General features: G+C 42.1%; 5 protein-coding genes and 3 non-coding genes across 10 annotated transcripts; 4 read left to right on the forward strand and 4 right to left on the reverse strand.

Moving 5' to 3' along the window:
- Positions 1-278: 278 nt before the first annotated feature.
- TAAR1 (trace amine associated receptor 1) lies at positions 279-1,454 on the reverse strand. Its single transcript, XM_053384055.1, has one exon. The coding sequence runs from the start codon at positions 1,452-1,454 to the stop codon at positions 420-422; it is 1,035 nt and encodes a 344-aa protein (XP_053240030.1). The 3' UTR covers positions 279-419.
- Positions 1,455-17,145: 15,691 nt separating this feature from the next.
- On the reverse strand, positions 17,146-32,371 carry LOC128410546 (pantetheinase-like). Of its 2 annotated transcripts, XM_053381937.1 has the most exons (8): positions 32,353-32,371; positions 31,155-31,385; positions 30,955-31,085; positions 27,309-27,501; positions 21,165-21,456; positions 19,795-20,165; positions 18,347-18,517; positions 17,146-17,457 (listed from the first exon to the last, which is right to left on the reverse strand). In XM_053381937.1, the coding sequence occupies exons 2-8, from the start codon at positions 31,368-31,370 to the stop codon at positions 17,332-17,334; spliced, it is 1,500 nt and encodes a 499-aa protein (XP_053237912.1). In that variant the 5' UTR covers positions 31,371-31,385; positions 32,353-32,371; the 3' UTR covers positions 17,146-17,331. The 2 variants fall into 2 exon arrangements, with proteins under 2 accessions (XP_053237912.1, XP_053237911.1); XM_053381936.1 differs by lacking the exon at positions 32,353-32,371 and having other exon boundaries at positions 31,155-31,429.
- Positions 32,372-37,275: 4,904 nt separating this feature from the next.
- On the reverse strand, positions 37,276-50,846 carry LOC128410547 (pantetheinase-like). The gene is made up of 7 exons (XM_053381938.1): positions 50,603-50,846; positions 50,215-50,345; positions 44,974-45,166; positions 42,878-43,172; positions 41,343-41,713; positions 39,753-39,923; positions 37,276-38,702 (listed from the first exon to the last, which is right to left on the reverse strand). The coding sequence occupies exons 1-7, from the start codon at positions 50,816-50,818 to the stop codon at positions 38,586-38,588; spliced, it is 1,494 nt and encodes a 497-aa protein (XP_053237913.1). The 5' UTR covers positions 50,819-50,846; the 3' UTR covers positions 37,276-38,585.
- Positions 50,847-56,297: 5,451 nt separating this feature from the next.
- Positions 56,298-72,165, reverse strand: SLC18B1 (solute carrier family 18 member B1). Of its 2 annotated transcripts, XM_053381940.1 has the most exons (14): positions 71,080-72,165; positions 69,493-69,632; positions 68,094-68,189; positions 67,011-67,084; positions 66,198-66,345; positions 65,270-65,426; positions 63,903-64,039; positions 62,770-62,871; positions 62,154-62,245; positions 61,001-61,096; positions 60,270-60,344; positions 58,273-58,366; positions 58,129-58,178; positions 56,298-56,872 (listed from the first exon to the last, which is right to left on the reverse strand). In XM_053381940.1, the coding sequence occupies exons 1-14, from the start codon at positions 71,111-71,113 to the stop codon at positions 56,806-56,808; spliced, it is 1,362 nt and encodes a 453-aa protein (XP_053237915.1). In that variant the 5' UTR covers positions 71,114-72,165; the 3' UTR covers positions 56,298-56,805. The 2 variants fall into 2 exon arrangements, with proteins under 2 accessions (XP_053237915.1, XP_053237914.1); XM_053381939.1 differs by lacking the exon at positions 58,129-58,178.
- Positions 72,166-75,262: 3,097 nt separating this feature from the next.
- On the forward strand, positions 75,263-80,696 carry RPS12 (ribosomal protein S12). Its single transcript, XM_053381941.1, has 6 exons — positions 75,263-75,340; positions 75,502-75,547; positions 77,615-77,731; positions 78,882-78,984; positions 79,407-79,508; positions 80,607-80,696. Exons 2-6 carry the CDS (start codon positions 75,534-75,536, stop codon positions 80,667-80,669), a joined length of 399 nt encoding a protein of 132 aa, XP_053237916.1. The 5' UTR covers positions 75,263-75,340; positions 75,502-75,533; the 3' UTR covers positions 80,670-80,696.
- Positions 78,275-78,349, forward strand: LOC128411677 (small nucleolar RNA SNORD101). The gene has a single exon (XR_008329884.1). It is a non-coding gene; the product is annotated as a small nucleolar RNA SNORD101 (small nucleolar RNA).
- LOC128411687 (small nucleolar RNA SNORD100) lies at positions 79,249-79,337 on the forward strand. Its single transcript, XR_008329893.1, has one exon. It is a non-coding gene; the product is annotated as a small nucleolar RNA SNORD100 (small nucleolar RNA).
- LOC128411685 (small nucleolar RNA SNORA33) lies at positions 80,362-80,495 on the forward strand. Its single transcript, XR_008329891.1, has one exon. It is a non-coding gene; the product is annotated as a small nucleolar RNA SNORA33 (small nucleolar RNA).
- Positions 80,697-144,179: the final 63,483 nt, after the last annotated feature.

Here is a 144,179-nt window from a genome sequence, read left to right on the forward strand (position 1 = left end):
GAGCAGCTCCCAGCTCAAGGTCCAGGGGGCTGGGCTGCTGAGCAGCCATCTCAAGCTACCAGTGGTCTCAGATGCTTGGTTTTGTACCACACTGGTCTCTCAGAGCTGGAAAACCCACCAAATGGATGCCCCAGCCAATGAAGGTTGGCTTACAGGTTGAAAGTCTTTGATGTCAACAGATTGTCACCCAATGCATGCTTGCTCCGCCTATGTCTGTTTGCCAATAAGTTATGGCCCATTGGCACCCATACTTCTCTCTTGGTTGGTTATTGGTCTGCACCCTGTTTCTGGGCCATGATGGGGCTGCTGGAGCAACTGCACTGAAGCATCACACATGCTTTTTCACTTTGACCTTCTGCTTCAAAATGGACAGTGCCTGGTAAAATACTGAAGAATATGCTCTCAAAGCTCGACGTGCTTCACTCCATAAAGAGCTGAGTCCTGGATGAATCTTGCTGAAAAACCTTCCCCAGTACAATCATCTTCAAGGCCCTTCGAAACCACAGGTAAAAATACGCATAAACAATTGGGTTGAAGGTGGAGTTCAAGTAACCAAACCAAACCAGGGCATCAATGAGAATGGGAGGTATTGCATAATTCATAAAGGGGTCTGTTGCCGTGCAGAAAAAGAATGGGAACCAGCAGATGAGGAAGACCCCTACCACAGTGCCTAAAGTCTTGGCTGCTTTTCGTTCTCTGCTGTGTGAAATGTGATGCTCAAATCTGATCTGTATTTGGTTTGCAGCAGCCTTAATGGACCTGGCTTGCCTTTTGGCTATAGTGTATATCTTCCCATAGACACATAACATGACAAATCCAGGGATGTAAAAAGAAACCACGGAGGCCACCACTCCTGATGTTTCATTGAAGAAGACAAAGCAGCCTCCCACACAATAGATCAGCTTATAGAAGGTCTCTTCTGCTCCAATCATGTTTAACTTCAAAAAGACCATCCCAAAGCCAAATGCAGCAGGGAAGACCCAACTTACAAAGATCATGATCAATACGACCCCTGTGCTGATCTTTGCTTTGTATCGCAGTGGGTCACACACGGCGTAGTAGCGGTCAATGGAGATAAAAGAGAGGTGGAAGATGGAGGCTGTACTCAGAGTGATATCGATGCTGGTGTGGATTTTGCAGAAGAATTCTCCGAAATACCAGCAGTTCTCAACCGACCTCACCATGCTATAAGGCATGACAAGGAAACCAAGGAGAAGGTCCACTGTGGCCATCGAGAGGATTAAGAAATTGGTCGGGGTGTGGAGCTGCTTGAAGTGTGATATTGAGATGATCACAGTCAAATTGCCAGCTAGGGTAGCCAGGATCACACACACCATGAAGATATACATGGAAATACGAATGCTGATTGACCAGCTGCTCTTTATGCAGGAGCCATTTATGTGTTCACAACACAACTGCATCCTTCCTAAAGACTCAGATTTCTGAAAGCACATATTAGGCCCAGTCTGATTGTGGTGTGTGCAGTTCTTCTTTTATGGTCAAAACAGGATCTATTTATTGTTACCATCCAGAAGAAGGGGGCTTCCTGCCAAGAGAGAAAATTACAACATGAATATTTATTTTAGGGCCGAGACAAAAGGTGTGAGTTTTATTTTCTCCTGTGTTAAGAGTTTGTAATTGTGTGAATGTTATGTGAGAGAGGGATTTCATTAAGGGTGTGTGATTGTGTGAATGCACTTTGTAGTGTGTGTGTGTGTGTCTAGGCACACAAATGGTTTGGGGACTTGGCTCCTCTCACCACATGTGTGCAAGCGCCACTGTGGCAACTTTCCCCATCAGAATATGGCTGTCAAGAGGAAAAAGTTTCCACATCTTATGTCAGTTGTGCAAGCCTGACATAAGCCTTTGAGCCCTTTCAAGGTGTTAGCAATCTTTAGGCTGACATATTCGGCTTTTAAAGACCCGATGTGTAAATAATGTACAGAGGAAAATCATGATGCAGGAAGACTTCACACTGTCAATAATGGACTTTTAAGGTTATCACAATATTTGCCAGTGGGCTTTCCAGTAAAAAATAATCATGAGGAGGAGGAAGGGGATGTGGCTTTTCAATCAGAAATGGAACACTGGCAATCCAGTCTACAAACCAGTTCCTTAATACAAATGGACTTTGCCTATTTACCCAAATGAGTTGAGCAGCATGATTAAAGGGGGAGGTGGAACACGTTCCAGCCAAATAATTAATCATTCAATAGTATTGATTACAACCCTGCAGTTACCAAGAAATGACTGTGATGCAGTAGGAGCTGGCCTAGACAGTACTGCATACTCAGCAGGTAAAACTCTTCGGTATTCTCCCCTCTCCCAGGCTTCCCATTCTTCTTAGTGCCAACACAGTTGTTTGCTGGAATAAATCGCTATGGAGGGGAGGGATGAAAGTCTGTTTCACTTGCCTTGCACAGGGTGACACTTTAGCTGCTGTATGCAATACTTTGCTTGCAGCGCTACAGAGGATAGTGGCAAAAAGCAAAAAAAGGATTAGACTGTCAGGATGTGGAAATGTCTTGTTCCTGGCATGATAAAAACTCAGTTGAAATGAGGATATCAATAAATAGATAAATAGATAAAGAAATACATCATTTTGGAAACACACCAATACACTCTTCTAGCCTAGCAAATGGTTCCCTTGAGAATCTCTTTCTGGGCATTTAGCCCATGAGATTTTCTACGTTACTCTTAAGAGAGTTTCCCCACCCACACCCCCAAGTGATTGAAATGCTTTTTCCAGACAGTGAATATTTTACACGACAGGTCCAAATCCTTACTTTCCATCTTTACTGCGGTGCAGCATGGAATGATGTATGAGCTATGATTCTAAGGCCTTCTCTTCATAACCATGTTGGACCCAGGACAGTCTAGATGAAAACAGCTGGACTTAAATATTCCCACTGATGTGACAGAAGATTTAGTATCTTGAAGGTGCTACTCATCCAAAGGTTCATCTGCTCCCTTTCAATCTGCTTTCCTTGACTTTTTGTGGGCTGTTTTGCTGATTCATTTCTAAGAAATTCTCCTCTGTGTTCTCTTCATCATGAATGAGATCATGATAAATTATGTTAAATGATGGATTCCAGAACACAAGAGGCCATGAAATGTTTGGGAGTGAAGGGTCTCCATCTGAATTTTTGCCAAAGCCATTGGTCTCTCTTTAAGCCACCCCCAACCTGATGTCCTTTAGATGTTTTACAGCACAACTCTCTTCATCCTGACCTTCCTGGCTGGGGCTGAGCATTGGAGTTCTAACAACATTTGGAGAGTACTTTGTTAGAGAAGTCTATCTTAGGCCAAAATATTTAAGAAGGGAAGGGAAGATAAACCTTTAAGGATGCCTAGATTCACCATTGCAGCTTAAATTAATGTGTCGGGTCAATCTTGTTGCAATTTACTATGTCACACCCAAGTGGTATTATGCAGAGCAAATGTCAGGCTGCTGACATTTGCCCAGAAATGTACAAGACAAGGGGATGTTTCTTATCATCCTATTTTTATTCAATATTTACTTGGATATTGGCATTGTCCCAAGTGAATCTCCACCCCCTGTTTCTCCCACTTCCTCATCTGTCATTCTCATCGGCTCTTCCACGGGTATTGCTACGTGCCCTCTGTCTTTGAGCTCTTTGCTCTCCTACTTTCAAGGCTCGCTGGATTCTGGGAGATGGAGGGTCTGGAATGTTTTCTAAAGACATTGTGTCTGTCAGCTGTTGCCCTCCTTCTGCTTCCTCCTTTCTCATTATTTCCCAACTTTCCCCCTCATCTGCCTATAAGCTGTGACCTCCCTCAAACCCCTGTTGTAAAGCTAAACCATCCTCCTCTGCCCAGTCCCTGACAGCAAATGAATACTCTTCAGTTGGACCATAGTCTTCTGAGGGCCTGCTTTCATGTCATTACTTTTACTCAAAGGAGCTCCTCCCAAGTGCTGCACAGGTGAAAGTGTAACACTTGTGGCTATTAAAGAATCAGACCACAGTTCAGCAGGCAGCTGAGCAGGGCGGCTCATTTCCTATTTAGCAGATTCTCCACCCTGATTAATTTAATATTTTATATTTCCTCATTTTAGTTTCCTTGTGAGTAATTGTCTCCAGTCTCCTTTCCGCCTAATGATGACAAATGGCTCTGTTTTAAGAACTAGCTAAGGTAATCAAGTCTGATCTAATTGGACAATTCTTAACATTTATCAGTTAGAGAAATAACTGCATTAAGAAATAATAATTCCCATCACTATCTGTCAGTTTCGTTGAATGGAGCAGGGGAATAATAAAATAATGCAAACAAACAAATTAAGAAAAGCACTTTAGCTAAGAGAAAGAGACATTCCATTTAAATAGGCTGTAGATTATAAAAATGCAAATCTAGCACAGATCTAAATATTGTTCTGTTGAGTGCCTGGCAGGGGGACTCAGATTTAGGCTCCCAGCTTTATTAGACTTACTAGCAGTGATCTCATTCAAAACATCATCTAGGCTGGGATTCTATTTAGTGCCTCAGATTAGGCCCAATCTAACCCAGGATTACTCAGATCCAGAGATTACTCAATGCAGGGCCAGTGGCATTGTCCCTATAAGGGAGAAAATGCAGAATCAAAGCATAATCAACTGAGCAAATATTAGCCCCAAAACCAACTCACACAAATATGGTATACAGTACAAGGGCATTTTAGAAATAAAAAGATCACCATAAGACATTGCAGCAGAAAATGTGCAATTGGGCAATTTCTAATAAGCAATGCAATAATGGTGATTGGAAATACAAAACAGTGAAATTCATCTGGTTGCAGAGTGCTGAGGCTGTTAGTTGATTCATCATTTGGTCTTCAATCAATCAATCAATCAATCAATCAAAGAAATCTTTATAAGAATATTCCACTTCGTCATTCTGTGCCTACCATCTCCTCTGGAACATTTTTACTGAGGAAGGCAAGAGATGTAGTATCAGAAAGCTGAGAGGTAAGGGATATGTGGAACAGGAACATGTGAACCACTTTTGGAGGTGGAAATTTGTGCTACTAATCTGCCACCTGACACTTCATGGGATGTAGCTCTCTGGAAAAATGTATTGCAAACCCACACCTTTGTTTCTCATCTCTCCCCAAATCTATGCTTAATAATAATAATAATAATAATAATAATAATAATAAATTTATACCTTGCCCATCTGGCTGGGTTTCCCCAGCCACTCTGGGCAGCTCCCAACAGAATATTAAAAACATGATAAAACATCAAACATTAAAAACTTCACTAAACAGGACTGCCTTCAGAATTGTGAGGGGGTAAGTGTAAGTTTATGACAATTTATTATGGTATATATTATACATATATTGAACAATGTGTTGTTGCTTAAACAAATACCATACCTTAGAGAGACTTCATTTTACTAGACAAGTTGCAAATTATGTCAGCTTTTCTTGTATTAACAAGTCAATATTTCTTTTTATTTATGAAGTTCAAGGGTAAGTGCCAATCCTTATATAGCCCAAACAGTATCATCCACACACAAGAGAGAGGTTTCAAGAATGATTTTCAGAGGATGAAAAAACCTCTATGAATGAGACACCCCCCCCAAAAAAATTCCAGAATGGATTGAGCATCCTCTGTAGGCAAAGAATGCTACCTGGGAGACCCACAAGGGATAGAATGGAGTGGCTGGAAATACGTTCAGTAGGAACCCATATGGCAACATTTTGGTGCATTCCTGGCCATCAAATGTGTTGATGGAGCACGGATATGCCCACCCAGCCCTGTTATGCCCCATTACACCTCTGCCCCACCCCTGTACCACCCTCTTCCAGGTCCAAAAATGACTCGCTTGTGCATGTTTGTGCATGCTTTGAACACACACAAAATGGGGTTGCCTGTAAATGTCTCACTTTGTTTAGGTAAGACCTATTAGTTGATGTATTTAGCTGAGGTATTTTTCTAACATTAGCAAAGATTTTTAGCCCTAGAGCATCCCATCATAATGTTTGTGCTAGTCTTGAACTTTCCATGGAAAGTCATGCCATCCAAATGCAACAATGTTTAATTTGGGACAATTCCTTTTTTAGTGAACTATTTTCTCAGCGTTTGACAAACTAGGGTTGGCAATTAAAGGAAACTGTAAATCATATCCTTTAAACTTTTTTTTCTTTTTAAATAATCTTTTTAAAAAGTAGCAGACATAAACGGTTAAATAGAAGCTATAATATCTGCATCTAGTTTACAAGTGCCGCAAAAAAATGGCACGGGAACATGCCATGCTCTGGTGCATGCTCTGGAACATGCTCTGGTGCAGCACAGAGCGGTTTGCCTTGTAACTAAAGCAATGGAGAGAGCAGTGAGGTTGGCACCCAGTTTCCCAGAGAATAAAATCTGTGTTGCAACAATAGGCTCCAGGCCCTCTTGCTTTCCAGGCAAATTCAAGCTACTGGATTTAACCTATAAATCCCAAATGGCTTGGGCCCTACATATCTTACAGCCAAGTTCTAAGCATGTTTACTCAGAAGCCTCTACTCAATGGGTCTATTCTGAGTAGGGCTAATCCAAACCCCTTGTGCTGTGTTACTTGTTTGCCCAGCTCTATGGCTGTGACAAATGACACTCTGTCCCTGCACTCCATCTTCCATCTGTCAAATGTGCAGGTGGTAGAGGACCTCTCATAAGATCCTTGCCACCAATAGCCAACAGAAAGTCCCCAATGGGATGTGATGAAGGTGGGGAGGGGATACGTTGGCCCAGAAACTTTTGGACCAGGGGACAGAAGGAGCTGCCCTTTTCAGTTCTTTCTGTTTCTCATTTTCCATGCTTAAATTTTGTTCTCCACATTTCTGCAGCAAATTTGAGATTTCTTTATTTTTCAAATCCTCATCAAAACCCACCAGCGTTTTAGAATGAATTTCTTTGAGTAAAACATTTTGTATGCAGCCTTGACTAATTTGCAAGCAATTTCCCCTTCTATGATGCATTTTTGTATGTTGTTTTCACAAATACGTCCACACTTTCCCCTAATATTTTTTGTAAGCATTGTTTGGTTGGAGAATTGCATTGCAAAATTCAGAGACATGCGAATTTCAAAGGAAGGCTGCGTTTTGGTTCCCATACAGCTTTGAAAACCGCAGATTTGATAGACTTGCATTTAAATGCCAACTGAATCAAATTTCTCCCCCATCTCTAGGCTGGGTCCCCTTCAGGTCTCACTGCCATCACACCTTTCTAGGCTTGCACAACCAGCTATCTTCCTGTCCTCCTAACTTTCGCTCCAGTTGCAGTGTGTGGTAGGACTGTGAATGCGCTAAGAGGTGGTCCAGCCACTCCATAAAGCCCTGCCAGAGCAAGGAGCAAAGAACTGGATTGCAGTGATGATGATGATGATGATGATGGTGGCAACTTCTAATTTATATGGGGGTTACGTTCCAAGATACCACACATTTAGGTGGAATCACGTATATTTGAAACACCATTGAGAAAGCCTGCAAACACCCCATTCTGCCCCTGGCCTGCCCCATTCTCCTCCTTTTTGTGTGTATTTGGGTCACTTACAGGTTCAGCAAGATGCGCATGTGCATGGTCGCACACATATCGGATGCACCTAAAACAGTTGCTGCCTTTAATGACAACTTCCTGATAAAGGGCTGCCTTAGCTAGATATCATCCACCAAGTCAGCTTTTGAAACTGCCTCTTTCTCTGTGTCTTGAATAAGAGAGATATTTTCTGGAAGAGAATATGTTTTGCTCTTCCCCCCCCCCAAAAAAATAAATACTTTAACATAGTCCATCTTGGAGGTCTTTTCATTATACAGTAAGAGGAAGATGCTGTGGAATGGCAAAAGTAGGCTTTTAAACAATCTCCAATTTCTGCCTTCTCTGTTAAAATGTGGGGTCTCTGCCATAGCCTCAGTTTCCCATTTCTTTGAAGTGGGCTTTCTTCATCTTGCAAGACATCTTTAGATGAGAAGCCACTCAGCTTGTAAACTGTTCCTAAAAGGTACAAGTCCCGTTTACAAACCCCATCACAATGCTTGTTCTTAAGCCCTCTAGAAGTCAGAATGGAGTACATTATTAAAAGCCAGTATGTCCAGGAAGCAGCTGCTAAGAGAGAGAGAGGACCAAGCAAATGGTTCTATAAACTTTTTCCACTCCACTCACTGGAAAGGCAAATCCTTACTACTATTTAATTAAACATTATAGGCACATTAGGAACAAAAGGAGCCACGCAGCACAGCGCATGCAGTCAACCTTTTGCGCAAGCCTCTACAAAGGGAAGAAAAGGCACAAACGGAGCTCTGTTTTGTGCTTCTTTTTCAAAGGGGTCACTGTGTACAGAAAGCAACACTCATTGGCTGAGTTCTGCTTACTTTGTTGAGCAAACAGGCGTAATCCAGCAGATCTATCTGCTAATATTTGTCTGAAAAAGCAGAACTACTAGATACACAATTGCTGTGTACGGTAAGCACATATTACAAGACATATTAAGAGCTATGGGTGAACAATACTAATTGCTTGCTCTGCAGTGGAAACAGCAAGGCTTCCCCGCCCCTGCCCCCCAGCAGTGCGTTGCTATAAACATGTTGGATATAATCCCTGTTCTTTTAAAACAGATTCTACAAAAAAGCAATATAACTATACAGTGATACCTCAGTTTACAAACTAAATCTGTTCCGGAAGTCTGTTCTTAAACCGAAGCATGCTTTCCCTAATGAGGCCTCCCGCCGCCGATGCCCTTCCACTGTTTAGCTTCCATTCTTAGACCGAGGTAAAGTTTGCAAACCAGGACACTACTTCCAGTTCTGCGGAGTTCATAAACCGAATAGTTAGTAAACAGGACTGTTTGTAAACCAAGGTACCACTGTATATTATATATCTAGCAAAATGTTGCTGTGCAGAATGAACATAAGAACATAGAACGTGCCCTAGAGGATGAAGCATCCCCTTCTCACATTGGCTAACCACTGATTGACATCAGTCAGAGGGGGAATTATTAGTGTGTGTTTTTGTTCTTATTTTTATTATGTATTTTGTGTTTTTTATATTGTAATGTTGTGAACTGCCCTGAGATCTATGGATGAGGGGCGGTATACAATTTTAAATAGATAGATAGATAGATAGATGATAGATAGATGATAGATACCTATAGAAAGCAGACACTTTCTCCAGCTGTGATTCCAAGCAACTGGTATCCAGAGCCATAATGTCTCCAATAGTGAAGGTAGAATATAGTCATCACAGCCTGTAGTCATTGATAGCTTTGTACTCCTTGAATTTGTCTAATCCTTTTTTAAAGCCAACTAAATGCTCCCCATTCCAGCTCTTTGGGGATACTGCATTCCCCTTCCCCATTTCCTGCCCTTCTCCCAATATACACTTAAGATTCTGTGGCCTCTAAATGTGCTCAGATTTCAATGGGTTGCGTCGTCCCCCCACCCACGAGAGAGAGGTGCCATACCTTAGGTCCCCTGTCCCAAGAACTACTCCTGCAAACTTCAGGGCTCCCCTGAACATGTTGATACCTCTCCTGTTACTCAGTGGCCCCACTTGGGCTACAGTCCTGCCAATACTCATCGGCTGGGTTTGCTGTTGCCCCTCATTAACAATTTCATTGCGGATGTTGCGTAAATGGAATGTGTAAGCCTCTTTCCTAAGCTCTGCAAGCAAGCCTATAACAGGATGCAGGAGCCAAGCCAAAAAATGCTTTTTCCTCATCATCTTCCCTTGGTTTCAAACATAAAGTGGATACTCATTCTTAGATTTCACCCAAGTTGTTCACATGTTGCATTTGCTTTGTTTATAATCCCAGAAAAGTGAGTGCTACTGTTTATAGTCCCAGAAAAGTGAGTGCTACTGTTTATAGTCCCAGAAAAGTGAGTGCTATTGTTTAGGAATGTAAACAGCTTGGAATTGAGTGTGCCTGCATTTCCCATGGAGTTTCTTTAAAGGAGAGAGAGACCCCCAAAAAACTTGTTTAGTTTTTCTGACTCTTAGTTCTGTAAAGAATTTTGGAAAGGCAGAATGTTAGAAGCACAGCGTGAGATTTTGCATGGCTAATGAAAATATTTCACATTACTTTAATAAATGTAGATTGAAACATGCACTAAGAAAGTACCCGGTGCTTACGGGGAATAAGGAACTCCAGTAGGTGAGGAAATAGATCAGCATTGTAAAAGTGGAATCTATTTATCCATCTTGTGACACAAGAAGAAGAAAGGCATGCTGGACTAGCAAATCATTGGATAATTTCAGCCTGTAATTTCTGTTCCATTCATACAATGGGGAAACTTCTGTGGACCCCCTCCCCCCCCCGTGGCCCTCCACACTGCACCCTTTTCCAAGGGCCCCCCAGTTTTCAGAAGCACATTCTTAGGAGACCAATGAGAAAACCCTATTCTGTGAATACAAATTCAGTTCTGTTGGTGGAATGGAAGACAACTAAACCCAATCACAGTTCCTGGGTTAGAACAGGAAAATATTTTTTACCTCTTTCCTCCTCAAAGTTTGGAAGAGCAGAAGCAGGCCTGGCCCTATCTCATGCTTTTAGCCTGTGGCAACAGCTCAGGGGTAAATGGGAAAGTGGGGCACAGATGAAGTAATGTGTGGGGAGGTGGAATTGGGATAAATGACTGGAACTTCCCCCACAGTCAAGTTTCTTAGGCTGGAATCCTAACCCCACCTACCTGGGGGTAGGCTCCACTGAAATCAATGGGACTTACTGAGTAGACAGTTAGAATTGCAACCATAGTTATAAGCAGTGCTTTTTATAACCATACTCACCAGTACAGAATACCATTTCCTCTTTTTTTTGCTACCTATGGCAACCACTGTGTGCTGGTACCCACAGCATGTTTATCAAAACATGAGTACTGGCACCTCATTTATTCCCATGGAAAGCACAGGCTACAAGCAAATTTTCTTCATCTCAGGAGTTCTCAGAAACAGGAGTGCAGGAGTGCTTGTGAAAACAGAAGTATGCACGAAAGCGTCTTTTATTTAGTGTGAAAATATATTTAAACATGCAATACACAAGGGAACAATTTTCTTGGTAAAGGAACGCTCTTTGTGTTAGGGCAACTGGCATTTTAAGATATACACCTCACCTTATGTGATCAATCCACCCACTGCAAAAGGTGGTTTTCTTTTAATGTCTAGTTAACTTGTTTTTAATTAGGGCTATCTCAGATGAAAATATTGTAATTCTGAGGTCATCGCAGGAAACAATTTATGTATATCTCTTCAGACTAGCCATGTTTCACATCCTTTCCAAATAATACATTGTCTTTCAGCATTTCCTAAGCAAGGGAAACTGTTATGTGTCTTCAAACATAAGCAGCATAATGATTTCAAAACTGGGATACTTTATTTAATGCAAAGATTTATATGCTAAACAAACAAAGAAACCCAGACAGTTCAGAGTATCTCACTTCTGCTGCAATATTTTCAGGCATAATTTAAATATAACTTTTATTCCAACTAAAATAAAACAATTAAAAACAAGATGCCCATTGACTAAATGTCACTTTAGTGAGTTGCCAACTATAACTAGCATCTTATATTTGTGATAAATATGCATAACATTGAAATGATGAAAGAAAGAGATTTAGTTCCTGTTTTGTTTTTTAAAAACATCCAAAATCTTGTGTGTGGATTCAGAATCGTTTTATTCTCTTCTGGCTATAGGAAGTCTTCCCCAAAGAAGGCAAAGAGTTCAGTGTATATTCTCAGCATTCTTGAGAAGAGCACTGTGCTTTAATTTAAAGTTTGTCCAGCTACTGTACTGGACAGGGTTTTTAGATTTCCGCCTCCCCTCCTGTAGTTTCTGCTAACCAGGGCAGAATAATTGAAGGAGGAGGAAACTCTTTACTGTCTTTAGCCCAACCTCTTCACAAAATCTCCACCAGAATCCCCAAATAATAAATTAAACTCACCTCAAAGAAAGATAGACTCCAAGGAAGCAAGGATCTCTAGCATCAATCCACCATCAAAGGTCCAAATCGCCACAGATGCAAGCCTTATTCTTGGCTTATCAGTTCATGCAAATCCAAGTTGATGAAGCTGTGTCCATTCAAGTCTGACTTTCCTTCACAGCCTAATGCAAAGTCTCAACCCACATGATGACGCAGACATTAAATATTCAAACAAGATAAGCAGATGAAAAATATTTCCTGCCATGGATTTGCAGTGCAGGGAAGGGCAAAGGGCTTATATTATGAAATGAATATATATAGCATGCTAAACAGTTATGACAACTTAATGTACATTTCTTCTACCTGAACATGACATAGACACATATTACATTGATGATAGTTATAACAACCTAATTTACCTGTGTTCTACATGTTATTATATCAGCTGATAACAAAGCAAGAAAAGTTGTCAGCATCATCTTGGAAATCTACTTTTTCATTACATTAAAATTCAGTGTAAAACTTTTTAACACCCTTTATTTTTAGAGTTGTCCCACAGTTTACCTTTCCCTAGCTAAATATTAATCACATGGAAAACCTACAGAACTGGTTTGGTTGTGTGTGTTTTTTATAGTTTTCCTGGACAGCAAAATGTGAGTGTGTTTCAAGCACAGCAGCATTACTATCAACCCTCCTGTGAAACCACGGAAAGCACCAGTTGTGGAAAGTGCCAATTCTGGAAAATACCAGTAGTCATTTGAGGCAGCTCTGTTCAGCCTATAACTAAATGCCGACTGCATCCATAGCTCCAATGCCAGCTAACCTGGATGCCACTTCCTCATCTCCAGTTTAGATTACTGGACATGGTTACCTTTGCTTTTGTGCTATAATAATAATAATAATTTATTTATATCCCACCCATCTGGCTGGGTTGCCCCAGCCACATTGGGTGGCTCCCAACAGAATATTAAAAACACTTCCTCATCTCAAACATTAAAAACTTTCCTAAACAGGATTGCCTTAAGATGTCTTCTAAAAGTCAGACAGTTGTATATTTCTTTGACATCTGATGGGAGGGCGTTCCACAGGATGGGCGCCACTACTGAGAAGGCCCTCTGCCTGGTTCCCTGCGACTTCACTCCTCACAGTGAGGGAACCGCCAGAAGGCCTCAGAGCTGGACCTCAGTGTCTGGGCTGAACAATGGGGATGGAGGCTCCTTCCGTGATAGAAGGATGAGGGTGGAGAATGTCTGCCTTTCAGTCTCCATTATCTTTTTAAAAATACTTCTGACTATTGGTCTCCCAAACCAAAATTTCACACCCCTGTTTATGCTTCATTACTCCCTGCCCCTCTTTAAAACAAAAACAAAAAGCTCAGCCATGGCATTTCTCCTGTTGCAAAATTCTGCCCCTTCCAACCTATCCTCCAGTTCATGTTGTGATTGTTTTCCACCTTGCTTTCTTCTGCCGCCTTCTCTTTGGACCTTCATTACCACATCATTGTCCTTTCACTTCCACCTCATCCCCTGCTGCCGAAGCCATTCACTCTCTCATTGCTAAGACATGTAATGCCCTTCCTCAAATTGTTACTCCAGCTCCACATTCTTTTGAAGGTCCAGCACAATCCCTCTGCAATGCTCCAAGTCCCAATTGATTCTGACTCCCTCTCATCCACCAAGTCTACTTTTCCCAATGGCAAAAAAGGAAGTCACAGGGCAACTCTGTGCAAGTCGATATGGGACTTACTCTCACATAAATGGCTATAGGATTGCAGACTTACTCCCTGTCTCAGAGAGTCAGGAAATTAGGGGTAAAATTACAGAAATGCCCAAAATGTGTATGTTGCACTTTAACTTATGTCCCATCACCAAAATAATTATTCCTGTCTTCTTTCTGTCTTCCCTTCTGAATGGGCAATCAGGGCTGAGGTGAAAAGGTAAAGGACCCCTGGACGGTTAAGTCCAGTCAAAGGCAACTATGGGGTTGTGATGCTCATCTTGCTTTTCAGGCCAAGGGAGCTGGCGTTTGTCCACAGACAGCTTTCCGGGTCATGTGGCCAGCATGACTAAACCGCTTCTGGCGCAACGGAACACCATGATGGAAGCCAGAGTGCACAGAAATGCCACTTACCTTCCTGCCACAGCAGTACCTATTTATCCACTTGCACTGGTGTACTTTTAAACTGCTAGGTTGGCAGGAGCCCACCCCATCGTGTGGCAAGCCCAAGAAGCTCGGTGGTTTAGACCACAGTGCCACTCTTTACTTCACACCCCTACCAGCAGATAAGGTTCCTGTGTTGATTTCACAAACAACGAGGGTTTTTTTGGGGGGGTGGGGATGTATGCTGTGCTAAGTCCAATGCTAGGAGTCTTCAGCTGGTGAGGTTCCACAAAAACCACACTGTTCATCTGCCAGGGGGATTAACAGTAAAGATGGATCTGTCAATTTCAGTGTCTCAGTTTCTCATTTTTCCAATCTGAAATTCAGTTCTTCACATTCCTGCAGCAATTATTCTATTAAAAAAAGCCGTGAAAATTGTTCAGCCTTTGCAAATTCTTAAAACATTTTTGAATGCGGTTTTGACTAATGCACACATTTTTTGCAAGCAATTTGTCCCAGAGAATTAACTTCCATATGTTATTTTCACCCATAACTTCATTTTTATGCACACTTCCCTCTAACATATGCATTTTTGTAATCGTTGTTTGGAGAACGGCATCACAACATTTGGAAAAGCGTGAATTTTGAATGCCAACATTCTGCATGCCTGGAAAGGCTTGCCTAAATGTTTTTAGCAAGAGAAGACACTTCATTAATGCCAATTGACTGTGTGTTCCAAAGTGTGGGTGATGCGGCACTAAAACATCAATTTATTACAAACGTGGAACAAGTATTATGTGGCACCTGTAACAGTACCAGAACTGCAGATTGAAGCAGTTGTGTGGACACATTTGGGGTAGGGCAATCCTGCAAATAAATTGATTTCACCAGTTACCAAAGGTGAGCCATCTCAACAGTCCCACCACCTGTCAAGGCTCAGGGAATACTATCCTTCCCCTGGGGGCAGCCAAAAGAAAGCAGATAATGTGAAGAGTCCTTACCACATAATTTATTCAGTATTCAGAGAGAGAGAGAAAGGGATGTAGTCTCTATGCCATGATGGCATTGCTCCAAGTCCCACCCGCCTACATTGTTCCTATTCTGCATCACCCCTGCATGGGCTAATCTGAGCTTTCTGCCCCTGATCTCTTTGTTTTACTACCTGCAATGCCCGCCTGGTCCAGGGAGGGGGAGGGGGTCAGGAATGCTTTTCAAGGACACTGAGTCTGTCAGCTGTCTCTTTCCTGGTGCTTCTTCTTCTTCCTGCTATTCCTCTTCCAATATTTCCCAGCTTCTGCCCTCTGCAGCCTCTGAACTATGCCCCTCTGCAAACCACTGTTCTAAATCTATACTGTCCTCCTGTGGTTAGGAAGATTCAGGAGAAGGCGTGGCGTCCCCCACCATTCCTCCTCAGTCCAGCCCCTGACACCACCATTGCAAGTGAACCCATCGGTAGCAGTGAACTTTCCGATTTGGTCTGGAAAAGGGTATAGCCCATTTAAACCGTGTAAGAGCTCATGGAATTCAATCTTTCTGTCTCAGCTTCTCATTGCTCATTTTAAGTCCTTCTGCAGTAGTTACTCTGACTCATGAACCACCCTTGACGAGAAAGTTAATTAACTCTTTTACAAGCACAGGGCAGACTAGCCTTTAAATATTACCAGCTTGAAAATGTTACCTGTTTTGCAATGCTGTGCAAGCAATTAAAAAGCATTTCATCGTTGTTGTGTTTTGATGCCCAAACCTTTCCAGGCCAAACGACACTTAACATGATGAGCTGCACTTTGCAGTGCTAATATGGTTTGACATTCATTTCAGCATCGAAGGATTAAGAACCATTTTGAGAGAGCTGCAGTCCCTGAAGCAGAAGCAAGTGCTTCTTGTTTACCCCAGCAACACCAAAAGGTTGTTAAGGGAAGATATTGACAAGAAGAAAGCAATTTGTTCCAGCCGGGGAAGAGCTATAGTAACTTATCCTTGCATTCATAATTCATTGTGACACCATATGGAACTCCTTTTGGAGCAGTGATAGGGGATATATAGATAGCATTTGATGTTGACACTTTCATTTGATATGCAAACCATTCAGAGAGCAAATATTCTTAAAAGAAGTCAGGCTTTCTCCTTCCTGTGTACGTGTTGAGTCCTTTTTGCAGCATCAGGGTGACCGGATAAAATGATTCAATAATATTTCAATACTTCCTTTTTTGGAAGATTTTTTGCATCCATTTTATAGACGGAAGTGGGTGGTGTTAAGGCAGCCTCATCATCATGTCACTGCTGACTTGAAAGGCACATAGGGCATCGGATTGTGAGCCACAGTATCTGTGCACAAGTGGTTCAGACTTTCCCCAAATCTTTACACACATCTCAGATCTGCTCCAGAGATCCAGAGGAACCTCTGGAGCAAATCTGAGAGGAGGGGAGGGGAGAGGAAAGGAAGATTGGATGCCACCCACTGTTTTCTAGCAAGATACATTTGAGGCAAACACCTGTAGGGTAAGTGTGGGGTTGGGGTGGGACACTTGCAATGCCCCTCTGTGTGCAAGCTATATCATTCCTTTCCATGTTAAGAGTGTAAAATCCTCATTGCAACTGGGGAACTCTGATAAAACAGGAATCCTGATCACAGGAGGATTCTTAGCATGTTCTGCTGCCTATCTTGACATTTCTCTTCTGACTTTCAATTCAAAATCTATCCTCCATTTTGAGGAAAACAAGAGTGCCAGTTATATAGCAAATCCTGTGTATACACTGTATGTTTAAAGCACATGACTTTTCTCACAGAATTCTGGGAACTGTAGTTTGCCCACCACAAAGCTATATTTCCCAGCACCCTTAACACGCTTAAAGTATAAAATACCCAGAACTCTTGGAGGGAAATCATGAGCTTTAAATACATGGTGTATAAGGCCATGTTTGCCGTAGTCCATGCCCTGTTGCAGCTGTGAAGTGCAGCATCACCTTAACGTCATCAAAATAAGATTGTCACAGGAGCCATTTTTTCTCCCAGAATATTTATGGTGCACATAAAGTGCAGAGGCCTAGTTCTCTGATAGAAGTGAACAACCAAGGACCCCAGGGAATTTCAGGAATAAGAAAATGGAAACTCAGAAAGTGTTCCTGTTTGAAGAAGAATAAAAGATGAGTAGCTAAAATTAATTCTTTGACCTTTATTAATGCAATCTTCGAGGAACTTGTGTTCTTTTGGATTTGACGGTCAACAACTAAGCAAAATAATCTATGTGACCATCACAGCAAGCTGTAGCAGCCCAGTCATGTCAGAGTCAACAAAAAGCAATTTGCGTTCTTTCACAGTTGTGAACTGTCCGGCTCAGAACATCTCAAAGAACCCCACTGACTATGTAGGGATGTGGAGGATCCTTCTCATACCACCTGCCCCAAAGTGTCACCGTTAAGACTGGCTTCGATGTACCATTATGAGTAACCAGCTGTCCATCACTCAAAACCTAGTTGAGAACAAAAAGAGGAGGGAACAGTTACAAAGTAATAGTTGCACACAATATCAATATTATAGGTTTTATGCAACATAGCACTAAAGTGAACATTCTGTTAGAACAATAATTTCCCTCGCACAATGGAACATTCTCCCCCCATCCCTCCTTCTGCACACGTGTCCCTCTTAAATCTGTTCTGAAGGTTTTTCCCAACCCTCCAGATCAGATTTGGGCAGCGCTTTTTGTCTTAAAAAAAATGTTTAGGGGTACTCTCATTTTGACAAAAAATAAATAAATCACCATTTCATAGTTCAAATCGGGGAAAATAAATACAGTAAATGGACAAAAGTACAAAGATTCACAAAATGTTCAGGGGTATGCATCCCCCTGCGTCCCCCCAGAAAGAAGCACTGGATTTGGAGATGGTGCAGGGTGTGTGCTGGAGGGGAAGAGAAGGAAATTCTGTTTGTTCTGATGCTTCCCTTTGCACTTCCCTTTGGAACTATATAGGCAAATATATGTAGAAATCCATTCAGAAAAGTGAATTATCATAGAAGGGATGGAGAGATCTGTTTCTCCTCTACCAAGCCAATTGGTAGAAGACAATTTTTAGTAGGCCACTAAAAAATAATAATCCATGCTAGTGGCTTTCCTGGCCTAATAACCAAGGCCGTATTCAACAGTCTGTGCAGCCCCCATAGATTTCCCTGTACAGCCGAAGGCACGACAGAGGTAGCATGATTTCTTTCAGAAGCCCACTCTTGTCCTGAAAAGGCTACTGAGCCACCTGAACTTTGTTTATGATAACATCCTTAAAGGAATTTGTTTCCATTCCGATACCATACAGCCACAGGTTTTTTCCATCTCAGCCAGAAAACATTTGCTAGAAGCACCGCCCTACCTGAAATTCTCCAGGTGCCAACTGAACTCCACTGAGCAGGACTTCTGGGAAGACATAGTTAGTGCTAAATGTGCCACTGAGAGAAAAGAAATCAAAGCGGGTATGAGCAGTTGTCACAGGCTGGCCACAGGTCTGTTGGTCTGCGCTTGCACACTTCAGCAATGTACATATCTAAAAGGAAGAAGAGCAAACCATTGGGAGAGCACTCAGAATAAATATAAATTTTACTGCTGCTGTACCATCACAACAATGGCGCTGATTTAAAATACAACTAAGTTGGTTACAGTATAAGAACAATAAGAACTGTTGCAGTACTAATACAGTATTATATGAGCTATATACCCTTTATATACCCAGGTGATCACTGCACTTTGCAGGTGAGGCCTCCTGCAGATACCATCTTATCAGGAAGTCCATTCTGCACCATGTAGGACTCAGGCCTTTAGTATTCTTGCACTTAATAATTTGGAATCCTCTCCCCTTCAACATTAGACAGGCTCCATCTCTGTTGTCTTTTTGGCACCAATGGAAGACCTTCTTTCTCCAACAAGCATTTTAAGTAGAGATCTTTCCCAGTCCATATCTGTGTTGGAATTGTTTTTAAATATGCACAATTGTTTTAAATTATCAATTGTGGTTTGCTGCCCTGGACTCCTTTGGGAGGGAGGGCAGGCTATAAATTGAAAATAAATAAATAAATAAATAAATAAATAAATAAATAAATAAATAAATAAAAAACCCACCCAACTGCTCACTCAGTTGATTCAAGAAGTTTCCTTGATGGTGTTAGCTGCAACAAGAACACCCTACAAATGTCAAATGTAAGAAGTCAAAAAGCCAACATTGATTTCTTACATCTGACAGCCCTCACCTAGTTTCCAGTGTACTTCCACACACAACTACAGGCACATTGGTCTCCAAAATTATGAAACAGGTGCATATCTCATTACTCCAGAACTAAATAACTAAACATACCATATACAATCACAGTCTTAATTATCAGTGACAGCGTTTCATGGGGCTAGAAGGCCATATTTAGACTGCAGCCCTTTGCACACTAACTTTGGAGTAAGCCTCACTGAACTCATTAGAACTTTGTTCCAAGTTCAGCTAGCTACAACCAAGTTACTAAGACTTTGGAATTAGGTTTTCTTCTTTCCTTTATTCTGGGCACGAGCCAGCCAAGAAGGAAGCACATATTCTTGTTGTGTTGTTGTTGTCCTCCGTCTTGGGAAGCAATGGAATTCCAGTAATTTAAACTGGAAAATTAAATTCAACTCTCCAGCTGAAATTTGTAGGACATTATATTAAAAGTGCTTAACTTGAGCCAGATCACGACCTATGTTTCTATGGCAATATACGACAATATATCTAGAACTTCCTCCTCTCTCTCCAATGATGAATAAAAATGAGATCCCATCTTCCCTCATAAGAAGATAAAAAGAGACCTGTAAGTAGTAATTTCCTTCGACCTCATGAAGGCCGTCAAATGCACCTAGCACATAAACTTCATTTTCTTGCTTTTCTGTCATTTTGTAGCTCAAATGGCAGCAGAGCGCTCCCTGGCAGACGGTAAGATTGCCAGCTTCTTTGGCGAGTTCAGAGAAAGAGTATTCATCAAAGAAAATCAATCCTGTGAAATCACCGTCTTTGGGGACCGGTTTGATAGTTGTGGCATACAAGCTCCAGTTCACAGGGGCAGGATGGGTAGGAGAAAGAGAAGGATGGGAATCGAGCTCTGCAACCAGAAGATGCCCCTTCTCTGATTCTGCATCATAATGATATGCTCGGGATCCATCCGGTGCATAGATGCCGCTGCCTAAGAACGACACAAAACAGAAAGACAGAAGCAGCTGCTTCATATTGCCCGTCCTGTCATAACCGCAGACAGCACCCATTTAAGTTGACCAACACATACCCTCACACACCCAAAACCCACATGCTGTACTCCTTTCAATCTGGGTGTGATGATTGTCACTTTGTCAGGCAGGGGAAACACTGAGAAGAATATCCTCATTCCCAGACTTAGGATGAAACAGATTCCTTGGTCCAGACTTAGCCCAGTGAAGAATCAAATATTAAAGCCTCCGGTTGGCATTGCTGACAACCTGATCAAGCAGAAGTTCTGCTACAGCTCAGGCCCAGAGGCTCCTTATAGCGACTAAAGGCCAAATCAGAGGCAAAATTGTCTGCCTTTGTTTAAAAGAGAGCGAAATACAGCCCATTCTTTGCCATGATCACAACTCCGAAGTCCTATGAACTTTTCCAAACCTAATTTTGGAACGGGCATACTAAATGCACCTCCAGTTGTTCTTTTTATTGTGTTTTCATAATGATTTGTGTTCTCGGTGGTATCATGATAATGGAATATTATTATTAATAATAATAATTTATTATTTATACCCCACCCATCTGGCTGGGTTTCCCCAGCCACTATGGGTGGCTTCCAACAAAAGATTAAAAATACATTAAAAGTACTCTTGGCATCTACTTCATTTCCAATCAGTGCATGCCCTGCTGAAATCCTGCAACTGTTTATGCCGCAAAAGTTCCAGTTTATTTTTTTGTCCCCCTTTTGCTACAGTGCAAGTGATGCAGTAACATTGGGGAAGCACCATCTAATAAAGCAGAATGATTTCTGGACAGCTCAGCAAAACTCCACCATGAATGCTTTATTAGTGCATCAATGTGGCCTTGCAGAATGCACCCTCAGAAAACAAAAACAAAGACATCCATCTGGAGGGGTCCTAAGATGGGAGAGGCCAGCCAACTAGTGTATAACTAGTTATACATAATCTTATTGAAAACTGTATATTACCTGTCATCTTCAAGCTAGGCCTATGGGTATTAGATGCCAGAACATTGACACGCATGCCCATAGCCCATGCTGAATGGAATTCAACGGCAGTCAGATGTGGGAGAACGTTCATCCAAGCTGTTGGGAAGAGGATGGTGTCCACCTGCAGCTTGCTCACCAAGGTCACCGCAGGGTCATGGAACAGAATATCAAAGCAGGTGAAAAGACCAAATTTCCCAAAGGCAGTATTGAAGGTCACCAATTCAGGCTCTGGGGGGGAATCAAACTGGCGTTCCGACATAAAGAGATTGAACTGTGGAAAGATAACACCTTTTTTAAAAAACAAACAAACAAACCACCACCCACACACCATTAAGGTACGTGGGTATATTAAAAAGAAACTATTGTACTTAAAAGTGACCTACAAAGTGTACTGCAAGTTATTTAATTTTTGTTTAAATTAATGAAAAGCTAAAGAAGGAAGAATGGATACCAAAACTTATGGAATAGGCAGAAATGGTGAAACTTACCAGAAGAATAAGAAATCAAGATAACAAACTTTTTATAACAGAATGGAAACGGTTTATTGAAAACTGACAGATAAATTGTAAATAGGTAAGAACATTGGTAGGATTGTTGTAATAACCTGAAGTTTTATAAGAGTATATATTTAATGAGCAAATTAAGTTAATTTGGATATGCAAAAGATATAAAAAATCAATATAAGGAACCGCAGAAAGAGAGGGAAGGAAGTCAAATTTTGAAATGTTAAAATGAATTTAAAATTAGTGAAATGTATAAACCTGAAAAGTATATTTTTTTATTTAAAAAAGCTAAATAACATTCTTTTTAAAACTTTTTTTAAAAGGTTTAATTTTTGTTTCAATTGAACCACCTTTCGGGGTTGTTCTGTCTATGTTCTGCACTTTGTTCTGTTTGTTCTGCACTTCCTTATTGAGAATGCCTGCCGGAAGGAGAAAACGAGGTGCAAAGAGCCAGAAGACCATTATTGAGACTCACAATTCCTCTAAAACAAAGAATCGGCAGAGAGCCAACACCATCTTCCCTGGCTCAGAAACAGAGCGGGTTGAGGAAGCCGAGAAAACGGAGCAAATAGAACAAACAGTGAGTAACAACGTTGGGGGAACCTCACCCCCCCTTAAGGAGGATGGCAATGACCTGACCCTCCTCCTCCCAGAAAAAGCTAATCCGTCCAAGAGGGCAAGAGCAGGAGCAGGAGGGATTCCTCCCACTCCTAACGCTGACCCACCCATGCCTCTAGAACAAGATATCAGAGGAGCCTGCTTTCAACCAATTCGGGATACGCACCCCTACCAAGAGATTTGCATGTTGTCTGCAGAAACTATGGTTCTGGTTCTCCAAAGACTGGATGAAATCCTCACTAGAATAGTTAACATTGAGAAACAATTGGATACTAGTTCCTCCCCTTTAAATGCCCAAGGGCTTAAAAGGATGATAAGAAATGACTCTGTTAATAACTCACCAACTCAAACTATGGATGAAGTGAGGTCCTGTCAAGTCTTGCAAACGAACCAGATAATGCTTGAGATTCACCGATACACTCATAGGTGGATGAACCGCAGACAAATTACTATATCCTTGTCTCAGCTCCTGAATTACCATTACCAAAATGTAGATCTAGAAAATTTCCACTTCCTGCCTACCTTGAGAAACACCATGCGCCTATTTATGACCTTTAGGTCATCAACCCTCCCATCTCGACTCATGGAGATAAAGGATACCCTATGGTGGTTCCATTCCCTCCGCCCAGTGAGGGTATTTAAGGATGAAACTAGGAGGCAATTGGTCCCTTGCATAGAGTCAAAGCTAATGCGGATAAAGGAAACCAAGCTCAACACTAGAAATACTTATTGCCCGAAGGAAGAAAAGAACTTTGTAAGCCTAGAATTACAAGACCTGAAGAAGAGGCTAATGAGTATAAAGACTGAGATTTCTACCCAAAATATAAGGACAGTAGAGCCTAGAGCACAATATTTAAAGACGTCCAACAGCTCTTTATCCCATAGAAAGACATCAGTGCAACTCCCTGTTCCCTTTTCAAACGACACCAAATTAGATGAGGAATTTGGCGCCTCCGACATTTCTATGGCAACAACACCTAAATAATTCTATGTTGCTGACAATCTGGAGATATCCAGCACCAAATCTACATTTGGACCTTTGCCTAATGTTCCAAAAACTTATCAGAATGATCAGCCTTCTCTACTGTACTCCTGGCGAGACAGGATGGACAGATCTTTCGAATTTGAATCTGGCTCTTTGTTGGCCAGTGATCCACATTTTATAACACATACCTCATTAATACTTCCACAGCCACAGATAGAACCAACAATCCTCCAATTAACCCAGGAGGGAGAGGGGGATTGACAGTTAATGAAACACCATGGAACTGTCCCCCCCACTTGGGGTGCAGTTGGTTGGGTTTTATCTTCTAGGGATACTTACCCTATCAGACCTCCACCTCTTTCCCATACCATTTTGACCCAGGAGTCCTGGCCCAAGGATGACTTGTTATTGAGGGGATGTTACCCATCTATTGGGGAGGCTAGTATGGGATCTGGGATTTCCACAATTGAAGGGCTAGGGAGGAATGGCGGTGGGGCTAGATATCTCTATCGGCGAAGGGTTTCGAGATGCAGTGATCCTCAAACCCCTTCCAATCTACGCCCCATCCCAAGGGATGAGGGTAGGGAGAGCAAGGATTACACACCTCCGTCATTGGTGCTGTGCAATGCCAGGTCCATAGGCAACAAAACCACCACCATGCGTGACTTTTTTGTCTCGCAGGGGATTGACCTGGCTTGCGTGACGGAGACCTGGGTACGGGAAGGCGAAGTAGTCTCCCTACATGAGATAACACCCCCAGGTTTCTCTGTCCTCCATCAATCGCGGACTGTGGGTCGGGGGGGAGGAGTAGCGTTGTTATTCCGGGAGGATTGCTCTTTCAGAGCTCTGGCATCACCGGCGATCTCCGGCATTGAATGTGTTGGTCTCGTGTGGGGCACCAAGGAGAGCTTGGCTGTCTGGCTGGTGTACCAACCACCCAGCACACCTGCAGCCACCCTGTCAGACCTGCTGGAGGTGGTGGCGGGCTGGGCCTTGGAGTTCCCAAACCTACTGGTTTTGGGAGACTTCAATGTCCATGCCGATGCCGCTCCCTCCTCACAGGGTCTGGACCTAGTGACTTCCATGGCAACACTAGGGCTCTCCCAGTTTGTTTTGGGCCCCACTCATCAAGCAGGCCACACGCTGGATCTGATCTTTGGGGCTGGCATAGATGTGATCATGCTCCCCGCTGTGGAAGTGCCATGGTCTGATCACTACGCTCTGAAAGCCAAGATTGACTTCCCGCTCCTCCCCGGCTCGGGTGGTGAACCTATTTGGGCTCGTCCGCGAAAACTGATGGATCCTGATAGATTCCGACAAGCCTTGCGGAACCCTGCTCCTCCTGGCGACTCATTAGATGACCTTGTTGAGGACTGGAATAACCGGCTCTTGGCAGCCATTGATGAGATCGTGCCTAAGCGCCCTCTGCGACCCCGTCGAAACCGGGCACCTTGGTTTACTGAGGAGCTCCGGAAAATGAAGCGGGATCTCAGACGGCTAGAGCGAGTATGGCGATGGACTCGTGACGGAGCCTCAAGAACATCTTATAGGACGCTTATGAAAGCCTATGAGATGGCTATGAAAGCTGCTAAGAAATCTTACTTTGCAGCTTCCATTGCATCCGCTAGCTCTCGCCCGGCACAACTTTTTAAAATAATTAGGTCAATAACGTCCTTAGGAGGACAACCAAATTTAAGCACAAATTCGACCCACAGCTGTGAGGCATTCACGAGCTTTTTTGCGGAGAAAGTCCTGTTGCTCCGCCGTGACCTCCCTGCCAATTTAGATACAGTAACTGAACTGGAGGCCCCTCGACTGACTTCAGGTCCAGTGTTGGACCATTTCGATCGGATACTCCCTACTGATGTGGATAGATTCCTCCAGGTTGGTAGGCCCACCACCTGCCTCCTTGATCCGTGCCCGTCTTGGCTGATTAGGGAGTGTCCAGATGTTGCGCGGACCCCCCTGGTTGAAATTATCAATTTGTCCCTTGACACGGGGACATTCCCAGGGGAACTGAAGGAAGCAGTGGTGTGTCCACTCTTAAAGAAAACTTCATCAGATCCCTTAGACCTATCCAATTACCGCCCAGTTTCAAATCTTCCATACCTGGGTAAGGTAATTGAGAGAGCGGTTGCTGAACAGCTTGGTAGGTTTCTGGAGGAAACATCGGCATTAGATCCATTTCAGTCCGGTTTCCGTCTGGTTTTGGGACGGAGACGGCTCTGGTTGCCCTAACAGATGATCTCCGTAGACAACTGGATCGAGGCGGGTCAGGACTGCTGATCCTTTTAGATTTGTCAGCAGCCTCGATCATGATCTTCTGGACCACTGCCTCGCAGACGTGGGGATACAGGGCATAGCCCGTAACTGGTTGTGCTCTTTTATCTCTGGTCAGGGACAGAGGGTGGCACTAGGGAGGGAAATGTCGTCGCGCCACTCCTTGGTGTGTGGAGTGCCGCAGGGCGCAATTCTCTCCCCGATGCTTTTTAACATCTTTATGCGCCCCCTTGCCCAGATTATCCGGAGCTTTGGGCTGGGCTGTCACCAATATGCTGATGACACTCAACTCTATCTGCTGATGGATGGCCACACCGACTCGGCCCCGAACACACTGACCAGATGCTTGGAAGCTGTGGCTGGATGGTTTCGTGGGAGCCGATTGAAACTAAATCCTTCGAAGACAGAGGTCCTATGGCTAGGTCGGGATGGCATGGGGATGAGGGACCAACTCCCTTCTCTTGCGGGGGCCCAATTAGTGCCATTGCCTTCCGTTAAGAGTTTGGGTGTAATCCTTGACGCCTCCCTTTCCATGGAGGCGCAAGTTACAGCAACAGCCAAGGCGACATTTTTCCACCTTCGCCACATCAAGCAGTTGGTCCCTTACCTTTCCCGCCCCGACCTGGCCACAGTGATCCATGCAACGGTCATCTCCAGGCTTGACTACTGTAATTCGCTCTACGCGGGGCTGCCCTTGAAGCTGTCCCAGAAACTCCAGCGGGTACAGAATGCTGCAGCGAGGCTCCTCACGGGGTTTCTGCCATGGGAGCATATTCACCCAGTGCTTTTCAAGCTGCACTGGCTCCCGGTGGAGTACAGGGTCAGATTTAAGGTGCTGCTTTTGACCTTTAAAGCCCTTCACGGCCTAGGACCCTCGTACCTACGGGACCGCCTCTCCTGGTATACCCCACAGAGAGCCTCAAGGTCCATAAATAACAACACCCTTGTGGTCCCAGGCCCTAAGGAAGTTAGATTGGCTTCAACCAGAGCCAGGGCCTTTTCAACTCTGGCTCCGGCCTGGTGGAACGCTCTGCCTCATGAGACCAGGGCCCTGCAGGATCTGATTTCTTTCCGCAGGGCCTGTAAGACAGAGTTGTTCCACCTGGCCTTTGGCTTGGAGCCAATTTGATTCCCTCCCTCCCTCTCTTTCTTTTTTCTTTTCCTTCTCCTCCTGCGATGAGGCTACATTTTAATATTTTAATGTTCCATTATTTTAATGTTGTTTTTTATTTTTGTTTTTAAGTTGTAATCATTCATCTTGTTTTTATTATTGCTTGTAAGCCGCTCTGAGCCCGGCCTTGGCTGGGGAGGGCGGGGTATAAATAAAAAAATATTATTATTATATATTATGCCAATGCCATCAGTGTGTTCTTATTCTATTATGTAGTCTGTACATAAATTGTTAATAAAAATAAGATCATTATTATTTATTCAATGTATTAGTTGCTTCCCACATGGGAGCCTCTAAATGACTTGCAAAATCACAGGAGAATAACCCATAACAGAAAAACAGAAAAATGAATAATAGGTTGTGTACAGTAAAAGGAATACAATGGCCCATAAAATGAACAGAATAAAACAGCAGCAGAAGACATCTTCAATAGACAGCAAAATGTGGCATGCATCCTACATTCTCTTGCCTTTTCTTCCCACTTTATAAAACAATTGCACCCTATACAATATTATAACTGGGGGCTGGGTGGGGCCAATGATACCTAGTTTGTAAAAATGAATTACCTTGTGGTAACGTGCCACGAGTTTTCCATTTGAGTCCATGACAATATTGGTGTTGTACTGATAGTGACCATCACTAGGGCATTTGGCGTCTGTGTGATTACATGATTTCTTATCTCCCATGTTGGCAACCAGATAGATAGAGTTGTGCCTCGCCAGGCAACTCAACCTTTCTTGCACTGGGGCAGGTCCAAATCTAAGCGGAGAAAAGCAGAGAAATGAAGGACTTGGAGGAAGAGAGATCCGTTGGTAGACCACCTAGTTGAATCTCCTGAACGGCGAGGCAACATGCTAGCATTCATAGCAGAGTAGCCCCATGTTCCTCCAGACTGTAGGAAATAAAGGGCCCCTTCAGATTTCCATTTTATTACACTTTCAGGATGATTTGTGCTAAGGATGACATCAGGGCAGTTATATGCCATCCTGCTTTCAATATTGTTTAAACCTGCAAAAGTTTCAGGGCTGTTTGGACGTCTCATAGCTTCTAACTGAAATCCCACATCCTTTTACACAAATGTTCCAGTTTTTGTGTTTTTGTTTTGGTCCCACTTTTGTTGCACCATCGTGCAAGGGTGCCCCTCCCCCCCAACAGCACTAATGCAGTGACATCAAGGAAGCACTGCAGAACAGCCAATAAAGCGAAACAATGTGAGGGTTGTCCCCTAACCCACCACTAATGAAGTATTACTGCATCAGTGACATGTTGCAAAATACCCATCTGGAGGGGCCCTAAATAGATAGAAGGTAGAAAACATATTCTGGGCCACACTAGACCTTACATAGAGATAAATGTTGCCCAAATTTTTCAAACTGAAATGCAGCCACTGGAGGACGTCAGTTAGAGGAATGGGGATGTTTGACCTCCAGCCATTTATCCATTCAAAGTTACCTTATCTGAGCTGTTATTTTTCTATCTGTGGGTAAAATATATGTATACAGGCAACAACTTGAACAGGGATTGCGTTCTGAGGCACCACACACATTGGCGGGCTGTGCGTAAAACCAGCTTACCCCTTTCTGCCCTACCCCACCCTGCCCCCTTCCCATGTCAAAAACACCATGTGCATCAGTCAATGCATGTGCTTTGAACGCGTGCAAATGGGGAGTTGTCTGTCCCAGTAGCTTTCTCCTTGTGGTTAGAAAAATAGCTTGGGGGAGGTGGGGAATTAAGTGGACCTTCCCAACACTGCTCCTGTATCCAAGCTGGCAACTTCTTGTTGCTGTTCTTCCTTAAAGGCATCACAGCATCCTTACCTTCTATGTAGCATTTAATATGACCCTCAAAAGGTTCAAGCAAATGGGACAAAACAACATGTTGCACATCAACATACATAACTGCAGCACAACAGCTTTTTCCCTTTTCTTAAGAAGTTGATTCAACAGTGGGTGGCTGAGGACTGGGGTGGAGTGGGGTGGTGGAGCTTAACCTCCTTCTCCACTCCAAATTCCTTCCACCATCACCCTGCCAGCACTTTGCATTATAAGCAAAATCTGTCTGTTAAGTTTGCCATTCTGTTCTGCATTTATGTAGCATAACTATTCAGGGTTATGTGATATAAAAATAAATAAATAGCTCATCTCAAGCATCACACGTCACTGTGGAATGTTTTCAGAAGCTAGTTTATTTTATTTTATTGTTTAAACCCAACATTCTGACATTATGAAGCCAAATACTGTACAATTACATTCCACAACCAACTAACATTTCTAAAGTGTTTATTAATAAAAAAAATACACAGAAAGCAGGGAAGTGGTACTCTTCCCAGTTGGTTTCCTTCACAGCCTCCAAGTGCAATCTTTCTCTCTATCTTTTATGCCAGTTAGTACATTCCTGCTTAAGTGAACATAGCTTCCTCTAAAAGCCTTCCCACACAAAATATTTCTTTTTCAACTCATTTCCTGCTCAGCTGCTTATGATATCCATCACAAAATGTTTTTTTAAATGAAAGCGCCCTCTCTTTTGTTCTGTTGCTTCTGGCCCTCAGAAGTGTGCAGTTGGAAGCTGTGATTGAAGCTGTAGGTTTTCCACAGCCAAGAAGTAAATGTTGGCATATTATTTGTAAAGCATGTATGTTTGGGTGTATGGGGTGTTAGGGGAGAGATAATAACTCTGCTGGGGAACACCTCATACTCCTTCTGTCTGGCAAGGGCTCTCCATTGCTTCAGACAAGAGTCCTTCCTAGCCATAGCTGCAGATGCTGGGGATTGCACCTGCGATCTTCTGCATGCAAAGTGAAAAACCACCAATGCTCTGCCACTGAGCTCTTCCTTAATAGCTTCTGACCTATCAAAATGGCAGCCCATACTTGCTCTTGCTTTTCCATTTCCTCATCCTCCTTTCCTAAGTGCTCTAGGAAGTATGGTCTGGTCATTCTAACCACAAACACCATCAAAACAAGGGAACAAATCACTGTGGTGTCATGGTTAGAGTATTGAATATAGATAGAAGGGACCCAAATTCAAATAATAATTTATTATTTCTACCCCGCCCGTCTGGCTGGGTTTCCCCAGCCACTCTGGGAGGCTCCCAACAGAATATTTAAAACATGATAAAACATCAAACATTAAAAACTTCCCTAAACAGGGCTGCCTTCAGATGTTTTCTAAAAGTCAGATAGTTGTTTATTTCCTTGACATCTCATGGGAAGGCATTCCACAGGGCGGGCGCCACTACCAAGAAGGCCCTCTGCCTGGTTCCCTGTAGTTTCACTTCTCGCAGGGAGGGAACCACCAGAAGGCCTTCGGCGCTGGACCTCAGTGTCCAGATAGAATGATGGGGGTGGAGATGCTCCTTCAGGTATACTGGGCCGAGGCTGTTTAGGGCTTTAAAGGTCAGCACCAACACTTTGAATTGTGCTTGGAAACGTACTAGGACTATGCAGAACTGGCAAAACTGACATATAAGTTATGGGACAAGGATAACTGTGACTTTAAAGATGAATGGAAACCCTTTACAAAGTATTTGAAGACGCAACAAAGTGAACTGGACTCCTTGGCAGGTTTTGAATAAACATTCACAAACTTTTTATTGATAATGATCAGCTAAATAGTTTGAGGATCTATACAACTTTGTAACATGCAGAAAACAGCAGTCTCAGAGAAACCAAAGACTGGAACTGAGGGAAGGAGGAAAGGGGGAGGAAAAAAGAGGGAGGAAAAATCGGGGGGGGAAACAAGGGTGATATATTTTTGGATAATACGTTTTGTTTTAATTTTGAATATTTTTTTAAAATAAATAAATAAAATAAAGGTCAGCACCAACACTTCGAATTGTGCTTGGAAATGTACCGGGAGCCAGTGTAGGTCTTTCAGGACTTACTTGTTTAGTGACATAGCTTACGGGCTAAGCTTGGAACAGTCACCATTTCCCAGTCTAATCTACTATACAGGGTTTTTGGAGTCCTGATTTTGATCCTCTGCCTGCCCATCAGCCATCTAGATTGTGCAGTCCATAAATGTGACTTCCCAGCAGTTACCAGGTGCTTTGGAGAAACCTCTCTTTCTCCAAAACACCTTTATTTGAAGCTGTACATACATTATAACACTGACCACAAGGATGGAAGAAGCCACCATACTGAAGTGCCTTTGAAGGTGTTTTTTCATTTTGTTTTTTAAGGCTGCGTATGAAACCAACAAAATCCGAACACACCTTTTTGGGTCCGTACATGGAATCCAGTCGACCTGCGGATCAGGAATGTTTTCAAGGTAGGGATAAAGTGTTTCTCTTGTGAATCTGAAACCATATATGGCATCTTCAGGAGTCACAATGATGTGTGCACCCTGTCAAAAGAAACGATGCTGATGATCTCTCCACCACAGGATAAATCAAGTCACTTTATCAAATAGTACCTGCTTTGCGGCCAATTTGATGGCCTCTTCCAAGACGTCCATGTTCTTGTTCATCAGTTTTAATGCCTCTTCAGAAGAAACAGGCTTTGGGGTGGGCTTTGCCAGTACGACTGAGTGCTCGTATACTGCTGCAATGTATTTGTCCAAGGCCGAGGCCCCTGGGTCCAGCAGGAGGAGATAAACAAAAACATGCCATGGGGATGGGAAAGAAATCATTGCTGGGCTCGTCTGCTGCAAAGAGGAAAAAAGTTCCAATAAGGCTAAGAAAAGAGAGGAAAAGGGATGGCAAAGTCCACACTGTATCAGCTGACTTGTATCACATGACTATCATGTGGATTATTTCATCCCTTTCTGGACTCTGGCCAGTTATTTCTTTCTGGACTCTGGACAGTTATTTTGAAACTAAGAGTGTTTCACAAGATCAGCATTAAAGAAATCGACAGTTGTACTTTTAATCCTTTTTATGCACCATAAATCGCCCCTTTGTTTTAGTCCGAAATGGAAATATGGAAGGAGGTGGTGGCGCTGTGGGTAAAAGCCTCAGTGCCTAGGGCTTGCCGATCGAAAGGTCGGCGGTTCGAATCCCCGCGGCGGGGTGCACTCCCGTTGTTCGGTCCCAGCGCCTGCCAACCTAGCAGTTTGAAAGCACTCCCGGGTGCAAGTAGATAAATAGGGACCGCTTACTAGCGGGAAGGTAAACGGCGTTTCCGTGTGCGGCTCTGGCTCGCCAGAGCAGCGATGTCACGCTGGCCACGTGACCCGGAAGTGTCTCCGGACAGCGCTGGCCCCCGGCCTCTTGAGTGAGATGGGCGCACAACCCTAGAGTCTGTCAAGACTGGCCCGTACGGGCAGGGGTACCTTTACCTTTACCTTACTTCCTGAAAACTGCTTAGATGAATCAAGCAGTTTATAAATTTTGTTCTTTTTTTAAGGAAGGAAAATCTGTACACAGGGGCTTTCTTCTGCTCTGAGTAAACATGCATAGTGTTGTGCTTTTAGCCTTATTTCTCTTTAAGAACAGCAACAAATATATTCGACACTTTCCTCTAAACATGCTTCTGTAATAACTAGAGACTCTGAAAAACAGGTTTTCTTAAAAATGATAACCTCCTGTTATAATCTTAAATACTCTTTCCTACATTCCTTATTTTATGGTTCTATGAAAAATAATCTAACACATTAAAAATATTAACTTTACCTGAATGTGCTATATGAAGAAACAGCTTAAACAGTTTCCAGTGTTTAAGAAGTCCATATGAAAGCTGTCAGAGCAAATGTATGTAACCTGACACAGCAGCAACCAAGGTGCTGCTTATATAAGGAAGCTGGGATTAACCCTCTAGCTGCTATCTAGCATTCTAACAAAGTGATCCTTGAAATATTCCATAGCAAAAAATACCCTGTTTTCACCTCCTTTTATAGTCTTTCCTGTGTTTTCCTCTCCTGTAGATTGCTACAAGAAAGGTCTAATTAAAACAACCTCACAAGTCCCATAGGAAAATATACCTTTACCTTGCTTATCCCTGCCAACCTAGCAGTTCGAAAGCATGTCAAAGTGCAAGCAGATTTACCGGCAGGAAGGTAAATGGCGTTTCCGTGTGCTGCTCTGGTTCACCAGAAGTGGCTTAGTCATGCTGGCCACATGACCCAGAAGCTGTATGCCGGCTCCCTCAGCCTATAGAGCGAGATGAGCGCCGCAACCCGAGTCAGTCACAACTGGACCTAATGGTCAGGGGCCCCTTTACCTTTACCTTACTTATAGGGTTAATACCTATGGATTTCAGGAGTCCCCCCCCCCCTTTCCATTTATCCAGCACCATCTGAATTCTTTCTTTTTATTGAAGCGGGGAAATTTTGTTTAAATTCCTCTCTTCATATCACCATGGAGGTGATTTCCTAGTAGCCACAATGGCCTTTTTCAAAGGGCACTACCACTGAGGAAAATGCAATACTTTGTAGAAGAAATGTTACAAATTGTCATCAACAGTACCACAGGCAAGGCCCATCAAGAACATGAAGATATCACAGGCTGTCAGAGGTTAAAAGTATTCATTATTCAAGTGCTGATCAAAGCTCACAATCAATCAGCAGCTCTCCAAACCTGCAGGTGAGAGAATATACAGACATCAGATGGATTGTTGTTGTTGTTTAGTTGTTTAGTCGTGTCCGACTCTTCGTGACTCAATGGACCAGAGCACGCCAGGCACTATATGCCTGTTGTCTTTGTCCATGGAGTTTTCTTGGCAGGGATACTGGAGTGGCTTGCCGGTTCCTGCTCCATTCAGATGGATTAGAAATACGCAATCAACCCTCAGATGGTTAAATGCTGATTGCGCACTTTATCTACCAGAAAGATAAGCAAATTTAGTACACACCCTATCTCTTAAGAATGAAGGCTTTAAATGTTACTCAGCAGTTACTGCAGCAAATGACAACAAAATTCAGAGTTGGATTATTTTTCACACATCAAATGTGTATTTATTTATTTTGAAACTGCCATTTAATAGTTTATTTGTGCGCCAACAACATAAAAGTTGTTTTTTATTCAAGCTTTCCGGCTGGTTAATGATATGCCTCTCTTACACCCCCATTATTTCTGTCACAATCGTAAAAGAATTTCAGAAATGTCATTGTACCATATAATTAGTACATGAGAAATGCACATTGGCAGCCGTAGAAAGTGTTTCTTCAATAGCTGATATTCAACAACAGAGAGACTTACATGGCAATTATCTTGAACAGGAGCAAGGTCAAGCCAAGCATTTCAAGAGGTTCAAAGATCGGCCAGCTGCAGCGAGGCAAGCCGTTTCCACCTAAGCTGCCTACCTGCCCTGATTCCTGGGCTTGAGTGCAACCCACTGCTCTAGTTTCTGGCAGGGCCTTGAAGAAGTCTGAAGGCTGCCTTGAGATTCTGCTTGGACAATTAGCTAGAACCGCCCTGAGACCTTCGGGTATAGGGCAGTATAGAAATTAAATAAATAAATAAATAATTAAATAATAATAATAATAATAATAATAATAATAATAATAATAATAGAAGGGGTGGTCATAATGGGTCGTCCTTTTGGTGTGGGCATAAGATTCTGCCTAATTTTAACTGATATTTTAGTTGTTAGGCACCCAGGGAGAGTGAATGAACAAGATAGCTAGTTGACTAGACTTCCCACTGAGAGTGGGGAGTCTAATTTCACTGTGGGGAATGTAATGTAGGCTACATTGACTTGTTGTTGGTAGTAGTATGTCTCTGGAATGAAAACGAAGAAACTGAAGTGGGTTCAGGTTCTGAGGTGTTTGTTTGGATGGGGAAGGATCCAACAGCCATGGGTGGGTGGGGGAGTGGTGGTGCCTCAATAGGTAGTATTGAGGGGAGGGAGAAAAACATGGCAAGGAAATATGACAAAATGGCACACATAATTAAGGACTTTTGCTTCTTCCATTCCTCTTCTCTGTATTGTTTACTGAGGGAACTTTTGGGCCTCCAGATATTGCTGAATTACAAGCCCCATTACTCCTGGCCATTGCCTATGCTTGCAGGGGCTGGTGGGAGTTGTAGTTCCACAACACTTGGTCTACTCTACACCATAGTGGTGTGGCTCTCCTGGGTTTCCAGCAGGAGTCAGTCCCAGCCCTACTTGAAATTGCTGAGAATTGAACCTGTGACCTTCTGAGTGAAAAGTTTGTGCTCTGCCACAGCCCCTTTCTGTGACCGAATAGCCTACAGGGTAGATGACGCTAGGCACCAAGCAAAGGCATTCATCTTCTCCAAGGTCTTTGACTAATTAAACAATCTGTGGCCTTTTAAACTGGAGGAGGGTACATTGTTTGTTACTGTGTTATTTATTTTTGTATTTTAAAATGGTAAACTGCCGTGTGCTCCTCAGATAAAGGGACATATAGAAATTTAATCATCATCACCTTTCTTTTGCTGGGATGGGAAATCATTATCTAAATTAAAGCATTGTCCTAAGCCTAGCTGGTACCGTTTTGGAGAGGAATTTCTCCCCTCCCACCCACTAGTTTTTAGCAAGATAGTGAAAGGAGATTTAATCCTCTCCCTACTCCCCTTCCCTACATTTAGACAGTCCTTCCCTCTTTGCTCTCATCTCATTTCACCCCACCCAGCCCAGGGGTCCCCCACCCAACATGGAATGCTATACACCTTCCATTGACTATCCTTTCACTCAGATTTCATATTCTCTTTCCCAGAATGCTTTCAGAGCCTGCTAGATCGAGGCATTTGGCTCCTTTAGGCCAACATCTTGTTGTAGTAGCCAACCAGATGCGTGTAGCAAGACTGCAAGCACGCCAGCACTCTCCCATCCTGCTGTTTCCAGCAACAGTTATTCAAAAGAATAATGTCTCTAACAGTGGAGCCTCTCATCCTCAGATGGTCTGCTGCCTCAAAGCGAGATTTTTGCATCTGATAAAAAGTGGCAACAGATTGATTAGGAAAGGGGAGAGAAGTGAAAGTTCAGCTCAGTAACTGTAGCTGGAAAAGCAGATGCCTCACCTTCCTCTCTTATAATGGACTGTGACACGATTATGTCCATCAGGATTATGGGACCTGACAGCTGACAGCAGAGATATCAATGAAAGTAGTAGTAGTAGTAATAATAATAATAATAATAATAATAATAATAATAATAGTTGTTGTAGTAGTAGTATTTATACCCTGCCCATCTGCCTAGGTTTCCCCAGCCTCTCTGGGCGGCTTTTAGCAGAATATAAAAACATAATAAAATGTCAAACGTTAAAAACTTGATACAGATGTCATCTAAAAGTTGTGTAGTTCTTAAATTCCTTGACATCTGATGGGAGGGCATTCCACAGGTAGGGCATTACTTCTGAGAAGGCCCTCTGCCTGGTTCCCTGTAACTTCTCGCAGTGAGGGAACCACCAGAAGGCCTTCAGCACTGGACCACTGTGTCCAGGCAGAACGATGAGGGGGGAGACGCTCCTTCAGGTATACTGGGCCAAGGCTGTAAACAGAAACTCCAAATGGAATAGCCTACAAACTGATCTGCAGTGGCTGTGGAATCTAAGCAATGATGTCACAGTCCTGTCAGCCAATAGTTTTCAACCTCTTGCCAGGATTGTGGTTTTCAGCTAAATCTAAAGCTGTTTAAAATCAAAATGGTAACATCTAGAGTGATTATTCATATTTCTATAACTATTGGGTTTGATGCTTTTGAATTATGGTGCTGGAGGAGACTCTTGAGAGTCCCATGGACTGCAAGAAGATCAAACCTATCCATTCTTAAGGAAATAAGCCCTGAGTGCTCACTGGAAGGACAGATCCTGAAGCTGAGACTCCAATATTTTGGCCACCTCATGAGAAGAGAAGACTCCCTGGAAAAGACCCTGATGTTGGGAAAGATGGAGGGCACAAGGAGAAGGGGACGACAGAGGACGAGATGGTTGGACAGTGTTCTCGAAGCTACCAGCATGAGTTTGACCAAACTGCAGGAGGCAGTGGAAGATAGGAGTGCCTGGCGTGCTCTGGTCCATGGGGTCACGAAGAGTCAGACATGACTAAACGACTAAATGACTAAACAACAACAACAACAGAATAGACCCACAGAAATTAATGAACATATCTAAGTTAGGTCCATTAAATTTCAACAAGTCTCCTTTAGTAAAACTTAGTTGAATGCCTCCCATTTCTTAGCTTAGTATGTCCTCACACAGCCAACGTGTATCCAACGGATGATTCATAGGTCAGAGACTCAGAACACCTGTTTTACGGGTAGCAGTCCCAAAGTTTCTCACATCAATTTAACAAAACAAACGAACAAGTAAGTAAATATATAATACTGCCAACTTCCTTGAAGAAAACAGTACTAAATAAATAAAAGAAAGATCAATGGACCAGTATGGTGGGTTAGCTTGCGACACTGCGGTTCAAATCCCTTGTCAACTATGAAGCTCACTGGGTGACCTTGGGCCAGTCACTACCTCTCAGTCTAATTTATAGGCTATTTTTTCAGGCTCACCATTTTTCTCTCTTTTAAGATTTACTTACCACAGTACAGTGTAGCAACTTATAACAAAATGGTGTTTTGGGCCAGAGTGTATATATGTCAAAATAAGCCAAGGGAGATTACTTTACTAAAGCATGATATTTATTTTAAGGGCAAAAGCAATGTAAACATAAAAACGACAATTCAAACATTTTATTCATTACAAAGTAAGTGAGTCGCCTTTCCACTCAAACTGAGTATTCACAGAGACATCTAACAACCAGAAGTAAATTGCACATCTAACTGATTAAGCCTGAAATGAAAAACAAGGTTCATCAACTTACGTAATTGCAAGTTTCCATGAGTTAAGAAACCATGGGAGAAATTTAACACAGCACTTAGTTGGTGCAAGTATTCTTGCTTGGCTGCTGTAACAATCTCCCCTCTCCTTCCTCTGTGCACTATTTGGGGGCTTCTCTTGACCCCACAGAGCCAATTTTGGAAAGCATGGGGGCATACATGGGGGAGGAGGAAGAAAGCCATATTGCACTAGTAGAAGCCATTTTGTGGGCTCCTGCTAGCAGGACTGGTTAGTTGAATTCCTCCCCAAGTGTATGCATAAGTTTCTGAACAACGCAGCTGGAAACCCAAGTAAGGAACAAGAAACTGGATCAGAACACATGCAGCACATATTTCCCAGAATCCTTTTGGGGACTGAGTTTGACTCCATTTTGGAATCTGACATATGATTTGGGCAGCAGGAAGATTACAAACTCACAAATTTCGGTCCTGGACCTACAGAGGGCCTTGGGTGCTTAGTATCTTCATGAAGTGTGGGCAAGACTGACCACTCACCCACAAACAACAAAGGTTCATTTCAGGTGCTTTCTCAGAATGAACCAGACGACAGACCTTTTATCAAGTATTGGCCCTATTGAGCAGGGTACAGGTTTCAGGAAAAGCAATGAAATGTTTATTTCTTTCTGATAGACGACAAATTAGTCGCCTGAATGCTTACAGCAGGGAGGAGGGTACCTGTGGCCCTCTGAATGCTGCTGGATTCCAGTTCCCATCAACCTCCCCAGCCAGTGTGGCTTGAGGTCAGGAATGATGGGAGTTGGAGTCCAACAACCTCTGGAAAGCCACTGGTTCCCCACCCTGAATTATAGTTTGTATTTGCCCTAGCAGCAGATTTCTTTTGGGTACAACCAAGAGGAGGAACACAAATATTAATAAAGTCTAAAGCCAAAGTCCTTCTTCATTGTATGCCCCATGCTCCTGTTTAAAGCAATGGGAAACTGCCATGTAGCTAGATGGTGTGTTCATCTCCTCTTTGTGTCTGATAACTTCTCCTAAAACAAGCTATTTGGTTTGTCCTGCAGCAGAACACACTGATCCTGTTCATTCCGCCTTTGTTGTACAAGCACCCACAAAATTCAGGAAAAGAGACACGATTGTGATTGGATGAGTCTTAGGAAGGAGCACCCTCTGGATGTGGTGGGTCCCTTTCATACCACCTTCCAAAAAGAGCCACAGATAGGACTGGCTTTGATAGGCCATTGCTTGTCAAACGTCCGTCAGTTAATACCTGGGAGGATGGAAAGGCAAAAAGTTATACATTGGGAAACATGTTTGGCTTAGAATACATAGGAAAATACAGACAAACATTTATTACTGGAAAGTTACAGGTGCTTGCAATCAACCGTTTTTTTCTTGTTCTCTGATACAGGGTGGCCTTGCATCCTTCTTTACACAGGACACCCTCCTGTTTGAAGGCATCCTTGCGCAGTCCAAGTCCAGTTTAAAAATAAAGAAGGGAGAGCAGGGCCCTTACAGCTGTCCACCAACACCTGTCACCTAGACAGCAGACTGAGCCAGCCTGTCACCTGGCCGCAGTCTTCCCCACTGTGGTGAAAAGTAATGCATTTCTTTTTAAGTAGCAGCAGTTTTCCGTGAGAGTCATGTGCCTGCACCCAAAATACATTTAGAATTACTGAGTGACATGCATAACAGCAGCTTCCATGGACTGTTTGTCAATGAGCAAGCAAGGAAAGTGGGTAGACTAGGCCTCAGCCTGCCTTTCTTTGCTGAATACTGTAGGCCAGGGCTGGAGAACCTGTGGCCCTTCACAGAGGCAGATTTAGGGCACTTGCTCAGCTTTGGGAAGCAGGTGTGGGGGCTCTGCCAGGGTCCTAGAGTCCTCCTTCCCAAAGCTGGGCAAGTGCTTGCCAGGCTTTGGGAAAGAGGTGGGAAGGCTCTAAGACCCTTCCAGAGCCCCACACTTCTTTCCCAATGCCCGCCGTAAGCTGGAGGGAAGGCATCAAATGGCCTTGCACAGGGTGGCATATAACCAAGCTCCACCCCTGTGCTTCAGATGCTGCCGGGCTTTCATTCCCATCTGTAGGTCTACAAGTTCACTACCCTACTCTGCTACAAGCAAAATGAGAGAGACCAAATTCACACACACATAGCAGGGAGAGCTGTTCAAAAAGTTCAGTGCTAGGTAGAAACAAAGCTGCGACTATTGAATGATTAGGAGCACAACTATTTTGAGAGATGGAGAGGAGGAGCTGTTTTAATCTAAGAAATGGCTTGGGTCATTGCTTTTGCAGAAGTTGGAAGCCACCTTGGCCCTTACCTGAAATTCTCCAGTGGTCAGCTGAGTCTCAGTGAGCAAAACTTCTGGAAACACATAGCTTGTGTTAAAGGTGCCGCTGAGGGTGAAGGAGTCAAATCTTGTATGAGCTGTATTAACTGGCTCCCCGCATGATTTCAAGTCTGTGCTCTTACATTTCAGTAGTGTGCATATCTATGGAAAGAGAGGGTTGTGGGAAAGGTTATTTTGTGGAACTAAGCCATTCAAAGAGCCTTGTGTTTATGGAATGGAGGAAGATACTTCCCATGTAAGTGGGATATACAGGATGCTGTTGTGATTCAAAACAGTACACAAACCAATGCTAACACTGCACAATACTAAGCCTGAAGAAGTTCACTGATTATTTTGAGACAACTCTAGAATATTTGGAAGAAATAAACAAGTATTCTTTTTGCAATACAGTATTGAAGTTATGGGATTGGGGGGGGGGTCTTTCTTTCTGTTTCCCTTGTGAGGACCAACAAACAAGGATTGCTTTTGAATCAACAGAGAATTCTAAGGCCTTTTTTGTAAAAATTAAATAAAATGCATTGTGCTTTTGTTTGCATCCTTTGAAAAACTCTATGCAATACCGGGAGTACTTAGCATTTACATGACACTTGCAGTAAAAAGCAAACAAACCCAATACAGAATATGATATTAAGCACGAAGCCACATGGTGGCACTGTGTTAAGTAAAGGGACTACTATCTCCAATGACTTCAGCAGACTTATTTTCCCCAGAATCCTACTAAATTTTTCAAATCATGTTATGAATGCAATATATAATCCCCACCCCCTATATCAGGGGTGTGCAATCTGTGGCCCTGCAGATTTGTTGGATTTCAGTTCCTATCAGCCCCGGACAGCGAGGCCAATGATCAGAGATGATGGGAACATGAGTCCAACAACTACAGCCATCTCGGCTCTAAGAAGTAGCTGTGCTCTAAAGAAGGGAGGTGTCTTATAGGGATTATTCTTTTCTTCAGTAGTAATCCCTCTAATGATTCTTACAGGCTTTTGGAAAAGCTTCTGGAGAGTACAGCTTCTGGTTTCCTCAAAGGCTCTGCCACAATGAAAGCATGAAACACATGTATCCTAGACATTGTTGATAGGTAGGGATGGGAAACGCTATCAGTTTCTTTTTCTCTCGGTTTCTCGTTTTTCCAGTCTTAAATTCAATTCTCCATATTCTCACATCAGTTTGTGAATTTTCTCTTTTAAAGAAGTTCTCAAGAAAATTCACCAGCATTTTAATAAACTAATTTTTAACGTGCTATTTGGCCCAATATATAGATTTCCCCCCTCTAATATAATGCATTTCTGTATGTTGTTTTCACTCATATTTGCATTTTTATGCACATATTACCAGAATATATTCCTCTTGGCTGGACATATTACTTGACCGGAGAAGTGCAGTGCAAAATTCAGGAACGTGCCATTTAAAATGATGGCTGTGTTTTGGTTCACATATTGTTCCGAGTTGGGTAGGTTTGCCTTTAAATGAGGACTGAGCCACATTCTCCTCCACTCCCACTGGTAGGGCATTTCCCTTCCACATGGCCTGTTCATCCTACCTCACAAAACCCTTTACCTGCAGATAATATTCCCCTTCGATCACATGAAGCCCATCAAAGGCGCCGAATGCGTAAACCTCATCCTCTCGCTTCTCTGCCATCTTGTAGCTCAAGTGGCAGCAGAGGCCCTTTTGGCAGACAGTGTGGTTTCCAGCTTCTCGAGAGAGTTCAGTGAAGGTGAAATTATCAAAATAGAAGCTTGCAGTAAACACTGGGCTTGCGGGGAAATGCTTGATATTTGAAGCATATAAGCTCCAGTCGACAGCAGGAGGGTATGTGGGGGAAAGACGGGGGCGAGCATTGATTTCCGCAACCAGGAGTTTTCCAGTCTGCGTTTTCATATCAAAGCGATACACCTTGGCGCCTTCAGGTGTAAAGATACCACTCCCTGTGGATGGAAAAAGACACTGGGGTGAGGCATAAGTTTTACTATTCCATTCCTTTACCCAAATGAATGGAGTACTAACAGCAAAGGTAAAGGGAAGCAGAGCAGAATCTCAATTCACTGATTTGGGGCTAGAAGCTAATGCATAGGGCAAATGGTGGGAAGTGACCAGAGCAGGTGTAGGTAATTGCTGAACTACAGTTCCCATGAGTCCCAGCAAGCACGGCCAATGGCCAGGGATGATGGGATGTGTAGTTCTGCAACATCTGGAAAGCCAAAGGTCCCCCACACAAATAGCTTCAGCAGGGAATGCATCTTATTAGACAAAGCAAGGTAGGTAACAGATCCTGGGAACTGGCCTTAGTCCCCAGATGTTCTCTTCTACTTAGAATAGAGCTGTGTGCAACCCCCTAAGTTAGCATGTTACCCTCAAAGCCCGTAGGGTGTCGTGGTGAGAGTGTCGGACTAGGACCTGGGGTACCAGGTTTCAAATCCCCACTCAGCCATAAAGCTTGCTGGGTGACCTTGGGCCAGTCACTACCTCTCAGAATAACCTACTTCATGGGGTTGTTCAGGGGATTAAATGAGGAGAGAGAATCATGCACACCACCTTGAGCTAAATACGGGGAAAGGTGGGATATACCGTAAATGCATTAAGCAAACACAACACACAAACAAACAGTGGAGGATGCTGTTCCTTTTCCAGTGCTGAAGTAAAATCCAACTGCTTCTGTAGGTGGAATTGGTCCATACAGTTTTGTCATTTGCCTCAAGCTGCAAAATGTATTGGGTCAGCACTGGGCATGTGAAGACAAATAATGTATTAATGCAAATAATGTGTTGCCTGCAGAATGTCATTGTGCGCTCATCGCCCGTCTTGAAAGAGGCAGGTAGAGAGTTCATAACTGTGACTTTAGCACTGGTAGCAGATGCTGGTGGACTCCAACTCCCATCAGCCCCAGACACCATGGCTAATGGGAGCTATAGTCCAGCAACATCTGGAGGGCCACAGTTTGCCATCATTATTTTATAAGGCAGATCTCTGAAAGAAATCACATTTTTAAAATAGCAATTAATAGGTTAATCCTTTCCCCCCTCTGTGCTCTTTCCCACACTCAAATTGCCAGATCTATATATACACTGAGATTATTCAAGGTAGCACTTTACCAGTAATGTCCAAGCTGGGCTTGTTTATATTAGCAGCAAGGAAGTTGACACGCATCCCCATTGCCCAGGCTGAGTAGAACTCAACAGCAGACAAGAGCGGCAGGCCATTCTGCCAAGCAGTTGGGAAGAGGATGGTGTCCACCTTGTACTTCTCCACCAGCGAGATGGCAGGTTCGCGATAATTAAGAACGTCGGCACAAGTCATAAGGCCAAGCTTCCCAAAGGAGGTGTTGAGGGTGACAAACTGTGGGTCCTTGGCGTAATTAAAGTATACTTCAGAAGCAAAAAGGTTGTACTGTTTATAAGACAGAAAATATATACAGATATTATTGGAAGAAAAGCACCTCGTGGAGACAGGAAAAATAGTATTAGGAACATAGAAAGCTGTCTTACACTGAGTCAGACCATTGGTCCATTTAGCTCAATATTGTCTAGACCAGGGAAACCAACATGGTGCCCTCCAAAAGGCCACCAGCCCCAGTCAGCCAGGACAATGTCTTTTTTTTATATATAAAATTTTTATTGGCTTTTCAACATATATTATAAAACATTACAAACAACAAACACAAACAAACAAACATATAAACATGTATAATTTCATGAATTTTTTTATTGTACCCAATTTCAACGACTTCCCCATGCCTCCCTTTACTGCATCCCTGTTTTAAACTTTTTCGGCAACCCCTGATCTAAATTACTTATAAATTCCTTTCTTTAACCCTTTTCTTTCCTCTTGTCCAATCATTTATCGCTGCAAATCTGCTATGCTTTACCCATGACATTTTAACACTCACTAATTTTGCAACAATTTTTAAGATAAAATTTAAATTTCTTCCAATCTTCTTCCACCGTCTCTTTCCCTTGATCACGGATTCTGCCCATCATCTCTGCCAGTCCCATGTAGTCAATCACCTTCGTCTGCCACTCTTCCAGCGTGGGTAGTTCTTGTGTCTTCCAATACTTTGCTAGTAGAACTCTTGCTGCTGTTGTAGCATACATAAAAAACATCCTATCTTTCTTTGACACCAATTGGCCTACCATGCCCAGGAGAAAAGCCTCTGGTTTCTTATGAAAGGTACACTTAAGCACCTTCTTAATTTCATTATAAATCATTTCCCAGAAGACCTTAATCCTTGGGCACATCCACCAAAGGTGATAGAAAGTACCTTCAGTTTCATTACATTTCCAGCATTTATTATTGGGCAAATGGTAGATTTTTGCTAGCTTGACTGGGGTCATGTACCACCTATAAATCATTTTCATAATATTCTCTCTTAGGGCATTACATGCCGTAAACTTCATTCCGGTGGTCAGCCAGGACAATGTCAAGGATGATAGAAGATGCTGTCTGCTACTTTCTGGAGGGCACTGTGTTGCCTACTCTTGTCTTCACTGACTGGCAGTGGCTTTCCAGGATTTCAGGTAGGAGACATTCCCAGCTCTACCTGAAGATGCCAGGACTGAAACTGGGACTTTCTGTGTGCAAAGAGGATAGTCTACTACTGACCTACAGTTATTTTCCTAGAAGCTGGTGGCGTTGCCTCTGTTTTTCAGCACACTTACAAGACCTGGATTTTCTTGTGAAAACAATCTACAAGTAAAGTCCTTACAGCAAACATCTCAAATATTGTGATTTCTCTTTCAACGAGACACATCCATGAATACTGGTGCAGCTTCTCTGCCTGCTCCACATGAGTGCATACCTATCTCTTATTTGGGTGGGAGAAATGGGAGTTCCTTTTTCTTCTAATTCAAATTGAGCTACGTATATTAATTTGCATTACTATCTGTGTTTGTGTAGACCAGGCATAGGCAAACTTGGCCCTCCAGATGTTTTGGGACTACAACTCCCATCATCGCTAGCTAACAGGACCAGAGGTCAGGGATGATGGGAGTTGTAGTCCCAAAATATCTGGAGGGCCGAGTTTGCCTATGCCTGATGTCGACTCTAGGGTGCATTACTGTGCTTTCTATAGCAAATGGAGAACCTGCAGCCCCCCGGAGCACAAACTCCCATCATCTCTGTCCATTGGCCATATTGACTGGGCCTGATGGAGTCCAGCAACATCTGAACCAAAATGGAGAAGAGCGCTTACCTTGTGGTAACGTGCCACAAATTTCCCTTCCGTATCGTAAACAACGTCTGTATTGTACTGATAGCGACCGTCACTCGGGCACTGGGGGTCACTGCGGTTGCATGGCTTCTTGTCCCCCATGTTGGCAACCACATAGATAGAGTTCTCCTTTGCTATGCAGCTGAGTCTTCCCTGTATTGGATTCGACCCAAACCTAATGTTGAAAGGAAGAAGTCAATCATCGATACAAAGTCTATTAAAATGGGGAGAGGCCAATTTAATTCTGATCATTTGTGAACCCTATCAGTTCAGAATGTGGCAGATTAAAATAAGAATGCCCAGTTTCAGGTCTAATAAAGACCGTTCTTACCAGGCTGGGGACAGAAAAAAAGAAGTTGGTCCAATAAATATTCATGGCTTTAGATCAGCCTTCTCCAACCTGGTGCCCTTGAAATGACCAGCCATACTAGCAGTGGCTGATGGGAGTTGTAGTCCAAAACATCTGGGGGCACCAGATTGGGAAATTTTGCTTTAGAAAGATCTTGTCCAGGGATGGAGATGGAGTGAGTGGGAAAAGATCTTGAAGTGACCAGAGAAAAGATCAAGGATATCTTAAAGCAGCAATAAAACAGTGTCACATTTCTGTTTATATTATAGTGGCAAAGACAGGTATAAGATTAAAAAAAAACCCAAGCAAGTTGTCTCTGAGTTGGTTCACACTGGCTCTATTTTGAATGCAGCACAGGCCCAAGATTGAGGCCTGTGCATGTTCTTCCACTGCATGTAGTCTCCTTGGTGTAAAATGATGCCTATGCCCATATAGTTGTACCTTGGAAGTTGAACAGAATCCGTTCCAGAAGTCCGTTCGACTTCCAAAAAGTTCAAAAACCAAAGCATGGCTTCTGATTGGCTGCAGGAAGCTCCTGCAGCCAATCGGAAGCTGCAGAAGCCCCATTGGATGTTTGGCTTCCAAAAATTGTTCCAAAACTGGAACACTCACTTCCGGGTTTCAATCGTTTGGGAGCCGATTTGTTCAGGAGTCTAGGCATTCAAGATCCAAGGTACGACTGAATTCATATGCAAGTATACCCTTCCCATATGATCCATCCACCTTCTGCAGCATGTGGGCAGTGTAGGCAGGGCATGTTGGTAATATAAGTGCAGGGAGAGTAAAATGAGTCACAGAATACAGTGCAGACTGTGACTGAACTGGCAGCTCTGGTGCTAAGCATATGGATGTAACTGGGCATCAGCAGAAGTCTTGAACAGCCTGGATTATCCAGTACAGAGACTCTCTTCTGTCCAACTTGCAAGTCTGGTCTTATCAGCTTCCTTCATGCTCATCATCCTAATTAATTCATTATCTTAATTTATAGAAGGACTATAGTATGAGAATGAATGATGTAAGCAGAGAAGACCTGGGAAATATAGCAACTTATTTTACGATGAGGAGCTTTGTCTCTCCGCTAATAATTTTTACAATGCATATTATTATTTTAAGGCAGTTGAGTGGTATTTTCTTAATAATGCTCTTAAAATGCTTCAGGTTTGGCTCAGAGGATCCATGGTGTCCTTTCTACACCTGTCCTCAAGATAATTCTGTGATCATGCACAATCTGTCCTCTTTAATTTATTTTTCTATGGGTCTTCTAATGTAGCACCCTGAGCAAAGAACAGTTTTTTGAAACCAGGAGCAACCTTTGCATCTTACTAGCATTATTACCTGTTACTAGACCATTGTCTACAATCTTGCCAACAGGCTGCTAAAACCCAGTTGACTTCAATATAATTTAAGCCATCTGCCAACTACCTTTGCGGCATTTATCAGCAAATGATTAAACATTTACATGTAATTTTGCACTAATGCAACTTAGTTTGAATTATAAGTTTCAGGTAATGCAGTCCTATGCATGCCTACACAGAAGTAAGTCTCACTGAGTTTGCAGCATTTACTCCCAAGTAAGGGTGCACAGGACTGCATTCTAAACTGTTCTTTTTGAAAAGGAAAACTTTTCCAACATGCTATTTTTAACCAAGTAAATTTGATAAAAGAAATACTTCCTGCAAAGTTTATTTGGCAGACATGAATCAGGCCATTTATACAATGACAGTTTTGTTTTTCTGTTTAGTATTATTGCTAAATAATTCACTAGGAGTGAATCAGCACATGACTGAATTTCTCTTTTATAGAGAACCAAGATCCACTAAGCGGGGAAGTCCGGTGGAAAAGGCGTCCCTTTGCTGCCACCTCGTGGCAGACAATTGAGCAAACAGATGCATTGCTTCTAAATTGAATCAGGTACAGTATCTTAAAAAGTAGAGACATCACCTTGCCAACAAAGGTCCGTACAGTTAAAGCTATGGTTTTCCCAGTAGTGATGTATGGAAGTGAGAGCTGGACCATAAAGAAGGCTGATCGCCGAAGAATTGATGCTTTTGAATTATGGTGCTGGAGGAGACTCTTGAGAGTCCCATGGACTGCAAGAAGATCAAACGTATCCATTCTTAAGGAAATCAGCCCTGAGTGCTCACTGGAAGGACAGATCCTGAAGCTGAGGCTCCAATGCTTTGGCCACCTCATGAGGACAGAAGACTCCCTGGAAAAGACCCTGATGTTGGGGAAGATGGAGGGCACAAGGAGAAGGGGACGACAGAGGATGAGATGGTTGGATGGTGTTCTTGAAGCTACCAGCATGAGTTTGATCAAACTGCGGGAGGCAGTGGAAGACAGGAGTGCCTGGCGTGCTCTGGTCCATGGGGTCACGAAGAGTCGGACACGACTAAACGACTAAACAACAACAACAACAGTACAATACTTACAGAAGTCTAGAATTTTGGGTTTTGTTTTGTTTGCCCGTTGTAGGTAATCGGATATCTGCTCCTAAATGTGTTTACTTAGAAGCAAATTTACTAGGTTCATGGTTAAGTATAGTGTGTTTTTGGATCACTATTCCTAGGAAACAGATCCCATCTTTAATGGGATCTGGTATTTTTTTAAATCAAATGACATGGATTCTCATTGGTAGATGGATGCATCTCCAGCTTTCACTGAGAATTCCTTTTAAGTGGTGGCTGCCCCAGTTAGGTCACTATCAAAACTTGTGAATTGCAACACCGCTCAAATAAAATGTAAGAGAGCAATCTCAAAAGAGTTCCTTGATTTTAGTACTCTCAACAAGAGCAGCGTGAGGGTGTTTCTGGGTCCAGCTCTGTCGCTGGAGGCCCAGGTAACCTCAGTGGCTAGAAAGAGCTTTTATCAGCTGTGATTGGTGCAGCATCTGCAATTGTTCCTGAACTGGAGAGCATGGTCACGGAAGCTGGGACACTGCTGACTTCAAGACTGGATTACAGGAATCCACTCTGAGTCAGGCTTCCCTTGTGCTTGATCCAGAAACTGCAGCTAGTGCAAAATGGCACAGCACGGTTCCTGGCAAGAGTGAAGCCATGTCAGCACAGAACATCTCTGCCCTGGTTGCCCATTTGTCACCAGGCCAAATTCAAAGTGTCACTATTGGCATATAAAATCCGTAACACCTTGGAGTCAGTTTATTTGCAGGATTGCCCTACCTTGTATCTCCCCAGACAATTGCTTTGACTTGCGGAACTTGCACTGTTGCATGTACACTATACTCATTTTTTCATGTATAAGCAATAAATCTTTTAGGCAGGTGTCATCACTGTACTTTTTGCTGCCTGTTTAATATATATTTTAATTCAGAAAGCCTATCCAGGCATATAGAATGCTGATATGAATTTTCAAACTGGTTTTTATCTTCTCATTGGAATCCCATATCAATTGACTTCAGGCAGACACTTTCCCTGTACAGTGGTACCTCGGGTTACATATGCTTCAGGTTACATACGCTTCAGGTTACAGACTCCGCTAATCCAGAAATAGTGCTTCAGGTTAAGAACTTTGCTTCAGGATGAGAACAGAAATTGTGCTCTGGTGGCGCGGCGGCAGCAGGAGGCCCCATTAGCTAAAGTGGTGCTTCAGGTTAAGAACAGTTTCAGGTTAAGAACAGACTTCCAGAACAAATTAAGTTCTTAACCCGAGGTACCACTGTACTCTTTTTGGCACCTGTTTCCTATAGTTTTGTTTAATGTAAATGTTACATGTGTGTTTAGCTACTTTTGATTCTAATCATTGTTCATATATTTTGAAAAAACCTGTTAAAAACTGTTTAAAATCTATAATCTGCAATGTTTCATCTTATCTCTTTGTAAACTGTTTGGAGGCTTTTTACAATCCAGCAGTATAAATAAGTTTTGTTAAATAAATAAAAGTGTGCGAACATAGAATCATAGAGTTGGAAGGGATCCAAGAAGCCATCCAGCCTACCCCCTTGCCTGAGGACAGCATTCCCTTTTTTTAAAAAAAATATATTTCTATTTTTCAGATATATACATTTCACTGATTTTACAGTCATTTTGACATTTTAAAACTTGATTTCCTTCCCCCTCTTTCTGCGGTTCCTTAAATTTATTTTTAATATCTTCTGCATATCCAAATTAACTTAACTTACTCATTTATTTATTTTCTTTATATATATATACTCTTAAGTAGCTGCAGGTTATTACAATAATCCTGCCAGTTTTTTTAATCTGTTTACAATTTATCTGTAGATATTCAATAAACCATTTCCATTCTTTTATAAAAAGTTTATCCTGATTTCTTATTCTTCCAGTAAGTTTCACCATTTCTTCATATTCCATAAGTTTTTGTATCCATTCTTCCTTTGCTGGGGCTTGCCTGATGACAGCGTTCCTCTGCTTAAGCCTCTGCTTAACTTCCTCATCACCTCCTGAAGCCCTTTGTGCTCCTGCCAAACAGCTTACTGTTAGGAAGTTTTCTTTAACTGAAATCTATTCCCTTGCCATTTCCAACCATTAGTTCTAGTCCTACTCTGGAGTAACAGACAGCAAGTATGCTCTATCTCCTCCCTGACAGCCCTTCAGATATTTGAGGACTGACTGTTCCCATGTCTCCCTTAAGTTCCTCTTCTCTAGGTTAAACAGGTCAATAGTGTTAGGCAGGATTTCTGAACCAACCAAAAAAAGGAACAAATGCCACATTGTACTGGAATTGCCATTCTGCGCGTATCCTGAAAAGCACCAGGGAACTCCACGATTACTTCACCACAACAAATGAAGGTGTGTTTGTAAAGAAGAATCTGAGTCATATTTTCTGATTTTGGGCTACACCCCGGAGCTGCTTCTGTTTTTATCTTAATGAATAACATGAAATAGGCAAGAAAATACCTTTTGGGCTCATTGCATGGAATCCAGTCTACTTGCGGATCTGGTATATTCTCCAGATAAGGATATAGAGTTTCTCGGGTGAAGACCCAGCCATAAAGGGCATCCTCAGGTGTCACAATGATGTGGGCGCCCTGCAAAAAGACATCAATTCAGACATATTATCCCCAGGAAAAATACTGCCATCAAAAGGTTGCTATCCAACTCAGAGTGGGGGAATCTGTGGCCCATCAGATACTGTTCGGCTCCAACTCCCATTGGCCCCAGACAGCATCATGGGCAGTGGCCAGGGATGATGGGAGTTGCAGTCCAGAAACATCTGGAGGACCAAAGGATAACTAGTCCCTGATGTTGCTGCTGCTGATCTGCTCTAACTGGTATGCAGTAGTACCTGCTGGGCAGCTGTTTTGATGGCTCCTTCTAAGATGTCTAGATTTCTGTTCATCAGCTCCAAGGCTTCTGCTCGAGAGACGTTTCTCGGAGTGTCTCCTGTCAGTATCACAGCATGCTCATAGACAGCAGCAATGAAGGTATCCTCTAAGGCAGAAGAAGGGAGAATCATTCCCATCAGAAATGCAGCACAAATGTGAAGCTGGAAGGTCGCCATGCTGGTGGAATCTGCCCGTCTGCTGCTCAAAATGAGAAAGACCTAGGAGGTTACCTGGTTTTTAAAGAAGTTCCTGAAGCTCCCGTCATGGGGCAGTAAAATTGTGAAATGCAGATTGCCAAACTCAGCAAACTGAATGAACCTTGGATTAAAGTCTTGCACAAGGCAGGAAAGCAGGTTCTTCTAACAACAGTGCTTGTTGACCTAAAAGCAAGTGCTACCAATCTAAAGCTGGTGAGTTCATGCAGAGGGCTGGAGAAGGTGCATCAGAACAGGCAAAGAACTTGAAATTCGTGGTTCAAAGATTCATCATTCTTTTAAATCAGAACCAGTGAAGGCGGTGAAGGTCCTGTGTGAGTGTCTGGAAGCGGTTGGCGGATGGATGGCGGCTAACAGATTGAGGTTGAATCCTAACAAGACAGAAGTACTGTTTTTGGGGGACAGGAGGCGGGCAGGTGTGGAGGACTCCCTGATCCTGAATGGGGTAACTGTGCCCCTGAAGGACCAGGTGCGCAGCCTGGGAGTCATTTTGGACTCACAGCTGTCCATGGAGGCACAGGTCAAATCTGTATCCAGGGCAGCTGTTTACCAGCTCCATCTGGTACGTAGGCTGAGACCCTATCTGCCTGCAGACTGTCTCGCCAGAGTGGTACATGCTCTGGTTATCTCCCGCTTGGACTACTGCAATGCGCTCTACGTGGGGCTACCTTTGAAGGTGACCCGGAAGCTACAACTAATCCAGAATGCAGCAGCTAGACTGGTGACTGGGGGCGGCCGCCGAGACCATATAACACAGGTCTTGAAAGACCTACATTGGCTCCCAGTACGTTTCCGAGCACAATTCAAAGTGTTGGTGCTGACCTTTAAAGCCCTAAACGGCCTCGGTCCAGTATATCTGAAGGAGCGTCTCCTCCCCCATCGTTCTGCCCGGACACTGAGGTCCAGCTCCGAGGGCCTTCTGGCGGTTCCCTCACTGCAAGAGGCCAAGTTACAGGGAACCAGGCAGAAGGCCTTCTCGGTAGTGGCGCCCGCCCTGTGGAACGCCCTCCCATCAGATGTCAAAGCAATAAACATCTACCTGACATTCATTTTTTAAAAAATAATATTTATTAAAGATTTTTTAAAATTATAAAAAAGAAAAAACAGAAAAAAAGACAAAACAGAAAAATAGAAAGAAAAAATACATCCATCATTCTCAAATTTTTAACTTTCATTACCTTCTTTCTTTGACCTCCTCCTCCTCCCCTTTCTTGTATCCTGGTTAATAATTATCACAGCAAATCCTTTCCATAGTTCATAATATTTTGTCCTTACATTATCTTAATCTATTTTCATCTTGTCTTATAGCAAACCTTAAAACTTAAAACTTAAATCTTATTTTTACCAACTTCTCATAACCATATCATTAACCTAATTCTTTAAACATTTTTTACTAGAACCAAGTAGTTCCATTTCAACATTTTTCTAACATTCATCAATTATTTTAATACAGTCCTAATGATAAAAGGAAAAAAAAAGTAAAACAATGCAATCTTCATCCAACGTCCCTTCCTCCTGGTCCCAGATTTTGTCAGTCCTTTTTGTCCCATTAATCTAGCGCATTAACCTGGTATCCTTATATCCGAGGCCCTCAAGTCTCTTCCATGTCCCTTCCGCGACTCTTCTTCATATTTTCCTTTCACTCGTGGGAACTCCAGCTTAGTAATGTTTTTGACCCTTTTCAGCAGATCAGCCCCATTTCCATAGTCCAGACTAAACTCCATGTGATATTTAAACACCTGTTTCAGATTCCCTCCAAAATTAAGAGCCCCCACAGCTCCAAACATCTGACGGCCCATTACCAGACTCAGAAAGTCCAAACATCCCTGCATGGGAGGGTCAGTCCAACCCCCCATTTCCAAACCAAGCCAAACTTTATCTTTCCAAATCTGGTTTTTTCCAAATTCATTTATCAAGTCCAAAGGCTCATGATCCTGCAGGTCCGCAACTCCCTCCATTTCTGGAACCCAGGATTCAGCAGTATCCTCTTCTCTCATCTGTGCTATCATAGCACACTCCTGTTTTAGTTCCTGGGTAGGCTCCATGTAGTTTCCTACTGCCTGTTCAAAATTTCTGGCTGCATTAGTCATCAAATCCGTCTTCTGGCTTAACTGATCCAATAGGGCATTTATTTTACAGAAAGCACACAACAGAGCTTCTGAAAACATTGTCCTACAAGGTCACAAGTCCTTTCCCACGATTTTAATCTGTAACAGCTGCAAGCTCCTGAAGTTGGTTACAATTTCACAGTCTCCCTCTAGGGGGAAAACTTCTGTTTATTCTTTCTTTTAAGTACAATAGCAACAAAGTTTCTTTTTTAAAATATTCAGTCAATATTTGTTCCTTTGAAATGCGAAAGGAAACAATGGAGTCACTATGTTACTTTTCTTTTAGCTGTCTGTCAAAAACATTTGTCTCTGGTCAATGAGCTTCAAACGTCAGTCCTGACACTCCGCTCCAGGATCAGGACGGTGGAAAATTACTTTACTTTAAACTCACTTCTGCAGGTTTAAACAGTCCAAAAAGAGATCCCCCTTCTTCTCCTGCTACCGAAGGGGGGTTCCACGATTTTAAATGATGAAAGCCAATCCTTTAAAAGTAATTTTCTAAGCTCTAGTTTACGTTGTCTTTGCTTTATTCTGACTACAAAGAAACGGAAGGCTGACTTCCTGTTTAGACCTTCCCGTTTCAGTACCAAATTGAAGTAAATTTTAAGTCCAATTCCTCTCTACTGGCCAGTCCTTATTTAAAGTCCAATTGTTCAAGTTTTAAGTACTCACGGGTGATTCTTTAGATGCCAAATTGTCCCAGGAAAAAGGCAGCGCTCTCCGGCAACGGCTATGCGGCTTCGCTCCACGGAAAAAGCAGTAGACTCACAGCACCGCGCCACTTCCCCCTCTTCGCTTCAGAGCCTGTTAATGGGTTCCTTTGCGGGTTGGGGGGGGCGCTAAAGGTGCCCGCCGAGTCCCATGCATCTACCTGACATTCAGAAGACATCTGAAGGCAGCCCTGTTCAGGGAAGTTTTTAATATGTGACATTTTAGTGTATCTTTCATCTTTGTTGGAAGCCGCCCAGAGTGGCTGGGGAAACCCAGCCAGATGGGTGGGGTGCAAATAATAAATTATTATTATTATTATTATTATTATTATTATTATTATTATTATTATTATCCTACAAAAGGAAATAGACCACTTTGAAAGTCAGAGCAGAGTCACAGCAGGTTTTTCCTGCAGAATCACTCAACAGTAAGACTTTCATGGGATCCAGGTAATGTCTTGAATCCCAGATGCAGAGATCAACAAGAACATGGGGCAGAGTTTCTGTGGCAACATTGCTTCCTTTGTCCTGTGTCTACTTTCAGTTATTGAAGTACTGTACCTCGAACTTGCTCACAGCTCCCAAAAGTTGGTGGCCAGTCCTCCTTAAGGACAACTGCAACATCTGGTCCTTCCCTCCCACCCAGTCATCACCATAATGGATGATTTGCTAGGTGATGATGATGATGCTTCATGGGGGGAAAGCTCTGTTGCCATCTTTTGAAATCACATGCTGGTGGCTCCCTATGCGACCTGCAGGTGACCAGTGATCTTCCTCTGTGCCTAGGGGATGGGACCATAGCTTAGTGATGGAGAACTTGCTTTGGGGGCTCCAGATTAATCCCTGGCATATTCAGGCAGATTTGAGAGTCATGTCTGAAATGCAACACAGCCATTGCCAGCCAGTTTAGACTGAGGCTGGGCAGGCTTGCCAAATCTACTTTGTGTATTTTGTTATTTGAACTAGAAGCCCAGGAAGATCTACCTTCCAGAGCTAGCAGCCCAACACACACAGTTTGCATTTCTACCGATAAATCATTTTTTTATTCAATCTCCTTCTAAGGCTTGCCAGATGGAACAGTCGCCCCTTCCACACACACCCCAATGCTGTTTCCTGACCCCTTCCGCCAAGGCAATTTAAGGTGGCATGCAGGAGGGAGGAAAGGTTAGAAGCCCCATTGTGCAATTTCTTGTGAAGGGTTTCTGTTGATGAGACTCATTTAGTTGAATCCCACCCTTTGTTTTTATGGGGCATTTTTTGTATAGCTTTGTACGCATTCTTAAACAGTTCAAAAGTGCTTTTAAACAAACACCCAGTGTGCCACTGAATACGTTCAGAGCTAAGGAACTTTTCAAGACAAGAGCAGAGCTACAGTCTGTCCTTTTGCACAGAAATCCTCTCTTGCTTCGCTTTCATTTCAGCAGGCTACGTATAGGTAGGAACATCTGTTTGGTTGCTGCTATTGCTAACAGTTGGGAATTGGAAACATCTTGCCGAGCTACTGAAAATCCTGTGTGTACACAATCTCTTAAGGGACCAGGGGTATGTGTCTCAGCAGAAAGCATCCTCCTGTGTTCTGACAAGTTTCAACAACATCCTATTAAATATAGAACTAATATATTTAGGGAAACTCAAAACTTAATGCCATCTTGGCAGAGCCCCACGATCCACTTGTAGAACGGCAATTCTGCCTGCTAACAGGAGTCATAGATCTACCTTCAACAGAAGCCAGACAAATTTATGGCTACATTGAATTAGATTTTTATTTGCAAGGTACCCACATGCATATTTCCTCCAAGCCCTCTTTCTTATATAATGTCTGCTGGAAGCAGTGTCAGACTAGAATCTTGGAGACCAGGTTCAAATCCCCAGTGAGCCATGAAGCTCACTGGGTGGTCTTGGGCCAGTCATGTTCTCTCAACCTAACCTACCTCACAGGGTTGTTGAAGGGATTAAATAAGGAGGTGGAGAACCACGTATACCACCTTGAGCTCCTTGGAGGAAAAGGTGGGATATAAATGCAATGAATAAAATAATGTTTTAATGTATTCTAAATCTTTTTGTTGGAAGCCACCCAGAGTGGCTAGGTAAACTCCACCAGATGGGCGGGGTATAAATAATAAATTATTATTAAATTATTATAATTAACAAAGCAGGAAGCAATGTTTTTCAAATGAAGAGGACAGTTCTACACCTTGCAAAAGGAATGTGTTTTTCTCTTTTATTGAAGGTAATGGGGAAGTCCACATTTACTGGAGCTGAGCACACACACTGGAATGCAAAACAATTCTCTGGGGTTAGAATGTGCATGCAATACAAGCAGCTGGAGCATGATGAGGGCATCTAAGGACACTGCCCTGTTTGCACAAGGGCTTCCACTTGTAGAATTTGACTTCCCCTTCCTTTCCCCTCTCTCTAAATCCCACCACCAATCCGCTCAGGGGGGCTACAGTGAACCACCAGAACGGAACAGAACTGGGGTGTGTGGAGAAAGAGAAAAGGGAATGGAAGTTCAGTTGCACAAACAAAAGGTTTTGCATCAAGGGGACGATTTTGCTGGACACAAATCAATTTCTCAGACAATCAGTAATTTTCCACATTCAGAAAAAAGTACATATAAAACAGCTTTTAGTGTTCTTTATTTTAAATTAGCAGGCAGACAAAAGTTTTAGGTCACAATATACCTTAAAAAGTTTCTAAGAATATTAATCTTTTAAAAAAATATTAGCAAAATGCCCTAGAACATCTCACACACTTTCGAAGAAACTAAGTTTATTGAGTGCTGACAATCGGTGATATTAGAATACAAAAGTAGAGCATTACGGAACATATTTCACATAGTGGAATATATTATTTTCACATTGTGCAAAGTACTTTTGTCCACCAGGCAACCTTGCTGCTCTCACGTAGAACCAGCCCAAAGAGGTCTATCACACGACTGTCCAAAAACACAGGCATTCCCTCTAGAATCAGAATGCCACAGTACAGCGGTCAAGAACCTACAGCCCACCATGTGGCATGAGGCAAAGGTGGCCACCTTCAGTTGCTTGCTTGTTTCTTGCCTGTGTATCAAGCTCCTAAATGATCCGTACAAAAGTAGCTTTAAACTGGCAGCAGGGAAGGCTTCCAGCTACGTTGCACTTGGCAGAAGATGAGCCCTTTCTTCCTCTGTGCCTGGAAGGTTTTGGGGATGGGATCTGCGCAAAAGAAGAAAGACAAGGTTCGAAATGTTCTCAGTATCCACAGCAATATTAAAACAGAAAGGCGAAATAAATTTTTTAAATGCCCACAAAAAAATTGCCTATTAAAAGGGAAGAAGGCTATAGAGCTGCAAATGGATTTGTGTTGCCTCAGTCCGGTTTCATATTCTTCCTTCCTCTTTCTTTTGCAAACCATGATTTAGTCTTAGTGGCTGTGATGACACACACGGTTTTACGCACCACCACGACACAGCATTATTTGGACTTGAATGTGGGGGGGAATCAAAACAAGTTGTCACAGCTAATATGGCTAAGTGCCAGAGCTAAACCAGCCAATGCCTCAGTCCCAGGAAAAATCTCTCTCCCTGAAGCTGCCTTGAAGTTGCTGTTGGGAACTTCCCTCCTGTGGGAAATAGCAGCTTTAGATGAAAGATTTTGTTAAGTTGTGGGTGAACATATCAGACGACACAGCGATTCTTCAAACAGCTCTTGTTTATTCACAGGCCAGGACAGAACTGAACTGAAGGGCTCAGTCAGCCTGCTTATATAGAGCTCCAGTACCACGTTATTGTAACAACTTTCTAAAACTATCCAATCACTGAACGTCACTTTCGATCCTTCATTTGCATAACTATCTACAGTATCCCCCTGCTGGCCCAGGGTGAGAACTTCAGTACATAACAGATTTCATCAGGATTATGCCATGGCCCCTATCCTGATCAGCTTCCCCCACCACCACCAGCTGTATTTTGATAGAAAACATAGCAGTGAGGGGGGTATCCCAACTGTGGAATCGTCTCCTCACAGAGGCTCGCTCAGTTCCTTCTTCATAGGGAGGGTGCCTTTTTTAAATTCACCCAGGCCTTTGAAATCATTTGTAATCTGGCTTCTGACTTATTGTGTATTTCTACTGCTGGTTCTCTTTTTCCTGTTAAAAATATTGTCCCCACTCAGCCATGAAGTTCCCTGGGCAACTCTGGGGCAGTTGTGCTCTCTCTCAGCTCAACCTACCTCACAGAGTTGTGGTGAGGAAAAATGGGAAGGGGCTTTGTATGCTACCTTGAGCTTCTTGGGGGGAAAGGTGGGCTATAAGTATAAATAAATAATTTTTAGTTTACAGCAAGCTGAATAATCCAGAAGTGTAGCAGGAAAGACTTAACAATTTGCTCAAATGGTTCTTTGTAAGTTTAAATGAAAATAGTCATTTCCCCCTTTAATTCATTTTTTTAAAATAAAAAATGTAGTCACAGTACCTTCTTCTGTGCAAGGCCTCGTAGATATAATATATTGCAAGAGCTAACCCCTGAAGAGAAAACAAATAGTATATTTGCAATGTGCCACACTTTCAGATACAAACATAATAAAAGCTCATATCAAGAAAACACTGGTTTACATACACTTATCAGCGCAAATCCACCCTGTATGGCTGCAGCCCATTCAAAACCCAGCTTGTCGTTTAGAAATCCACCTAATGTTGGACCTACAAAAGACCTAGGAGAAGGAAGCGAAACACACATTTAACGTAGGTCTGAGAAAGAATGACCAATGCAGCTTGCACAGACTTTGCATCCCGGGTTATGATTCAAGGTGCTTTGAAGAATTTGCACCACTTCTTAAGAAAAGCTAAATGAAAACATCCCTTCCCCCCAGTATGGGCCACTGGAAGGATCCCAGGTAATTCTGCCCCCTGCCAGAGCAGCAGCTGCTTACTATGCTCTGCAAGACAGGAGACCAGAAAGGTGTGGCTAGCCCAAGACATAATAAAAGACTGGTTTGCATAGTTAGTGCCCCTAAAAAAACATGTTGACAGCTCAAAACGTGTTGAGTTTATAAACTATTATTACATTAGTCACTCTTAGTTCTCAATGGGACTTCACTTAGTCAAGAGTAACTTTTCACAAAGTGCAATTAACTTATCATGGATTGAAATTCCTTCCTGCCCTTATCCTCTGCTCCACATCACTAATCACCTCTGGATCCAGATAAATTATTTTACCTAGGTTCACATCCACACCACACACTAGTGGCCAAAATTGTGGAAACCTTTTGGGAAAAGTGTATTTCCGAGGTTCGATGGCTCATAACACCCGATTGGCTCTCTAACACTCATGCTCATTGGCTACATTCAAATGAGGGAAAACTACTGCATATCAGCCTAAGCAAGTTGTGCTTCCTTTTTCTTTTGATAGAATACAGAAAATTGAACAAACTTTGTTGCATGACATTCTTCATTGAATTATCTTTCCATTGAATAATTTCATGGTATTACTCCAAAAAAAAGTGGTGTTATGAGCCACCAAACCTCAGAAATACTTTTTTTCCAAAAGGTTTCCACAATTTTGGTATATTTAAAGCACATTTTTACCAATCGAATAGCTATGGCTTCTCCCAAAGAATCCTCAGAGCTGCTGTTTCCCCCCTTATAGAGCTATAATTCCCAACACCCTTAAGAAACTACCGTTTCCCAGGATTCTTTGGGGTGGGAAAGCTTTGCGCTTTAAATTTAGGTTGTGAGTGTGTCCTAGAACACCTTATGCCGCCACAGAGTCTAGAAATGCATGGGCTCAACCCAAACGGCATAACAGGGCGTGCCCCTAATCAAACAACTATAAGAATGGGTGACCTGGGCATGCCCCCCTTCTTCCCCTCCCCTTGGTCAAAACAGTTCTGCGTTCTGAGCTGTGCTCGTGGTCAGTTGGATCAAGTCCAGTATCTATATCTAGAAACAAAAAGGTCTTTTGAATTATTCAAACAGAGGCTTAGAAATGTGTGCTAAGAGTCTGAAAGGGCCCTTATTTTTACTTGTATGATTTCCCCTCTAGTTTCTTCCCCATTGTCACTACAACACAGCCAGTGCTGGATTTACGTAGAAGCTAAACAAGCTATAACTTAGGGCCCCACTCTCTTGGGGGCCCCAAAACATTTTAAAAGGGGGGGGCTGGATGTACATTTCCAAAATAGAAGATAAAAAACAAATAAAATAAAATAAAACCTACACACAGCAACAGTGTTTTGTGTAAGTAATGGGCATATATAGCATATATTCAGCACAAAAAACGGCGACAATTTGTTGTTGACAAAGGACAGGTGGACATATAAAGGGCCCCATTACCTTCGGTAGCTTGGGGCCTCATCAAACCTAAATCCAGCCCTGCATACAACACTCACATTCTTATACAATGAATATTTTGGGGGTTTTCTCCAATGGAACTCTTATTTATGTAACCCACGTAAACTCATGTTTTGTACTCACCCCACCCCCACCCTCAAACCTACTGAGACCTCTCCTCCTGTGAGTGAGCAGGGTTACTTTGGCTCTGTAAGTATCAACACAGGGAGAAGAGAGGAGTACATGGGAGTGCAAATGATAGGCCATCCATGACCTTATACATACCCAAGTGACCATACTGCGCTGAAGAGTCCAGATACCAGGCCTAACAAGCTTAATCCTTCCTCAAAGCCATTCTCACTGCAGGACAAAAGGCAAACAAACAGATCATTTCCAAAGGTACCAACTTTTCATTTTGAAATGCAAGTTTTGGAGCTCTGCAGCTTGGAAGACAAGTCATAGAATCACAAAGTAGCAGCATCCAAAACAGACCTGCCTTGTCTTTCAAAGGCAGCTGCAATCTTTCCTGCAGGGAGAATAAAGGAATGGAGTGCTGTCTCTTCAAAATCTTCTCTATGCCCATGAAACCACATCTCATTCTGTTATGAGACGTGGTTGTGGCAAGCGTAAGGTACCACACTGGTACTCCAGTGGGAAAGGGCTCATTAGCTCAGGGAGGGAGGCTGTTCTTCTAAAAAATAAAAGCACTGCCATCATCTTAATTCATATGTTGTCTTAGCTTTGCATATGAAATGGGGTGGAGGAACCTGTGGTCATTTGGATGTTACTGGGCTGCAACTCCCATCATCTCTGAACTTTGGGTCATATTGGCTGGGAGTCCAACAACATCTTGGAGGAACAGACTCTCTGCCTCTCAATAGAAAGTATCCTGGCACAGACCTATAATCATCAAAGGAATTCACTACAGAATAAGGGAACCCTATTCCAATTCGCTTGCAATGAGCTGCCAAAGAATAACATTTTTTTTCAAAGTGTATGGAGAGACGATAACTTACTATGCATGATTGAGCATTTCAGGGAATATCGGGATACCGCTCATTCCAAGGGAAAAACCCATCAGGACCAACATTAGAACAAAGAGCCAGAGTTTGCTGAGGGAGGGAAATCAAAATCCTAAAATAAGTTGAGGAAACGATGCAACATTCCTCATTTGGAGGAAGGCACTGGATATAGATTTAATAAATAAAATAATAAGCAAACACACACTTCATTATACCTTTGATTCATATACTAACATTTTTTTTAGCATTGGTAACAACATTTCTTTTATAGGAGTCCCTCCCCCCCTTGTAGTATTAGTAATAATATATTCTAACAACAATGTGTGTTAGTGACTTTTGCTAAGTTGGTTTATATAAAATAAAAAAACAGATAAAATCAATTAAAAGCCAAAATGTTAATCAATAATGTAGAATACAAATTTCCTAAAATGCAATTGCGATTTTGTTAGTCACAGGCAGGCACCTGAAGTTCTAGGCTAATCGTCATGATTTTTGGACTGTGCTGAACATACAAACCCTTCATAATCTCTGAACTCCATTTGGGAAGCAGGCAGCTTCCCAGATATAGTTCAGAGATTATGTTTGCCATGAGGAGTTGAGTTGAGAGGCGATGTGTGGCATGACAACAAGATGCTGCTATGTCACCTCCATAACTAGCTCAAGGAAAGGACCTCAAATCTACCTCCCACAGAATGAGAAAATATTGTTTGTCAGGGCACTCTGGGCATGAATTGGGAAGGCCAAGCTTGAATCTGTGGCATTAACTGCTGGGATAACCCCCATTTACCCTATCTCCCAAGCTCCTTAGACACAAATGAGATGGAAGTAAATGTCTTCATTTTTATTTCAAAAAAGGGGGTGCATGCTTCTAAACATTTCAAGTTAAAAGTAAGAGGGAAGGAATACCAAAAGCTCAATAGTGCACACTCTTTTCTTGGCGGAATAAACAGCAGGCTGTGTACAGGCTGAATAAGGTCATAAGGGGACCACATATATGATCATATGTCAACAGCTTTTGGGTACAAAATATGAATATTTGAGGGCAGAACATACACTGCCCTGCTTACTGATTTCTGAATAAGTATGAAAGCTTCAGAAGACGGGCAGACTGCCAGTGCCAGAGACACATTCATCAAGTGTGCATTACCTTTCGATGTGCAAGATGGGAGCTGGTCCTAACATAAAGTAGCATAATGCTGTCAGGATGCCTCCAAAAATCATTAGCCACTTCCTTAAGTACTGCAAGAAACAGAGAAGTGGAAGACTTGAATTTTGTCAAAATAACTACATTTGAATTAATTCAACTGACAGGAGGAAAAATTATGTACTTTATAAGTGTCACTTCATATTTCCTAAGGCAGAACAGTGACATTCAGGACAGACTGTGATGCACAAACAAAACCAGCATCCAGCCTCATGGTCTTTGGGATTGATGGAGTCATTTCAAAACCGGTTGGTTTTCCAGCTTTCTATTGTCACTGCAGCTTTTACCCATTAATTTAAAGTTTTCCCTGTTCATTTGTCTAAAGGGGGCATCTGCATTTTGCAGAGGTTCCAGGACCTAGAACATTCACCAAAATCTTACATAATAGGCAGTGGGATATGGCTTGGCTGAAATGGGCACCAGGCACCACTGTTTTTACCCACAGTGAGGCCTGTGGGATTGGTTGTGTTTTGACTTCAAAACAGGAATTTCTAGTTCTGAAGCCTATTGAACTTTAATCACTCTATAACGTAGAATCACAGCAGGATTTTGAACTCACCGGCAATTTATCACTGAGAAAACCAAGCAATGGTGAAGATAAGGAATAGGAGAGTGCTAGCCCCAAGAAGACCAATCCCACATAACCAGCAGGCAATTTGAACTAGAAAAAGAAAGCAGATTTTTTGATATTTCATAAAAATAGCATCTGACCCTCAGTAAAGTTCATTGTTGCAGCAGGGCAAAGTTAGATTTACAAGCAATATATTCTTATGCAATTTATACACACACACACAAACAAACATAAAAATGAAAAGGCAACATTTGTGCATTTTTTAAAAGAAAAACTTGCAACTTTTTAAAAAAAATACTACTGGGGGGGAACGGGGGGGATAGCAAAAATCTGCATCTCCCCCCCCCCCCAGTTTTCCCCCAGGCCTTCCCATCTCTAACCTCAACAAAATTGGACAAAATGAAAAAGTTCATTGGTAGAGAAATGGGGTCTTATTTAGAAGTGAAACAAGCCCCAACATTTTAATGTTTTCAGTTTTTGCTGAATACTTTTAGTTTTCTCCAAGATTAGCCTATTTAATCTCTGCATTTAAAGAATCTTGTTCTTTAGTTTTAAGACTCTTTTATCATTGGCATGATGTTTCACATTTTTTTTCTGTACACCGTTCAGATATTCCTTGTGTCTGAAATCAAACAAATTATACTGGAACACAAAGCACAACTTTGTTATGAGTAACAGATTTATTTATTTTAAACCTAGTACTTTAAAAACAAAAATAAAACCAAATAAAAATTATTAAGAGTTGTTATCTGCCTAGGATGCAGCAGAAAATTGCATTCGTTTTTATTTCACTTAGGCTTTAGCATTATGAATGCTAAGAATGTCCACTAACTCAATTAACTTGGCTCCAGTTTGCAGTTATAGAGAGGAAGAGCTTGCCATCTGCTCACCTGGCTGAGCTCTACCTGCAGCACTGCATTTCCCACTCCACTACTTCATCAGCCTACTTCTGGCCTTAAAGCTACAGGACAGCAACTGCCATTAGGACACCTCTTGCGACTGACCCTTATGGAATTCCCACCAGGACCCTTGCAAAATTGACAATCTTATACAATCTTAGTTGATTTTCATAATTTTAGATGAAGCATTTGTATGAAAGGCTTTCCCCCAATTGCACCTACCTTTTTCAAGACAAATAGTGACATGGTAGGATCCAGAAAGCTCAAGCATCCACTTAGTGTGAACATAGTTAAACAGAGGAAAATAACTTTTGGAAGAACAACAAGCTTCCAGAATGAATCTTTGCTAGGAGTGGAATCTGTAACAAGACAAAGAGTGACATTTTGGGCAGGTTATTTATTTTAATCACACTCGGTATGAATAACATGTTACAGAATGGGGTAGGGCCCTGCCCCAAAGGAGCATACAATTTTTAAAGTTGACACTGGGAAAACAGAGGAAGACAAAGGAAAACAAGACTCCTGAGCAAAGTTAGCAGTCATGGGAAAAGCTTAGAGATTGTCTTATGGATCCCTAATTGATTAGAGACCAGGAAGCAGAAAGTAGGAATAAATGGAGTGGAAAGTTCTTGCAATAAAGAGTGAACAGTGTGTCCCACCCCTCCACCCCCACCTCCTCAATACTAGTAGGCACCACTATTTTTTATATTGCTCATAAATGATGTAGACTAGAGGAAGGAAGTGAATACTGTGACAGCCAAGTTCATTGACGACACCAAATTATCGGAATAGCAAAGAGCTCCGAAAGGATCTCTTCGCCCTAGGGGAATGAACATTAGAATGCTGGCTCAATGCAAACAAGAGCATACTGGGGCACATTTGGGCAAAAAATATCCTAACTTCATACATATATATCAAGGATCTCTGAGGTGGAAGCGATTACTAGGAAAGCAATCTTGGGGTTGCAATGGCTAGCTCAATGAAAACAGAGCTAATGTACGGCTGCAGTGAAAAGGGCAAATTCCACAATTGGGATCATTAGGGAAAGAATTGAAAACGAAACTGCCAATATCTTGACTTGGGCCAAACAGGTTTCTCAGGCTTTCAAAATGCTACAAAAACCTGCATCAATTTCATCTCCAGCTTTAACGTACTTCAAAAGTATCACAGAAACGCACAGAAAGCCACTACCTGCAACACCCAAAGGGACTTTTTACTATGCTTTCCAGTCCTGTCCTTTGGCAGGGAAAATAAAGCAAAGCTAGCATTCAGGATAGACTGGAAAAACCCTCCTGAGTATGCATGTTTTTTGGGGGGGTTTTATTTGCTATTATGTTATGTATTTTGTGTTTTATACTGTGATGTTTTGATGAAGAATGGTATATTCTTGTTGTTTTTGTTATTATTTTATAATACAAGGGCTCTGTAGATTGGGCACAGCTATTACCGTCACCAGTATTATCACAGGCGAGAGGAAAGTTTCCTACATTAATGTGTGGAAAAACAGGCTCCAAGAGACAATCTTCACAGTGGAGAATAGGGAAGTTCCAACCCAATTCGAACCGAAAGGCAATAAAGACACCACTTACCATATTTTGGTAAGAGGAACATGTTCAGCGGCACCAGGATAAGCACCAGGCACCCAAGTACAATGAAAGGGACTTCATAGCCAAAAGACTGGTACAAAAAGCCACCAAGAGGCGGGCCCAACACTAGTCCCAGTCCAGTAAAAATTTCAAGGCTGCCCTTAAAAAAAGAAAGAAAGGACAACAATGACATCAGATCAGGTGGCCTAATTGGTGCAGCAGGACAGAATTAGTGATAAGTACAAATTTCATTAGCATCAATGAAGTGCTAAGTTTTGCTTCTATGAATGTATTAACTATTTTTCCCCTTGGCTTATGGAGCGTTTGAGTATATATAAACCTTTAATCTCTTTTTTTTAAAAATAAATCTTTACCCCAATGCCAAAGCACAAGCTTGTTTTCTTAAAGTAAAAGGGGGTGGAGAGAACAACAATATTGGTCCAAGCTAAGCTCACATGATGTAGTGAAAGCTATTATATACTATCATCTAGTCATGATTTTTTCTGGTTTGGTGCTATCAGCATTCAGCTAAAAGGTCAGCTCTTAAAGCAACAACACAGACCTGCCTTTGTAGTTTAGTTACTTGTGATTGTCATGCAAAATAAAAACGTCACGATCTTAACATCCCTCACCAAATGAAACTTTCCCAAGTTAATTTCAGTGTATTGAGACGACACCCAAGATGTTATTTGTGTGATGCAGGTCTCCTAGTCCCAAGAGGTCCCAAGAGCATCTGAAGTGTTAGAACTTCTGCTTCACAGCCAAAAGGTCACAGGTTCAACCCCTCCCCCCTTTTGTCTCTTCAGACAGGGATGGAAAAGACTCCAGCCCAGAACCCTGCAGAGAATGCTGCCACACATTTAAAGCAGTATCATGCCACATTACCTATTAACTGTGATTACTCAAAATCAGCTACTGGCTTCATACATACCATAACTGTAGCAATGTTGTTGGGGAAAGCCTTTGCTAGAATAGAAAACGAGGCTGTTATGGCTGCGGCAAAGCCAATCGCGTCCATGGCTCGAACTACAAAACACAACCCTATGAATATCGGCCCATCGGGTGCTCTGTCCAACATCCTAAAATCAAAAGAAAAGTTAATACAGCTCCTAGGCCTCTTATGCATAAACATCTAGTACAGTGCTCTCATATAATAGACATGTTGGCAAGGCCCTCTTGCGTAAGTAGCGAAGGCTGCACCTTATGGCAAGTATTGGGTCAAATCTGCTTGGCAAAGTTGTCGTCTGCAGTGAATCCATAAAAGATATCTGAGAAAAGAACTGCAATTAAGCAAAGGTTGATAAGTTAGGAGCTGCTTTGGACAAGACATCAGGCATCAACGAACAGACCCATAACCAATGTACATTTCCACTTTTTCGGGATTTCAAAGGAAAATGTACTTTGGAGTGAAGCAGAATCCATATCCACATCTTGAGCCTGTGTCCTTTTGCATGTAAGAGTTAGGAGCTGCTTTGGGCAAAGCATTTAAGTAATCTTTTGGATCATACAAACAATGTATAGATTTATATTTCTTAAAGCATGGAAAATTTTAAAATGCAGTTCCAATAATGGCCAAAAATATATAAAATATTAACAGATGCTATATCCTGCCAAATATATAAGGTCCAGGAGAACAGCAATGGTTTAGGCCCTAGCTTACTGAGTTGAAGTCTTGTATAAAGTACTTTTAATAATTTTTATTTTTATTTTTTTAAGATGCATCATAATCCCAACACACACTCACCCAAAGAGAATTGTGGCAACTCCCGAGATGAACATTCCAGCAACAAACATAAACTTTGCACCAATCTGTACAAGCTGTAAATTACAAAACAATAAAGTTATAGCACTTCTGCAAGTTTTATAGAAGTTTTAGTACTCAAATTTACTGTTCTTCCTTCAGTTTTTTATGAAAACAAAATTAAAAATCTGTGAGCTTAACGTCTGCCCACTCTACAGATTTACATCCAGCTCATTATCACACCTAAAAATATTCTAAATGGATAAGTGAATTAACCTACTTTCACAACAGCAACAGGTGCAATTAACTGTTACAACACTCTTTGCTGCCGATACTTTCCATGCTGCACCACAGCACTACCATTAGCTAATAAATCCACTGCAGTAGTCCAAATACAAAGGTCAAGTCATCTGTCCAAGAGGGGATCACAGGGGGTGAACCTGCCACAGCTGGAAAAAGGCACTCCTAGCCACCAAGGCTACCTGAGCCTCCAGTGACCATGTTGGATCCTCCCAAGGTATAGATCTATTCTGTCCAGGTGACTACAACCCTGCCCAGAACAGGTTGCCTTTATACCTCCTGGACTCAAGATCTCGCCACACATAACACCTGTGTCTTCTTAGGATTCACCTTCCATTTATTGTCCCGCATTAAGTCCATCACCACCTCCAAGAACTGGTATAGCAGATGGTGGATGAAGCTCTATGGGAGCACATTGCTTCAAGCCACATGTCTCTTCATTGTCTGTACAATTCAGGATAATGGGTATTAGGCTATAGTGACCTGGATTCATTGGGTGGCATGAATTTTACAGACCTCCTGTCTCATCACATTCTGGGATCTGCTGAAAGGACCTTTCAAATGAGACAGACTGAAAGGTATTCAAAGTAACGACTCCATAAGCATGGAAAACCCTTCCCTTTAATTTATGGCAATTCATTTAGGAAGCTTGAGATTTTCTAGATGTGTTAGAACACCTTAGTAAGGATGTACACAGGCAGCAGTTTAAGATAGTCAAATGAAAATGACATTGCTCTTCTGAGGATATTCGAAGCTTACATTATGGAAATTGTCAAACATACTTACATACTTTCCCATGATCAAAGAAGTCAAGAAGTTGAATAAAGCAAAGCATCCAAAAATGAGTCCAACTACAGTGTTACTGGCACCTTTCTTTTCTGCCTTAAACAAGAAAAAAAGAGGACTCAGCTGCACAGATGCAAATAAAACACTTTAAATGTGTTGTAAAGTGTAATATACAAATAGTGAGCTATGCAAAATTCAATGTATTTTAAAAACTTTTTTTAAAAGCATTTTTACAGCGTTTTTATGTATGTGTGGATTCCACTAGAGAAAAGGTTTCCTTTAAACACAATGACTTGGAACAAAAAAATCTATGTCAAGCCAGAAATACCGGCAGTTAAAATGGCTTAATTGTTACAAAACGTTGCTGGTGGACATTGGAGTTCCAATTCAGAAGTCTCTCAAGTCTCCCTTAGTATTGACAAGGAAGTCCAAAGAAACACTGTAGCAGAACAGCTGGCTTGCTGCTGAACAACCCTGTGGTTGTGGATCTATGAATCTCTGCACCAAATGAATGGGGGGAGGAGAGAGAGAAAGCAAAATTCACATGAGCAGAAGTTTGTAACAGACCTGCAATCTACCAGGCACTTAGCCAAGGTGTTTTATTTTCTGAAGAAGAGAATGTGCCCTGCACCTAGTCCACCCCACATGCCCCATATCTGTTTATATGGCATTTATTATGTATGGGTTCAAAGCTGCTTCCCACACTGCATTTTATACACAGGGTGTACGAATGCACCTACATGAAAAGTAGAAATCTAAATATTTCCTACCACCGTAGAATGTTGTTGGTGGGACAGGTCTCTGGGAAAAGGTCTAGCAGAGCAAGGATGGGAAATCTGCAGGCCTCCAGAAGCTGTTGGACTCCCAACTCACATCAGCCCCAGAGCACGGCCAATGGTCAGGAACTCAGATGACAACATTTGGAGGGCCACAAGATCCCCAACCCTGGCCTAGAGAGTTCACAACCCTTCAAGTATTATCCATGAGAACAAATGGCAAAAAGTGCCTTCAGACACTTCCCAAACAGAAGATTTTAAAAATTTATGGGTAGAGGAATTGTATTCACCAGCAACATTTTGCAGTTTATATGTTGGGATTTCTTTACATCGAACACCACAGCACATTTTCCTCTCTAACCTTCTCTTCCTCCCAACCCTCCTTGTATTCCACCCTTACTTTTTATGATTCTAATTATATAGTGTTTCCTCCCTCATTTTTCCTTATTTGCAGTTCAATGGAAAATTGCAAGGAAAAACCCGATTTTTAAAAGACGATGGGAAACAAGACTTTTGTTAGACATGTTGCTGGGCAAAGTGTCATCAAGCAATTCTATCAAAGGCTTCATTTAAAAAGTTGTAATGATGTAAGCATTGGATTGCCAAGTTGTATATCCATTTACCTCTCTTGGGAAAAAAGGTCCGAGGATTGAGTAGCAAATCATTGAACTGAAGTTGATAGATGCTGTAGCTACCAGTATAAATATCTGTTCTTTAGAGAGCCTTCGGGATTCTTCAGTTGCCACCTGTGGTATGTCATTGTCTTAGAAGGAAAACAATATATTTCTTAGAACGTAAACAGCAAGATAGCATATGACTTTAAAAGTAGAAACAAATACATGTACAGTTTTCACAGGTTAAATTAGAAATATAAAAAAGTTCAAGAGTCCAATGCAATTCCCTTTGATCCACTTGCACCCTCAGAGTCCAGTAATCTGGGCCAACATTCTAAACAAACTTGTGCTAAAAGGGTAGAAATAAGAAACTTATTAAGTTGTAAAGTACATATTAGGTTGTATTTTTGTTCTAGCCTGAGAAAGATCCACATGCTAATTTGCTAAGAGCTTTTGAAACTCAAGTCATAGAGTTTCAAACATAGTGAGCTGGAGATTATCCTTGAGGTACTAGCTTTAAGTTTGGCATAGGAAAGGAGAATGCATTTCTATACATGCATTTTGTCCAAATTAGTAAACTATTCTATTCAAAAGACCATTTCTACAATGCTACTGCAGAAAGCAGATTAATATTTGAGAGTGGGGAGAAATGAAGAGACAAAACCTGGGTTTGACCTTTGATTAGCCACACACACTGCTTTATTCCATAACCTACCTTTCCGGTTTGGTTGTGTGGATAATGTATGAAAGAACCACCCTGAGCTCCATTGAGAAAGGACCACACCTAAGTCTAATAGTACAATGAAATAAGCAACATGTGCAGGCTAGCAGTACAGGGGTCTAAAATAGCTGTACCTTGTTACCTTCATGTTCTAATGTAAGATAAGCCCACATGCAATTGCAGTTTCAGTGGGTGTGTCCTACTGTGATTTAATCATTTTTTCAGGGAGACTCATGTCATTTCTACTATTCAGATATTTTTACACACTCAAAACTTAATACCACCCCCTTTTATTCACTTCATGGGGAATAAAATTGGAAGGAGTTGGCTCAGGTGGGGGAAAGTAACAGCCTAGTGCTATGTACGTCTACTCAGAAGTAAACCCCAATGAGTCAAATGGGACTTACTCCCATGTAACTGTATACAGTTAGGTAAAAAGGCAGAAAGTCAAATTAATGAGATGTTGAAAGGAAGCCTGGCACAAATTAGCTCTCTAGCAACGTATATTTACCAGAACAAAACTGCCCCGTCATTGTATATAACTCCACAATTAAAAAAACACGGATTAATTGTTGGGATTATAGCCAATTTACCTTGTTATTTTTGTTTTGATTACCTTGTTTGGAGTGTAGTATAGCAAAAGGCTGCTAAAGCATAACTAATTGCATGCGAGTTGCGACCCTATCACCCTTACTTGTGAGTAAACTCTAAAACCAGTGGGATACATTTCTGAGTAAGTGTGTAGTAGGACAACTCGCTATTAGGATTCAATCCCGCCCGGGGATTTGAAGATAGAGAGCGTGGGGAGAGGGAAAGAGACCTCTCGAAGCGACGCTAATCGAGCAGCAGCATTTTCGGAGCATTTTTACACCCACCTGGAAACTCGCGCGTCGCTTCGGGGCTGCCCATTGTAAAATAAGGAAAAGGGAAGAAAAGGCTGGATGCTGTAGCTTCAGGCAACTTCCTCCCCCCGCGAGAAAAGCGCGATGGCTCCCGGGCTTTCCACAAGTAACAACCGGATCTTCCCAGCAAGGAGGGGCAACGACTTCAGCTGCTGCGACCCAGTAGGTTCAAGCCCGGGGCATCCACTCGGCAGAACGGTTTTGCCGGGCGGCAGCGAGGAAACAGCTTCGGAAGCAAACCGGCGCCGAACTCTGATCCCGCTCCGGATCCCGGCAGGCTTCGCTTCGGTTAGTTGAAAGCTGCGCTCGGAAGTTGCCTCATCCCGCAAGCTTTCCTCGGAGTGGGGGCTTTTTAAAGGCGTAAAACTTCCTCCTCTGGTTCAGCCACTGGTACTGTTAGTCTTTGATCCTGAGGCCGCTGGGAATTTTAGAAGTGACCCTGCAGCTGAAAAGAGGTTTTTTTTCGTTTTTTATGACTTAAGACATCCGTAAACTGTCTTGCTGAAAATTTGATGGAGCTGTTTCAGCGGGGCTAACTTGGCTGAGACTGCAAGCATGCCTGATTTCGAAGTGAGACCCATTGAAGTCGATGTATCTTACGTGGGTGTCTTCAACTCCCAAGGTGCAACCGACCCATTCGCGACAGTGATGTAAGCAGCTCATCTCTGGTTTCAATGGTCATCCAGAAATGTGATGTCCTCCTCTGGAAGGAGCCAATGTATTTCCATGGCTATTTTTGCATGCCTCTGGGCAGGGGGTGGACATGGTGACCACAGAATAATCAGAAAGCTAAAACAGACCTCATTTCTTCTATATGTGAAGTATCTCCAGCAAATGTCTGAACTGCATTGTGGAAAACTGCCTAGGATGGAGAGCTCATATGGAAGTGTGGGTAACACCTCTCTGTGGTTTCAGCCCAGGAGCAGTTCAAACATTTGTATTCTCAAAAGTGCAATGCACATGCTCTCTGATTGCCACTGTAATTCTAACCAAATGGTGTTGAGTCCAGCCTTGAACCCACTTCATCAATGAATTTTGTTTCCTCTTCCATAAATGTAGGAGCAGAGCTAAGTGCTGTGTTTTTCATTTCATGATGGCAACACACCTCTAAGACTATATGGCAAAAATGAACTTTTAATCAATGCAGCCAATTTGGCTTCGGAATCAAGGCAGCTTCCCCACCCCATTTACAAAACATCCAGCCTTATAAAAAGTTTGCTCACTTCAGAGTTTGCTCACTATTTTGTGATATTTTGGTTGGTTGCACTAAAATAATTCTGGGATTTTCCAGAATAAATGTGTTAGCTTAAGACTTAGCTATGCATGTTTCAGCCTCATTAGTGTGTATTTTTCTGTCTCACTAACAAAAGCTCATTTATTTGGCACACAGACTATTGTACCAAGAGTTGATATCACTGACCTTTGCTGTGATGTAAGTGGTATTGCTTCACCACATTGCTGCTTAGGAGTGGCACCTAGGACTTCATACACACACACACACACACACACACACACGTATAATGTATTTAAATTTTCAGGCCTAGAATGGTTGGCTTACTTCTGCAGTTATATATGTGTACAATTTACTCACAGTGGAATAAAGTTTTTTTAAAAAAAAATGTGTATCTTTGTAGGATTCATTTCTTGGTTTGAAAATTCCCAACCCTGTAATTGGGCTGTTTTATATTCCAAAGTCCTGTCATCAAAATGCCTTGCTTCAAAATGAGTGGCAGGCCTTTAAACTACTATCTGATGCACCAGGTTCTTGAAATGGGGAGGGATGCACTCCCACTTCTTCTCAAGCATCTCATTTCTTTTTGAGCAGTTGTAATTGTGTCTGGTATAACTTCACCACCCCATCTCCTTCAAATCCAACCCACTTGCATGCTAGGCTTTTAAGCTGCAGCATACTATGTTTTTTCAAGTTACTGCTGAACATGAAACACATTAAAAGATTCAGCTTTTCAGTAGAGAACAGCAATATTCCAAGTATGTCTGTTTTCCATCACAGATAGACAAGAAAAGATAAGAAAGCCAAAGATGTTTAGTAGAAATAAAGTAATGAAGACACTTGGTGGAGATTCAGAGGTTATCAAGGGTATTAACTCTCTCTTAGTTTTCTCTCTAAAGCAAAATATGGTCAATAGTATTCCAAGTAATGCTGTGCCTCGTTAACATAATGGAAGAAGCAGAAATTCAAAACTGCAAGGTCAGATCAGAAATAGTTAATTGCTTATTCTGTATCACTGACTTTATAATCAAAGGCAGAATTGTTAGTTATTGATAACTTGTTAAGGTCAGTGTGCATTGGAAGTTTGTAGGGATTAGTTTTGTTTTTATTCTGTGTGTATTACTGTTAGCCAGCTTGAGCATCTTTGGAATGAGAAGGAGGATAGAACTATTATTTTTTAAAATAACTTGTTACCAGAAGCAATTTGGTAATTTTAGACTCTGCATTAACTGACCTTCCAGCATGGGCGTTGCCAGGCTTTTTGTGGGGGGGTGGGGCAGAATTGACGTGATTGGTCAGTTAGTTAAGTATTTCTATTGTTTGACAACCATGCCTTCCAGAGGGTCACCCCTTTAGGTGGCCATGTGTGTTCCAGAGTGTGGTAAGCCAGCCCCATTTGGGGAGAGTCCTACTCATTCTGCTGGCTAGACATCTGCCCCCAAATCATTATATGATGGATCAGGAGATATGAGCTGCCTGAAATCCTGAACATGCTTACTTAAAGCAAATTGCATTGAAATGAATGCTCCTCTGTCCTCCTTACTCAAGATGACTTAATACAAAGCAATACAATGAATGATTTGCATGGTATATGTGTTCAGTGATTTACCAATACTGTACCAGGATGCCTGTGTTACCAACAACTGTTTTGTGAATTATAACTGCCTATTGCATAATTACCATTGACTACACTTTCCTTGCTGGTATGTTGTAAGTTGTCTTGACTATCTTTTAGAAAGGCAGGATATACTTCTTGATAACAAATGAACTTGTCACTCAGAGGGTTTTAAGAATACAAAAAACCAGAACCTTCCTATTGCATGTAGCAGAGTGTACTCAAATGTGTGTGTACTTTCTAACACAATGTACAGCACACACACAATTGTTTCTTGTGTGTTGCACTGGATCCTGCCATCTCTGCAGAGCACAGCATTTTTGAGGACATGATGCAGTCTACTTTTGCTACTTGGATAATCTAAATCTTAGTCCAGCAAATGCACTCGTTCTGGATTCTGCGTAGAAGGGCATTCCACAAACGCCCCAAGCAGCCTTTAGGAAGCGCCAAAGCTACCACGTGTGGCAGTGATGTGGCCAACTTATGCCTACACCATTTAAGTTTTTTTAAAAACAAAAAGACCTCAAAAACCTCTCCCAGCCAACCACCGGTATAAAAATACGGTATTTGGCAAAGGTCCATCTTTACAATCCCAGCCCCTCCTGCCCATTCCGGCCAATTCCCAGCTGGCGCTCCAAGGAACAGTGGGGCGCATCTCTTGCCATTATCTCGGGACTCTTCTTCCCCAAAGTCATCCGTTCCTACACCGACTTAATCTACCCAAGAGACCCCGAAAGATCCACAATAAAAGCGACTCTTGGCGAGGAGGAGGGCGACCCTGGAGGGGCGTCTCCGCAGAGACCCGAATCTCCTCCGGAGCGGCCTGGTCCGCCCGCCAACTTTCCCGCCGGTGCCTTTTGAATGATTCGGTCTTTTTTTTTGTGTGTGTGTGTGTGTGTGTGTGTGTGTGTGTGTGTGTGTGTGTGTTTTTGTCTATCCAGCGTGGAGAATTAGGCAGCCGCCTCCTCTCCGCGCAGTAACCGCCAAGAAGTCTCGAACTGCGAGTGTGAGGAGCGCTGTGTGTTTGCGCAGGACAACAGGGAAGCTGGAGGCGGAGCAGGCACGGCGGGTCTCAGTGCCTCGCTCAGCCGCTGCCGCCAGCCGGGCAATATAACGGGCATTTATAGCACCGGGGCGCTCCTCTATATTAAGGCAAACTGATGATTCGCTCAGCAAAACCGCAAGGTTTCCTAAGAAACTACCGGCAACGGGGCTTTAACCTCCGTTTGTTTTTTCGCCTCCGAGCAGGCGAAATGGTAGGACGCCTAAAATTGCAGGCGCGCGCGCGCGGCTGCGCGAGGAAGGAGAGTGGGGTCCTCGCGGCCTTAAATAGGCGGGCGGGCTGCTCCGCCCCTTCCTTTTCACCATCGGTTCGTGGAAGCTGTGAGGTGGGTGCAGCGCGTGTCGGGTCTCTCTCTCTTTCTCTCGCCCCCCTTGTTTCTCCTTGTTTTTAGAGGGGGGGGAGAGGGGAAAGACGACTCTCTTTACTGTTCGCTTCCTCTCGTTTTCTGCCGCTCCCCGTTTAACAGGCTCCCTTCTTTTGTTTCAGCCACCCCCCGGGCGGGAGAGTCACCACCAACCATGGCCGAGGAAGGGTAAGTGCGAGCGGACGGCGACGGGGCGGAAGCTTCCCTCCTTCTCTTCCCGATTTCCGGGCCCCGCGCGGGGACTTGGCCTTCTGGCTGCACGTGGCTGGGCCCAAGTTGCTCTCCTCGCGGCCGCTTGAACCACGTGCTTAGCGAAGGCCCCGCAGAGCCTTTCTCCTCTTTCAGATAACTGGAACATGGCGCTTCAGTGCAAAATAGGCCACTCCGTCCGTTTTGCGGGAGGGCCTGAAAGTTTGCAGGAAGAAAGTTTCCAGTTCTTACTTCTTTGCGGATACCTGTGCGCGCACGCGCCCTTCCCCTCCTCCCCCCCCCGCGAATCCGGAGTCTCCATGCGGCGAAAGGGAACGGGGTTGTTGTTTTTCTGGACGCCAATGTGAGATAGGGAGGATGATGGGAAACCGGACGTCTGTAAACATTAATTTGATTTATCGTGGGATCCCAGCGGAGCAGCAAATGGTCCTGGCAAATTTCAGAGGGGTTTTTAGCCTGCTCTACAGAGACTCAAAAAGCATCCTGTCCCGTGTAGACTTCACTGCTGTTGCCATTATTACAGCACTGATCCTCCATCGTGATCCTCCTTCCTATTTAATCTATGCAACATAACCCCATGGCACCCTAGGAGTGTTACGGTTTGGTGTTACTCCATGTAATTTTCATTGCCTCTTTGTTTTAAGAATAAAGTTGCACTAAAGTCTGTAGAAGTTTATCCCAGAATTATTAGTGTTCTGAGTTGTCATTGGTTGAGTTGATATGCTCCTTACAAACCCATCCCAAACCACTGTTGCTAGTGATATATCTCCAGTGTTTGACTTATTGCCCTTTCTCCCACATATTAAATTGCCAGGGTGCTGATTTTGCTGTAGTCAGCAGCTTCATGGGTTGCTGCATGCAGAGTGGAAGAGTTGGAATTGTAACTTACGAAACAATACTCCATTAAATCATATAGACCACATTCTTTTTATGGCCTTGATCAGCTTAAAATCAGCATTGTGCCTCATAAGCTGCAGTTTTGAACTTGGGACTGTTTAAAAGAGAACTCTCTTTTTCCAGCCACTCTTATTAAAGACACCTATGAAAACTGGGTCCAAAATTAGGGATTGGGGATACAGTTTTTGCCACTTGAGAAGTGAAAGGATAACATATTTGGATTGACTTTATTTCTTACTTGATCTGGGGGAAAAATGATCAGTGAGGTTAGCAAGCTTGCAAGTAACAAAAACTCCATGGCACATTATTTTTAAATTGTGCATACACAATTTAAACAGATTTTATTAGTCTGGTAGTGTTGCTTACTAAACAAGGTGGTGTGCAAACTTAATATTCTGTGTTACCAAACATTCATTTAAAGTTGTCAGTAATGTGGGAAATTCAATTTTAGGAGCTTCTAGGAAAGAACAATCTGGGAAACATAAATACGCATTGTGCCCATATGTAGAATATTTCATACAGTTCTGGTAGCTCTTTCTCATGAGATCATAGAATTCAAAAATATTCAGGAAAGTGCAACTAAGATGAACAAGGGCAGACCTCCCCTATAAGGAAAGGTATAAGCTGCTGTTGCTTTTGTTTTAAAAAGATACCCAGAAGTAGTCTTTTGAAATTCTCAGTACTTTTAATATACGTAAGAAGACAGTGGTATTGCCTGTCATCCTAAAACCCAAATTGTCAATGAAAATGATAGTTTGGGGTAGCCAGGAGGAACTAGAATGCAAAGACGTCATGGAGTCCACTGTTATAAGTAAGGTGTTTTTAGAAGTTCTAATTGTATTGTTTAAGTATTAGACATTTGCTGATCTGGGCTTTGTTAAGAAATACATGCATTTAACAAATTAAGCCATGACCTTTTGTTAAGACCTGTGCCAAAAAAATCTCGTTGCTGTAGCAGTTGAATGAATCAGTGTTTGGGTACAATGTATGTCCAATTTCAGATGTTGATTTAAGTGCCATGCCAGTTCAAAAATATCTGGCTGGCCACTGTTAACAGCAAAAGGGGCCTAGGTGAACGTTGGTGAGATAAAGCAAGTTCATGTTCTTCTGTGATTTTTCATTTGCTAGCATTGCTGCTGGAGGTGTAATGGATGTCAACACCGCCCTTCAAGAAGTGCTGAAGACCGCACTTATCCACGATGGCTTAGCCCGTGGAATTCGTGAAGCTGCCAAAGCCTTAGACAAGTAAGTGCTGGATGTTAACTAGTATGTGTGCCTCCATGTTGGAGTTTGGTCGTGCATTTCCTGTAAATGTGAAAAGAAAGTTGCTCAGGGTAGCTTACAATAGTAAAAAAACCCTTATATCCTGTAATTTTTTACAGGATATAATTAAAATTAAAATACAACCATGGCAGAGACCACAAATAAAAATTAAAACCGCATATACAGTGGTACCTCTGGTTACGTACTTAATTCGTTCTGGAGGTCCGTTCTTAACCTGAAACTGTTCTTAACCTGAAGCAGCACTTTAGGTAATGGGGCCTGCCGCACCGCCTCCACATGATTTCTGTTCTCATCCTGAAGCAAAGTTCTTAACCCGAGGTAATATTTCTGGGTTAGCGGAGTCTGTAACCTGAAGCGTATGTAACCCGAGGTACCACTGTATTTAGCAGGTAACAGGCTGCTAGAATAAAAATGTCTTTAGAAATTAGTGAAAGACGGGTAGAGAAAGAACTTCTATGGCTTGCAGGACAAAGTGTTCAACAGTTTATGAGATGAGAGCTACAGGTTTTGAATGATGACTCTTAAAAAGTCGGATACCCCTTCACTCTTACTATGAGTGAGAATAATAGTCTGACAAACCTGTACATACAGATTGGTCTTAAGAGTAGGAGCCACAAATAGTATAGTAAGGTCATGGTGGTGGGAGTAATACTCAGTGTAGTTTGAAAAATTCTAATTGGTTGTGTTAACATTACTCATAACTAGGTAAATAAAACACATTTAAAAACCTGGACTAAATTGTTACTGACAGGGCATCTGGTACTTTAAGGTACATTTAAATTGCAGCAGTGGTATGAAATTCACTAGTATACTGGTTGTGCCGTTCTTTGGTACTAACTTCAAAGTCTAAAGAAAAGAAAAATACTGTTTATGATCCATGACATTGATCCCAGTTTCCCTCATGTGACGTGAAAAGAACACACAGAAAGAGATTTCCTGTTATACTTGCCCAGATAATGTCCTATTGATTTGTGGACTAATGGGAATGGTTTGGGGAAACTGCAGGTGGGGAGTCACTGTAATTTGGCCTCTCTGGGTGAACAGAAGAGCAACTTGGAATTGGATCTTTGCTGTACTCCACTGTGTAACTAATAATGGTCTGTTGTTTTAGACGCCAAGCCCACCTTTGTGTTCTTGCATCCAATTGTGACGAGCCCATGTATGTCAAACTGGTTGAAGCACTTTGTGCTGAACATCAAATCAACCTGATAAAGGTAATGATTATGTACATCTTTTAGATTGATAATTGAATGCAAAAGCTGTTTTGCTTGTTCAGTAAAATATTTTCTACTGAATGTAGCATCTAGATCAGGTATAGGCAAACTCAGCCCTCCAGATGTTTTGGGACTACAACTCCCACTATCCCTGACCACTGATCCTGTTAGCTAGGGATGATGGGAGTTATAGTCCCAAAACATCTGGAGGGCCAGGTTTGCCTATGCCTGATCTAGATGCTTGACTTTTTAAGTACTGTTCACGCTGTACAGTGATGATAACTTGGCTCCCTCTACTGAGACTTGTGAGGAGAACAACCACTAACGTTACCCTTTATTTCTGAGTGTACAGCTTGCTTGCTTTCTGTGCTTACCATCGTATTTTGAAGGCAGTACTAATGGAATATAAAAATCTTTGACAGGTTGATGACAACAAGAAGCTGGGTGAATGGGTAGGTCTCTGCAAGATCGACAGAGAAGGAAAACCCCGTAAAGTTGTGGGCTGCAGTTGTGTCGTTGTCAAAGTAAGTTGAGGAAAGTGCTCTTTTAAAAAATGGGTACATATTTTAGAGCAGTTTTATTCGCTAAGTGTTTTATTGTGCCTTTACATACTGTTGCCTACATTTTGGTCTCAAATTGCAGCTCTTGAGCTTGATTAATCCAGACCTGAATGTCTTAACTGTTATCAGCATAAAGGTAAAGGGACCCCTGACCATTAGGTCCAGTCGTGACCGACTCTGGGGTTGCGCGCTCATCTAGCTCTATAGGCCGAGGGAGCCGGCGTTTGTCCGCAGACAACTTCCGGGTCATGTGGCCAGCATGACTAAGCCGCTTCTGGAGAACCAAAGCAGCACACGGAAACGCCGTTTACCTTCCTGCCGGAGCGGTACCTATTTATCTACTTGCACTTTGACGTGCTTTCGAACTGCTAGGTTGGCAGGAGCAGGGACCGAACAACAGGAGCTCACCCCGTCGCAGGGATTCGAACTGCCGACCTTCTGATCGGCAAGTCCTAGGCTCTGTGGTTTAACCCACAGCGCCACCTGCGTCCCTATCAGCATAAAAGTTAACAGCAAAGAAACACACCACTTGCTGCTTTGCTACTGTTTGAAGAGAAATAAATTTTTGGTTGGCGCCTGTGGTGGGTGAATGAGAAATTGGGGTTAGAGGGGACTTTCTGCATGTGGGAATATTGAAAGATGCAGTTTCCCTACCCATACAGTTAACTGATGTTTTGTTGCTCTTTTAATCTTCTAAATACTTGCCAAATTTAAAACGTGCACCTCATATTTCTTATTAAGTAAAACATTTTAAATGATTGTTCTGTAATGGTGCACAAACTGATTATTTGTTCCCTTTTTTGTTTAATGGGCAGCACTGCCAGCTGGATAAAATCTGCTTAACTTTCAAGTGTTCTGCAGAAATGCAAACTATTGCTGGCAATAATAAAGCCAGGGTACGAGCCTTGAAGACTTAGGTAGTCATTGAGGTCCCAATAAATGGCTACATTTTTGTTTTTAAATATGGGTTGACTTTATTTTACTGAATGCCCTGTTTTTAGTACCCCAAAATGGGCTCTGACATTTGGCTTATTGTCTTATTATTGCATTGTCTTATTGTAGGACTATGGCAAGGAATCTCAGGCCAAAGATGTCATCGAAGAGTACTTCAAGTGCAAGAAATGAACCAATAAAATATATTTGCGCCTGACAGTGTTTGTGTTTTGCTGGTCTTAAGATAGACAACCTCCCCTCCCCCTCCGCCCCAATGGAACTAGTTGGTCTCTTCACATGCATTAATTTCTAAAGTACCGGTGAATGTTTTGGAACAGTAATATTGTCTGCCTTAATACAAGGAAAATTGAAGAATGGAGTGATTTGAATTCTATGTCATATGAATCATAGAATCATAAGAGTTGGAAGAGACCACAAGGGCCATCGAGTCCAACCCCCTGCCAAGCAGGAAACACCATCAGAGCACTCCTGACATATGGTTGTCAAGCCTCTGCTTAAAGACCTCCAAAGAAGGAGACTCCACCACACTCCTTGGCAGCAAATTCCACTGTCAAACAGCTCTTACTGTCAGGAAGTTCTTCCTAATGTTTAGGTGGAATACCCACAATTCATAGGTATTGTGTTCATTCTGGACTTTTAATTATGTAAAGGGGCTACAGATAGATTACTCCCATTTCCTTCCAGGACAGTTTTGTATGTATGTAATCGTAAGTCAATCTCAATAAGTTTATTGAGAAACCATACAGGAAGCAACTTGAATCAGATTATACATAATGCTGTCTCTACTTGCAGACATGTTTGAGACAGCTGGTTTGAACACTTTGAAACCACCCTCCATTAAGTAGGCACTTTAGAGAGCCGTGTCTTCCTTTTTGGTATGGAAGTCCCGTGCCATGCTGGGGTGTATAGGCAGAACATGTGCTAATGAAAACCCAGTCAAGGAGCAAACCAGTGCAATAAGGTCATAATTGCTGCCGTATTCAGTTTTGGAAGTTTCTGGACTAAAGCCAGGTTATTGGCCTTGGGTCTTAGCTGGGATACAAATTTAAGATGGGAAACGTGCAGGTGCTGCCATCTTTCAGGGGATAGTTGGCACCACCCACCTCTGCTCGCATTGGGCCCTCTGGTAGGGGCAGGCAGTGCCTACTCAGCCAATCAGAGTTGGGCGGGGAGCCTGTTTTAAGAGGGTGGCCACACAACACTGCAGTTCCATGCACTTCGCTCAGAAACAAGCTCCACTGAGGTCAACAGTGTTTGGGTTTAATGGTGGTATTCCCAGATAAGTATGAATAGGACTGCAAGCATAGTCTGTTAAGGTTCTCATAAGAGTCTTTGCCAGAAAGAACAAATGTACTGAGGCTATAGGTTTAATGGGCCAGAGTCCATTTTATCAAATGAATGTACAGAAAATAAAGGATTTTTTTTAAAAAAGTGATGCAAGAGAGAACAGCAGGTATGTCAAATACAGAGCACAGTGTGGTGCTTTTTTACATGTGCTGAGAGACATTAAACTTGGGTTTGTGCTGAAGCACAAAATGGTCTCTGATGTCATTTCAGAAAAACGCAGAAACGGCATGCCTAGGATCCGTGCTCATTACTCCAAATGACGGCACCATTTTAGCTGCTCCCAGCTTTTTCTACTGTGGTGTCAGCAACTACCTGGGTATCCATATCTCACGTTTTCCCATAGCACACAAAATTAGGGTGTTACCAAGGTGTTGTGAACACTCAGTATCACCTTGCAGTAATGCGACAGGTCAGCAGAAAGATTTTAATATTCCTGCTTAGTTCTTGCCAAGATTTCTCTCAACGTGGCTTCTTGCGTGGCATTTTGAAACTGGGTGACTAATGTTTGAGTTTTGTCCCTTATGCAAATTGTACTGAAACAGGAATTCAAGTTGCCAGTGTTCCATGAGAGCTGAATGTCTGCATAAATAACTTCAAAATCTATCATGCAGACAGATCTTTTCATTTCACATTAGGATTTCCCAATATAATACACTGCTAAGTTCTGCAGTGGCAAAGGATCTGGGACTGACGGCAAGAAATCAGTAGACTGGGCAAGCACTTGGTTGCTGGTTCCAGTCATTCCTTTTAAGCTACACTATATCCTTGTCAATGAAGGAATACACAATCCGGTAGTAAAAATGCACTCAAATGCTTTGCACAGTAAAGGTAAAGGACCCCTGGATGGTTAAGTCCAGTCAAAGATGACGGTATGGTGCTCATCTCATTTCAGGCTGAGGGAGCCGGTGTTTGTCTACAGACAATTCTCATGTGGCCAACATGATGAAACCACTTCTGGCGCAACAAAACACCCTTTACCTTCCCATTGCAGCGGTACCTATTTTATCTACTTGCACTGGCATTCTTTCGAACTGCTAGGTTGGCAGGAACTGGGAACAGAGCAAATGGAGCTCACGTGCTTGTGGTTTAGACCACAGTAGGTTGCCTTCATCTATCTGCTAATTACCAAATGGTTGTCAGTGGTCTATGGAGGGCTTACGAGTGGACCATCTCTCTGGCCATCTCCACCTGCTGGTTGTTTTTCAAATGCATATGCTGGTATTTGATTAAATTCATTGAAGAATGGATTGGTCAAGTTTGTGAATGGCACCCAGTTATTCAGGATGGTGAAAACGCAAGCTCCAAAAGGATGGATGAGCAACAGAATGGCCCATATATTTTAATAGAAAGCAACAAACAAAATGCAAATAGGTATGGAAGTTTATGTGAACTAATGTTTTTACTATAAGTAATTTTAAAATGTTGCTTCAAGATCCTGTGTTTGCAAGTTAAGGGGAAACATTGCACTTTACATTTTCTAGCACCCCTCATACCTTACAAAACATTTTAAAAACATTTTGCTTATTTTACTTGCACACTTTTGCAAGTCATGCGCACATTCATTCAAAATCAAAATGCAAGTTACCCCAAAGCAAAACCTTAAGATTGCACTAAAGCTTTGTAAGGAGAAATATAATTCAGGACTTGTACAAATGTCATGATGTCTAGGTGCTTTCAGAGAAGAGCCAATTATGCCTAATCTTCATTTTCATTTTTTTGGCTCCGACACGACCTGTCTCATTCCAGCCGGTCTGTTGCCATATGTTTCAAACATGCCAACATCCTTAGCATTAAAATGCTGAAATTTGAATGCCTTTCTTGGAACATTTAAAATTACAACCATCAGTTGATATTTTCCTTTCTTTTCTGGACCACTTGTAAGCTCTGTATTCCTTGTATGGGTATGTTTTGTTACTTGAAATATTTATAAAAAAATAGAGAAGCTGGAACAGTGGTTGAATTTCTGGTTTCTTCCAGCATTGATTCATTTCAAGTAACAACCTTGTCTGCAAGTTTCTGATTAAAAATCTTGGACTCGTCTAGTGGTGACTAGATTTTTACAGTATATCTGGTGAGACTAGCCATGACAGGTTGCTGTCATTCTGTTAAGAGGCAAAACTTGCACACAATTAGAGTAGGTTCCTTGATTAGACCTCCAAGTTGTGTGGGCACACAACCAAATTGCTTGCCAGATGCATAGAGTGGAGTTTCTACACATTGCCAGAGTACCCTGAGAGCAACTATAATATAGGTGGTAGCAGTCACACAGCTCAGATAATGGAAAGCAGGTTGAAATCCTGCTCTATTATTACAGATCATAGATGGCCAATTTCTTGTAGTAGCAACAACACACACTGAAGCTGGTGGAACTGAAGACCAGACAATGGTATTGCCAGGCATGTATTCCTGCTTGCCTCCTGTGTTGTGCGATGGCTAGTTTCCTTGAAACAGAACCACACTGAGATATAGACCATTAGGGTGGTGGGAAGTTGGTTATTGCTACTTTCAGTAAACATTTTATGCCGTTCTGGAAGGTAGGGTCTTTGTTGCTTTTTCAGATTCCCTTTCAGGCATTAAGAACCATACCTGCTTTTTCCCACTCCCAGAAAAGCTATGCTATAAAACTTCAAGTCTACATTTTAAAAGATGTAACAAAAATAATTTAAAAATTGATTTTGGACCCTTGAGGCTAGCAAAAGGTTACCTAAATCAGGACATTATTTTTACACACTTAAAGTGCAAGTATTTAAATAGTTTTGCCATGAGACACACAAACAATGTGGGATTGTATAACACAGCTCCCGCCCCCCCCTTCTGTAACTATCCCAGTTTCCCCTTTACTTAACCTCACTGCAAGCTTTAAAATTTATAAACTGTTATAAAAATCTTACTTATACCTGGTTGGCTTATTATACAAACATTCTTTAAAAAGGTTTATGATATTTCATATTGCTGACATATGAGATTATTATGTGTGAAGGGGAGATATAAAAATAATAAATACTGTATTCCATAATGGAGAAAGTAAATGTTAACATCAACGTTAATGCAAAATTACAATCTTGTTCTGATTTTGATGTGTGCTGTCTCTAAAAATTATATGTGTGTGTATATATGAGTTCACCGGGTCAGCAAGCACGGTATCTGCTGGTAAGTATTCTGGAACAATTAATCCATTCTGTAGTTACGCTCAAGTTAATGGCATTACAGTAGCAACAGATCTGACTTGTGGAATTTTAGACTGCAGATTTACACAGTTGATTAATAAATATACTGGAAGACCGCTGAGGGGTGAGGGGCACATTTATTCAATGTGGGGGGTGGGGAATTCATACCGAAACAAATGCATTCAGGTTGACATTTTTGCGTGTAGAAAACATTTTGGGGTAAAGCCTAAATTTCTAAGGCCACAATCCTCTCAGCGGGGAGCAGGGTGCTTGAATCTGTGGCAATTGCTGTGCTACATTCAAAATCTTGTTTGCTCACTGTCACCAGGATGGAAGGTGAGGGTGATTTTTAGTTCTTCCTCTTCCTGTTTTCCCCCTTCCCAAAGTGGTTGATCACAATGGGAGGGAAATAAACAATGGAACTCCAGTACTGGCATAATTTCAGGCCCAATACATGGGTGGGTCAGAAGGGACAGAGGCTTGGGATTCTGCAGATCCAAGAATGCCACCCCCCAGAATGCCCTGAGAGATATTGTCCAGAGGTTTACCAATTTCTTTTCAGCTGTACTTCTTCCTCCTTCCCTACACCCAACCTCTCTCCCATATCACTCTCCTTGTCTGACCTCCCTACCCAATATTTTCTTCAAGATGGGGCCCTGGTTCATGACAAATGGCCATTCAACCTCCTCTTAAAAACCTCCAATGGGAGAAAGTCCATCTCCTTCTGAGGGAGTCCATTCCACTGTCAAACAGCTCTTACCATCTTTCTTTTTACCTTTACCACCTGAAAGTTATTCCTGATGTTTCATTGGGATCTCATTTCTTGTAACTTGAAGCCATTGGTTGCACAATTGCACTCAGTTGGTGAGGTTTTGCACAACAAGCCCACTTCCCCCAAAGATGGGGACTTTTTGCGATAAGGACAGCGGTGGGAAAAGACACAGGAAAGTGAGATAGCAAGCAAGGTCATAGAATCATAGAGTTGGAAGGGACCCTGATCATCTAGTCCAATCCCCTGCAATGCAGCTGTCTCGTACAGGGATGAAACCTGCAAACTTGGCATTATTGGGGAGGTCATCTAACCCCCATACAAACAAATCCACATGAATGGTCATTTAAGAGGTCACGTGGAAGCAACCCCCAGCATCCTGAAAAGGAATTGGTTTGCTCTGTTAAGAGGGGAGGGAAACGTGAAGTTTTCAGGCCTGACCAGTATTTTCAATCTGATCCTTTATTTTCCATAACCTTTGCAGTACAGTTGGATCTTGGTTTTCAAACGTCTTGGTACTCAAATGCCAAAAACTCGAAAGTAAGTGTTCCGGTTTTTGAATGTTTTTCAGAAGCCAAACGTCCGATGCAGTTGCCGACTATTGTTTCCAGGGCACCTGCACCAATCAGAATCTGCTCTTTGGTTTTTGAATATTTCGGAAGTCAAACAGACTTCTGGAATGGATTAAGTTTGGTGCTTTTGTTTTTGCTATTTATTTTGTATTTTTGTTTTTGAGGCTTTTCTGGTTAATTTGTTTTTGTGACTGTGTGGAACCCACTTTAGATACTGATTGATTGACTATGTGACTGCAGAAATGGATTAAAAAAACACCATTCAAACAATGACTATCATCAGCAAAGGTGAGAAAAAAATAAATATTATTATCATCTGCAATACAGTGGTACCTCGGGTTAAGTACTTAATTTGTTCCGGAGGCCCGTTCTTAACCTGAAACTGTTCTTAACCTGAAGCACCACTTTAGCTAATGGGGCCTGCCGCTGCGGCGGCGCTGCGTGATTTCTGTTCTCATCCTGAAGCAAAGTTCTTAACCTGAAGCACTATTTCTGGGTTAGCGGAGTCTGTAACCTGAAGCGTATGTAACCTGAGGTACCACTGTATCATCAGCGCAGGTGAGAAAAAAATAAATATTATTATCATCTACAATACTGTCTTATTTATTTTATAGTACAGTACATTGTTTATTGCTTTCATTTTAAGGATCACTGGTCTCGTCAGACAGTAAAATTCATGTTAAATTGCTATTTTAGGGGTTGTTTTTAAAAGTCTGGAACGCATTAATCCATTTTGCATTACTTTCTATGGGAAGGCGCGCCCTGTAGTATATTCTGTAATAATAATACGACAGTGTTACCACCAGGAATGCTCCAGTATATGAGAAAGGATAGTGAGTTCCTAAAATTGGCTGAAACAGAAGGTGGCAGTGTTGCTGCAGATCAGAAGCAGCAAGTGCATGCCAAGAGCAGTCGGGGAGCCCGTGCTGATTGCTGGTGGAGTTTTAGCAGCAGGTGTTGCTGTGATTTCTTCAAGTTGAGTACATAGGAAACAAATGTGAAACGATTTTGTTTAGTGCCACTGAACACGGTGCAGTTTGACTGTGCATTTTCCAACATTGGGGCCCATTCCCTGGCAAAAATATTCAAATGAGTTTTGTTTTTTAAACAGAACTTTAGAAAGGTGCTTTTAAAGCAGCAGCTTCCATCTCTTTTCTTTCTATCTACTGTATGTTTTGTAACACAGAGGGGCTGATGATGGCAGTGGTGGAATCAGGACTGAGGAAGAAAGATCTTTACAGCCGTCCATCCCTAAGCCTAGCGGGGCTTCCATCCGTAATTTGCAAACAGGTTACTGCCAAGGTGTTTCGATTTTTTTGTTTTTGCTTTAAACTTATTAAAGCAAATGGGGGAAAATACAGGTTGGTCTTTTGATATCAACTAATCTGAGTGGCTACTGCTGCCAAAAATTATAATGTATATGTGAGGACCCCTGATCCCCCAATAAACACCTGTCTTTAGAGAAACTGGAACAGTAAGAGAAGAAGAAGAAGAAGAAGAAGAAGAAGAAGAAGAAGAAGAAGAAGAAGAAGAAGAATTAGTTGTAAAGAAGTAGACCCAGCTCAGTTTTGTATTAAGAGCCGAGTTTCAGCACTAAGAAGCCACTAACTCAGCCTGCAGACCAGCACTATGGGAGCTACTTTCTTGACTTGTGTTGCTGTGTAGAATAGTGGTTTTAAATTTCCCTTGAGGACACAGCCAGGAGACGCTTGTTTATTCTGGATGGAGCAATTAGGAGTAAAAATGTTGTGATCTTTACATATTTGTGATCTTAGTGTATTTGAGTCTGATGGGTTCTAGACTCCACCAGTAATATTGTTGTGTTAACTCTGGGCAATAATGCAATTTATCATGCAACCGCACACGTGTCTACTCACACGTAAGTAACTGAGAGTTCAGTGGAGTTTCCTTCCAGGAAAGTGCATACAGGAGTGAAGCCTTTGTCGCTTCTTGGTTGCTCCATAACCTATAGATACAAAAATTAATTGTTAAACAGTATGGAAAATGGAAGGCGCAGACTGCTGCAAGAGGGTCAGAAATGAGCTTTCAGAATTCAAGAATCGTATTTGTGTGTATGTGTGTGGACAGACATGTGCGATGGAATATGCACTGACTATGTAACTAAAGTGAGAAGCATTTTTCAGTCTGGGTTGCACAGCTCTTTGCTTAAACATTAAATGTTTATTGTAGTTTATATCCAGGGAAATTGGGGGGGGGGCAAGGCTGTCAAAGCTAAATTTTAAGCTTTTAGAGCTCCTCTTGAAAAGACAGCACTGCCTGTGTTTTGAGGTAAGGTCAACAATGTAAAATTTCTTTTCTCCACTCGACTGTCTTGATACATTATGGCAGTTCAATAATATTGCAATACACACAGTGCAATGTATTTAGAACATTCCCCCTTAAAGGCTTGTGGTTACATTCATAATGTACAGCTTGCTGGATTTTTTTTTCTGTGTGTAATATTATCTCCACATGTGTAAGGGGCATGCAATATTTTATTTTTTGCTTAAGCTGGGGAATGTGAAATTAAATTTATCAGTTGAAGAATTTGCACAAGAGCTCATAAATAGTTCTCCGCATGCTTCTAGTGGCACATGGAAAAGGGTGGAGAGTTGGAGATTGGGGAAGGATGCAAAGAGACTGCAAGACCCAGCAGATTTAAATATCCTTCTTCCTTTCCTTACCGAGAGAGCCTATAATTCTGTTCACAGCTGGGACAGGTTCCTTTTAATGTTGTAGAAAATAACAATAAGAAGAAAAACCTTTGAAGCACCTATTGCTTATTTTTCTGAAGGAAGGTATCAGCAGCTAAGCTTTATTAGTCAGTGCCATACTCTTTGCAGTTGGTTTGAAAATGCCATTACAAATGCAGTTTGGATACAAATGAAATTTATAATTTAAGTAAATGCTAGCCCAAAAACTTAGGCATAGCTTGGGCGCACTTGAGAGACCCAAGTATCCATTTCAGAATTGCTCACTAAGTACAGGTATTTTAGTTGTTGTGGAACAGAACTCCTGTGCCTTTGAAAGGTAGGGTTGTATGTATATATGTATCTTTAAAAGCCTTAAGAGAACCTGCATGGTTGCACAGGTAGGTGGGCCTTCTCTGCAGTGGCTCCCTGTCTGTGGAATGCTCTCCCCAGGCAAGTTTGCCTGGCGCCTTCATTATACACCTTTAGGCAAAAAAAAGTTCCCTTTTAACCAGGCCTTTGCTTGATCTAATTGACATCCTATGCCCTTTAAAAAAAATTTTTTTGGGGGGGCTATTAGGTTGTTTTTATTGTTATTATGTATTTTGTGGTTTTATATCTTGATTTTATTGTGAACCGCCCTGAGACTCCCTGGTATAGGGAGGTATAATAATAATAATAATAATAATAATAATAATAATAATAATAATAATAATAAATTCATTGCTGACTGAAGTAGGCAGGCTCATATAATGGCATTAGTATTATAATATGGATGGCTTTAAGCCTATTTATGGAAGATAAGGCTATCAATGGCTACTAGCCATAATGGCTAGCTTCTGCATCCACTTTGGGAGGCAGTATTCTTCTGAATACCAGACGCTGGGAATCATAAGTGAGGAGAGTGCTGCCAGAGGCTGTTTTTGGATGGCATGACTGGTGCAGTGTTACTGGGTGCTGTGCTGCAGGGGGTGCTACAACAATGCTGTAGAATGGTGCACAAGAGGAGAGGGGACAAATTTTAGTGTCGCACAGGGCACCACTGAAATTTGAGCCCAAAGTCCACCACTGGCCACTATGAGAATGTAGTTTTGGACTAGATGGGCCTTTGGCCTGATCCAGCAGGGCTCTTCTTGTGTTTTTTGTCATTTTGTTTGCATTTTATGAACCACTGTGGTATTACTCGGATAAAGAGTGGCATATAAATATTTTAAAATAAATACATACCTACTCTCAACAGTTGTTTCCAGGATAGCTTGCAACAAAATGTAAGCAATCCGTAAGTGAAGCAGACCCAATAAAACTAAAGCAGCAATAAAAACAACACACTAGAGTCCATAAATATATTGAACAAATAGCAGTGTTACTGGCACTTAAAGGCTATTGTGGAAGGAGCTGAGTGCCCCACCACATAAGGCGCTACATGTAAGAAAGATCTGTCTTTTGTTGCTGTAATTTGAGCACATAGGGCTGTATCCAGTGAAGTTGTCCCATTAGTACAAGGATTTCCACCTACACAAAGACTTCCTGTCCCTCCTCCTCCTCTCCTCCACCCCTCTGGAGCAGATGTAGGAGGCACACAGGGAGAAGAAGTCCCATTGTGCAGGCAAAGGTCTTTGCACTAGCAGGATCACTTTGTTGAAAATAACCTGTATATTCCATGTCTTGGCACCTTGATCTGGACCTCCAATTAAGATCTTCATAGCATGGCAAATTCATACTGGTCTGGTAGTTCTTCAGTTGCCCAAGCCTTGAATAGTTTAGGGCTTGATAGGTCAATGCTAGCAGCACTTTAAATGGTGCCTCCTAGTGTGATATGCTCAGAGCTGGCCACAATTTTATGAGCAGGCAGGTTCACTCTACTATAAAAACTGAAGTCTTCCACTGGAAAGGAAAATAAATACATTTTATTCTTTTTGGAAAAGTAAATTTATTTTGCCTTTCTGTTGCTTTCCACTTTTGACATAGCATTTCTGTGGGGGGCTTTAGGAGTGCCAGTAAGTTTCTGTCGTCTTGTGGCTGCCAGCAGTACACATTCTAAGAGAGTTATTTGCCATGTGTACAACTTGCTGCTCCAAAAGAACACTGCAAATCCCACTGCCTTTAATCAAAATATCTTTTTTCATTACTACTACCCTTAAGTTAGTACTACCTTAAAGTTGGGTGGTGGGAAGGTAGTGCAGATTTTAAAATGCACAATAGTCAAATCTCGTCGAAAGCTTTGTCCTGGGTTTTTGCATATTTGTGGTAGAACTTCCATGAAAGTCCAACAGTACTGTGAAATTCTAAATTATTTTTCATTGATCCCTGACCAAATTCTCTCCTTTTAAATACTGCTTTTCTCTTCCTAATTGCTAGCAATGAAATCCTACCAGGGCTATGAAAAGACAACAACCTAAAGCTGTGTGTTTCCATCTAAAAGCAAATGAGATTCCTTCAACAGCACTTAGCTAACCAATTTATTAATGATGGGGGAGCAGAATAAAACCCAATGCTACCAAAAGTAAGACAAAATGAGTCTACTCAGTTAAGTGACTGGAAGTCTCAACAGCATTATGTGCAACATTAAAATTGTCACAGGTGCTGACTATTTTGTTGTAGCTCCATCTTTGCAGATTCTACACAGATAGTGCTTTCGTATACAAAAAGGCATGTGCAGCATCATGTATTTTTCATAGATATGTCATGGGAGTCCTCCATAATTCAGAGATCTTGCCATGTGTACAGCAAAGTAAACATACATGTATTTGCCAGATAAATGTCTTGTAAGTGGAAATCTTATCTGGAGGAAATTGAACATGTGAAAAGTGGTCCTGAGTTTATGTGGATTCAGGCAAGTTACTGTTTTCCCTGTGTTGATTTTTACAGTTGTCCTACTTTAACAGTCAAATTTACCTGAGTTGTCTGGAAAAAACCCTGAGCCTTTAACTGTCTGAAAGGAAGGGTGTGAATGTTAAGATAACTGGTGGACGGTATAGAAAATCTTCACTGGGAGATGAGTGGAAATCTAGCAAGCGTTGGCTTTGGTGTCCATTTTGCATTGAAACATGGAAGTTGATTCCCGTTGCATGATAATTGCAAGAAAAGTTTAAAATTACTGTGGGAAAAGCCTTTCTCATACAGATCTACCCTTAAAAGTTATATTGGGCTTTTTAAAAGGTTGCTTATTTAGTGTAACTGATCCTCAAAAGCTTGAGTGGCCAAGACTATAAAGGCATGCTACCTCATTGGAAGCCAGTTTGTCCTAATACTTCATGTATTTGTATTTGAACTTGGATCTGGCAAACATGGGTGCAAATTTCAGCTCAGCTTTGGGCCTCTTGGATGGCAAGGGTGTGTCTTTCAGACAGTTTTCCATCTGAAAAAAATAGGAGCAGTAATGACTTGTCTCACAGATTATGAAGATGAGTGAGATCCAAAGAGCTGCATAGGATCATGGGATCATTGCCATGGCCCAATGGGATTTATTTCCCATCACCCTTTGGGCAACTAAATCCCATGCCCAATCACAAACTGTTCGTAAAATTCTGCATAGTTTCAAAAGCAGTGTGTCATGTGGCACAGTGATGGGACTAGTGTTTGAAGAGGGGAAAGAGCCAATGTGGTGTAGTGGTTAAGAGTGGTGGACTCGTAATCTGGTGAACTGGGTTCGATTCCCTGATCCTCCACATGCAGCTGCTGGGTGACCTTGGACTAGTCACACTTCTCTGAAGTCTCTCAGCCCCACTCACCTCACAGAGTGTTTGTTGTGGGAGAGGAAGGGAAAGGAGAATGTTAGCTGCTTTGAGACTCCTTAGGGTAGTGATAAAGTGGGATATCAAATCCAAACTCTTCTTCTCTTCTTCTCTAAGGTCCGCTGGAACTAGTTTAATACTTTTGATACTGTACCCTCTGCATATTCCAAGTACTGTTGACATTATTCTTTCCTCTGTTTTCCTGGCATGAACAGCCAGTCCATGTATAAGTCTTGTTTTCAGTGGGGTTCTGCACACCATGAAACTTCTTAGAGGAAGACAACCATTTCAAAATGTACATTCCCCCTCTTTATAATTGGATGTGGAACTCTCCAAGCACAACTTAACTGTATTTAGCCCCACTCAGCTACTTGCAGAAACTCTTGAATAAGAAAAGTTAAGCACCTTTTCCCGATTATATTTCAAACCATAATTCAACTCAGAGAAAATAAATAGCTACATCAGGTGGATAGTTTAATCATACCCTGCCAAGAATCCAGAATTTAAAACAATAGCCTAGTTGAGTGGAAAGTTTATATTTTTAAGTAGACACTTAGTCTGCATGAATGTATGTAAATAAATGGGCAAGAACAGCTGGAAGATAGGCGACATTTGAAAACTGTGATGAGATTCCAGTGTTAGACTAAAGATAGCTAAGTAAAAAAACTGGGGATGAGTCAGGGTTAATATGGTATATAGAAAGGTCCTTTTTCTATACCTTTCCACATGTGTGGTCTAACCCAGGGGTGACTAACTCCCAAGAGACTGCAATCTACTTTCAAAATTAAAATCTGGCAGTGATCTACCCCCATTTTTTAGGGGTTCAGGTCAAAGTTGTTGAGCTTTTTTGCAGCTCTCATGAAGAAGGGAGGAACAGAAGCAGCAGCCACTAACCTTACGATTGCTAGCCATATAACAGCCTCTGTTTCTAAACTCCAGCTTCCCTTCTGTAAAAGTAGAGGCCGGCGCAGGGGGTGGGGCCGGAAGGGGGCCAGCGATTGACCGTGATCTACCAAAACCTTGCAGGGATAAACCAGTAGATCGTGATCAACGTGTTGTACATTGGTTCAGCAGTTGTTCTGCTAGCTTTAAAATATTTGTTGCGTCAAAAATGGAATATAGACATTTGGTGCATTGCAGATAAAGTTAATTGTATGGTACCCTCTTGCTTTGAACAATATATTGGTTTGCTGTCTTATATATTCTTTTAAAAAGTAAAGTGACTCTGGATTCCTAATTTAGTTTGATGGAGCACCTTATTTTTATTGAGAGGTCCTTTTGGAGCTCTTCAAAATATCTTATCAATTATTATTATTATTATTATTATTATTATTATTATTATCCTTTTTGTTTTAACAAGCGTGAACAATTTAGTATCTTCAGCAAACTTGGCCACCCCATTGCTCACCCCTAATTCTAGGCCGTTTATGAACAGTAGCTGGATACAACTTGCAGCACTTCAAAGTGTTTAACTTTGGCTGGATCATGCCCTAAGAAAATACATAAGCTAAAAAAGTATATCAAAATTGTATGCATAATGAGAAAATATAAGCTGTGTTTTCAGTGTTCAGAACTGTGGCTAGGATTTCCAAATTATGTTTAAAACTCACCTCAGTGCCCACAACCACATGAAAAACCAGACTTGAATAGCAGAATTCTACTGAGCTACTCTAATGATCCTGGCCCCGCAACAGAAACCTGAGTGAGTTATCAATGTCAACAAACCTCTGCTGGAGTTACAGTTTTTAATGTGCTGTTTAGTTATACCTTATTTGCTATAATACACAACAAAGATAATGTTCTATTAAAAATATACAGAAGAAAACATTTCTTAACCAGAATTGTTTAAAGAGCAGATTGGATTTGACAGTGAATTGTAAAATGTAGATTTGGTTTTACAGATGAAGGTTGAATGAATACGGGTGTTGTAAAGAAAACAGTATTTTTCGGTTTAGCAGAATGACTATAGTCTTACCATGCATTTAGCTCATCATGACAACGAGTCTAATTGAATGAAGGCCTTGTTTTACTCAAGATCCATTGTACTTTCATACTGTATTATTTCTTAAAATAGTAAAAGATGGCAGATCAGATTGTTTAGGCAGTGTGATGGCCTGGGAATCCGATTCAGAGGCTGAACCGGAGGAATCCCAGCCTGCACAGGAGCCTCCAGGGCCGGCTGAACTGGGGCAGGGCCTTGATTCTGAAGTGCCTGCACCTGTGCCGGATCCTCAGGAGCAGGCACCAGGTGAATCCACTCTGGCTCCAGAGGTGGTTGAGGACTCAGTGCCTACAGGTGGGTCTCCCCCTGGGCCCAGTAACCCTTCAGCCTCTCCTGAACTGCAGAGGCTCAGGGCAGAGAGGCGAAGGGAACTGGTTTCTCCCAGGAGGAGTGCTCGCCTTAAGGCCAGGAGAGGCGGGTCTCCTGGGGGCCGGGACCGCCCCTGGCCTCAGAGAAGATAAAGGCCAGGTTGCGGGAGCAACGTCGTTGTTGAGTACCTGTTCCTGCCCGGACCCAGACCTGATCCTCCAGTGTTCCTGTCCCCGCCCGGCTTCCTGCTTCGGACCTCGCCCCGCTCCTTGTGAACTGTTTCCAGGCTAGTGACCCAGGACCAGACTTTGACTACACCAACAGTAACCTTCCCCCCGGGACCAGCACAGGCAGGTTGTTGCTTTTGCACAAGCAGTATTTTGTCAAGAGAACTGATCCTAAGGGCCTTTCCACACATTTTACAAGGCATTCATCACACACTGGCAGAGCCTAGCAGCCATTTTGATACAAACTTGTACAGTGGTACCTCGGGTTACATACGCTTCAGGTTACATGCGCTTCAGGTTACAGATTCCGCTAACCCAGAAATATTACCCCAGGTTAAGAACTTTGCTTCAGGATGGGAACAGAAATTGTGCTCCAGTGGTGCGGCGGCAGCAGGAGGCCCCATTAGCTAAAGTGGTGTTTCAGGTTAAGAACAGTTTCAGGTTAAGAACAGACTTCCAGAACAAATTAAGTTCTTAACCCGAGGTAACCCGAGGTAATACCCCTCAGTACCACAATCTTCTACCATTCATTCAATAGTTTTGAAAGAAAAGATTCAATTATGTCATGGTCCACACTGAGGCTATGATACCAAATCCCAGAACGTACTCCCCCCTTTGCATTTTTTAAAAATCCTGTCAATGTTTTGGCTTTCTTTCTTAACCAATTAAAAAAAATCATAATGATTTCCCTTTTCTTTTGCAAATTCACTCTCAGTAGACAAAACAACTGGGGGCTTAAGTATTGCAGATATTAATATTGTGCAGCATGAAGCAGCTGAATGACCCCAAACTGACTCCTATTGCAATAAATCATTGGGCAGACCCATAAGTTTTAGTCAAAGCTTAGTTTGCAGAACTTTCTTCGAAACAGAACAAAAAACAGTAAATGGTACATCCAAACAGTTCCACAAGCTCATGTGCATGTCCAGCACAGGCTCAGCATATTAAAAATAACTTTAAACAAGACTGAGATGAAATCTCTGTCTTTCCCCAATTCCAGCCTCCATTACAGCCTGAGGATGTGTTCTCCTGGAGTGAGTCATTTTCAGATCCTTCTCCCATGCAGCCTGAAAACAAAAGACCAAAAGTAATTCCCTTCAAAATACTACAGGTGAGAGTCCAGAAAATAAGACTTATAGAATGACTATGCCTCTGTAGAAGGAATCAAATGGAATCAGTTGTGCACATAGGAGCCAACTTTCCCCAATAAAATATTTGAGGAGGCTGCCCCTCCCCAAGTTGGTGAGCATTGCCATTCAAATGGTGTGTGTGTGCCATGTCTTGTGATTATGTGGGGTGAGGTTTACCTGCCCCCCCATATTTTATTCAAGTGGGCACTCCTGGTTGTGCATGTGCTTTTGCACTGCCCCTGATATTAGACCATTCTTTCTAAGTTTATTAATTGATTGTTAGTAGGGAGTGGAATTTAGACAAATGTAAGGTAGCCTTCTTTATGTTTACACTAGATGTGGGTAAGATGGAGATAGTAGCCAGGTTTCTGCAACACACAATGAGGATTCGTGAATGTTAACTTAAGTGTTAGATACAGGATTTTAATAAGCAATTTTATTGTACTGAACCCTACTGGAATCTTGTTTATATGCCAATAAAGGTTTGAGAGAACATTCAGGCATTCTCCATTTCAGAGTGAATTAAACAATTATAATTAACATTAACAAGGAAATCTTTTTGGCTCCACCCCACCCCAGCTGGCCATTGGGAGCTTGGGAACCTCTGCATAAAATGGCAACAAGCAGGATTTGCCGCTTCTGGGGAGTCACTTTTCTACCTGCCCCACACATATGCCAGTATGGGGAAGATGGACATGCTTTGTGGCAAATGGTGGTGTAGGCCAAATGTCAAGGTGCAGATTGGGATCATGGCACTTGGGATTCTCCATCACTACAGTCCTGATGAAAGCAAGACCCCAGCTGCTAAGAGCATCTGACACTTCCACCAGGATTGCATCACAGAGTTGAATGGAATAACTCCTGTGTGTCATAGTCATGATCTGGATCGGGGGGCGGGGACCTCCACAGCTGTTATTTTTAAAGTAAATGTACACATTGAATGTGTTTTCTAGTTTAGCCCTAAGAAAGATGGGAGAATAGAAGGGAGAAATCAGCTGTGAGGAGTAGAAAAGCAAAATAAAAACAGATTGAATAGAAGTTCCATTGATATAATTAACCTGGAATGTTGTTTCAATCACTGCGAATTAACATCACCAACCTTTTTTGCTTGTGGCACGTAAGATTAAACTCCATAGATTGTAAAATAAGCACCACTGCTGTAAACACTCTTTCAAGGAGAAGAAAAACATCTTTACTCTTTAGCCACCAAGTTTTTACCAACAAGGTGGATGAAATCTGTCAAGAGTATAACTGACCAGCATTACCTAATCTTTTGACACTTCCATAATGTGCTCCTTTAAAACTTCAGCACAATGCAGCTGAAAGATACTCAGCAGCATTTAAGAACCTATGGATTTTCCGAATTCAGAATTGCTTCGTTTAAGTGTTTGGAATTTTTTTTGAGAGAGAGAGAGTGCCATGTTTTTTGTTTGGACATTAAAATATTGCTAACAAACACTGAATTCTGGAACCATAATTTGTATGCCGGTGTACATGCCACTTTAGCAAAAGCTTAAATATGCAGAAAACCCCAAATCCAAAATTAAAAAAATACTGACTATTTAACTTCAACACAACCTGAAACTCTTAGCTTTAATGCACACTTACTATGACAAGAGGCAAAAGGTGGAAGCAGAATTATGATATGTGACTGTGTTCAAACACCTTTCCACCCTCAGTGCTGATACTGCCAAGCGTATGCTTAGAAATGTGTGCACACTTCTAGGTGATGCGTGAAGTTTTGAACACTACGTACACCCTTATTCTGTGCACGGTTTGCACCCACAATTTCCTGCGTGCAGAATGCCTTTGCTGAATCAAAGCAAAATACTGAATAATATGACCCTCGTAATGGGAAAGTCCAGATTCAAGCTTAAAATTCACTGGGCTGCACAATGGAAATTTCCAGTCCAACTCCTCCCCACACACCTCAGACTCTGTTCCAGAGGATAAGAGGACCCTCCCCGAGAACAGGGCATGCAGGGAGAGGAGAGCGGTGCATGAATGGAACTCTATGAACACAGCATTGGATACCCCCCAATGGTTTTGCGTTGCAGTTTTTTAGCTCAGCGTTTGTTTCAGACTGACCTTTGCTCCCTGCCGAAGAAGTTGTGTGATGAGCCCATTTTGATTTAGCTCCTTAAGTTCATGCCACTTTACTAAACTCCCTAGTTCTTCTGCCTTGTTTTTTTTTTGCTGACACTGTAATTCAGTGTGCGGCTCTCAACGGTGCTCAAAGTAGCAGGTGAGAAGGTTAAACAAGCTTCCTGATCTTTGCCCTTCCACTGCTGCAACTAAAAATTTGGGGAGTGTTCAGCTTCTGGACAGTTTATTTCATTATTAAGATGAAATTGTTAGTTCTCACTGCAGGATGTTCTTAGAAGTAGAAACTATTTCCGTCCAATTACAAGTTTTTCTGTTAACTGTGAACTTAATACTTAATTGTAATTGCTAGCAAAATATAATTTAACCATAAAGTATGCTGAATTGGTAACAAAGTGCCCTTTTTACTTGAGCAGGAATATGGATGTGGACCAAACTGTGTCTGCATGGTTCCAATTAAGGGGAGGAATGCTTTATGTAAAGCTCCACTTGATGAATATAACTGAAGTCTCTGACAAGCTAATAAATTGGAGTTTAGAATACAGTACTGTATACCGTACAGTTACAGCGGTGACACCTACTTTGGGTCATCAATTTTGGTCAAGCCTTCCTGTTCATTTAAACTAAAATAATAATGTGTGGGTAACTCAGTTTTTTTGCCAGCTGTAAACATGGAATGGAATCTAGCGCAGACCCCGTTCAAATACGCCAAAGGGTTTGCCGAGCCATTTTTCAATTTCCATGCTAGGACGTTAAAGAAACTTCAACAAAGTTTATTAAATAGCAAGTAACCCATTAACCAACATACCCAAATGTTTATGAATTGGTACAGAGGGGTCTCCTATTTTACCAAGGCAACTGTTGTCTATTTGTAAGGTAGTTCTCTGTTTTTAAAGGTGCCCTCTTTTGGACTGCCCAGTTTAAATATACAGAACCATAAGAAGGGAGAGCATTTGAGAAGATTCCTAGGCAACTCTTCATTAGACAAAATGACCACAGGGCAGTTTCGAAGCATTATATATAAAACACAACATATCATAAAGAAATGGTCGTCATTAGTACCAGTCATCACTCAAAAGAGCAGCATAAAATAAACTTGAAACCTTGGGCAGTCACAACCAATTTCCTCCAAAATCCTGGAAGAAATAGGTCTGTTTTAACTTGGCAGTGCAATGCCAGAAAAGATGTTGCCATTCGTGCCTCAGGGCAGAAGGCTGAGGGAGGAGAATTCCACAGTCAGGGGTGCAACAAAAGAGAACGACTGTGGTGTTTGCCCTCCTAGGTGGGTCATAAGGAAAGGGTTAAATGAGTGTGAAGTGACTGGCCAGTGGGAACCCAAGGGGAGGAGTTAGAGTTAGAGTTGGAGTTGTTGGGAAGTCAGTTGGGAGTTGGAGAAGGAAGAGGGAGGATAAGTCTGTGGGTTGGTCAAGTTTTGATGTGAGAGAGTGAGAGAAACTGTTAGGAGGAGTCAGATAGACAGTTGGGATAATCAGTTAGAAGTTATTAGGAAGGTATAGGCCGGTAAAGAAACTAAGATTAAGAAACTGACAAGAAAAATTATCTGAAACCATAAACTTGTTAATGCTTATAAAATAAACTTGCTTATTTGATTTAATGTTAACAACTGTCTGGACTCCGTGCGTACCCGAGAGAACCGGGTTGGTGGCAGTGGGAAAGCAATCACAGTGGCGGCACAGGGATCAATAGACTGTCAAACATCCGGGGACCCTGTGTGATCGCCACAATGACCTTCTTCGCTGTCCATAGGTTTAAGATATGGGAGGAAGTACTTTGAAAAGCAACTGAGCCCTGGGTCATTTATGGCCATAAAGATCAACACTAATGTCTTAAATTCAGCCTGGTAACATACAGGCAGGCAGCTGGTGGAGATCCCACACAATGGGTGTAATATGACTGCATGTTAAAGGACTGGGCAGCACTCTGGCAGCAATGTTCGATAACTTCTGGACCATCTTTAAGGGAAGCTCCACACAACATGCATTACAACAATCTAGCTGCAAGGTTTCAAGAGCATGCACCACAGTGGCAAATTTCCCATCTTCGCTTAGCTTCTGGGCAGCAGCCTGAGCATGCACACACGTTACAGTCTTCCCCACTGTGGTGTGAGGTATTTTACTTCTGTTTAAATTACAGGAATGATTTCTCAAGTCACATCTATAGCTATAAATTCATATATGCATATTTTGAAGGAACGTGTTTCTCTTTTGTTGTGCATGTGCACAACACCCACCTGCCCTTTTTTTGACGGTGTGCGAGTGGGCCTGGGCACCTTGATCCAGGCAGAGCTCAGCAAGGTCAGTCTATTCTCTGCTGCTGCACAGGCCCCGGCCTCAATATCAGAGGAAAAGGGAGACCTGCTGGCAAATTCACTGAGCAAAATGTAAAAGTAGGAATTGTAAAACAGATGCTTTGTGACCAAAATTAGTAAAAAGAGAGAGAGAGAGAGAGCTTTTTACCTGAGCAAACTATAAAGAAGTCTCCCTTCCCTTGACCTACAGGGACTTTGAGGGCAACCTTTCATGGCTAATGTTGTTTGGGCAACTCAACATCAGATGTGCTTATTGCCCTCTTTTAGCTTCCAGAGCCTGAATGTCATCTTCACCAGGATCTGTTACCGTCAGCGCTCATTTATCCATTATTGGAACCTAAATGCACTTTTGCTGTCGCTCTTCCCCCGCCCTGCTCTGTTGGCTTGGTAGATGCAAAAGTCCTCTAATCAGGTCATTGTACTAATAAAAGAAGCATAGCACTAAACGGTTTGCAGGGAAATTTTGAGGGGGATTCATGTCAGATGGAAGCTTCTAGGGCACATTGTTCTCTCTCCCTCAGCACCTTGATGAACTCACGGCCAGAAGCCCAGAATAGAGCCAATCTATCGAGGGTATTTTAGATTTCTCTCAGCTTCAGCAGAATTTCGTCAAGGACATTCCTGTCATGTTCCAAGGCACACTTGCTGTACTTGGCTTTCTGCACAGGGTGTAGCTGGAGGAACTGACTGACTGTCTGTCTGTCAAGGCACACTGCTGATGTTGGGAAGGGAACCAGGCAGCCGCTGTTTTTCCCTTCACTTCCTCACTTCCCTTTCTTTCCTGATCCTTCCCACCTTGTGCTGCATTGTGTGGTCTTTCTCATCCTTTCTTTTTTAGCAGCCAGACTGGCCCGCTTGCTGCTGGGCTTAAAATATTGTGGACTAATGAATTTTCACTTCTTCCAAAGACTCCAGTCTAGGCCTTTATCAGCTGTGTGACAGGCAAAAATTCAACAGGTGTAGCTCATTCCATCACCACATCCCCGTGCTAGGAAATATTGCGCCTGCTGAATGCTTGCCAGTCTTGAAACCATTAAAGCTGTAGAATTTTTGGGCATTTCCAGGCAACCTGTTTATCGAACATTTGTACCAATTTGTTGGCAGGGAGGTTAGATGATGTTGCACCAAAGCTTGGTGTTATGCCACACTTTCCTCAATATTCTCCTTATCACAGAAAGTCTGTCCCTTGGGGGAAGTGGGTTTGTTGCTATAGTAGCGCAGCACTGAATTTGCCATTGTGTCGTTTAATCCCACCTTAAAATAGCAACAATCTGAAAGCGCCCTTTGTCTGGAGAAAAAGTAGTGACATTATAGATTAAGAGTGGAAATGTGGAGTAGGAAATGTGATGGAGGATTGAACTGGCATATACATTTGTGATTCTTGCTTCACCGAGGCCCTGGAATCTACTTCCATGAGACAAGAATGGTGAAAGTAGACCTGAAGACCTTCATATGTCTAAGGCATGTAACAAACTCCTGAAAGCCATTAAGAAAAACTACAATGCAGCAACTTCTGGAAGGGGAAAACAATTTTGAGCATAGGAGCTGTGTTTATGTGTGAGAGTGCTTAGCCCTCCCATCACTGACTTTTTAAAAAATGCCAATAAATAACCCTTGCCAGTGTTCAAATTATGGTGGGGGTGGGGATGGGGGACCCTAGGGATGCCTTGCACTTACCATCCCCCAAAAGGAGATTCATCACCCCCTCCCCAAAAAGGACAAGCGAGAACCCTGGTTTGCATAATATTTGCTTGTGTTAATTTATATAGGCAGTCCTTACCTTAGCCTCCCATCAGCTGCCTTCTTCATTTACAAGCATAGCCCTCCCCACTGGGCAGCTGTCTGCTTATACATAAAAACAAAAAAACCAACCAACCAACCAACCAACCCACATTCATACAGCACCAGCTGCCTCCAAGATACACAGAGTAGCACCACATGTCCAAATCTGAGGATGCCACCAGAATGGGATGGTTTAATTCATCCAGAAAAGAAGACTGACTTAAGTAATCATTTAAGCAAATTTACCATGTTGTAAATCATGCATTTCCTAAGCAAGAGTGCATATTTATCTGTTGTCCTAGCAATTAAAACCTATTCAGTCACAACTAAAGAAAACTTTCCTTCTCCCTAAGAGCATAATCTAAAACCTCTGTTTATGAACCCTTATATCTTCCACATGACACAAAGATATCTGCTTAGAGGCACAATTTTGATTTATTTATTTTTACTGTGTATATGTACATGATATTTAGCTAGATGCCTAGTGATATCTCCTTTTTGGTCTGCAGCTGCCTCTCTTCCATCAAAACAAAAGCGTAGTGAGGATGGGAACAATCTTGTTTAATGCTACAATATGAATGAATTTAAATGTTACTGCAAATGATGCTACTGTGTGATGCTGATCACACACAGAGAATGTAAGTTTTTCTGCAGAAAGCTCTTAGGCTTCTTTCGTCCTGGCCTGTGGAATGGCCCCTGTAGAAACATTTAAAACTAGTCACTTAATAATGCAGAATATAGCACAGTGGGAAACAATCATAAGCTGGCATGGCGAGGAACAAAATAACCTCGTAAATCTTTTCCATCCATTGTTTTCATTATTTCATATCTGGGCCTTCCTCTGGCAAATAGCTGCCAACTAGGCATGGGATTTTGTGACATGTCAAAGCTCTTTTATTCCTGTGACCTTGGCAGCCTTGCAGTGTGAACCAAGGAGAGCTGAGATTCATGAGGTGGTATTTTGTAGAGGTCTCCTAAACGGGCTATGATTTAACTTTTGCATTTAATTTCTGCAGGACAAGCACCTGATACATATATAGGGAATGAAAAACACTTGCATATTCTGGTATGTCTTTTATGTAATAAATGGCAAAGGGATTCTTGGTACATTCACACTTCCCCCCCCCCCGCCCCGGCACTAGTTTATAGAAATTTTGCATTCATTCTCCTCTTTCCTATTATTTTAATGATTGTCCTAAGACAATAGGTAAAGGTAAAGGGACCCCTGACCGTTAGTCCAGTCACGGACGACTCTGGGGTTGCGGCGCTCATCTCATTTTACTGGCCGAGGTCAGCTTCCAGGTCATGTGGCCAGCATGATTAAGCCGCTTCTGGAGAACCAGAGCAGCGCATGGAAACGCCGTTTACCTTCCCACCAGAGCAGTACCTATTTATCTACTTGCACTTTGACGTGCTTTCGAACTGCTAGGTTGGCAGGAGCAGGGACCAAGCAACGGGAGCTCACCCCATTGTGGGGATTTGAACCGCTGACCTTCTGATCGGCAAGTCCTAGGCTCTGTGATTTAACCCACAGTGCCACCCGCGTCCCCCTAAGACAATAGGCGTAGGATATTCTAGGAGCAGGATTGAAAGCCAGTTCACAAGAAATGGAGACTGCATTTGAAATGCTCCCCATAGGCTTCTGTTTGCATGCAAAGGAGGATGGAAATACATCTGTGCCCAGTATCATATGCGTAGACCTCTAGGTGTCTCATACTAGCTAATGATTAAAACCTCTATATCAGGGATGAAGAATCTGTTGTTCTCCAGATGTTGCTGGACTACAGTTGTCAACAATCCTGACTCTGGCCATTGCAGATGGGGCTGATAGGAGTTGGAGTCTAATGACATCTAGAGGGCCTCACTCAGGGCCAGATTTAGGTTTGATGAGGCCCTAAGCTACTGAAGGTAATGGGGCCCTTTATATGTCAAGTTGTCCTTTGTCAACAAAAAATTGTCGCTGTTTTTTTGTTGTTGAATATATGCTATATGGTAATTTATGGACCTAATAGGTATCTAAAGACATTTGCACAAAACAAAATATGTATTTTTATCAAAGTACTTGTTGAACTGAAATGCAATTGTGAAATAATTATTAAGCTCTAACTTAAAATGATTGGGGCCCCAATCATTTTATTTAATTTAAAATCGTTTTATTTTATTTGTTTTTTATCTTATATTTTGGAAATGTACACCCAGGTGCTTTTTTTCCCTTTAATTTTTTTGGGGGCCCCAAGAGAGTGGGGCCCTAAGCTGTAGCTTGCTTAGCTTATACGTAAATCTGGCACTGGCCACACTGGTTGCCCACCTCTGCTGTATATGGTGCCCTGACTAACTACGTACCAAAGAATGGCTACAGTTTTCCCTTTCTCTAGAGGACTTGAAGTATGGGGAATGGGGAGCTGGTAGTGGTGTGGGGTTTGAGCAGAAGCCAGGGAAAATGACTTTGGTTTGGCAAATGATGATAGAAACATGTACCCATTATTGGTTCCCAGATAAGCCATTTCTCTCCTAGAAGTAAAGCAGGGTGCTCCACCCCACCCAGAAGATATTGCATGTGGTGAAGTCCTCCTACATGTGCTTCTCCAAGGTCCAAGCTAAGTGCCTTCTTCAGTCAGAGAGGAGTCGTCTGCCCTAATGGTGTGATAAAATGTATTGAGGTACCAAACACCAGCATCATTTAAACAACGATTTAAAGACTTTATTAAATCACAGGAGGGAAATGTAAAAAACAACAACTGGGGGGGGGGAGTCTATGGTTCTAATTAAGTTAGAAAGAAGGCCTCAAAATACAGGAAGGTAGTTTTAAAAATCGTTATGATTTGTTTCAGCATATCAGATAGGTGCACCAAGGACTAAAATCTGATTGTATAAACTCCTCTGACACGTAACAGACCATTCTGACTTCTAAGATTTAAGTCAAGTGATGACAGACTAGTTACATATTGGGAGAAAAGGGCTCTGGCGAGTCTTTTTCTCCTTTTCATGGAAAGGAAGTTGGTCTAGTTTCTCACTTTGACAAATTAGGTTCCTTTTAGAAAAGCTTATTCCCTCAGCACTTATTAGCAAACACATCTAACCTTCTTGGGTATCGCACTTGAGATCACACACACCTCCCGACTGCAGCAAGTTATATTTATCACTGGCACTTGTCCTTTAAAAGTTGCAAAATGACTAATTAAATAAAGGCATCCATTTGCCTCTCCCATGGTCATGTTTTAAGACCAAAGCTTCTTAATGAACAATACCTTACCCAAAGGTATTCTTGATGCCTTTTTGCCCTGTCACGAGGTTAGAAATAACCAGCAGACATAGTGATGAATTTAACTCCACATTCAACCTGTGAAATTCTCATTGAGACTAGGCCATCAATTTGCACTTGCCTTTCATGAAGTGGCTGTAACCTGGACTAGATTCATGCAGGAGCTTGATAGCAGGGATGGGGCATAACTTGAATTCAGTTTACATTCAAGCCTGCCTCATTGAAATTTTTGAAAAAGCAACACAGTGCAGCACACAAACAAAAACACAATCATGCTTTGAACATTGCACTTCTCTGAATTTTGTAATGTTTATGTTAAGAGAAATTGCTTACAAAAATATGCATATTAAGGAAAATTGCATAGACAAATTGTATATATTGGGAAAATTTGCACCAAATTGTTGATTAATTTCTGGAGGCTTAAAAAAAAAGGGAGAATCACATACTGATGTGGAAATATGGAGAAATGAATTTAAGACTGGAGGCGAAGTGAGAAACCGAGTGAAACTGAAATCTCTATTGCATCCATGGTATTGGTTCATTTGCTTTAGCTAGGGCCCATGAGAAGTGACTCAGCCTACCTGCGTAAGCCTATCTTTTATTACAGATCCCTTCTCTAGTTCTGTTTTCCATGTGCTTCAGTGTTGGGAACAAGCACAGACAGATACACACAGAGAGAGCAAGAAGGCTGCTAATGGCATGGGAAGATCTCTTCAGTTGGCAGAAGGGATAGACACACCTTTGAGGTTAGGAGAGACAGGGCCAATTTAATGGATAGGCATGGCTAATAGGCCTTATTACAACAGAGATGCCAAACTACTAAATCTCCAGATAGAGACAGTGGGGCTTGAGGTTCTCCAGATGTGTGTTTGGGCTGTAGCAAGGACTCTGGGCAATGGACATGGATGTCCAACCTGAAGCCTCTTGCTACAATTAACCAGCATACCTGAGTGACCTGAGCTACAAGTTGTATGCAGTGTTTCACCAGGTCAGATGCTACATTATTTGTGAGGAGGAGGCTGGGCAGGAAATGGATGTGTGCAAGCCCAAGAATCACTTCCAGGTTAAGGAAGTAACATCTGATTGGTCCCAAGGTAACATTCTTTGGAATGTGCTTCCATATGATGATTGTTATACCTGTCACATATCAGAACATGCTATAAATACTTGTCTTACCAAATGGAGATGCATTCCTAGTTCACAGTGGATGTGTGAATCAAGAGTTCATTCACTATGAGACCAACTGCACGATCCTGGGCTTGATTACTCAGATGTTCAATGGTACTTAAGGCCAAACCTGGTACCCATCTATTTAGGGCTTTCCCTGCTCTCAGGTGGGCACCATTGCTATTCTAAGAGAACAAAAGAGGTGTTCATGGTGAGTTCCGGCAGCTCTTTTTCTAGATAAATAGCACTGCATATTCATTAAACACATGCTTGCAGGTTCAGCTAAAAAAAATGTGTGGAGAAGTGGAGGGAAGAGTTGGCAAAAATGGAAAGAAGGCTGATTGTACAAGGACAGCTTCTCTGTGTGTGCTAGCTGCCTCCATGAAATTTGCAGCAAGTTCACCATTCAAAAATTTATATACCGTGTAATACATTAAGTGGTATACATAAAAACAATCCACAGAAAACTGCGCAATACAAGGATAAAAGAAATCAAACACAATAAAAAAATTTAAAATGTATTATTAAACTGAATGCTACTTAAAAATGTTTGCTGGAACTAGAAAGTCTTAAGTCATGCGCCTGAAGTTCAGCAAGAGGGTGTCTATCTTGGTTATTATGCAAAGGAACCTGGAGCCAAGGAAAGGATATATAGCTGCCCATTATGTCCCCAAAGGGAGTACCCTAGCAAGTTTCCTCACCCTCTAAGACCGTTCAGTTTCAGCAAGCAAAATAAATGTGTAAGAAAAACACGATCCGCTTATCAATTCATTAAAGTTGGATTTGCTTAAAATACTTTATTCACGCTCCATTGGGTGCAGTCCACACCTGTGCCTTTCTCTATGGCAGAATGGTCTGGATTTAAAAAAAGATTAGACCTCTTTTCTTTCAATTAATTTTATCAGCCTCCGTCTACAAATTCTTGTGTGAGAATTTTGACATTTAAATAACAAAGTTATCATCAGAAGGTCATATTTTGCCAACGATGTCCAAGGTTATTGTTTTTTTATGCAGAAAATGTTGAATGGATGCCTGTGATCTAGCAAGAACTGTTGCAAAATATTACGGGGATCTAGAGTTCATTGCTTGCTTTGCTCTGCTTGTAGGGAGTTCACTTTTATTTTTTTCAACTTGAGTATTTTCAATACATACTTTTTCGCGTGTGTGTCGGCATAGCTGTCTGTCAGTTTTTCAGGGCAGGAAAGAATTTGGAAACTAGAGAATGGTAAGAACAGAATTGTTTTGAAAGGAATCGCCCCACAGCATTCAGGGCCAAAAGCTTTTATTAAAGTTTTATGAAAATCCTCCCTGTTTTTTACATTCCAGTTGAGTCTATTAACTTTGCAGGTTTTGATGATCTAGCAGGTATAAGTACTTTTCACATTAAATGCAGTGTTGACAAAGGAAATTCACTAGCAAAGGTTTCATTAACTGGGGATTATACTGAAACCTTTTCCCAGAATCACCAATAAATGGAAGCTTAATCCAAAATTTGGCTTTCAAACCAAGTGCAACAAATATAATTTATTTTTTTGTTCAGCTTCAAGTTATGCATTGCTTTCTTAATAGTATTCACACTCTCATTTATACTGTCCAACATATTCATTTGCATTAGTAAAAGAAAAAAGCCTGTAAGAAAACACGTATATGAAGAAGTTTCAGTTTTTAATGATATGATCATGACAATAAGACGTTCTTCTTTTCTTTTTCTCGCTTTGCTCTTGCTTTCATCCTCTTCTTACTCTCTTTAAAGGTTTGCAGAGTTTTGCAACACATTTTATATCTGAGAGATGCACATTGGTGATCATGTGGCTCTACCATGTGGTGGTAGGAATTGCTATGTTAAAAACTGTCTTAATAATCTGAGATATGAATCAGCCTTGTGCCTTTGCATGCAGTCACTGCCCTATTCTCATCTTGGCACACTTGAACGCAATATGAAAGTCTTCAATTAACCAGAGTTTCCTGTTTTGTCCAAACTGGAAAACTTATGTTTACTAGCTTTCAAATAAACCAGGATCTTAAACCATCGTTTGGAGTTGGCCCAAGAGCCTGGTTTGTACTGAAGGTGGTAACCATAGTTCCTTGTTTTAAATGAAATGGGAAAATACAGTTTTAACAGGCAAACTAGGAGTCACTGGTAACAGATTGACTTTGTAGGGCTTCAGTTTTTAACCTTGCTGTTTTAATTGCAATAGGACATGTATAGCAAATTATTCAGTAAAAAATAGATATTACAGAAAGATGCTCACACCTTTACAGTCTCATAATAAATATTAATCATTTTATTTATTATCCAGAACACTTTTAAAGTATTCCAACCAATAGACAATTTTTTTTGGGGGGGGGGGTAAAACTGCATGCAACTGGAAGCAAATTTTACTCACATCTTAAAAGTTTTGTGTTTGTATTCAGTTTTTTATGTAGGTGTAAACAATACGTGAATTCAGAAACTTGTGTCATGTGGTATGCCTTTATTTCTAAATAAGATATGTGGAGTCAATCTTCTCTGAAAATCATAGTTGGGTCCTCTTGCATTGAATCTCTTTTCCTGTCCATATATGATGATGTTGATATTGATTTATAAAGCACCATCAATAGTTTAAAATGCACAATTCATAAACCATTACAGTATAATACATTACAGTATAATAAAACTAGCTAATCAGACCCAAAGGCCTCAGAGAAAACATTAGTTTTTAAGAGAGATTTAAGCATTCTGAAGGTTAACCAGCCTCATATAACCAACATGCTTAAGTCAAATAAGAATCATAGAGTTGGAAGGGATCTTGAGAGTCATCTAGTCCAACCCCCTGCAATGCAGGAATCTCAGCTAAAGCATCCATGACAGATGGCCACCCAACCTCTGCTTAAAAACCTCCAAGTAAGGAGAGTCAATGACCTTCTGAAGGAGGCCGTTCAAACAACAGATGGAGAAAGAGCCTTCCCAGCATGGGCTGCAGAAGAGTCCGTCCCCCTACATTTCAAATGTCAGGCACATGGTTTTTCTGCCCAGAAGCACATAGAAGGGACTTCTCTGCTCTAGATATACTTTCAGAAGAGGATTGGCTGAGTGTTACAGAGACCTGATTGGCTAGAGAACAGTAGGTTGACCAGACTCGGCGGGCTCCATTTGCGCCCCCCCCCACTGCGAAGGAGCCTTTTTAAAGGCTTCCGAACGGAACGGGGGTGAGTGGCGCGGAGCTGAGAGTCGTCTACCCTCTTCGCGGAGTGAAGCCGCAAGCCATGGTCGGAGAGCGCTGATTTCTTTCTGGACAATTGGGACTCATGTTGTTTCAAACATTGCAAATTGTGGACAGGATGGACTGTTTCAAGAAGTGGCAGAAAGATATTTCTAGATTTGTCTGGCAGGGCAAGAAGCCTAGAAAAAATTTAAGATATTAACTGATGTAAAGGAAAGGGGTGGATTTGCCCTGCCAGACTTCAAACTCTATTATGAATCAGCAGCATTCTGCTGGTTGAAAGACTGGCTGCTTCTTGAGAATACAGACATTTTGGATTTAGAAGGTTTTAACAACGTTTTTGGGTGGCATGCATATTTGTGGTACGACAAGGTTAAAGCACATAAAGCATTTAAAAACCATATTGTCAGGAAAGCATTGTTTAATGTTTGGATTAGATATAAGGATTTATTGGAAAATAAAACCCCAAGGTGGTTGTCACCAATGGAGGCTAAGGCTCAGAAAAAACTTAATATGGAGGCCAAATGGCCAAAATATTGGGAAATTTTGGAGCAAGAAGGGGACAGACTGAAATTGCAGAGTTTTGAGAAATTAAAAGATAAAGTGCGAGACTGGCTTCATTATTATCAGATAATGGAGGCTTACAATTTGGATAAGAAAGTTGGCTTCCAGGTGGATAAATCCAAATTGGAAACAGAACTGTTAGAACTCAAAACTAAGACTTTGTCAAAAATGAATAATTTGCTGTTGAAATGGAATACTCAGGATGAGACGGTTAAATCTGCAATGATTAAATGGGCACAAGACGTTGGACATAATATTATGTTTGCTGACTGGGAACAGTTGTGGACCACAGGTATGAAGTTTATGGCATGTAATGCCTTAAGAGAGAATATTATGAAAATGATATACAGGTGGTACATGACCCCAGTCAAGCTTGCAAAAATCTATCATTTGCCTGATAATAAATGTTGGAAATGTAAGGAAAATGAAGGTACATTCTTTCACCTTTGGTGGACGTGCCCTAGGATTAAGGCTTTCTGGGAAATGATATATAATGAATTGAAAAAGGTATTTAAATATACCTTCTTGAAGAAACCAGAGGCCTTTCTCTTGGGCATGGTCGGCCAATTGGTGCTAAAGAAGGACAGAACGTTTTTTATGTATGCTACAACAGCAGCAAGAATACTTATTGCAAAGTATTGGAAGACGCAAGATTTACCCACTCTGGAAGAATGGCAGATGAAGATGATCGACTGTATGGGATTGGCAGAAATGACTGGCAGAATCCGTGACCAGGGAGAAGAGTCGGCGGAAGAAGACTGGAAGAAATTTAAGGACTATTTACAGAAATATTGTAAAATTAAAGAATGTTGAATGATGTTGGATTAAAATTAAGGGGTTTCCAGCTGTAATGTTTTGAGATAAGGATTTGCTGAGTAAATAATTTGAATTGGAATACAAGAAGGGGAGGTATGAGGAGGTCAGGGAAATATGTCATTGAAAATTAAGTATTGAGAACTGTATGTGTTTGTTTGTTTTTTGCTTTTTTCTTTTTGTTTGTATAAAATTGGAAACTTAATAAATATCTTTATATATAAAAAAAGAGAACAGTAGGTTGACCAAAATGTTTCCAGAGCATGTCTGAATTCAAACACAGCTATAAAAATATGTGTGGCTTTGAGATTGGGGGGCATTCCTCCCCGAAAAATAAAATAAAATGCCTGACATCAGCCTTAGAGGTAGCCATAGTGTAGCAGCCTCCACAGTTAAGTCTCAGAGAATTTCATTTGAAAATCACTTCTCATTGCATCGTATATCAATGTCATTTTTCTGCCAGATGGAAAGTGTTGCTATGACACTCATTGCCAACCCTCATCTTATGGCACAATCATCCAGTTTGTTTCTACAGTCCTTAAGCATTTTTCAGGCCTTTTACTTCCTTGTAAATGTATATCACTTCTGTATACATTCTGGGTTTCATGATACAGTAGCCTTTTTTCTCTGCTGACCTTCTGTAGCTGCTTCTTCCCAAGTCCTCTCCCTCTAGACCAACAGAGGAGTTAACACCATAACTGGGAAATCTAAACTCAAGCTGTTCTTTTTTTATATAAAGAAAAGAATAAATCCCCTCTTCTTTTCATAGCCAGTTCCATCATGAAGTCAGTTCCTTGGTGCTCAGTAAAGAGAAACCAAATATTGCCTTTCGTTACAGGCATAGTAAATTCAATTAGTACTTATAATTGCCTTTTATCTTAGTCGGTCAGACTGAAATATTTTCAGCATGAGACCTCCAGAGTTTGTGTACAATACTTTAAATTACGAAGAGTTGGGACGGAATCGTATCAACTATATGCCCCCCCAAGCAAGCAATGAAATGTTTTAGAAAAATAATAAACAGCTCTTCTGTCATCGGACAGCTTCATTTTCTTCACCAGATTAGGGTGGTCTCTGAAGTTCTCAGCAGCTGATCTGACAGAATAAAGCTGAAACAAATTGCTATTGCAGTAATCCTTTACTGGCAGTAGGTGCTGGAAGGGAGAGAAATCAACAAGAGGCATATAACTAAATTGGCTAGGACACCCCCCTGTGTAATAAGGTTCTGGCTTGCTGAACAATCTGTTTCTGCAGGTTTATCTGGACATGTTAAACTTTTCTTTTGGCTGTTGCGTTTGGATGGAAGTAAGGCATCAAACAGAAAACAGCCACAAATGTCAGTTGCACAGGCCTTAGGAGGTAGACTTGCACCATGAAAGCACAGCGCTATCAAGGATTGATCCAACCAAGACTGTGGCATGACTGTATGGGAGCTGCCTAATTCTCCTTTCTAAATGTGGTTCCCATATCTGGCACGATACTGAAATTTTTTTCTTTCTTTTTGAAGATGAATTGAAGACTTCCTTGGGTTGGATCTGACTTCCAAATCAATCAAATTATTTTCAGATAGAACCAGAGCTACTATCACTAATTGGATCTTCTCTTTCTTTATTTTGTTTTACAACTTCATCTGTTTTTCAGCTTTACCAAACTCTGCTTGGCTTATCAGCCAAAAGGACCTGGACAAATCTGAAATTGCTTTAAGGCGAATGTTGCTGTTTATACGGGATTGAACCATATCCCAACTTGTATATATGGCTCTCTTACCCACCCACCAAGAGCCAACTAAAATCCCTGAGAAAGATTTGTGCATGGACAAAATGTCTCCATTGTAACTGGGCTCCAGGTCCGTTTCAGCACATAAAATAATATGGGTTTGTTTATGCCCTGTTTAAGAACATAGTCGGTTACGCAAGGATTTTTTTTTATAGGAGTGTCATTATATCGTATAAAGACAGCTTTGATATGCTCCCTAAATCGTTTGTGTGAATTGGCATTCTCTTACTAGATTGAGTGTACCTATAAAGTTTTTTAAAAACTTATAAACAAAACGAGTGTTTTTCTTTGCTGCCTGCTATGCCTGGAGCTCAATCTGAGAACCACTTCTTTAGGGACATCTGAATGATTCAGATCAGGTGTCATTGCAAACTGGAAATTACAAGCTCAACCCCCACCGCACCCCATAGTCCTCTGTGACTTTAAGGGTGACTGAAGTGGGGAAACTACTTCTACTTGTAGTCTCCTCATGCTTTTTCATGAGGCCTTTGCAATAACCCCTTACCCATCATCCTTAGCTAGAATCAAGGTGCATTAACCCCCTAATTACCTTTCTATTGCCTTCCCATTCCTCTGCTGTCTTCCTTCACTTTTGGCTTCAGATTGTAAGTTCCTTGGGAGGTAAGGACCTGTCTGTGGCATTTGATTTTGAAGCTCTTGTCAAGCATTAATGTCATAGATTGTTCTGTCTGTCAGTCAGTCGGTCGGTATTTGTATATGGATAAAGACAGAATAACACTGAAGGATTTCTCAATTCGGGCTCTTAGAGCAAATGCCACTTTCCCACATTAACTTGACAAGGACATGACCAGATGAACACTGAAGGATTCTTTGTTCTGAAGTATAATGACCGGCATAAAGGAAAAGGGATGTTCTAAGTAGGCCACTGTTACCTTTCACATACAAAAAGGAAAGATTCTTCCCGTCTTTCCCTTTGGTCACTTTTTCATGTTTCTCTTACTGTCTGACCATGGCAAAGATGGCCAAACCATCTTCCATTTCTTGCAGTGATTCTGGTGAAGAAATCCCCTCAAACATAGAAATAAAGTCTCTCTGCATGTCACCAAACTACATCAACTGGGCTATAAATCCAGAAAAGTTTCTTACTTTATGGACTTTGGCACCCAATGCTGTCCAGATTTTATAATGTTATGCTGGCGTGGCAGTTGGTGTGCCCCATCCAGAGTATTTCCATCGGCATAGCAAATTTAGGACCACTAGATTCTCCAACCTTCATATAGAATTACTATTATTTCTTCGAAGTAATGACAGTGAGTTCCTTCTAAGTGCTGCTGTTGCACCAGCTCTGTTTCAGAATTGGCAGCTTCATGGCTATACGAAGGAAGGGACAAGTCTTGCTAGAGGGGAAAAATTCTGTTTGCTCTGGTCCCCTAATTGCAACCACTTCCCCGTGGCAATGGAGAAATTGACTGCACCACATGAACACCTTGGTCTGGCCAGCTTCCTAGGGATAAATTTGCATCTTATATTTTATGAACAGATGTGTGGATATGTACCCATCTTTTCATGTTCTAAAAATAAATCATTTATAAACAGTTCCAAAAGTGTTCCAGTTATAGGCAGGTGATATATTGTGGGCATTATCCAATACAGGGTGCCAACGTGAGTAAAATATTGGGGGGCGCAGGTAAACCCCACCCTGCATAATTGATCACATGACGTGGGGTATAAATAGTAAATTTATAAATAGTGGAATGGGATGAGAGCATTAGGCTTATCTTCAAAATTTCAGTGTAACTGAACTTCCGTTCTCATGACTCCAACAGTCATGTTCCTGTGGAACATCAACACAGACATGTGATGAAAACACTCACACATCAGCAGTGGGAAGGAATGAAATCCCAACATGGGACATCCCTATTTTCATTGGAGAAATGTTGGAAGGTATACAATAGGGCAATACTGTCTTTGGGCAAGAGCAGACAATGGCTGTGGTTGTACCTACTAGAGGGAACTGTGGGGCCTTTTGAGTCCAAATGGCTTGTGCAATTCTACTGGCAAGTTGTAGGTAAACAATTCCAAAGCACTTTTTAGAGTGCTGCCATTTAGTCCCTTTACTGCTATTTGTAGTTTGCTGCAGGCAAATTTTCAGTATTTTTCAAATGTCTGTCATTAATGCTGGAGTGATGAAGCTGTGATAGACTACACCAGTTGTCATCCCAGAATAGTATCTGTGCCTGCTTTGCATCAATATTCTTTAGCGTTCTGACTTTTAGAAGAATGGTTTTAGTCTAGCATACTTTAGAACTGGATGCATAGGGTTTTTTTTAAAGCAATGTCAACTTAAAAATCATTATGTTAGTCCTGACATACATAGACTTGTTAACACATTTCTTGCAACAAGCATTGTTAAAAAGACTTGGTTACTCTGGAGCTTTGAAACCTTTCTGTCTAGCAGTGTCTGCAGATTTTACCCTGGTGTTGCCTGGCATCCAAAAAGATTCTTGTTCACCTTCCCAGACCCAATCCATCAATGCGGCAAGACATCTGCAGTTGTGGTGGCTGTCTAACTGTCAGAGGAAGGTCCAGTTTCAATAGTAAATCTGAGCTGCAGGAAAGAGGAGATCAGATCATCAGCGAAGGGCAGTTGCAGTTCCCTAACAATACTCACTGAAAAACACAAGAATTTTTCAGACCTCTTTAATATAAGAATATAAATGTGGACCTAAAGCAATAATGTAGCCTCCCAGCCTCTAGCAGGGCAGCTTCTGGTCAGGCCTCCAGCCAACCTGGAATAGGAGTCTTGAAGTGCTGTTCAGGGCTTATAGTAACAGAAGGTCTAAGGACCTTCCTGCAAGTTTCCTTCTTTGTCTTCTGTAGTGCTAAAGGGCTGGCAGGCTGCCAGCCAACCATGTCTCTAAGCACTTCATTGCTATATTGCAGCATACAGTATTGGATTGTCTCAAGCGGACTGTCTTGCTAGAGTGGTGCATACTCTGGTTATCTCCTGCTTGGACTACTGCAATGCGCTCTGCGTGGAGCTACCTTTGAAGGTGACCTGGAAACGTCAACTAATCCAGAATGCAGCAGCTAGACTAGTGACTGGGAGTGGCTGCCAACACCAGTCCTGTAAGGCCTACATTGGCTCCCAGTACGTTTCTGAGTACAAATCAAAGTGTTGGTGCTGACATTTAAAGCCCTAAACAGCCTCAGTCCTGTATACCTGAAGGTACATCTCCACCCCCATCATTCAGCCCATACACTGAGGTCCAGCTCCGAGGGCCTTCTGGCGGTTCCCTCACTGCGAGAAATGAGGTTACAGGGAACCAGGCAGAGGGCCTTCTCAGTAGTGGCACCCACCGTGTGGAATGGCCTCCCATCAGATGTCAAGAAAATAAACAACCACCTGGCCTTTAGAAGACATCTGAAGGCAGCCCTGTTTAGGGAAGTTTTTAATGTTTGATGATTTACTGTATTTTTAATATTTTGTTGGAAGCTGCCCAGTGTGGCTGGGGAAACCCAGCAAGATGGACAGGGTATAAATAAAAAGGTATTATTATTATTATTATTATTATTATTATTATTATTATTATTATTACAGGTGCATCAACTCTGGGGGCTGAGGGGCTGAGGTGCCTTCGGCCACCTCAATATTTGTTGGAAGGTGATTGGATCCCCTCAATGTTGAGGGGGGCCAGCATGCGTCATGCACACATGATGTCACAGCTCCAGTGGCCGGCTCCTCCAAAGTGTTTGGCATCCTCCAGACAACGCAACATTGCATGCGCATTGTGCAGGATGCCTATGATGTCACACAGACCCCTTTATCATAAGCTCAATTAAGATTTCCTCAGGTATTTCCTGAACTACTGCACCTTCATTGTACTTGCACTGCCACACTACCTTTTCCTCTCCATACATTTGGCATTCCTTATTTCTCCCTGTGCCCATTCTGGTCTTGTCCATATATAGGGAAGAGTTCAATACTGTGCTCTTCTGGTGGTTCCATCAGCACAAGAATTCCACCCCTGTCCCTGTGCTGCCCTGGGGAATTCTCCTAACCCTCCAGAGCAGATATGGAGGGCAGTGGCGGAGCAAGCTGATTGGGCGCCTGGGAAAGTGCACGTCCAGGGGCAGCTGGGACAGGACGCTCTGCAGGGCTTCCGGAGTCTGCCTGCTCCCTCCCACTTAGCCACCCTACAGCTGAGGGGGAGGTGATGGGCGGACCGTTTGGGGCAGCGCAGAGCCTGCGGGTACCCAAGCCACCGTGTCACTCCCAGGAGAGATGCGTGGCTCGGGCACACTGCAGGCCCCGTGGTGAGTACCACTTGGCATACCCCTCAGTGGTGACACCTGGGGAGACCTGCCCCTACCACACCCCCTTGCTCTGCCCCTGATGGAGGGAAGCCTGGGGAGTGCACAAGGGGACGGGGGGAGCCCTGTGGCACTATTGGGACTCCTTGTTAAGGCTTCCGCTAGCATGTTGGGTTAGTTGAATCTAGCCACTCAGGTTCTTCTGTGAGCTTTTTTTTAATACTTGCATTATGTGGACACTAATTTAATGCTGCACAGCATTAGTAATAGGTCTGTATGAATATAGATTGAGGTACACCTAGAAATCAAGTCAAAATATACTTGCTGTAAACGTTACTAATAGCTGATAAAGTTATTAAGGAGCGTGAAAAGAAAGCAAAATTCCTAGCTCCATTGCCGATCCTGTTTCGTTTTGCAAATTTGGTGCAACCATTTCCCCCCTACTTAGATAAAATCTCAGAGTGGAATAATTTCAGCTCCTTAATAGTGATTAATTTGGGTGAAAACTTTCCTCACTTAGCTGTTGGCCTGCACTTGGACATTCTTTCAGCTAGCCGTAGTTCATAAAATAATGGAGGGGAATTAAGAATGGTTTATCAAGTTATAAATTAATCATGAGGTACTTAAGGTATTTCAAACTACCAGTACGATAATATTACAGACTTTCAGTCATATTTGACAAATGTCAGTCTCTGCTCCTGTGTAACTTGTGATTATACTCAGGCCAACTAACTCTCCAAGATATTAGCTTGCAAGTGCTTAGAGCTTGCAAGAAAATGTTATGGAGCCCTCTATTTTTGTTTTTAAAAAAAGGCAAGTAGAATAAGAAACAGCTGCAAATTAAATTCCCAAATCCACTAATGACCATTAGTTACTGTAACAGAAAATCATAGTTCTGATTTTTCAAATGGAATATTTGTTCTCCTTACTGATTTAAATTGACATTTATAGACTTCTTTGAAATCTCCCCTTGCAGCAGAGCTTTCCAAAACTGTGTGTCGTGACACATTACTGTGTCGGCTGCAGTGTGTAGGTGTGTCGCACGAGTGCTCCGTTGCTCCTCCTGGGGCTGGAAAGGGTTATTTAACCTCAAGTTTGCTAGTAAAACTGAATTACTGTGTCATGAAATGATGCATGTCCAAAAAGTGTGTCACCAACTTGAAAAGTTTGGAAAGCTCTGCCATATAGGTTTGCAAGGCTTAAACTGGTTTGCCATGGCTCCCCAGAAGTGTTTTCAAAGTGTAGGGCTCAGCCTGGTTCATGCAAAATTAAAATAGATGGGGGGGGGGTTGAACACTGGCAGAATGCATTCCCCTATTCAATAGACCAGTCTTGTTCCTACCAGAGCTAAAACGAAATTTCTTAGAGGAGATTTTTTCTGAGGAAAATGCATGAGATTTTTTCATTTTCCTAACACACACACCCCACAAAAATGGGCATGATGCCCATTTTCCTCAGATTATCCTCCAACATTTTAATTCTACTTTATTATATCTTATTTATAGTGGCTGTCATATCCCCCCCAACAATGCCCTGGAATAATATAATACCCTGGGACCTTGTGGATGCACAATGGTAGCAAAACTATCTGCATATTTGGTGCTGTTGCCACTAGTACCATCAGCATCAAACAACAGCAACAAACCTTAGGGGGGGCGGGGAAACATGCCATATGCATTTCCCTCTAGTTCCTACATATCTGGGTCTATGTATTTTTTAAAAAAAGAAATAACAACTTTTATTGAAGCCTTTCCCCCCCAAACAATAAACTTTAAACCAGGCATAGGCAAACTCGGCCCTCCAGATGTTTTGGGACAACAATCCCCATCATCCCTGACCACTGGGCCTGTTAGCTAGGAATCATGGGAGTTGTAGTCCCAAAACATCTGGAGGGCCAAGTTTGCCTATGCCTGCTTTAAACAAAGAATACAAGGCATGCATGTCATTGGTTGCACAACATTCACCACTGGCTGGAAACTGCAGCTTGGGCAGAGTGCTGCTTGAGAGCTTGCCATGTGTATCAGTTAGCCATTAGGAGAACAGAAATGCTGAACTCGATGCATCTTTGGCCTGAATAGCAGGCTATTCCCATCTTCTGATCTTCACTGGTCCACATAGCCCTGGACTCTGGTTTCTCTTAGCTTGGAGACAAATATGTGCACAAACATGTATGAACACACGTTTACTTCAACGCCGGTGACTTCTCTGAGTTGTGATAATAATGACAATTACATTTGAAGTGAGTGTAAATGGTTGCTTCCCAACGACCCACTTGGTTTCGCATGAATTTTGTGGTGATGTTAGACAACGTCTGCTACTTACTGAGCATTCGTCCTGATTTGTTTGTGGGAAGGTTAGATGACATCGGATCAAGCGTTATCTCACGCTTTTCAGTTTGTTTAACTGTCTCCTTTCCTTATCATCTGATTTTTTTTAAAGTGAATTTGTTGCACAAGAGCTTTGTATCAACTTTAATTGTGCAACGTGGATTTGAACACCGCTGGGAAAGAGCAACAGTTTGAAACTGTCTATTGTCTGTGACACACAACCCCTTATAAATTTATCTAGCACAACTGCATAAACAGACTTGCCATTTCAGTTCTGTGATAGGATATCTCTGCATCTCCTAGTGAATATTTCTGCTCCCTTGTTTGTTGAAGTTCAGAGCTGCCCTGCTCAAAACTAAGCCATTTTCGTGGAGCATAGATTTGTATAGGAGAATACAGAAGAGGCACTTTCCACATGGATTTGTGCTCCCGTGTCTGGAATGCTTTACATACCTGCAGCCTTGCAATTAATAGAATTTATATTTCAATAAACCACAGCAGTCCTTTGCCAGATGTTCTAATTGTGTAAAAATTAGTTTATGAACTTACCCGCTCCTCAAGCATACCAAAACTGTCTTATGTAGCCTGAACATTATTTGCATAAACTGGTTGAAGTCAGCGTAATCTTATATATCATCTGCAGAGTTAAAGTTTCACAATTGCAAATCCCTGGCAAATCAAGTACAGATGGACCTCTTTTGCCCTCAGGCCTCGGCCTGTCAGCTCACTTCTCTCACTTGTATCTTTCTCCCGAACATTTTTCACTACTAGTAGTCATTGAAAACTGTTTATGTAGATACATTGCAGGTACTAAACATGACACTGAACATTAGTCATGTGGGCCTTTCCCCTTTGATCACATTTCCTGACAAAATAGGGTTGGCATGTAATTCTGGGCGTCTGGTTGTACCACCTGGAAAAATTTGCTCTGCCAATCAGCAGATGCCAGACAGATTGTTCCAGTTTGTTGCGAGATGTTTCAGATAAGGAGGAGTCAGCCAAATAAATGGTTAAACCTGAACTGGCAAATTCCATCAGGTACTTGCGGAAAAATCAACGAAGGGGCACATGTGGTCTTAACAGCCTAAAGCGGTGTTGGATGCAAGGGTGTTAAAACCAAAGCGATGATCATTGTTTTAGTGTGCCCTAATGTCTAAATAATAATAATACTTGCAAGTTATTAAATCTGTTTGCAAGTTATTAAAAGTCACATTACCAATTCTTGCTAATAGTGGGGTATTAGTGAAGGGGACAAAAAGGCATGTTTTGAATACAGAAGGGCTGGCAGTCTCGGGATTTGTTTCTGATTATTTTAAGATTTAACCATATTTCCTTTGCTGGTACCCAGTTGCTATTTATTTGGCTTTAGTCTTTGATCTCCCTTATGCTGGCACATCATAAAAAACATATCCCTGTTCAAGTTCTGTATTATGCAGTTGCTTTTTCCTTGGTATGTTCGCCCGGCTAGCTGCGCATACGGAATAAGACTCTCTTTGTTTTTGATAGAGTCCAGGTGTTTATCGCTAAAGCTTACTAATGGATTTGACCGCAAAAATATACATGCAAGAGGCAAGCTGAAAAATGAATGGCAAAACTACTGGTTTGATAACCTGAGGCCTGCTGTACAGTAACCAAACAACACTCACCCTTGCACAAAGTGAGTTCTGTGAAAGCCCGAATGTTGAATTCCGTTCTTGGTTTGTGCTGGGCAAAACCATTACCTACCACAAACTAAAATTTGAGGTTTCCATTAAGCAGAAACTTACTTTGTACCACAAATCTTGTTAGAACTTGTTTTGTTTGGAGAAAATGGCAATTAATTTTGTTCCATGGGAAACAATGGGCCCTGACTTCTATGTGGGCCTGTAGTCATCAATATGGAAAGTTGATTTTTCCAGGAGCTTTGAACAATTTCCACCTGGACACTATTTCTGAAGGCCTAACCCCAGCAATGTCTGGGAGATTCCAACCGTACTGCAACCCCAGACCTAGTGTCTTTAAGAAATATTGTTTGTTTTACAAACTGGGTTTGGTTGGAGGGAGTTCAGAACAGTACATCCCCAGAGTTTCTCTTGTTGCTCCTTTCATTGCTTCAGCAAGCTTGGGTCCCAAGTCATGGCTTCCAGCCTCTCTGTGCAGCCTCTCCCAGCCAGTATGCATGGAGTTCTACTTGGCCCACCCTTTCTCCCTCACAAAAGCCCTTATCAAAAACCTCAGTTTTAAAGGGACACCTTTTTCCTATGGTGACATCATTCCCTCTGTTACTATGGCAGCCTCCCCCTCCATGCCAGCATCGTCTTCTGCTTGGTTGAGGGCTCCCATTATAAAACAAACCAAGCCATTATATACCTTTTGTGTCTTCAAGGACACTACGCAGGCCTCATGAAGAAGCTAGATGGTGTTATTTCCAGCCCTTGCTAAATTCATGAATTTGAGTTTGTTTAAATTCTTACCCTAATGTAGAGATTTGGGGGCGGGGAGTCCTGCCCACCAAACTCATCGCACTATTCACACTGCTATATGTATATATTTTAAAAAGATATTACAGTGGGAAAAGGCCCACAGGTTACAAAGAAGCCAAATTCTTCTCTAGATTGAGAGAGCCAATATTTTATATATTAAAAAGACAGCACATATTTTTCAATACAAACAGCAGCCATTAATGAAGGAACCGCAGGGGGAAAACGTTATCCAAGAGATGACTAGATCTTTGCCATCAGTGATGAGAAAATGCCATGACCCAGAAAAATACAAGTCTCTCCTCCACTTTGGTATGTAACAGAGAATTGCTTGGAATGCCGGAACCAAAGCAAAATAAACACACTCAGCATTGCCTAATGAGCAGAAGGGCTTTAACTCTGGCTGCTGGAGACAATCCTGGGTCCAGGAAAACAGCAATTTGTGCACCTCTTATATTCAACAGTAGGACTTGTATGGACATTGAGTATGTGTCAAACAGAATCTTTGTGCCAGGAAGTGACAGAGGGATATGAAAATAATCCCTGGAGTGCATCTGTTCCTGTTAGATTTCTGGATAGCTTTTCCAAATACCAATTTTATATATAGGCTCCATTTGATTATGAACACTCACATTTTTAAAAGGGTGCCATCTCTTTCTGAGGGTACAGCTCTCACCCTCCGAAGCATACAGCTGTATTCCAGACACAAATTAACAGCTGCAGTTTGATTGCTGCTGAAACCTTAAATACTTGCACCTGTTGTTAACTCTGTTTTGTGGTTGTGCATTTTGTAGCTCTTGTTATTTGAAAAATACAGCCCTCGGGCTCTGCTCTTCAAGCCTTTTGCAGCAAAGCAGACCCAGCTTGCTTTAGTGTGGATAAGGGCTCTGCAGGCCCAACGCGTGCATCTGCTACATCAGCAAATGTGTGTACAGAACTGGGTGTCAGCATGGTTGTGGCACTGTGAAATTATGAGGGGCACCTACAGTTGTGCACAGCAGGGAAATCTGATGCTACTTTCATGAGCCAAATTCACTATGGCCAGAACAATCTGTGCTAAAAAATAAAGTGTTGCTACACCAAGACAGGAGTGCCTGGTGTGCTCTGGTCTATGGGGTCACGAAGAATCGGACACGACTAAACGACTAAACAACAACACACCATGGTAAATTGGTTTACAACAAATGCTGAACTTCTCAACTTATATAATACATATGCAAACTTAAGCAAAATTGCACCACTTAAGACGAGTAATTTATTCTGCAGTTTTTTTAAAACTACCATGCTTCTTTTTGTTGAGAGGAAGAGAAGGGATTTTGCAGATCTCTGGCAAATCTTATACAGCAGTTTGTCTGGCTTTGAGATGTCACCAGTGTTTCAAACATGCCATGAGGGCTAGAACATTTTAGTTTAGTTTTGTTGTTCTTTTTTATAAAGAAGCTGAGATTCTTAGGAAACTGAATTCTGCACTCAGCATTCTGTGCCTTTTTGGAACTTCTGTGGGTTTGCATCTCACAGCGTTTTGTGTTATTATAAGACATGACACAATTATGGTGTGTGAAGAAAGGAGGGAAGATAAGGCTGGGATGAGGACGTGTAGTCTGATCTCACTGAAACTATCAAAGGGAATCTTGCAAAGAAATTTGGAAAGAAAGGAATGCCATTTTCCTATGGATAGGAGATGACAGATACCCTCCCTCATCTGATGGTCAGAATTATTGTTTATTACAAATTGTATGCCAAAAGTTAGTTTTTGAGCAGTCCCCTTTAACAGTAGGTCTTTAACAGCAATTAGTAGGTATAATGTTTTGCTCTATGCCATGAAACGCATGTGCAAATCAAAGGTCTATGAAAGGGACAAAAACAAGCTGTTAGTTGGCCAACCCTTTACCATGCAATAGGAACAGTATTAATTTAATTGTCCTACACTGCACTGGGTGAAATGCAGTATTGGCTTGGCAAATAGTTAGCAGCTGGTGGCAGGCAGTGTTTGTCCTTAAGTACACTTTCATTTGGCCTGTGGGATCGTCCTGGAGATTCTTCACTCCACCATATGCTTATCATGCCTTTTTCTGTGGCCCCAGGCGATAATGACAACGGCCTTGGAAGAAAATTTCAAAAAGTGCAGCTGCTTTATTAAGCATTTGATTTAATTACAGCATTTGAGGCTGGTATGTGCTAGTTCAGGCTTGTTTCTCGAGAGCTTTGCTTATGTAGCTTTGCAAAATACGGGGTGACTTTCTAGCAGAAGAGATGGCAATAAGCACCTGATCTTGTCTGGTCCAAGCTGAACCCTCAGAGTGCCCCAATCAAGAGATTTCAGAATACCCTATGAATACATGCTAACCTTATCTTAGAAAACTGGCTTGGAGTAACTCTTACTGGTAGTGAATGATCAGTGTGAAGCCTTTAAAACAAGGCTGAGGAAGCTCTTGACCCTGCAGAAAGTACATTGTTGCATCCAGTGATACAGTATTTTTGGAAAAATGTCGCATGAGGGAGTTTTGCTCAGTGACATAGCTGTTTATAATTTAGGACTTGACTCAGTTGCAGGGTAAACAGAATGTTCCTGAAGGGGAAAGGAAAGATACCACAATGGATTCAGTTTTGGGCTCTGTGTGTGTGGGCTTTCCAGATCTTTCTATTTTGGTCTGTACTTAGCATTTCCAACAGCACAGCAAAGGCTCTGGGGTTGCACTGTGCATTTACATGTCGTAGTCAGGAACCAATTCCCAAGAATAAAACACAGGGACACAAAATGGTCCATCTGTCTATATCAGGGCTTTTGCCCATGGAATAAAGTGTGTGTATTTGTATGTATTTGCCCTGTTCTCCCTTTCCTCATTTAATTTCTACAACAACTCTGAGAGCAGGTGAGGCTAAGAGACACTGATTGGCCCAAGGTCACCCAGTGAGCTTTATGGCTGAGTGGGGATTTGAACCCTGGCCACCCACTCTAGCCACTACACAACACTGTCTGTCAGTAAGAAATATTTCTCTATATATTATATCAATTATTTTTACCTTTGCACCTATATATACAAGTTACTATATGCAAATCTGCTGTCTCCCTTGAACTTTTAATGAACCTTTGAACTCCAATGAACTTTTAGTTGGTTGGGGGTTGCTGGCTTTTCCTTGCTAGCTCCAGTCATTCACGAACATAAGCATTTGTCGGTTAGCTTTCTATGGAGGTACAGAGCATAGAATTGATTGATAAAAACAACAGTGAAATTCAACAATTAAACCTCCCAAGTAGAATCAAATAAAAGCAGCCAGCACCAATACCCCAGCAGCCAGAACTAATACCCCAGCAAAAAAACATGAGTATATTGTTTAAGAAAGCATAGCTAAAAGCAACTACCAGGCACCTTCCCCAAACAATTGCCTGGAGGGAAATGCCTTGTGAAATAAAAGGCCTTAGGCAGACAGTAAAACAGAGCAATGGAAGGGGCCAAAGGGCTCTCTCTAGGCAGGGAGTTCCATAAGGAGATGCCACCACCAAGAAAGTCCTGCCCTATGGTTCCTGAGAGTAAGGACTGGATGAGGCACAGCCCAAGGAAACATCAGCAACTATAAATGATGGGAATAATTAAATCTAGGAGAAAGCAATCCCTAACATATGACAGGGGCTCTGTGACCTACTCCAGAAAAGACATGTGGAATTCTACTGTATTCTCCTCAGTTACAGCTTCTGAATTCTCCTGAGTTACAGCCCCACATGAATCACATAACAGAAGGCCTGAAAGGAGCTTACCATGTCATAGACGATGGTCGCAAAACTGGGATCAAGGCGGAACTACATATGGCTTACCATGCAGAGTGAGTGTGGTGTTCCTTACTGCTGCTATAGCATTCTTTTGTAAGCTGCCTTAACATTTTGGAGGTGGGGGTGTCTATTTTCCCCAAATAAATACTAAATAATACAATCTGGAGCACCCTTATACTGTGCATTTATTCCTTTAGGAGCATTATGAGCCCTTCAAGACTTGGCAGATTTCCCACCCTACATAGATAATGAATGCAACCCAGTAAATCCTGGAGCAACTCCACTACAACCCACTCAATTACTTTGCCCACAAATGACATATGGCTCAGCTAAGCAAATGCCTTCTTGGAACTCACTGGCCCCTATGCGCAGGATTGTTCTCGGCTATATTTATATAGTTAAACTAGAGAGGCTAACAATTCATTCCTGGAATACTAGTCAATTTGAGTCATCTGTATCTAGTACATCTTTAATCTTAGCCAGAAATGCATGATTAGAAGAGGTTGTTTAATTCTCATGTGGAATTCAGCTGAGCTGCAAATATTGTAAACAAAAGGGGTCTTTCAGATGTGGTTGAGAACTTTTGAAGTGGATCTTGTTGAGAGGAGGACAGTTGCATGGACAGAAAATCTGTGGCTATCTTGCTGCACAACATTTGCGCTGTTTAGTTGAAAATGTTTATGTGGATTATTTATTTATTTGGAGAATGTGACATTCAAAGTGAGAAAAATGGAAAGGTTATTGTATCCTACTTGTAGTAGTACTCAACAGGCATTGATGGCAAGAAGTCTTTGAAACTGGTAGGGAGGCTTGGTGACCAAGGAGGACCAAAGGTGGGGCCACAGGCTGGGCAAAGTTTTTCTGGTTTCCTCCCCATCCTCCTCCCTTGCAATGGTAATGTGGACACATTGCAGTTGTGCAAATATTTATGCACCTAATTTAACAAAGGCTATTTAACCTTGTACGGCCTGGTGTGGGTTCATGCCACAATAAACCTGCATTAATGGGGGATTGTCCCTGATAAGTGTTTATAGGATTGCAGCCTCAATTGTTTAGTCTTAAAAGCACCACATAGAACTGTTAACAGGGGCCTCCATACGCTTCTAGACCCATGGAAAAGATTCTGCCCCCTCCAGCTTATTCACTTCTACATCATCATCATCATCATCACAATTAATTTATTCCTTATACCCCACCCATCTGATTCGGGGGGCATTCTACAGGGTGGATTCTCTGCCTGGTTCCCTGTAGTTTCACTTCTCACAGTGAGGGAACCACCAGAAGGCCCTCGGAGCTGGACCTCAGTGTCTAGGCTGGATGATGAGGGCGGAGACAGTCCTTGAAGTATACAGGGCCAAAGCCATTTAGAGCTTTAAAGGTCAACACCAACACTTTGAATTGTGCTCGGAAACATACCGGGAGCCAATGTAGGTCTTTTAGGGCTGGTGCTATATGGCACCAGCAGCCTCTCCCAGTCACCTGTCTGCAATCTGGATTAACTGAAGTTTCTAAGTTGCCTTCAAAGGTAGCCCCACATAGAACACACAGCAGTAGTCCAAGTGGGAGATAACCAGAGCATGTGCCACTCAGGCGAGACAGTGCATTGGCAGGTAGGGTCTCAGCCAGTGTACCAGATGGAGCTGGTAGACAGCAGCCCTGGACACAGAATTGACCTGTGCCTCCATGGACCACCTTGAGCTGCTTGGAGAAATGTGTGTGTAATACTGATAAGCAAATAGTAATAAAAAATGATAAGCCTTGTTGCCCCTGATTTTGAATTGGAAGCATGAACAACAGCAGCAGCAGCCTTAAAAAAAAGAAAGAATCTGGGACACAGTTGGGATGTTCAGGCCTGCAAACTCTGACCTTTACATGTAGGTCCTTGGCAGATCCAATGTGTGGCTGTCAGCTGGGACAGGCTTGGCTGGGTGGGGTGTTCAGGAAGGTGCAATTTATGTTCCCATACTTCACATAGGCTCTGCACCCCAAGTTCTCACCCGAACCACCCCCTGCTCCATTCTACTTTTTGTACTAGCTTTTAATTTGTCTTAAAATTATACCGTCTTTATACTCACAACAACCCTGCCAAGTCTCTTACAGTGTCATTTTAGTGGTCAAGTGCAGATTTATTCTAATTTCTTTCAGTGGCTGTGATGCAAAGAACCATAGAACGAGCTTCACACACCAAATTGGGCTTGGGGCTTCCAGATCCCATCCCTTTTTAAGTAGAGGGGCTTTCAAAAGTAGCTTTCAATGTGACATTGGAGCCTGCTGTTCAAAACAAGATTTTGGAGTTGCCTAAGGTAGATCTTCGGATCTCAACCCCTGAATTTCCTTCAATTGTTTTTCCAGTTCTCACTGATATATAGCGAATAAGATTCACTCTAAGAGCACTGTTAGGAATAGTGTTGACATGTTGCAGTTTAAAATATTTGAAGCTATGGGAATGTCCTTTTAAAAAGGCTTAATTTAAATAGCTTGCACAGAACGGATACAAAATAGCACGGCGTGACGGGACTGAATCATACCTTGCAAAATGTTATGAAACAAGAACCCTAATCCAGATCCTATTAATGTCAACCATAGGAATCTTTCCTTTGCTTGCAGTGGATTTGGATAAGATACTAAGACACAGCTATTTATTCAACTGCCAAGAGCTCCCCCAACATTAAAGGAACCATATTTTATTTTCTGAGGGGGGGAAAGCCAAATATTGTAAAATGAAAACATTTCCTGTAAATGTAATCCTTAGACACCAGATTTCAGCATAAAGCAAAAAAGCTGTGAGACAGGGAGTTCTGTTCAGCATGCACAAGTGTGTGTGTGTGTGTGTGTGTGTGTGTGTGTGTGTGTTTCTGCCTCTGGGCTTCTCACTTTTTTGTTCTATGCACATCTTTCACTGCATAAGAAACCTCCTTTGAAACTCCTCATCAGTTGTCAGGCAGCAATGAGAACTCCGGTTGCCAGGGAAAGGGAGACTGAATCACAGAAACTCCAATAAATATGTGCTCTGGTTCCCATTTAAGAATAGTCCCCCATTAGGGTTGCCAGGTCAGGAGCATACCAGACCCTGTGATATCAGGGCCCAAGCACGAGACCTATAGGTGGCCCCTGGTAATGTCACGGGGGAACCCCCTAGTGATTCTTCCTCTGCCTCCCATATACCACCAAGCCCTGGAGATGGAGATTAATTGGGAGAGGGGAGGAGGGAACGGAACAGGGCAGATCCCCTGCCCCAAGAGTCTATGCAGTAACTTGCAACTAGTTCCTGCGAGGCTGAAGCTTGCAAGCTTAATGCATGGCCTTCTGCATAAATAATAATGCTCCAATCTGTACAACCATGACATCCCAAATGGAGGGCAACTCTGATCAAGGCTGTTCAGATCCAAGGTGCGGAGGCATTTGGCCTGGGCCTCAGATTTAGACGGCTGTTAATCTTTCAGCATTTTGTAAGTTCTGCCATTTGTTTCTTTGCACATTACAATGTAATTGGCACATGCTCTCAAGTCTGAGCTGCATTTGCTCAGGAAAACAAACCAGGACAGGAGCAACACTTTCCCCTTCTCTTCTTCTGCCCTTGTACTGCAGGCTAACTTCCTGGTAACCTCTTTATATTCACTGTTCATGAGGAAATTTTGTACTTGTCAAGTAGTATTTGCTGCTGCGCTAAGCTACCTTAGTAGACATCTCAACAATAAAAATAAATTTGTGCAGAAAGCATAATCTACAGTACTGTAGTTTAAAATGGCATGGTGCACCTTTTCTTTTAAAAGAATTGAATCTGACCTCTCAGTTTCTCTGCAATGCACGGAGCAAAACCTTAATACACATTCCTGCCCACTCCTGTCCTGATAAACTGCTAGCAGCCTTAACAGAAATAGCTCTTAAAAGCAAAGCTGCTGTTTTGATTAGCAAAACTAGCAAAGCCAAACCTGACAATAACGCATGTGCTTTAGATTTCCCTGGTTTGAGGCACTGTTTACTCTGGCAGTGCTATCATTAAGTGAAGCTCCCCCCCCTCCCCAAAGCTGTTACATGGTAGACTGATATTGGCTGACCCTGAAGCAAAAAATTTGAAAACAGCACATTTATTTTCCCCCTAATGCTGAACACGCATGCAATGAGGCATACTTTGGTCTAGCTTGGAAATTTTTCAAAATCGCAACTATTTGTCCCCCGTACTTTGTCTTGCATGTTTTTTTTCTCCAAGTGAGGATAAAGTAACATGTTGAAAACTGATCTTGGGGCACTGGCAGCTGTATGTTTCTCAGGGAGACGGAGCTGAGGTCCAGTGCGCACAGGCAGATTTTCCTGTGTTCGAAAGAATACAGTGGGTGAGATCCAAAGGTATCTCCTGCTCACAGAGCAGTGCATGGAGGGCGGGAGAGATGCTCTTGCACAAACATGAGAACTTGTCTATTATAGAGCAGTGTGTGAAGTCTGAAGCACACACTCAGGCAATCATTTGCGGGTCAATGCTAGCGACCGTTTTCCACTAGAAACTCAATTATTTAGGTCACTTCCCAACGACCTGTTTACTGAGCCCTCATTCTGATTTGTTTGCTGGGAAGTAAGATGACAATGGCTGTTTATGGAACATTCACTTTGATTTGCTTGCAAGGAGGTTCGACGATGTTAGATCAACTAAGTACTATGCCACACTTTCCAGTGCAACTTCCCAATGATGTACCATATCAGAAAAAGTCTGATTTGGGGGGTGAGGAAATACAGTTGTACTCTGGAAGTCAAACAGAATCCATTCCGCAAGTCCATTCGACTTCCAAAACATTCAGAAACCAAAGCATGGCTTCTGATTGGCTGCAGGAAGCTCCTGCAGCCAATTGGAAGCTGTGGAAGCCCCATCGGATGTTCAGCTTCCAAAAATAATTCACAAACTGGAACAGTCACTTCTGGGTTTGCGGCGTTCGGGAGCCAAACCGCTCGGGATCTAAGCTGTTCAAAAACCAAGGTATGACTGTAGTATTTCTGCTCAAGGCCTCTAAACCAACTTTCATTGCACAACCTGAATTTACTGGCATGTGACTGATTCCCATCCAAAAATAACAATGGTTTGGAAGTGATCTTAGTTGCAATCAAATATTTCTCTTTCTCCATGAGTCAATGGCATTACATGACTAGCAGTTTTATACAACATTGGCCTGTATGTATTCATTTTCTTGTAAGACTCCAATCAGATGCATTGAGCTGTTGGATCACAACAGCAAAATCTGCTGCCATTCCTCCTGCTCATGTTAATGCTGCCACCATACTGACACACAGGCCCGAAGCTAACAATGCTGTCAGGAGGGGTAATAGGATTTGGAGAGCAGGGGTTCATAGATAGGAGCTAGTGAGTTTCTCTTGTGAACCCTTAATAAATAGAACCTTTCACTTTACCCTCCAATAGCATAACTCAAACAGTAATTTTATGCTTGGGTGTATATAACTAAATAATGAAAGCTGGTTTAAGAAAGTGCCTTGAGGAGTCTGCTCAAAATTGGGACTGAATCTATGCTCTTGTAGCTGTATTGTGTTGTTTCAGTTTCTACCCCGTTCTGTCTGTAGGGTAACAAACAAAACAGAACCCAATGCAGGACAACAGAAGAAAACACTTAATTACAATTTTCATTTCATAAGCATTTGCTGTTATTACCCAGCACTTATGACTTTACAGGTTGAAACATGACTTACACCCCAAAGATGATAAGCATGCTGGACTAAAGTAGTAGTTTGGTGACCCACTCATATCAGAAAGGGGGCCACCACATTGTCTACTAACTGCAACTTCTAGATAGTCACTAAGGGCAGTACAGTACAGGAATCTAACTTATAGGTTGTCAAGACTGTCCTTGAGTCAAAGTACAAAATTCAAAGGTCTGCCAGACCAGATCCTGAAGCATTTGTTCCTAGCTGCTCTTCTTTTTCCAAAATGCCTGTGACCTGTTGCACTTCCACAAGGTCTTGTATGAATTTTCCCTTCCTTGCTCCCCATTTCCATGGCTATGCCAGCCAGCTGTCACCTTGCTGGCAGCTGTCAGTGAGTTCTGGTGATTTCATGCTGTTGATATGCAACCCTCCCATACTTTATTCTAGACCAAAACCCACTGCCCATCTCATCTTGCCTCCAGTACATAGATTCCTGAGCAGATGGGCCAGAGCTACACATTGCACACAAAGCAAAAAGTGGGGTGACCAACCTTTTCTTGCCCCACTTTAGGGATACTATTTGCACATAACTTTCATTGAGTGTGCAATCTGCGTATCTGTTTGTACAAATAGCTGAGCTATTTCTACAGTTATGCACATGGAATGTTCAATGAGTGTACAGTCTGGTTACATGTATACGTAAAGCTAAGGGACCCCTGGACAGTTAAGTCCAGTCAAAGGCGACAGTGGGGTTGTGGCACTCATCTCACTTTCAGGCCGAAGGAGCCAGCGTTTGTCCACAGACAGCTTTCCGGGTCAGGTGGCCAGCATGATTAAACTGCTTCTGGTGCAATGGAACACCATGACAGAAGCCAGAACGCACGGAAATGCCATTTACCTTCCCGCCACAGCAGCATCTATTTATCTACTTGCACTGGCATGCTTTGGAACTGCTAGGTTGGCATGTATACATAACAACTGAGATGTTCATATCAACAAGTGTGCACTCTTTCCTATGAATACTTGGCTTATGTGTAGAGACAGCTATGCTCAGTTGTAAATGTGAACAAGCCTAATGCCAGTGTGGGTTGAGGAGGCATTTGCTGTAGAGAATCAGTACTTAACTCATCACATGCTGCCATTTTGTCCTTCCTCCAACACACACACTTTGATCGTCCCCACAGTTTCCCCCCACTGAGCTCTGGGACCCACATGTCAGATCAATTTCTGGAGAGCATCTGCAAGAGAGAATCAGATGGGTTAAATACCTGCTGTCCCCACATTATCAATAAGTGGTACACTTGTGTTTTGGAGTAAAGCAAATAATTGATGAAGTATCATATAGTCCAAAACTTAAAAACAATAACTTTCTACCTCTTCATGCCCAAAAACTCACATGTAAATGTGGGCTAAGCCAATGGGTTTGGGTAAAGACAAAAATCTAACTGACATCTAGATAATCATTGATATATGATGAGGCAGAAAATAAAACTGACCCTAATTGGCAAAATGAAGATATTGCCATTGGTGGCTTGTGGCAGGCTTCCCTGGAGTAACTGGTCTGAGAGTGTCCTGAAAGGAATTTCCCTTCTTTCAACTTTGCTGTATTCCACCGGCTGCATCTGAGAGGACAGGAGGTTAGCAGGGAAGCCATGGCGTACTGACAGTGAGTCCAGCAGACAGAAGTTTGGCTCGGCTCTCAGCTGCACTTGAACGTCTGCTAAGCATGTGATGAAAGAGGGTTTTCAAGTGTGCCAGCTGTGGAAAGGTTAATAAAATATAACAAAACTAATTCAGAGCATTAAAGCTTCAGGCTTTGCTGATTTTATGCTTAAAAACAACATGTCAGACGAGTGGAGCTAACAGTTTGCCTTTCTCGTGTGCCTGCTTTCTTCCCATTTTTATGCTTGGAGGTCTTCCAGGTGGTCATTTTTGTCATCATCTATTTTGTCACCATATGCTATTGACCCACGCACAGCCCATGGTGCAAATGGTGGTTGTCACCTGTTTTTAAACCATGGACTGCCTTGTCCATCCTTGATAGAAACAGTGGCGGACTTGGGTACTATGGTGCCCTGTGTGAGGCCAAAATTTGGTGTGTCCCTTCCCCTCCGCCCCAGTCCTCACACAACCTTTCCGAAGGTGGGTAAGTTTTGGGAAGGAAGTGCAAGGGCCCAGAGCCCTTCTGTCTCCTTCCCAAACCCCCAGAAAGCACCAAGTAGGCTTTGGGAAGGAGGTGGGAGGACTCTAGGACCCTGTTATAGCCTCATGCCTCTTTCCAAAAGCCCAGGGCCTCGCTTATTGGGCTTTCAGATGGTGCCCCCTCGGCTCAGTGCCCAATCATGTGCACCACTCAGACAGCTCTAATTCTGCCCCATTAGAAAACCACTTTACACTGCATATTGGATTCTTAAGTTCCCAGTTGTACTTTTCATCCTGCCTGCAAGGGGGGTTGACCCCTCATTCTCCTCTCTTTGCACCATGAGAGGTAGTAGAATGGATACAACAATTTATGGAATACGCAGAAATGGCGAAACTTGCCGGAAGAGTAAGAAATCGAGATAACAAACTTTTTAATAAAAGAATGGAAATGGTTTATTTAATATTTACAGATAAATTGTAAACAGATAAGAACATTGGCAGGGTTATTGTAATAACCTGCAGTTTTATAAGAGTATATATTGAAAGAAGATGAATAAATGAACAAATTAAGTTAATCTGGATATGCAGAGGGTTTTTAATGCAGATCAATTTAAGGAACCGCAGAAAGAGGGGGAAATAGTCAAGTTTTGAAATGTTAAAATGATTGTAAAATTAGTGAAATGTATAAAATTAGTGAAATGTATAAACTTGAAAAGTATAAATAAGTTTTGGAAAAAAGAAAATATAAAAACAAAATGATGAACAGAGAGAGAGAGAGAGAGAGAGAGAGAGAGAGGGAGAGAGAGAGAGAGGTAGTGGAGCATCCATCCTGAAATATACTCAGAGTCGCAAAGTCATTTCATGCACTTTATTCAGCTCATAGTGGTGAGGAGGAATGAATGAAAGTCCCCTCAAGGTATCTGCTTTATATACATTATTTACACAATGGGCTGCACATGATTGGCTAATTCCGGAATTCTACTGTAAGCCAATCAGGTTGTGGATTCACTTCTATCTGGAGCATGATTGGGTGGTTCCTGCCAACCAATCATACTGCTGCATTGTTCTAGGACCAATCAGACTGCTGCATTCTGAATCCTATTGTTCTAGGACCAATCAGACTGCTGCCTTTTGGATCCTATTGTTCTAGGACCAATCAGACTGCTGCAGTTTGGATCCTATTCAACTCAGTACATAACACATCCCTTCTTGCATTTGGACCATTCGCTATCTACTCAAAGTGTGGAGTCCACCCTTTCATATTTGTTGTCATTAGGAACAGGGGAAGTGACTGTATACCGAGTCAGACCATTGGTCCATCGAGCCCAGTATTCTGTTTGCCTACTGGCAGCAGTAAGCAAAGCAGGATTTCAGGCAGATGTCCCTCCCAGCTGTACCCTGGAAATGCCAGGGATTGAACCTGGCACCTTCTGCATGTAAACCAGCTGCTCTGCCACTGAGCTATGCTTCTGCCCCTAGTTGCCTTAGTGAAATATACTCGGAGTATAGAGTGGATTTCATGCTCTTTATTCAGCTCATAGTGGTGAGGAGGAATGAATGTTTCCCCAAAATATCTGCTTTATATACATTATCTACACAATGGGCTGCACATGACTGGCTAATTCCGGGATTCTCCTGTAGGCCAATCAGGTTGTGGATTCACTTCCATCTGGAGCTGGATTAGGTGGCTCCTGCGGACCAATCATACTGCTGCATTGTTCTAGGACCAATCAGACTGCTGCATTTTGGATCCTATTATTCCAGAACCAATCAGACTGCTGCATTTTGGATCCTATTCAACTCAGTACATAACACTTAGTTTGTTGCAATCACACCAATACAAGAGTCCAGTGACATGTGAGACCTGACTGAAGGTGGGAGGAACATGAGGGGGGAAATTCCCTATTTTATCAAGGAACAGCACAGGCTAAAATGTCCCTTCAACTCAGGAGCATAGTGACTGGATAAAACAAGACTGTGGCACACTCTCAGTCATTAAGGTGGAGTGATCCAAAGATGTGAATTGAGAAAGGGTAACACTGGAATCAGATCACTGGCTGACTCAGTCTGTTTAATTGGATTGTTGTAGCATCCCAAGAAACAGAAGGAAGGTTTTCCTACTAGTGCAATAATAATTAGGCATTAGGAAAACCACCGGGGGGGGGGACTGTGTGGATAAATCTCTTACTGTGAAATGTAAAAAAAAGTTACATAAACATTTGTCAAGAATGGTTTTGGTGTTCCTGGGCTTGCTTCTGGGTACAGGCAGTGGACAATGCGCCCCTTTTCATCTAAAAGGTCTGCAGTTTGAAAGTACAGGAAATGATCATTAATTATTCTTAGACATCCTTTGTAGATGTTGGGGTTGCTGCTCAAAGAGCATCGTTTCCCAATGCTAGACAGACAGGAGGACATTCACAGCTCCATGACCTCTACATAAAAACAGGAATGCAATGATTAATGGAGCACTTAGAACTTTCTGCCACTGTGGCAGGGAGTTAGCAGGATTATTATTATTACTATTATTATTGCAGAATTGGCCATCTATATATTTAAAAGCCAGTTCATAACTTTTGATCCACTCACCTAACTTCCCTTCATGGGTTGGTATAATTAAGGCTGCAATCCTATGCATTTACCTGGGAGTGAGCACTTTTGGACTCAGTTGGACTTCCTTTTTTATATATATAAATAATTTTTATTAACTTTCAATTACATATATCCAATATAAGCCACATTCTAACATTGCCAAATTACAATTACAATTCAAAAATAAACCAATTGATAAGCCAATTATTCTTTTTGGATGGCCTCCCGCGTGCTAGATTTCAAGGAAAGAGAAATTCATTTAATTTTGCTTCCAAAATCTTATTTAATCCAATTACATTTCAGGACTCAGTTGGACGTCCATGTGAGCAAACATGCCTGGGATTGTGTTGTAAGGCTCCCTGGCTCTGCCACCATCAGGGCCCCTAGTAGGGCAAGTGCTTTACACCTCTGGCTCTTGGAGTGGCTCAGTAGGAATTCTTGGGGATCAAACTCCCTCTGACCTCTAAGCAATAAGATGTCTCTGGTTGCCTAGCACCTTGTGCTATGTTGAACCTTTGCACAGTACTTATTTTTTAAGGGGGCACACAGGCAAAACAAGCATCCCTCTGAGAACGTAGTAGTAGGAGGTAGAATTCTTCAAGCAAAATTTTAATTTTGAAGTATCTGGCTGGGGGATGGTGGGTTTGCATTTACCTTTAAGCTTAATGAAGTTCCCAAGGGGTGTGTGTGTCTTTCCTTAACTTCAAAGCATTTAGGAAAACCTCCCCCCAAGCAGTTTAAACCTCTTTGTGGCTGGGCAACTCTCCTTCCTGGGAGGACCCTCTGACCCTGCGCCATCCAATTTAGTACAGAATTAGTTCCATGTACAGAAACACAAGGATGCAGGTGGCGCTGTGGTCCAAACCACAGAGCCTAGGGCTTGCCGATCAGAAGGTCGGTGGTTTGAATCCCCACGACGGGGTGAGCTCCCGTTGCTCGGTCCCTGCTCCTGCCAACCTAGCAGTTCGAAAGCATGTCAAAGTGCATGTAGATAAATAGGTACCGCTCCGGCGGGAAGGTAAATGATGTTTCCGTGTGCTGCTCTGATTTGCCAGAAGCGGCTTAGTCATGCTGGCACATGATCCAGAAAAACTGTCTGTGGACAAATGCCAGCTCCCTCAGCCTGTAAAGCAAGATGAGCACTGCAACCCCAGAGTGGTCTGCAACTGGACTTAACTGTTAGGGGTCCTTTACCTTTACCTTTTACAGAAACACAACATATTTCTATGTGATCTTTAAGACTTTATTTTAAGGTTTTTTAATTTAAAAAAACACACATACCTGACTGAATTGTGAGTCTAGTGGCTAAGTTGCCTAGAATGAGAGCTTTAAATCTTTGGACTCCCATCATGGGTCCTATATGTATTGTGACAGTTCATTAAGTGGCCAGTGAAACACCAACATGTCACACATCCATCCTCTAACTCAGGCAGCTGTGGCTGAGTCCAGGGGCCCTGAAGACATACTTCTGATGTTGGGCTGGCAGAATGATAATTTATGCACTCTGCAATTCAAAGGGATTTCATGGCAGTTGTAAATTAATGAAATCGGAATGGTTGTGTGTGTTTTTTGGTGTGTTTTTTTTAAAAGGGGGGAACTTCTCATTTAATTGATTGAGTTTAACATTTAAAAACAAATAAAGAACTTTGGGTCAGTTATTTTTCCTCCCTCTTTTTACAGAGAACAAGATAAATGAGATTAATGCTAGCAAGAAAGGGGGCGGGGGGGGGGAGAAATGCATGGCTTTTGGCCAACACAAAAAAAACTGATTCCCTCCACGCCTCCTCTTTTATTTCCCCTTAAAAACCTGCTGTTAATCGCTGCCAAGGAAGAAGTGTAGTAACTTACTACAGATTTTGCTTTCAGTCAGGATTTTAAAAAAGAAGGAAAAAGAAAACCCTGCAAATGAAAGAATCTCTTTAATCAGATAATTGACCAGCTGGTAATCTTAGCTCTTTTGTGACACACCAGTTGGCAGGTACAGTAGTACCTAAGCATGAGACTCTCTCTCCCTTTCCCTTCCCTTTTGGATACTTATAGAGCTCCTCTGTCTCATTCAGTCTCCAGGGATATTTCCCAGACATTTTGAAGTCCTGAAAAAAGGGACAAGCTATCAGAGGTAATGACTGCCTATGGACATGCAGATGACACTACTACAGCTACTAAGGCATCATGCATGGCGGGGCGGGGGGTGGTTCCCATAAACAATTGTCTTGGCGCAAGGCTGTGTTGCCTCAAAAGGCATAGCTTGAAGTCATTTTATGATACCTCTTTCCTCACAAAAGTGTGTAAACCAGTATTGCTGTTCACAAGGTAAAAAATGGCAAAGGACCCCTGGACAGTTAAGTCCAGTCAAAGGCAATTGTGGGATGTGGTGCTCATCTTGCTTTTCAGGCCAAGAGAGCCGGCATTTGTCTGCAGACAGCTTTCTGGGTCATGTGGCCAGCATGACTAAACTGCTTCTAGCACAACAGGACACCGTGACAGAAACCAGAGCACACAGAAACACAGTTTACCTTCCCACTGCAGTGGTACCTATTTATCTACTTGCACTGGCCTGCTTTCGAACTGCTAGGTTGGCAGGAGCAGGGACCGAGCAACGGGAGCTCACCCTGTCGCAGGGATTTGAACCGCCGACCTTCTGATCAGCAAGGCCAAGAGGCTCCATAGTTTAGACCACAGCATCACCCGTGCCCATGATGGCATTGCCCTAGCACACCACCCCTTCTAAACCCACCTTAATTAAAACAAGGATGGGTGCTTTGCCTGTTTGACACTCTTATGATCCTTTGCCCCTATTTTTACTGCTCACTGTTCTAAACTTAAGGCTCTTCCAGATGATCTGTTTATTCATTCTTATTTGCGTCCATAAAGCTTATGTAGAGCTTAAACTGCCAGCAGATCCACACCATACCATTTAAAGCACATCCAACACATATTTAAAGCATGCAAATTCTCCCAAAGAATCATGGGAACTGTAGTTGCTAAGGGTACTGGGAACTGTAGCTGTAACTGTACAGTTCCCAGGGTTCCTTGGAGAAGGTCATGTGCTTTAAGTGTGCATTGGATGTGCTTTAAAGGTACAGAGTAGATCTTTATGGAGCATCCACTGTCATTTGCCTTTGGGGTAGCTATAGGATAATGAGCATTCATCCTGATTTTCTTGCGTGATGCTTACCCATCTTCCCCTTAATCCCTTGTCCATCCCATGCTTCTCAGTGCATTTCCTGATCACTTTCTGAACTGCAGATATAGAATCATAGAGTCATAGTACATCCATGTACTGCGGGTTGTTGTTTTTTTAAGTGGCTCTGTTGCCCTTTCATCCACTAATTGCACACAGCTCAGTTTTTTTGTATGCGCTGTAATCGCTTCAGCAAAGCATTGATGGTCTGAAGGTAACCTTAGAAATATTTCATATATTAAATCAGCAAACTAGTTCTGCTTTCATTTCTGTTTTTCACATTTTATTTTAACAGGTATCTGGGTACCCTAAGCTGCTATCTCACCAATGGTGTAGCATGGGTTGCTAGCACCCAGGGGTGTGCGGAGTGGGTAGGTGGGAGGAAGTGAAATGGGTGGAGTACGCATGCGCATTCAACTGCCTAGCAGCGCCTGTGTCTCCCAGGAGATAGCAGCCACAGGGATAAGAAAATAAGAATCATTCCGTTGTCTAGAGAGGTCACTTCCTGGTCTGCATGGAGAATCCATTTTCAACAGAGCCCAGTGGAAGCATGCAGCTGTATTGAGGCAGCACTGGGTGTTGAAATTTTGCATCCCTAACAATTTTGTGCCCAGGGCAGCTACTCCTGTGCCCCCCAAGCTACACCAGTGGCTTTCACACACCACACACCTCCATTGGTCAACATGAGCAACATATTTTGTAATTCCAAAATCTCTAATGTCATATTTGGTATTCATTTGGGTGCTTAAATGGGTGCTTTGAACAGAAGAAAATAATAATAATAATAATAATAATAATAATAATAATAATAATAATAATATCTTAAAGGGGAGGGAGGGGTGAGAAAAACCCACCACGGGGAAGGGATTCATCTTCATTCAAGGACCTCAAACTCAAGCTCTTTGCCATTTTTGGATGGTAGCTTCCAGATAATGAGTGAAGTCCTGAAGAGGAGCTTAGGAAGTGCTTGCTAAAATGTAGCATTACCACCATTGCAAAATATTTTCCTTCATGTCTGCCTTCTCCTTTTATTCTTTCTCTTCTCTTCATGTCCACCGGCAGCTATGAATGAAATGTGGCGTGTTAAATGACTGACATCTATTAACGCTCCTTCACAAACTTTGTACCTTATATCAGAAAAAGCCTACAACTGTATTTTTTTTTAAAAAAAATACTTTATTTTTGCAAAGGAAGAAACTAAGGGAGGGAGGGAGGGAGGGAGAGATTGGAGGATAGTGTGTTCTTTGAATCTGACTCTGCTGAACCACTGCCAAATGCAGGCCGTTCCATTCAAAGGGCTGAGTGAATAAATGAGAATAACATCCTTGGGGACCTTCAGGATCAGTTTACTCTGAAAATGCTCAGCCTCACAAAGGGTCAGAGTCACAAGGTAAATGAAAATGGCTGGGAGGGGACTTTGATGGCCGAAACACTGTAACTGTAGAGGACTTGAAAGAAAATTGTATTTTTTAAAAAGGAGAGGAGAGAGAGAGAGAGAGAGAGAGAGAGAGAGAGAGAGAGAGAGAGAGAGAGGGAAATACTGAGGGGGGGGGAGACAGCAGGAAGTGACTTGAAGGGGGGTGGAAGCAATTGAAAAATGGTAATCTAGAGAAACTTTTCGTGCTATTTTTTTTCATATTTATGATTCAAAATTTTGCCACTTAGAACAAAATTGGTCAGCGGTGCCAGTGAGAAAGTTAGAAATGCTTTTCTGCATGACAAGACTTTCTTGGTGTGTGGCTTTTTTTGGGGGGGGGGACACGGACACAAAATGCATGATCTATTACTGAAGATTGGCTGGCTGAGGAGCTATAGGATTCGGCCAAAGCCTCACTATGATGGTGGGATGCCAGAGACAACTGCCACAATGGCGCATGATGCTGACAGCATGCCCCAATTCTGCCAGTGGAACATTTCCCCAGCAGAGCCATTCTAAGCTAGTTTGGTAATGTCAGAGGAATAGCTGAAAGAAGCCAGGTGGGGGTACAAGAAAAGAACCACATCTGCTGATGCTGTGGGGGGAGCAGATGCGTATTTGGAAATCCTGGCTGCCCACCTCTGCTGTAAAGCAGTGATAGTAGGGCAGGGCAGTGGGCAGGATGGCCTGTTTAACCCCTGCCCACCTGCTGCTTCCTCCCTGCAGGGCAAAACATCTGGGCTAAAAAGAAAAAGTGGTGAATGCATGAAGGATTAAGCACCCCAGCACCTACTCACTAGCCACCCCCTGAAAATTCCTGTCCACAGTTCATACTGGGGAAGACTGCTCAGGCTACCCAGATGTATGCTGGTAGCTTTGGTATGAATCCTGTTTGGCTCTGCTTGTTTGTCTGATGGAAACTGGAAGAAGGCTGACCAATAAACTATATGTGGGGGGTGTGTGTTTGTGTTTGTGTGTGTCACACATATGGTGCACATATTTCCCCTTGATAGCGGAAGCATCTTAGAAGTGTTTTGGGGGCATAGAAATTCTATACTGGTCTCCTTATCATAGACACACATACACACACAAATCCAGGACTTGCCAGCATGACACATAACTCTTAGTACATATGGTGGCAAGTGTATGGTCAATGGAGCTGCAATATTATTCAGATGCTATGGAAGTAAGAGACACAATGGTTCTATCTTCTAAAAAACCCAACTCTTCATCTTTATTTTCACCAAAAACACAGCAACACAGACAGGAAATAATAAATAAGCAAAAGGGTTTGTCGAGGACATCAATTGGGTGTGGGGAAATAAAACCAGTTTGAAAAGTTTTATCACACCATGCACTGCACAGATCAGCCTTCTTCAACCAGGCATTGTTCGGTAGTTTTGGACTACAACTCTCATCAGCCCCAGCTAGCATGCCGGTGGGAGTTGTAGTCCAAAACCTCTGAAGGGTGCCTGGTTGGGGGAGGGTGGCACAGATGAAACCTTCGTATTTCTGAATGAGACCAGATTCACTAAATAATTCTCATGGGGAGTCATAGTGACCTGCCAAATGCTCATTTTCGCCCATGGGATTCATAAATTCAAGACAAAAGAAAGTGGCCAGTTTTGACCTGGTAATTCTATTACTCACAGTTAGCTCCTATGTCCATTGAAGGAAATGTTACTGTTTACTTCAGCTGCTTTGAAGTGTAGCATGCCTTTTATCTAGGCAGCAATACGTAGACAGATTTGCTCTCCTTATGAGGAAGGAAGTAAAATATGATACAACAGAATATCAGTGACAATATGGCAACATTTCCTTCCATCTCATGTTGGTGGTCACATTACTGGGGCCAAAGGATTTCCACTTTTACATGTTGCATCCAGGAGATGATAGTATTAATAATTACAGTAAGTCCAATCCATCAAATCTTGTCAGTACTCACATCCCGTAATATCAGGCAAAAGACTCCTGTGTTTTCTGAGCAATCAAATAATAAGTCACTATGAGATATGAAGAGCTGCTTCAGATGTCACAACCTGAAGATATGAGACTCCCACCATATAGGCACATGTTGCAGCAAGCTGTGTCCGGTCAGAAATTCCCTTCAGTGTGCCCTTGTTTCAATACAGTCAGAGTACTGTGGATACATCAATGGACTAAAGAACCAGCACTGGTTCTTTAGAGGTTTAGGTTTGAATATTGGGCACTATCTCTGTTGTCTTTACAGTACCTGCTAAAGACTTTCTTCTTCCAATAAGCCATCTATAAACTATGGAGAAACCAGCAATGTGCACACAGTGTTTTAAAACAATGCCATGGCTAATACAGCTTGGTGAAGGAACTGACATTGACTGATTGATTGACATAGCTTGTTGGTGGCGCCATGGACCATGGAGAACAGCTCCCAGTACTAGTTAAGATGGGTTATCAGGCTACCTCTGCACAACACAGCTTCTTGCATATTTGATCACCACCTAAGAACATTATGATACCTCTGCTGGATCAGGCTAGTGGCCCATGTAGCACAGCATCCTATACCCACAGTGGTCAACCAGATGTCCATGAGAAACTTGTAAGGAGGACAGCACTTTCCTTCAGTTTTCAGAACTAATATTAACAAGCCTATAGTGTCTACGAATAGTTAAACTGTGGCTTGCTTTGAGCTCGATGTTACATTTTAACTTGAATGAAAATTCCTATGCAGAAATTATGTAACTTAGGGGCATGCATGGTAAGATCCTGCTGGCCATGGATGTCATGGCGCATGCACTTAACAGCTTTTAGGATCAAATGGAAGCCTTGCATAGCTACAAATGTACTTGACTCAGTCTGTGCATAGCTAAAGGGGGTAACAGATAGGTCTGATGTTGGGCTACTGCAGTAGAGGCCCAAATAATAGCAGATACCATTCAGAAATAAGTGCA

This window comes from Podarcis raffonei, chromosome 3, assembly GCF_027172205.1.
Source record: "Podarcis raffonei isolate rPodRaf1 chromosome 3, rPodRaf1.pri, whole genome shotgun sequence".
Taxonomy (NCBI): domain Eukaryota; kingdom Metazoa; phylum Chordata; class Lepidosauria; order Squamata; family Lacertidae; genus Podarcis; species Podarcis raffonei.

Bases quoted from the DNA above. Each gene is read 5' to 3' on its own strand.
- TAAR1 (XM_053384055.1), bottom strand. From the start codon at position 1,454: ATGTGCTTTCAGAAATCTGAGTCTTTAGGAAGGATGCAGTTGTGTTGT.
- LOC128410546 (XM_053381937.1), bottom strand. From the start codon at position 31,370: ATGATTTCTTTCCCATCCCCATGGCATGTTTTTGTTTATCTCCTCCTG. The intron at 27,502-30,954 runs GTGTGTTCGGAT...TTCTCCGCTTAG, and splicing joins CCATGTACGGACCCAAAAAG to ATTTGGACCTGCCCCAGTGC. The intron at 21,457-27,308 runs GTAATTCATTTT...ATCTTTCCACAG, and splicing joins TCGTGGCACGTTACCACAAG to TTCAATCTCTTTATGTCGGA.
- LOC128410547 (XM_053381938.1), bottom strand. From the start codon at position 50,818: ATGGCGACCTTCCAGCTTCACATTTGTGCTGCATTTCTGATGGGAATG. The intron at 50,346-50,602 runs GTACTACTGCAT...GTCTTTTTGCAG, and splicing joins TCAAAACAGCTGCCCAGCAG to GGCGCCCACATCATTGTGAC. The intron at 41,714-42,877 runs GTAAAGTGCTAC...TTCCATCCACAG, and splicing joins GCCCAGCTTGGACATTACTG to GGAGTGGTATCTTTACACCT.
- SLC18B1 (XM_053381939.1), bottom strand. From the start codon at position 71,113: ATGGGCAGCCCCGAAGCGACGCGCGAGTTTCCAG. The intron at 65,427-66,197 runs GTATGTATGAAG...TCTTTTTTTAAG, and splicing joins ACAACATTGCTACAGTTATG to GGCAGCCTTGAAATTTTTAC. The intron at 64,040-65,269 runs GTAAGTGGTGTC...GTCTTGTTACAG, and splicing joins GTTCCTCTTACCAAAATATG to ATTCCACTCCTAGCAAAGAT.
- RPS12 (XM_053381941.1), top strand. The intron at 77,732-78,881 runs GTAAGTGCTGGA...CTGTTGTTTTAG, and splicing joins GCTGCCAAAGCCTTAGACAA to ACGCCAAGCCCACCTTTGTG. The intron at 78,985-79,406 runs GTAATGATTATG...AATCTTTGACAG, and splicing joins ATCAAATCAACCTGATAAAG to GTTGATGACAACAAGAAGCT.